The 144,179-nt window shown below is 44.8% G+C and overlaps 4 protein-coding genes across 4 annotated transcripts in view; 2 read left to right on the plus strand and 2 right to left on the minus strand.

Annotated features, from left to right (window-relative positions):
- Positions 1 to 18,330: 18,330 nt before the first annotated feature.
- On the plus strand, positions 18,331 to 27,725 carry LOC311246785 (26S proteasome non-ATPase regulatory subunit 4-like). The gene is made up of 10 exons (XM_084337034.1): positions 18,331 to 18,389; positions 19,483 to 19,623; positions 20,532 to 20,646; positions 21,882 to 21,968; positions 23,342 to 23,410; positions 23,582 to 23,797; positions 24,216 to 24,324; positions 26,170 to 26,310; positions 27,029 to 27,084; positions 27,209 to 27,725. The coding sequence occupies exons 1-10, from the start codon at positions 18,364 to 18,366 to the stop codon at positions 27,380 to 27,382; spliced, it is 1,134 nt and encodes a 377-aa protein (XP_084193160.1). The 5' UTR covers positions 18,331 to 18,363; the 3' UTR covers positions 27,383 to 27,725.
- A 442-nt stretch (positions 27,726 to 28,167) lies between these two features.
- On the plus strand, positions 28,168 to 58,704 carry LOC311246688 (zinc finger protein 687a-like). The gene is made up of 11 exons (XM_084336895.1): positions 28,168 to 28,213; positions 28,712 to 30,706; positions 31,114 to 31,369; positions 36,154 to 36,377; positions 37,182 to 37,366; positions 41,671 to 41,847; positions 42,686 to 42,848; positions 43,763 to 44,020; positions 46,398 to 46,510; positions 55,141 to 55,258; positions 55,447 to 58,704. Exons 2-11 carry the CDS (start codon positions 28,733 to 28,735, stop codon positions 56,086 to 56,088), a joined length of 4,110 nt encoding a protein of 1,369 aa, XP_084193021.1. The 5' UTR covers positions 28,168 to 28,213; positions 28,712 to 28,732; the 3' UTR covers positions 56,089 to 58,704.
- Positions 58,705 to 61,982: 3,278 nt separating this feature from the next.
- otoa (otoancorin) lies at positions 61,983 to 95,425 on the minus strand (the record flags this gene model as incomplete). The annotated part of the gene is made up of 20 exons (XM_084336663.1): positions 61,983 to 62,065; positions 62,684 to 62,858; positions 63,486 to 63,583; positions 64,026 to 64,162; positions 64,462 to 64,604; positions 65,051 to 65,203; positions 66,161 to 66,354; positions 66,723 to 66,862; positions 69,471 to 69,664; positions 76,527 to 76,668; positions 78,827 to 78,945; positions 80,556 to 80,679; positions 80,797 to 80,855; positions 83,501 to 83,635; positions 84,951 to 85,109; positions 90,180 to 90,389; positions 91,346 to 91,454; positions 91,791 to 91,930; positions 92,247 to 92,365; positions 95,185 to 95,425. 20 exons carry the CDS (start codon positions 95,423 to 95,425, stop codon positions 61,983 to 61,985), a joined length of 2,874 nt encoding a protein of 957 aa, XP_084192789.1.
- A 44,072-nt stretch (positions 95,426 to 139,497) lies between these two features.
- riiad1 (regulatory subunit of type II PKA R-subunit domain containing 1) overlaps positions 139,498 to 144,179 on the minus strand; it is a gene marked incomplete at its 5' end in the record, with an annotated part of 7,399 nt that continues 2,717 nt past the window's right edge. The window contains 2 exons of the mRNA XM_084335904.1: positions 139,498 to 139,951; positions 140,160 to 140,206. Coding sequence (XP_084192030.1) covers positions 139,878 to 139,951; positions 140,160 to 140,206 — 121 coding nt within the window. The 3' untranslated portion in view covers positions 139,498 to 139,877. The remainder of the gene's footprint in view (positions 139,952 to 140,159; positions 140,207 to 144,179) is intronic.

Consider the following 144,179-nt stretch of genomic DNA (forward strand, 5'->3'; position numbering starts at 1 on the left):
GGAACGCACCGCTTCTCACAACAGCGGCATGTCCGACAGTTCAGCTGTGGCCTGACAGGTTTCACCCCAACAAACACAGCAAGGAACTGCAGTTGAGAAGCATGCAGCGGCGTGCTCCCAATACGAAAACCGGTGGAGGGTTTTTAGAATGATCATCATCTTCCAGACACTCCAGTACGAAGACAATATCGCCGTATTTTCTCGAAAATAGTGAGAGAGAAAATAAAGATATGATGTCAACGTATCCTTGTTTCCCAAAGCTGCTCCTAAACCTTTCTTCCATCATGGTGTCAAGTGTGGGGATCTACCGAGGCACTTCTTCCTTGTGGTGAAAGCGAGAAGGAGGAGAGCAGGTGACCACACACCTGCTTATGAAGGTAAGCTGATGAGGGGTGTGGTCAGACTAATACTGGTATTAAAGGTACATTTGTGGTTTATTCAGTGCGCGTGCACGTACGCGAGCGAGTGCAGTAGTGATGCCAAGCAGAGCCCCTAATGAAACAGAACTAGGGATTGCACCAATCCGATACTCAGTCTCGGTATTGGTCCGATACTGGCCAAATTCACAGGATTGGATATCGGCCGATCCGATACAGGCCGTAAAGCATGCCATCACGTGAACAGTAGTAGCGTGACAACAACGTTAGCATTAGCTAAACGTAAGTCAACTTGTTAGCAGCGTGCCGCGATCATGTCAGCTGTGTGGAGTTATTTTAAGCTCAAAGAAGAAAAAGGCAAAACAGCCTGTGGTGTTATGCTAATGTGTGTGCATTAATACGACACAGAGTACAGGCCACCGTACTGGAGTCACAGACAGGTACGCAGGGCAGAGTAGACTAAGAGCGGATAATAACGGACCTGTATGGTGGAGCTAACAGAATGAAGACACGCACAAACAAATACAGAGGGTATACTTGTGGAATAACACGACACAGCCAAGTGTAATATCTGTGACGCAAGTATTTCTAGGGGTGGCAGCAACACTGGAAACTTCAACACCACACAACACTTGCAGATTAATCATGGAAAGGGAGTATGCCGAGTTCAGTGCAACGAATGCCAAGAGGAAAAGTTTTGTCGCAGCAGCTAACATAGCTGGAAACCATTCAGAAGCGAGAGAAACTCTGCAGACAGTAACAAAGCAAAGCTGAAGAAAACCGAGAAAATAACCACATTTATTGTGCTGGACGACCAGCCCCTTTCTGTTGTTGAAAATGTAGGTTTCCGACGCTTAGCCTCACTTCATGTTGCCAAACCGTCATTATCTCTGACACGGCTATCTCAAATAGGTACAATGTTGTGTTTCTTTTTCAAATGTAGCCAAGAGTAAAGACCCTAACCCTATCAAAACAGCAGTCAAAGTGTATATTTTCAGCACTATGTTTGTTTACCAATGATTGGAAACTCCACGCATTGTACTGGTAAACAGACGTTTTAGGCGTGAGGACAGGAAGCCGTCATGAAATCGCTGTAGTCTTATTAACTTATTAACTAAATAATTTTAACAAAATAAAAAGCAGCATAACTGAGTCATGTGTGGTATGTATTTCTTCCTTTAGGGGAGTTTTTGATGTTTTATAGATGGCTAGGTTAAACACAGGTTTTTGTTTTTTAAGGGAGTATCGGATGGGTATCGGTATTGGCAGATACTCAAGGCTGTGATATCAGTATCGGACATGAATAAGTGGTATCGTGCCATCCCTAAAAGGAACTGATACAACTGTGTTGTAGTTGTTTAGCGTTGATTTCATCCATGCAACTATGTTGGTGGTTATTGTTTGACTATAGAACTGTGTTGGTGTTTAATTTTTATTCCATATACAACTCTGTTTACCTTTTATTATTGACTTAAATTGTTAATCCCTGTCCAATGTGACTACCATCACAAAAGTGATGCTACTTAACCCACCTTCTCGCTCTCATACATTGACAAAACCAATGATGATATGAGGACATGAAAATGGACATTTGTGAAATGTTCAAGTTCCTGAAGCATGTAATGTGTATTGCACTTTAACTTTTTGAATGTTTAATGTTTTTAACATTTGTAATATTTGAATGTTCCTTACGAAGCTTGTAACCTACCGTGCCAAATGATTGACGGAGCTAGAGCCCCGGGAGTCGGTGTTGTATTTGTACAACACTGTGTACTTCGGCGCACACCTCACATATCGGCATGTAACTCGAGAACCGCTGAACGGATTGTGTCACCTGAAATGGCTATCGACAGGCAACAAATAGGGCTTTAATTCGATATATATATTGTATTAAAATATATGCACACCCGAGCCGGTAGAGTATGAATACACATGTGGGCCCTCGCATGTTAACATGTTTTACTTTTGTGATATTTGAATGAATTGAAGAATATTTTTGTTGACCACTTGAAAAGATTGTAATAAAAACATTGTTCAGTTTTCTTTTGTCTGAACTGCATTGTGTAACATTTTAAATAGACTTTTAACTACTCTCATCATTTGGGGCGACCATTTGTCATGCGGGGTAACCAATGATTGTCAATAACTGTACTAAATTCAAAATAGAATATCCATCAGTTTTGGCTCAAATATTAATCACTGGTATACTATGTGTTACGAAGGATCAGATTAAACCGAATATATATATTTATTTATTGATATATATTGCATAGTATTTGTATATCGTTTGATATCCCTTGTATATTCCTTGTACATATACACGGAATATCCCTTTAGTCCAGCCCATAATATTTCATTCTCCTATTGGACAGTGGTCCACCGGCGCCAGGGACCGGCCCCCGGAGCCAAGTTCAAAGTCACCGACACGACATGTCTGTACTTGCCCCGGCCCTGCCCAGGGATACGGCGACAGAAATGAGAGTGGCACTATTTTGTTCACCGTGCGTATAAATACGGCGCAGGTGAATGTAGAAGCCCCTTAGCCCCTTACCTCCGTACCCTTCGTCCATTTAGTATGTTACCGATAAGTTGAAGCCTCACCCACGATACAACGTGCAGTGAAGTATGGCCTGTTTGGCCTCAGAATAGGGCATCGAGACCGCGTGCGAATTAGTAACTGAATTGTCAGAGTTTGGCGCTATACCGTCGAGTGCGACATATTTCTATTGAGTCTTTAATAGTCTATTTGTGTATAGTGTATCGTGCGGTTAGAATTCTATAGTGACCAGCATCTCCAACGCTTTCTCGTATTAGCTAGAGTTCTTATCCAGGCTGGGCCGACCGCATGGCGCTTTCACCCGAGGAGACCTAGGCGAGAACCGTATGGACATGTACACTGGATTAATCTACCCGACGACTACATAGCCTTTGCGGCTGGAATATATTTGCTTTGGTCCTATGATTTATGGAGCGGATAATCGCCGACGCCTGCACGTGTTGGATTTACCCCGAGAGGAGTCAAGTCGAGTCGGCGCTCAGAGAGCCTGAGGCCGCCTAGCTTTCTTCACTGTAGAGCTACAGTCTACAAGAGAACCAAGCTGTATTCGTCTGTGGATCAAGAGACTACTGCACTGGCTTCTGTACCTGAAGTCTCCCTAGTCATCGTTGACCAGACGTCCTACTACCGACAGATCTTCTACCCCTTGCTGGCTTACAACCAGTGGGAACCCCTTCCAGTATCTCCCGCTATTACTAGTGTACCATAGATATAATTCCCTAAGATTCAGGTTGTATAATTACCTCCTGCGTAACCAGAGAATGGACATTCGTTATTGATTTGCCTACGCATACTCCTTTGCCTTACAAGTGCATTCAAAGAATAATGTAAAGTATCCTATGTACCTTTTGCTCCATTAAATACTTGATTAATACCTTTGACTGGAACCGATTTCATTGTGGGAAGTGTTCATCATATTCATATATCGTGTACTGTATGGCCAGTAATTAAAGTACATAAAGCGGTAGTGGTTTAATGATACCATACTTATCAATACAGTCAGGGAATTGTACCCCTCAGTTACAATTGGTCCTTCGAGCCGGAGGGTAACTAGTGTAATATTAATATAGTGGTATTAATATTGAAATGGCCTATGATGAACACTCCACAAAACGGTCCTCCTAAAGTAGATCGCCCGCAGCGTAGACGGCAGCCACCTCAGTACTTAGAGGATTACGTTGCCAGTATACTACCTAGCCTTCTACAGACGGTAAACGCGGAAAAAGTAGAAAGTAAAATTATGTCCGACCCTATCAACCAGGCTACCCCGCCAACAGAGGCCCTAGTGGGTTCTAATGTAACTGACCAAGCTCACGGTAGGGACCAGGAGGGAACTGACACGACTTTACCCCCCGCCAAGACCGAAGAAGTAGTCCCCGGAGAGCTCCAGGAGAAAGACAACCCTCCAGAAATGGAACTCTGCCCGGTACAAGAAGAGGAGAGCGCCCAGGAGATAGAGCTCCAGGACTCCCCGCAGGAGAACGCATCTCCAACGAGTACTGCCAGGAGCGGATCACCTCAACCAGCGTCTTCCCCCAGCGAGGCGGACAAGATGCTGGCACAGGCATTCCTCGCCAGCCTAGCAGCCTCAACAGAGCGCGATCGACTCCAAGCACAGACGCTTAGTGAGCGCGAACATTCTTCCATGGAAAGAGAACGCCTCCAAGCGCAGCAACGGAGCGACGAAGATCGTATACGTCTAGAGATTAGACGCCTTCAGACGGAAGAGAATATGGTAAGAGACCGGGCCGAAGCAGAGCGCGCCGCCGCCGAAGCCCAGCGCGCCGCTGCCGGTGCCCAAAGAGAAGCAGAGCGCGCCGCCGCCGAAGCCCAGCGCGCCGCTGCCGGTGCCCAAAGAGAAGCAGAGCGCGACCTCGCTCTCACCAAGCGCGAAGCCGAGCGCGACCGATTACAAGCGCAGATAATGGAGCAGCTGATCGCCAGGGCAACACCCCCTCCCTCCGCACGGGGTTCCAGGGCCTCGTCAAGACACGGGTCAAGGGCACCCTCCCCTAACCGATTAAGCGACCCTGAGCCCGACCACCAGAGAGAGCCTATACCCCCCTCCAAACTCCTTCCCCGACCGGTCCCAGTGAGACCCAGCTACAAGGAAGGAACGGTATACACCGCGGAGAGGCTAAATAGACGACTACAGGATCTAGAGGACCTGACAGAGGAAGAAGAAGAGGGAGAGGAGGAGAGTCAAGCCCGACAGCAGCACAGTACTCCACAGGACCAGGAGGTCCAGTACAGCCCAGGCTCTACCCCCGCGGCTCTGCGCTACAGACCCCCGACTCAATTCACGGGTGAGATTGACGCACGACCAGTCCCGAGGAATAGCACCTGGATACGCGGGCCATGGTACCCTGCCGGTACCAGCCCACCGAGAGGCGTAAGAGGAGACTCGCCTAGGAGGCCTCTCTTCCAACGCTCACCGATGTGCCAGCCATCTACGGCATCATACATTGGCACACCGACGTTTCCAGACTTCACCCATGAGAACAGAGCACAGTACACGGAGCTACGGATGTGCTTAGAGACAATGATGGCTGATGTAGCTGATGAACGCCACAAGTATGCTATCCTATTGAAGCACCTCAAGGTGCCCCGAGCGCACAATATAGCGCTGGCCTATGCCACCTCTACTACCCCATACACAGCGGCTCTAGCAGCACTCGACCAAAGATATGGACGCATATGGGACTACGTAATACAAGAGATAAGGCATATTGACCGCCTACCCCCAGCAACAGACAATCGCTCACTAGACGACCTGTCTATCAAGGTACAATCCCTGGTAGGGATGCTGGGGGCGCAACGAGAAAAGGGTATGCACGAACTATACGCAAACTCTAATGTCGAGAGGATTTTAGAGAAGCTTCCGCCCGCCCGACAAGAGCGCTTCAGGCGGCAAAGAGACCACCGTGATCCTAACGGTCCCGAGCCATCCCTCCTAGACCTAGCCGACTTCCTGGCGAGAGAAGTCAGCAGCCTCAAGTTCAAGTTCAAGTTCTTTAATAGTTGTCATACAGAAGTACAGAATACTTTCATACAAAATGCTTCTTACTGTTACGCTCCAGAGACTGTGCTAGACAAGATAGTATCAAATAACATAATAACATAATATAGCATGAATTTAGAAGAAGAAAATGAGGTCACAGTGTTCGGTATAGACATATGTACAATGTTCTGAGTTACCATATAATATACAATACACAATACTATGCAGTGTACTAATGTACAGTACTATCTAGTGCAAAGCAGAAATGGGATGAGGTACAATTTTAGGTACAATTTACAGTAAGGTGTACGAGTTGTAGTGCAATCCTTCATCCATAAATATAAAGTGTGGGGAGTGGGTGCTACAGTGTGTTTGTTTAAAGTGGGTGTGTGCTATAAAGTGTGTGGAGTGGGTGCTACAGTGTGTTTGTTTAAAGTGAGTGTGTGCGTGTGGATGTGTGTGCTATGTGTGTTTGGTGGTTGTTGTTGTGTAGTGTTCATTCATTGTTCGTTTAGCAGCCTGATGGCCTGGGGATAGAAGCTACTTCTGAGTCTTTCTGTGCTCGCCTTGAGACTCCTGTATCGCTTGCCTGACGGCAGCAGTTCAAAGAGGCAGTTGTTCGGGTGGCTCGAGTCCTTAATAATTCTCTTAGCCTTCCCCTTGCAACGCTTGTAGTAAATGTTCTGGAGGGTGGGGAGCCCCCCTCCAATTGTGCGTTCGGCTGAACGTGTCACTCTTTGTAGTCTGCTTTGGTCTTTTGCAGTGCTATTCCCAAACCAGGAGGTGATGTTGCCGGTCAAGATGCTCTCTATTGTACATGAGTAGAAGTTCTTAAGGATCTTCTGGCTGACTTGGAACTTCCTTAGGCGCCTGAGGAAGTAGAGGCGTTGTCGTGCCTTCTTCACCACACTGTTAATGTGTGTGGTCCATGTCAAGTCCTCGGATATGTAGGCTCCGAGGTACTTGAAGCTGTTGACTCTCTCAACCGGTGCCCCGTCGATGCTGAGGGGGCTGTAGTCCTTGACCCCCGACCTCCTGAAGTCCACAATCATCTCCTTTGTTTTGCTGACGTTCAGGGAGAGGCTGTTTTCCTGGCACCATCCCGCCAGGATCTTGACCTCTTCCAGGTAGGCCCTCTCGTCGTTGGCAGAGATCAGGCCCACCACCACTGTGTCGTCAGCAAATTTGACGATTGTATTGCTACTCCGCTGAGCCACACAGTCGTGTGTGTACAGGGAGTAGAGGAGGGGACTCAGAACACAGCCCTGGGGGGCCCCTATGTTGAGGGTGATGGATGAGGAGGTGCAGTTGCCTGCTCTCACCACCTGGGGTCTGCCAGTCAGGAAGTCCAAGACCCACTGGCAGAGGTCATAGCCCAAGCCCAGGTCCCTGAGCTTGGCTATGAGTATGGAGGGGACTATGGTATTGAATGCCGAGCTGTAGTCGATGAATAGCATTCTCACATAGTTCCCCTGCCTCTTGTCCAGGTGTGATGCTGCTGTGTGCAGCACATGGGATATGGCGTCCTCCGTGGACCTGTTGGGGCGGTATGCAAATTGCAGGGGGTCCATGTTGATGGGGAGGGAGGAGCAGATGTAGCCCTTTACTAGCTTCTCGAAGCACTTCATGGCTATGGAGGTGAGAGCTACAGGGCGGTAGTTGTTGAGGCAAGCAGGCTTGGATTTTTTGGGTACAGGGATAATAGTGGACTTCTTCAGGCAGGTGGGGATGACAGCCTGTTCTAAGGACAGGTTAAATATGTCAGTGAATACTGGGGCCAGTTGGTCGGCACAGACTTTTAGGACGCGGCCGGGGATGCCGTCTGGACCTGCTGCCTTCCTGATATTCACTTTTTTAAAGGTCCGCCTCACCTCATGCTCTGTTACCCTGAACACTGCGCCTCCATCAGCAGCCGACCCCCCCCCCCCCATTGCCGAGGCTTGTGAGCTGGTGTTGTTATTACCAGCATCAAACCTCGCATAGAAGGTATTGAGGTCATTTGCTAAGGAGATGTCACTGCGATTGGATACGTTCGTGCGGAGCACACCAAGCTCCAGAGAGGGACCTAGGAGAGCAAACGATGGCCGAAGATTGGTGACTGTCATCCACCAATCAGAACCAGTACCGAGCAGCAAGAACCACAGTACCCCCTCGATGAAAGAGAAGTGGAAGATGGTGTGCCCGTACTGCGAGAAAGAACACTGGTTGTCACAATGTGACACATTCAAGAAGATGACCGCCGACGAAGTGGGTCAATGGATAAAGTCCAACCGACGCTGTTACCGATGTGCGCGCAGTCACATGGCAGCCGAGTGCCGCTTAAAGAAGAGGTGTAGTCGGTGTGACGGAGCCCACCTAGATGTCCTACACGACAGTAACAGAAGAAAGCCCGCACCCTCAAGCAGCACAAAGGCAAGTGTCATGTACATTGACCCCGCCAGCAGCGGGGGCGCCCGAGTGCTCTTAAAGGTGGTCCGCGTAACACTGAGTTACCAAGACAAGGTCATGGACACTTACGCCGTCCTTGACGACGGGTCAGAGAAGACCCTTCTCCTCGCATCCGCTGCGGCCCAGCTGGGGCTGCGGGGGAGCGAAAACCAGATGACGATTCGGACAATAAGAAGAGATCTAAAGACGATAAAGGGCGAGAATGTCTCCTTCACTATCGCAGCAAGCGGGCAGCCAGAGAGACGGTATAGGATTACTAATGCTTTCACCAGCCAAGAAATAGGCCTGTCGCAGTACACCTACCCCATCGCCAAGCTGATGGATAAATATGTGCACCTGCGTCAACTACCTATCCCGCTCATAGACGGTGCCACCCCGACCCTGCTGATAGGCTCCGACCATGCAGACCTCATAGTCCCGATAGACCGGGTCCACACAGGGCCCAGAGGCTGTCCTGCAGCAGTCGAGACCCGCCTAGGATGGACATTACAAGGCCCCCTCGCTAAGTCTCTTAACCGAACAGCAGCCACTAGCTGCCTCCACTCCAGAGTGACAGAAGAAGACACCACCCTCCTACAGCATGTCGAGAGGCTATGGACACTAGAGACAATGCTCTTTAAGAACGAAAAGAAAGACATTCGTTCCAAGGAAGACATTTACGCCATAGCACTCCTCGAGCAAGGGACAAAGAGAGTCAAAGTCAACGGAGTGATGAGATACGCAACTCCACTCTTGAGGCGAGAGGGTATGCCCACCTTCCACGCCCCAAAAGAAGCGACGGAGCGGTATCTATTGAACACAGAGCGGCGCCTAGCCAGAGACCCCGCTCAAGAGACTGTGTACCGCGCTGAGATTAACAAGCTAATCACAGCGGGACACATAAAGAAAATCGACATTAAAGAGGCCGATCAGACGACCGAATCATGGTACGTGCCGCACCACAAAGTCCACCACAACGGCAAGGATCGTATTGTGTTCAACTGCAGCTACCAGATCGGATCACAAAATCTGAATAAAGAGCTCTTGCCCGGCCCAACACTCGGCCCCTCCCTACTAGGCGTGTTACTACGTTTCCGCCAGGACAAGGTGGCCATCAGCGGCGACATCAAAGGGATGTTCCTGCAGGTGAGACTAGTGGAGGAGGACAAGCCCCTGCTGCGGTTCCTATGGAGAGAGAGGATCGGGGATGAGCAACCAGCCATCTATCAATGGGAAGTCCTCCCTTTCGGAACCACATGCAGCCCATGCTGTGCTACGTTTGCACTGCAAAAACACGTCGCAGAGGACCCAGCAGCTGATGAAGAGGTCCGAAAAAGTGTAGAAAATAGTTTCTACGTGGACAACTGTCTGCAAAGCGTCTCGACGCCAGAAGAAGCCGAGGCCCTTCTACTCAAGCTCCGCGCCTCCCTGATCAAAGGCGGCTTTGATCTCAGGCAGTGGGCCAGCAGCGACCCGCAAGTATTGCGCAGCCTCTCCCCCGAGGACAAGGCAGCAAGCAGCGAGACCTGGATGGCGACCATCCCAGGAGAAGCCCAAGAAATGACATTAGGACTAGTCTGGCGCTTCAAAACAGACTCGCTCCATTATAAACACACACCCCTGACCAAGGAGCAGGGAAGGTCGACTGCACTACCGACCACCAGACGGAGTGTATACAGAACACTCGCCAGACAATATGACCCGTTGGGATGTATTCTACCTTACACCACCAGGGCAAAGATGATTGTAAGAGCGTTATGGGACAAGGACCAGGGCTGGGACGACCCCATACCCGAACACCTTGCATCCACATGGAGAGAGTGGGAGACGGAACTCAGCTCACTCCCAGGTGTTAACATACACCGCAGCTACTTCCCACCCACAGTGAGGCCGGAGACGTGCCAGATGGACCTGCACGTCTTCAGCGACGCCTCCGAAGTAGCCTACGGCTCGGTGGCCTACTTGCGTGCCCGAGAGGAGGGAGGAGAAATACATACTGCTTTCATCCTGGCTCGCTCAAGAATAGCCCCACGAAAGCAACAATCTATCCCGCGTCTAGAGCTCTGCGCAGCCCTAGCAGGAGCGCACCTCGCCACGTTAATCCAACGTGAACTCACCATTCCGGTGCAAAGAACAATCTTGTGGTCAGACTCCACGACAGTACTCACATGGATCCGGTCTGATTCGTGCAGATACAAGGTCTTCGTGGGGGTCAGAGTCACAGAGATTCAAGATTTAACAGAAGTAGCAAGCTGGAGGTATGTGGACACAAAACACAACCCAGCTGACGTCATCACCCGGGGAATGTCCCTGGATGACCTCACCCGTCACAACCCATACAGTGACGGACCAGAGTTTCTCAAGCTCCCGGAAGAAGAGTGGCCTACACCCACCCCACGGGAAGCGAGTAAAGAGGAGGCAGAAAACAAGAAATCTGTGTTCTGTGGATTGAACACACTCGTCTCCACAGACCCCGACATAGACGATTGCCTCACCCTAAAGAGTGCGCAGCTAAAGACATTTCTGTGGCACCACCCAGAGGTTCAGCCCACTACTGACATTTCAGCAGCTGACTACGAAGAAGCAGAACTTCTTCTACTACAACGAGCCCAGAGAGACTCGTTCCCCGATGAGCTAGACTGTCTACAGGGAGCAAAGCCCGTCCCATCAGACAGCAGACTGCTCCACCTAGCACCCGAGAGCGACGCCCATAGTCTCATCAGAGTGGGTGGTCGTCTGCGGAGAGCCCCAGACTTACCAGATGACGTCAAGTACCCGATAGTCTTGAACAGCCGACACAAGGTCACAGAGCTGATCATAAAGAAATACGACGAGGATGTGCACCACGCAGGGGCAGAGAGAGTCTTCGCGGAGATCAGACGTCGTTATTGGATACTGCAAGGGAGAGAAGCAGTGCGGCGCTTCCAGCGAACCTGTCTAGACTGTCGTAAGTGGCGAGCGCAGCCCAGTATACCCCGGATGGCTGACCTACCTCCCTGTCGCCTCCGACTCGGCGACAAGCCCTTTCACTCCACCGGTATGGACTGTTTCGGCCCGCTGTATATAAAGAAAGGAAGAGGAACCGAGAAGCGGTGGGGTATTGTATTCAAATGCATGACCACCCGAGCGATACATATAGAACTCCTTCCAACCATGAGCACAGACTCATTCCTTATGGCCTTCCGAAGATTCACATCGCGGAAAGGCAAACCGTCTATATTGTTGTCTGATCACGGGACAAACTTCAAAGGCGGAGAAAGAGAGCTGAGAGAGAGCTTCCAAGCTATGGGCCCAGAACTTAAGACCCACCTCGCTCCATCCCAGATTGACTTCCAGTTTAATCCCCCGAACGCACCTCACTTCGGTGGAACTTGGGAACGAGAAGTACGTTCAATAAAGACAGCCCTGTACGCCGTGCTTGGGGCCCAGACCGTGGCGGAATAAGTCCTAATGACAGTCCTCACGGAGATCGAGGGAGTATTGAACTCAAAGCCCCTCGGTTACGTCTCAAGTGATGTAGCAGATGTCGACCCAGTCACCCCCAACACACTCTTGATGGGGCGGCTGGACCCCGCGCTACCCCAGACAATGTACAGGCCTGAAGAAGCGAACGGCCGAAGAATGTGGAGGTACAGTCAAGTATTGGCTGACAAGTTTTGGAACAGCTTCCTACTCCACTACCTACCGTCTCTACAGACCCGCCAGAAATGGGTAAAAGAGAGAGACAATTTGACAGAAGGAACAGTCGTCATGATTATCGACCAGTCACTACCCCGAGCTATGTGGCCGGCTGGCCGCGTAAGCAAAGTGATCACCGGTGCCGACGGAAAGGTCCGAGCAGCCGAAGTGCTCGTCCAAGGGCGGACCTACACCCGACCCGTGGCGAGGCTAATAGAACTGCCAAGGCTCCCCGATACTATCGATGACGACCATGACCCCATGACTTTGTGAACTGACTGACCCTCACAGCAGACATTGAGTAGTGGACAGTGCGGTTAATCTGTCTCTGCTTAGCTAATTAGGTGGGACTAATTAGGGTGCGGCTGTTACGAAGGATCAGATTAAACCGAATATATATATTTATTTATTGATATATATTGCATAGTATTTGTATATCGTTTGATATCCCTTGTATATTCCTTGTACATATACACAGAATATCCCTTTAGTCCAGCCCATAATATTTCATTCTCCTATTGGACAGTGGTCCACCGGCGCCAGGGACCGGCCCCCGGAGCCAAGTTCAAAGTCACCGACACGACATGTCTGTACTTGCCCCGGCCCTGCCCAGGGATACGGCGACAGAAATGAGAGTGGCACTATTTTGTTCACCGTGCGTATAAATACGGCGCAGGTGAATGTAGAAGCCCCTTAGCCCCTTACCTCCGTACCCTTCGTCCATTTAGTATGTTACCGATAAGTTGAAGCCTCACCCACGATACAACGTGCGGTGAAGTATGGCCTGTTTGGCCTCAGAATAGGGCATCGAGACCGCGTGCGAATTAGTAACTGAATTGTCAGAGTTTGGCGCTATACCGTCGAGTGCGACATATTTCTATTGAGTCTTTAATAGTCTATTTGTGTATAGTGTATCGTACGGTTAGAATTCTATAGTGACCAGCATCTCCAACGCTTTCTCGTATTAGCTAGAGTTCTTATCCAGGCTGGGCCGACCGCATGGCGCTTTCACCCGAGGAGACCTAGGCGAGAACCGTATGGACATGTACACTGGATTAATCTACCCGACGACTACATAGCCTTTGCGGCTGGAATATATTTGCTTTGGTCCTATGATTTATGGAGCGGATAATCGCCGACGCCTGCACGTGTTGGATTTACCCCGAGAGGAGTCAAGTCAAGTCGGCGCTCAGAGAGCCTGAGGCCGCCTAGCTTTCTTCACTGTAGAGCTACAGTCTACAAGAGAACCAAGCTGTATTCGTCTGTGGATCAAGAGACTACTGCACTGGCTTCTGTACCTGAAGTCTCCCTAGTCATCGTTGACCAGACGTCCTACTACCGACAGATCTTCTACCCCTTGCTGGCTTACAACCAGTGGGAACCCCTTCCAGTATCTCCCGCTATTACTAGTGTACCATAGATATAATTCCCTAAGATTCAGGTTGTATAATTACCTCCTGCGTAACCAGAGAATGGACATTCGTTATTGATTTGCCTACGCATACTCCTTTGCCTTACAAGTGCATTCAAAGAATAATGTAAAGTATCCTATGTACCTTTTGCTCCATTAAATACTTGATTAATACCTTTGACTGGAACCGATTTCATTGTGGGAAGTGTTCATCATATTCATATATCGTGTACTGTATGGCCAGTAATTAAAGTACATAAAGCGGTAGTGGTTTAATGATACCATACTTATCAATACAGTCAGGGAATTGTACCCCTCAGTTACACTATGCTTAAGTCGATACTATCTGTACACATTTTAAATCAGTTTTATGGGTTTTAGAGCATATATGGGTATTGTAACTGCATTACGATGGAGACACTGCCATTATAGAATAAACTTGTGAAATCATGGTTTACAAAAAATTAAAGGGCACACAAGCCTGTCTTTCTTAAGATGTATATTTAATTACTGATACCTGTTAAAATATTAGTAATGTTAAGGAAATATATTAATTTTGAGATAAATTACGGTCGCCCCAAATGACTTTTATTAAGGCCATGTCCTATTAATTCAACTTTAAAAACACTAAAATCTCTTAATTTGTTTTTTTTCATAAATGCATGTATACACTACATTCCAAATGTTTGAAAAATGGCCAAATATATCCTTATTTTTTGTATTTTAAAATTGGCCTATTGAAAAGTCTTATCCGTCAATGACCCATGCATATATATATATTATATCAATCTGTGCCATACTATTGCATGCTTTATCTGGTTTCAGAAAAATAATGTATAATATCTGGACTGGTTCACAGTGCCCCAGGTAGCGATCCAAATATATTTTTACATTCAACCCCATCTCAGCATCTCATATTTGGCAGTTGGCAGGATATGATAGACATGTTTTATAGAGAACATATTCTGCTCCAATCAATTCCACAGTAGACCAGAACCATGCTGTCATCAAGCCAGGAAAAATGCTGAAATATAAGATTTCTGATCCACTGTGCCCCGGTCTCCCCTACCCAGAAATTATACTTAAGTGAAAGTATGGGTACCGTCTCCATCTGGCTAAAAACACACTTGAGTAAAAGTTTCTACTTTTAAATGTACTTAAGTACTAAAAAGTAAAAGTAAAAAAATAAAAAGAGCTTGTCACTCTGACTGTCTATTCTTCTGATAACAGGTGTTTAATCAAAGATCCCCGCTTTCTAGTCTTGCACAAGGACCAATCAGCATGGGTATGGGCGGGTACATTTTCCATGATGGGAATTTGATTGGCTGTTTTTAAATAAAGTGTGGCCACAGGATTAATAATGTTAACGTTAGTTCGGCCAGAGAAACAAATATACTAATTCAAGTAAAGATTTGTACTTTGTAGGTCTGCATTTTAAATGTAAGGAGTAAAAAGTATGTTTTTTTTTCTCTGAAATGTAATTGATTGGGGCTATAATGACCAGCAAGGGACACACGACCGATTACATAAGGGAGAAATGGGAGAGAACTAGAGATAGGAATAACAGGGAAGGAATGGGGTAACATATGCGAGGTGCAACATTCAACAACAGGATCGAGGATATGGAAAGAGTTTGGATGGAAAAACATAATCAGATTCTTTATAACCCCAGAGCTGAAGGGAAAATATGCACCAACACAAAGAGCATGCTGGAGGATGTGTGGGAAGGAGGGGGCAAATCACACGCACATATTCTGGGGATGTCAGAAGCTGAAGGGGTATTGGGAGGAGATAGGGGAGGCAATGAACAGAATATTAGGATACGGGTTACCACAAACGGGACTGGTGCTTTACTTAGGAGACCTGACACACGAGGGAATACAAGGGGGGGACAAATATTTAATAAAGATAATGTTGATAGCGGCCAGAAAAGCAATAACAAGACTGTGGTACAAAGAAGACCCACCGACAATAGCACAATGGGTAGGAATAGTAGGGGAGATACAGGATATGGAGAGGATAACACACATGCTGAGGTTACAGGAAGAGAAATTTGGAGAAAGATGGGGAAAGTGGGAGGATTACAAGGGGAACGAAAACGACATCACAGAGGAAGAACCAAATGCAACACAAGAGGGCGAAGGGTAAAGGAGGAAAGAGGTTCAAGGAGGGTCTCTGAACCCATGTCACAAAATGCTGCTTTAGTTAGCTTTTTTATTTTAATTTTTGTTTAGGGTATGACAACTGTTTTATGTTTTTCCATTTTATTATTTATGTTTGTGGAATTTCTGCTCAAGTCAGTATTTTTTATTTAGTTTTTGAGTATTACATTTTTTCTTTATTGTTTATGTCTGTTTAATAGTGTTGTTGATGTTATTGTATATGTTGTGTTGTATGTCTATAAATGTTTAATAAAAATTTAAGTTTAAAAAAAAGAAAAATGTAATTGATTAAAAGTACAAGTATACAAACCTAATAATACTCGAGTAAAGTACAAATCCCCCAAAACAGTACTTGAGTATTGTAACGAAGTACAATTACTCAAGTACTTTACACCCCTGCGTACCAGTCCCTTAGTGCCCACTGCCCAAAGTAGATGCATCTCCAGCAACAGTCCTCTGCTACGCAGGCTGCAGCACGGTGGTGTAGTGCTTAACACTTTGCATAGAAAACATGGCAAAATGTTTGAAGCCTGACAACTTCAAGAGGACGTAATCAGAGCAGCATAACTGGACAACACACTACTTTAACATAACATTTCACCAGAGCAGCATAGCTGGACCACACACCACTTGAACATAACCTTTCATCAGAGCAGCATAGCTGGACCACACACCACTTTAACATCACCTGTAGAGGTCAATGGATCGAAGTTTGAATGCTCCCAAGCACTGGAATATACAAACGTCATGTAGAATGTGTACTTTAGATACTTAAGTACATTCAATAGCAAATACTTCTCTACTTTTACTTAAGTCGGATTTTAATGGAGGACTTTTACTTTTACCAGAGTACTCATTTACCTGGGTATTTCTAATTTTACTTAAGTAAAGGAACTGTGTACTTCCTCCACCACTGTTTATTTGCATAATGAGTAAGATTAACTGAGAATAAATGTCAATATTACATGCATAGCCTACCCCCCTCTATGAGGAGCACGTTCAGGCCCAGACTTAACCCCCCCATCAGGTTCCACAACCGTGGGCATGGACCGCTGCCAGCAGTCGCAGAACTGGAGAACAATTAGGAACGTCTGACCACTAAGTGTGTCTGACTCTTAACCACCAAAACCTGCACGGACTACACCGTATGGCAGATATCATGCCAGTTAGGGTACCTTGTCTATACTGTACCTGCGTATACTGTTTACTTTTACTCATAGTATACATTCAGATTCAAATTCTTTATTGCCCATATTTATTTATTGTAACGTATTATATAACTGATAGGGCTGGTTGAAGGAGACACACAACTAAGTAGTCATAAATACATGTTCATGTTCAAGTAAAAAAAATTAAATGTATTTGTCACATATAAAATATATAATATAATGTAGGGCAGTGGTGGCCTAAAGGTTAGAGAAGTGGGTTTGTGACCGGAAGGTCGCTGGTTCGTTCCCCCGTACCGGCAGGAAAAATCTGGGCTGGGGAAGTGAATGAATAACTCTCCCATACCCTTAACACCAACCGCTGAAGTGCCCTTGAGCAAGGCACTAAACCCCCAACTGCCCCAACTGCTCCAGTGTGAGTGGTGTTGCTCAGTAGCCAATGGTGTCAGACCGTGGTTGTACTGGGCAGCTCCCAGGTGTGAATGGAACTGTGTGAATGTGAAGCAGGGTGTAGCTGAAAAAGAGCATCCGTCCTCAGCGAACCTACCCTGGGTAAATAAAGGTTAAATAAAAAAAATAAGAGGTACATGTACTTTACAGTGAAATGCTTGGTTCTGTGAGCCCCCTGAGATTGTGCTTCATACAGTAAAAGGAAAGTACCAAAGACCAAACACTGTACAAAATAATATTTTTTTTTATCTCATAAATGCTTCTGTGTTTAATTTAAAATACACATGCAAGCTATTGAAAAAGTGGCTTCAATCATTCACTTAACCCTTGTGTGGTGTTCGGGGCTGTCAACACCACCATCTCCCAGGTGTCAGGCTCCCTAGTCACTTCCATTCACTTTAGGGACCTTACATATCTAAATATCATTATTCTAAAGTATAATATATGTACTTCTGTACACAAATATACAGCAGGCCACATCAAACCTGGAGACGAGTGCAGAGACTGTCTTCTGTTTCACAAAGGCATGTTCATTATTTACTTTCTCCCTTTACTTATTTGTTAACTAACGTGTGTGTGTACATATACATGTGTATATATAATATATATATATATATATATATATATATATATATATACAGGTGCAGCTCGATAAATTAGAATATCGTGGAAAAGTTATTTTATGTCAGTAATTCAATTCAAAAAGCGAAACTCTCGTAGATTATAGATTCATTACACACAAAGTGAAATATTTCAAGCCTTTATTTGTTTTAATTTAGATGATTATGTCTTACAGCTCATGAAAGCCCAAAAGTCTGTATCACCAATAAAAAATAGATGTATTTTTCTTTTGTATATAGAAATGTTGGCCTTCTGAAAAGTATGTTCATGTATGTTCACTCAGTACTTGGTTGGGGCTCCTTTTGCACAAATGACTGCTTCAATACAGCTAAATATATAGACTTTTCCACGATATTCTAATTTATTGAGCTGCACCTGTATATATATATATATTTATATATATTATATAGGCCAACATTATGTGTGTGGGGGGGGTCTTTCTTTTTCTTCTTCACATAAAACGACATTACCCATAAACCACCACGATGACGTAGCACATTAAAGATTTCCAAGATGGTTCTCGAAAGTACTATGGTCTGGTAAGGACAACAAAATACATTAAAACATGGCATTTAAAATACTATAATTTAAATGTTTAACAACGTTACCCTTTTTTGTAAAGTTGCTGCATGCGTTTCCGTATGTTTTTAAATGATTACATATACGTTTGCATTAGATATGTTTGCTAAAAGATTCTCGACCCAAACAGCTGGAGTTATTCCCTTAGTCATTTCGTTAGCTAGCTAGCAAATATCAAAGAGAAACTAGATTCGCTGACGAGAAACGTTTCCAACATCACCGATCACCGTTGGCTTTGTCACTGAGTTAGTTTACTGCAACTTGACCTTTTGCTGGATTAACCAACTGTTTTGTTTCTAGTTAGCCTGGCTAGCTAAACGTCAGTGTTACTGGTCAACACATCTCAGCTGGCTTTGTTTGCAGTAACATTACCATACAGCCGAGTGTCAAACAGATCCCACGAAGAATGAATTAGCCTTTCTTCTCCAACATAGATGGCCATCGTTAACTGTCATGAATTGCCTGTCACTTTTGTCTCTGTTTAATACAAATTGAAAATGTATGTTATTCAACTCATTCTAGTGTTGTTTGGACTAAATGTAAAAGAAAAACGCTCACAATAAAAGCAGAACAGTATTGTTAATAATAATAATAATACTATAACACTGTACATATATCTGATTAGCATTATTACAGTAATACTCATTTATATATTCTCCAGTTGAATCCACATTGTATATTGCTATTGCACTTTACTGTTATTGCAATTCTGGTTAGATGCCAATCGGACTGCATTTATATAGCACTTTTAGTATATAGCGCTTTACAACTTATGCCTCACACTTCATTCAATCACTCATTCACTCACCGATGGCGGAGGCAACCATGCAAGGTGCCAACCTGCTCATCGGGAGCAGTTAGGGGGTTAAGACAAGTGTCTTGCTCAAGGACACGCTTTGACACTGCAGAGAGGAGCCGGAATCGAACCGGGAACCTTCTGATTACCCGACGACCGCTCTTCTTTCTGAGCCACTGCCGCACCCTCAAACTTCTTTTCATAATGACAATACATGTTAATCTAATCTAACAGTTATGTTTCATATTTTGTCTCAGTGTGGACAACAGTGAATACATGCGCAATGGAGACTTTCTGCCCACAAGACTGCAGGCGCAGCAGGACGCTGTCAATATGGTCTGTCACTCCAAGACCCGCACCAACCCCGAGAACAACGTGGGCCTCATCACCATGGCCAAGTAAGGGGTAGTGTGTTTGAATAAGTGCACTGAGCGATAATTAGGGTTGGGTACCGTTCACATTTGAACCGATACCGGTACCATTTCCTGGAATTCGGTGTCGGTACCCAATTGTACTTTTTCCGGTAATTAACTAATTAACAACCGCTTAATTTCAGTTGTAAAAAAAAAAAGAAAACATGTCCAAACGTCTCAATTTCAAAACGTTTATTTATTTAGAACATTTTGTTATTTATTGTTGTAACACACCACACACAATATATTCACATGATAATGTATTATGTTTTTAAATGTTAATGTTTAAATATCAACATTATCTGGCCATCCTCAGTTAATATGATCAAACTCCTCTAACCTCGCCTGGTCTTTCCAAAGACCCAAGAGACGGGACAGTAATATATATATATTTGTGGAAAAGCCTCCCTCTTGTCTAGTATATTACTCTTATACTAAACATGTAAAGGTACCGAAATTTGGTACCGATTGATCTAGCGTGAAATCGGTACTCGGTAGTACCAATGTAATTCGGTCGATACCCTTAAAAGTACAGAGTTTGGTACCCAACCCTATGAGTGGTTGCCTAGGCGTAGTAATAATAATAATAATGTATAGTGATCTGGTTTAAACACTTTTTAACACTACACCATATTTGTATCTATTTATTACTAAAAGATTTGCACTACATCGCTACCTAATTTTTGCATTTTAAAAAGATTGCATTTTGTACTTTAGTTTGTATATTATATTCTGTATAATGTTTGGCCTTTATTCTTTTTACTTTTATTTTTACTGTATGAAGCACAATCTCAGGGGGCTCATACAGAACCAAGCGTTTCACTGTAATGTACATGTACCTTATATGTGACAAATAAAACAACTTGAACTTGATGTGGTTCCTCCCTGTGCAGCAACTGTGAGGTCCTGACAACACTGACCCCTGACACCGGGAGGATTCTGTCCAAGCTGCACACTGTCCAGCCCTGTGGCAACATCTGCTTCTGTACAGGCATCAGAGTGGCACAAGTGAGTACATGACGTCGTTATTATACGAGATAACGCTGTAAAAAAACTGATTTTATATGTCTGCACTTTATGTGCTCATTTCATGTCTATTCTATTCTACTACTTATTGCACTGCACTATTGCACTATCCTACTCTGTCTATTCTATCTTACTGTTTTTATTATTGTCTATTTTTAAAACTGAATCAAACCATAAACAAGGTGGCCTGTTGGGATGTTAGATCCTAATGTGAAAAACTCTTCTTTTAATTATATTGGATAATTAAATTAACTTCCCGCCACAGTTGGGGCGGCTGCCTGAACCCGCCCAATTAGTCGTCAACTAAAAACACACTTCTTCAATCAATATCTGAAATGATTTTTTTTTATACTAACCTTTGTACTGTCTTCTACTATTATGCAATCTGCTACTAAGGAATCTACCATACCTATATTACTACCTAATATGCTAATATGCACTCAAGTCTTGTACCCCTCCTGCTGACTTGTTGTACAGAGCTTGTAAGTTGTTTTGGATAAAAGCGTCAGCTAAATCACTACATCTAAATGTTAATGTATAGCGCCTTCCAGATGGAAGCTTGTCAAACTTACCACGAAGGGGATGCAAAGGATCAGACAATATTAGCTGAGTCTTGTCTCTATTCCGAAGTACATATAACTCAGACAGTTGTCTTTTTAATTTTTTTGCCTACTTTTTCTTCTCCTTTTTCTGTGATTTTTCTCCCATCCCAATTTCCTCCTTTGCCAATTCTCCCTCCCCTCCCCTGATCGTTGCTCGCATGTGCCCCCCACTGGCCAGTCGTAGGGAGGATAGAAGCCCATCACATGTCCCCTCCGATACATGTGGAGGCAGCCAGTCACTTCTTTTCACCTGCCAGCGCGGACTCTCATTGGCGAGGTGTAACGTGTGGGAGGCTCACACTGCCCCCGCCATTTCCTGTCTTTGCTGTGCAGGCGCCCTGACCGACCTGTAGGAGTCGCTGTTTACAATGACCAGACTACCACCCATCGACTCCCCTCCCGCTGACTCTGCCAATTGAGTCAGTATGACGGCCGGCCCAAGCTGGAGGCAACGCTGACAGCTGGATTCGAGACCGGTGTCTCTTGCGTTGGTGACGAGCTCAATGTCCGCTGCGCCACCCAGCTGCCCTTTCAGACAGTTGTCTTTGTGGTTTCCCTATAACTTGACTGGCCATGTTGACATGTCCTCTTCCTTCTCTCTGTTCTCCTGTACAGCTTGCTCTGAAACACAGACAGGGGAAAAACCACAAGTTGCGCATCATTGCTTTTGTCGGCAGCCCGGTGGAGGACAACGAGAAGGACGTGAGCTGATAGATCTTTCTTCAAAGTTATTTTTGTCTGGTCCAGTGTAGATTCGGATTCAGATTATTTTATTGTCACAGCTTTTTTTAAATGTACTGTACATACTACATTCAGAAAAGGTTTCAAGTTTTGTTTTATTTGTCACATATAAACTACATGTACATTACAGTGAAATGCTTGGTTCTGTATGAGCCCCCTGAGATTGTGCTTCATACAGTAAAAAGAATAAAGCCTAAACACTATACAAAATATACAAAACTTAAGTACAAAATGCACAAATTAATGCTTGTTTTTCCCGGCTCCTTAACCGTAGTAGATATGTAAACAACAATACACAATGATTTATACAATCTACACAATACAAGGTAAAATGTATTATTCTACAGTGTAAGTAGCAGCAGTGTGTGCATGTAATAAGTGTGCTTGTGTGGTGAGTAAGTCACTTAAGGTGCTTTTGTGTGTATGCTCATGTAATCATTCAGAGTCTGTCCGTCACTAGTCTGTTTGTACGGTGGACGTAGCTGTTCGGTGTTCTCTGTAAATGTGACTGTCTGGAAAATGTGTCCCAAAATGTGTCCTAATTGTATGTACTAGAGCTGTGACTCTTCACTGGCCTCACGATTAGATTAGATTACGATTAAGCTGTCCACGATTCGATTCGATTCTACGATGCATCTCGATGCAGCTCAATAATATATTACATCCTCAATTTTATAATCTACATTACTGCACATGGCTACTTTTTAATCTACTTTTTAATTTACTTTTTAATCAATTAATACAAGCAGTCAGATAAATTAACTTTTATTTAGGAAGTTCTTAAATCAATGTCAAAATAAATGTCTTTACTAGTGTTGCATGATACAGATACTAGAAAGGTATCTCGATACCCAGCTGTTAAAAATGGTTCAATACTCCTTTTATTAGTATCCGTATGAGTATCAATACTTTTAGAATAGCCTGATGCTGTATTTTCTATGAGTTGAGTGGATGCATGACCAGAGCACTAGCTTTAATAATAATAATAATATATTTGTAGGGCGCTTTATAGTTGTGGAGCAAATCTCAAAGCGCTACATTGTAAAAGCACATAAAAGCTAGCAAGAGAGTAAAAAAATATATAATCGATTATGTTCGGTCACTGCATCGATGCAGAATCATCCACGTCTGCATCGCGATGCATCTTAGAATCGAGAAATGTCCACACCCCTAGTATGTACATCATTGGTGGAATCCTTGCCAATGCCGAGTTATCAGTAAAACACTAATATTGGCAGATACCATTAGTGCATCTATCTATTTTGTCAAGCCCCTTATTTATCCGTGGAATGCTTGTTCATGTCTCAACAAAACTATATTTCTTTCTAATGTAGCTGGTCAAAATGGCCAAGCGTCTTAAGAAGGAAAAAGTCAGCGTGGACATCATCAACTTTGGAGAGGAGGTTCGTTTCCTTTAAACCTTCATTATCACCTGTAACACTCAGTTGACCTGTCTCAAGCTCCATGTACATTCCTTGTATTGCATTCTAACTATGCTCACGCCAGCAGTAGCTACCTTCTGTCTCTGCTCGTCACCCGCTCCACCGGTTAACCTCCAGACTCTCCCTGTGTAGGAGGTGAACACGGAGAAGCTGACCGCCTTCATCAACACCCTGAACGGAAAGGAGGGAACAGGCTCCCACCTGGTCACAGTCCCCCCGGGCCCCAGTCTGGCCGATGCCCTGCTGTCCTCGCCCATCCTGGCCGGGGAGGGGGGGGCCCTGCTGGGCCTGGGGGCCGGCGACTTTGAGTTCGGAGTGGATCCCAGTGCCGACCCAGAGCTGGCCTTGGTAAGAAGGGAGGGGAGAGAGAGAGAGAGAGAGAGAGGCTACAATGTCAGTAGCTTGCGGTTGTGACTGTGGACTCTGTATGTGGCTCTCTCTCTATATATATATCTCTTTCTCTCTCTATCTTTATATCTCTATCTATCTATATCTCTCCCTGTCTCTCTATCTATCTGTCTCTCTCACCTCTCGCTCGCCCCTCTCCTTTTGATATTTGGCATCCTTGTTCTAATTCCTTCTCTTTTATCTCCTTCGACTGCCTCTCTTATGCCACATTTTATCTCACCGATTTACCTCCTCTATTTTGGTAATTCTTCTACAACCTTGTCCTAAAAGGGTAGAATATATGTTTTGGTCACTTACTGTATGTGATCTCAATAATTTGACTCATCCATTAACGTCCTCCTCCTCCTCTCCTCCTCAGGCTCTCAGGGTGTCGATGGAGGAACAGAGGCAGCGACAAGAGGACGAGGCTCGCAGGGCCTCTGTCGTGTCGGCAGCTGAGGCCGGGGTTCCCTCCCCCACCACGGACGGTGAGACGGTGTCCACTGGCCCTTTACTCTCCTACGGAGGCCTGTTTCACTGTCTCATAACGTGATGTAAACAGAATGTCTCCGGGGAGGGGCTTAGACAAACAGGAATAGATTCAGATTTAGATTATTTTATTGTCACAGCTTTTTTAAATGTACATACATTCAGAAAAACGTGAGATGCTTGTTTTTCCTGACTCCTCAACCGTAGCAGATATGCTATCTATACAAACTATAACTATAACCTGTAACTATAAATATAAACTAGATAAGCTATAACTAAACTATAAACTTAATACACAATGTATATTCTATCTATACAAACTATGCTATGCTAACTGTATAAATAGCTATAAACTATAGACTTTAAACGAAACTATAGACTAAACATAATACACAACATATATTCTATCTATACAAACTTATACAATACAAGGTATATGTTAGCAGCAGTCTGCGTGTAATACTTGTGTGGTGTGTCAGTCACTAAGGTGCTTTTGTGTTTATGCTTGTGTGATCATTCAGAGTCTGTCCGTCAGTAGTCTGTTTGCCCGGTTCTTTAGGTACCGCAGTCGCCGTTCGGATAAATGAAAAAAACTAGGCTCAGGTGTGACGCTTTTATCAATTGATTTTGCGATTGTTAAAACCGAAGTGAAGAGATTCACAAAGGTCCTTTCATAGGTAATTTCAATTGTTTTCAACCATATTCACACGGTGGCCATTTTTCTCTTATGTCATGCTCAGGGAATCCCATCCTGAGCATGACATAAGAGAAAAATGGCCGCCGTGTGAATATGCTATGGCATGTACACGGCTGTGTTCTGTTCACATACTGTAGTGATGTGATGGTGAAATAAGCCCCCCCCCTTTTTTGGGCAATTAAATTGGCCCCCTCCCTTCTCCTTTTCCTCTCATTAGCGGCACAAAACATACCTGATGCTTGTTATGTATTTATTTTAGATGTGTAAACACATTGATCTGTAAATGATTGTCATTTATTTATAAAGATAATTATACTACATTCTACATCTGGCTTTCTGCTCTGTTGCTCCCAGTCTGTGGAATGCTCTCCCCAACCACCTGAGGACATGCTTTTAAAAGTAGAGCCTTTTCAGTAGAGCCTTTTTATTTAAATTTGTTTAGACCTTCATGTGCTCCGTTTTTATCTGTTGTATTAAATGTTGCTGATATGCTTCTTTTTTATCTGTTTTAAATGTTTCTCTTTTTACATGTAGCACTTTGAGATGCCAAATATGAAGTGCAATACAAATAAAATGTATTTGATTATTATTACATTGTCATAAGGTTTCAGCCATGTTATATCCAGAAGTAATATAATTATGTATTGTATCAGAAATGTACAATGTGTACACTACATATTACAAATGGGTACATATATTACATATTAAAACAATGTAAACTGTTTATGTTTTCAGAAAATGTAAAATCTCATGACCTGAGTCTCACTAGTTGTCGTCTTAATTAGTGCATAATGTTAACGTTTGCAAAAACCAAATTGATTGATACGTACAAAATATACGTATCACTACACAAATACACAAGTCCTTTACATTATTTGATGTGGTCATTAAGCACCCATTGTACTTTTTCTGGTGGGACCGTGTTGAAGGTTTTAATTGCCTATTCAGTCATTGCCGACTGAACTAGTCCCGTCACATTTATAATATACATTTTGGTTGACATTGTTAAAATTAATCAAATCAAACTCTGGTCAAAACGTATGACTTTATGATGCATCCAAACCTCTGCCTAAATAATTAGAACTGGATCACGGCTTGGATCGAATCGTGAACTCCGTCTCTTACGCCTCCTTGTTTCCGTCTGCAGAGTCCGAAGACGCCCTGCTGAAGATGTCTGTCCCCCAGGCGGAGGCCGTGGCCGCGCCCGCTCTGCCGGACTTCAGCCGCATGACGGAGGACGAGCAGATCGCCTACGCCCTGCAGATGTCCATGCAGGGAGCAGCGGGAGGTCAGCGGCGGACGCCTCTCTTAACTTTTATATCCCATGACCTATAACCTACACTCGCTAGTTAAAATGGATGGGTTTTTCCACACGTAATCCTCTGTCCTTTTCAATTTTGAGACAGACGGAGCTTCATACATCCTGCCTTCATCATCTACTATATTATCACATTTACATTTAGCTGACGCTTTCATCCAAAGCGACTTAAAAGTTCCGTACAACAAGTCAGCAGGGAGGCAGCAAGTCTGTGATATTGTTCTTCTTGTCTTGAACTTGAGTGCTGCTACAGTCTTGAGTGCATAGTAGTATAGACATATTAGCATAGTAGGTAGTAGTATTCTTCCAATATCCTTCTTACTGCCTTCTACTATCATGCACTCTTTCACTAATTAATATTACTTGTCTATATTACTACCTACTATACTAATATGTCTCTACTACTATGCACTCAACACTGCAGCAAACACTGTTTGATGAACATTGTTACTCAGCTGAAAAAGTTGTACCCTTCCTGCTGACTTGTCGTACAGAACTTGTAAGTTGCTTCGGATAAATGTGTTAGCTAAATGACTAAATGTAAAAAATGTAAATGTAATAGACGAGGTAGATTCCTTAGTAGCAAAGCGCATAATAGTAAATGTCAGTACAAAGGTTAGTAATTTTTTCTCTCTTCTCTTATACATCTCTTCTCTTATACATCTCTTCTTCTCTTCTTCTCCTGCAGAGTTCGGCAGTGAGGACATGGACACAAGTGCCGCTATGGACTCCAGCGAGACCAAGGTAAGCCGACGCTTTAGAAGCTGTTATTAGTCCCTGGATGTAAAGAAAGACACTGCTTTGGGTTGACTTAACCGACCAGAAGACGATACTAACATTTACTTTTATTTGGCGGCGTGTGTGTTAGGATGAGGAGGACTACGACGTCATGCAGGATCCAGAGTTCCTCCAGAGTGTTCTGGAAAACCTTCCCGGGGTCGACCCCAACAACGAGGCCATCCGCAACGCCATGGGCTCTCTGGCCCCCCAGTCGGGCTCCAAACCAGAGAGCAAGAAGAAGGAGGAGGAGAAGAAGAAGTGAATATGTATTGAGGGGAAACGCAGCCAACTCAATAAAGGACATGCTTCAGCATGTTACTCGCAGTATTTCTCTCATTAAAAATAAATAAAAACAGGCACCCTACTGTTTGCCTTTTGACGACGAGTCCTTTAGAATAGCTGTGTAAATTGTAACTTGATGATCTGGTGAGCTTCAGCTTTTTTGTATTTCCATTCAGATTGATGGACGGGGGTTTTTCAGTTTTTCTTTTTGTGTGAAGTTTGATGCTTGTTGGCCTTTGAAAAATCTTTTGTATTATAAGTACCCAGGAGCATGGCCTAGAAATCATTAATACATTTACAAAATAAAAGAATGGCACTTGGAACTGGTGGTTGAGTCTGATATCTATTAGGGGCAACAGTGGCTCGGGAGGTAGAGCAGTCGTCTGGTAATCCGGAGGTTCCTGGTTCGATTCCCGCTCCTCTCGGGCAGCGTGTCGAAGTGTCCATGGCACCTTGCATGGTCGCCTCCGCTGTGAATGTGTGAGTGAATGGGTAAAAAGTGAGGAACAAATTGTGAAGCGCTTTGGATAAATGCACTATTTACCATTTTTGTGGTATGCAGGCTTTTTGTGTTGCATATTGCAATTATATTTTACAGTCACAAATGCAACATTCGGTCACACTAATTACATTTTGGGTGGAGGGATTATAGACTTGTCAGTCTGCTGCTGTAGATCCCAGACCTAAATCATACAGGCTGCTGCTGCTACACCTGCTGCTGCCAGCAGGCTAGTTGGGCAGGATGTCCACGTCGCACGTAATGACGAACAACTCATGCGTCAAAAAGAGGAACCAAGCTCGCTACTAGCAGGTAAACAAACTACTTAAAGTAGAATAATCATGTCAAGTTATTGGTCGGACGCCACCCATCAGAATCATATAAACTAGCGTAACATAGATGTGACCATTTCCTTCATATTTGGTTGATGTTTACATGCAACAGTTGGCGAGCAAACGACGCTAACGCGTTAGCAGCACGGCAGAATGATGAGCCACTTGGGCCACCAGTTAAAACGCGTCAGTGGAGTTGGACACGACATAATGTGTGCTACTTTTTTGCCTTGACAAAACGGTCTGATTTAGGTGGAGAGTGACAAAACCTTCACGACACCCAACTATTTCGCTAATCTCGCCAGTGTGATGCCGACATGGAGACCAGCCGAGGCGAGCTTGACGTACAAAAGTTTGCACTGTCATCACGAATGACCTCCCCGTACTAATGATTGAATGATTTACCCGTATTGTTTATTTTACTCTAGGTTTCCCTATGATCCGAATATAGTGACAGACTAATTTTGTACTTTTGTAGGTTTTGAGCCTTTTCCTGGGAATGGGGGATATGAAGACTCCAGATTTTGACGATTTGCTGGCAGCTTTCGACATGCCCGATGAAGGTGTTGATGGAGAAGTGAAGGCAGAGGACGGCATCACTGAGAGTAGGGGCTCTTCTCCCTGCTCCTCTACCTCCCAGGGCGAACCCCCGGTCATTAGTGTTATTGTAAAGAACAGAGTACAACCTGAGTCCTTTGGAGAGGCAGAAAGTTCTGGTAGGGATGATACGGTCAGTCTCTCAGGCAGTGGCACAGACCCCGAGGAACCAGGCAAGCTAGGGGGGGCTCTGTTGGCCTCGCATCTTAACTCTAAAACACCTGAAGTTCCCATGGAGACTCAGGTGCCCAATGGGTTTGAGGGGACAGTCCGCAGGTCTCAGGGAGAGACCAATGGAGAACTGTGGTCCTGCCCGTCTCCACTGAGTTCCACGTCGACCGCTAAAGAGGGTGGATCGACCAGGCACACGGCAGACGCCAGGAACAGGTTGAAACCCCTCTCCCCCCGGATGTCAACTGGCACCGCGCCGCTCGCTTCCGTCTCATCGTCTTCGCCGCCCCCTCTCTCCGACAACCAGCGCCTCCCGACTCTTCACTCCACTCGGAACGATGGTGCCGCTCGCCTCCCTGGCCCTCCACCCGGCCCTCCTCGCTCCAACGGGACGGTGAGAGCTCGGATACAGCACATCATTGACTCGGATTCGGAGGATTCTGAGCCAGATTTGGGAAGCCCGCTGGTGATCCAGGAGAGCCCATGTTCCCCCTCATCTTCCCCTCCGAAATTCCCAGCGGGATCCCAGGTGTCCTCTCCTCCGTTCAACCCTCGCCCTCTCCCCTGCCCGCCTCCTCTCTCCTCCTCGCGGACCACCTCCAACACCAAACCCCAGCCGCCGGAGGAGATGCCCTCCACCCGCAGGTCTCCTGCGCCCTCCTCCTCCGCCCTCGCGGGCTCCGCCACGGTGCCAGAGGAGGAGTACCCGGAGCATGTGATCGACGAGAGGGACTCGCCGGAGAGCCCGCCGCCCGACCAGACGGGTTTCGTGGTCCCCAAGAGGAGCCCCGGCCTGGCCCGGGCTCCGACGCCGGCGTCCGGCCGCAAAAAGGAGCCCCGCGACCGAGAGGAGCCCATGGAGAGCGAGCCCAGTCGGGAGAGCCGGCCAGAGGAGGTGAACGGGATGGAGGGGAAGAAGACGGATGCTGTAGATGGAGAAAACGCTGACGGAGGGAACCCCGGCGTCCGCTCGTCGTCGTCGTCCTCGAAGGCTCAGTCTGCCGACGCCGCGGGAGTGACTTCGCCCCCGTCTCGCCCACTCAAAGTCAAAATCAAAACGGTCAAAACCCCCACCGGTAGCATCACGAGGACGGTGACCAGAGTGGCTCCCAAAGGTGCGGGAGGAGCCCTCTCTAAAGGCGCGGATAATTCCAAGCCCTCGCCGGGAGGTCGTAAGATCATGAGCAGGCCCAAGAGGACGGCGGCGGCGGCGCAGCAGGTGAAGAAAGAGACGCCGAAGCCCGCCGGTCTCCTGCCCGCGGTGTCCGCCTTCCAAGACGCCAGCACGGCCATGTTGGCAGCCGCCAGCAAAGTCCAGAGCAAAGCGGCCGCGGCGGACGCCAAGCCCAGAGTCTCGGCCACGGCCGTGAGCATCACCAAAGCCGCGGCGCTGCCCGCCGTCTCCTCCTCCCCCAGAATCATCACCCCCGGCGGTGGGGTCACCACCATGCGGGGCTTGGGCCAGAGGACGCTGACCAGCGGGATGGGCGTGTCCTCCTCCTCCCCGGTCCCCCTCGTCCCTCCCCAGGGCAGCAGCAGGCCGGCGTCCATAGTCAACAGCACGGGGGCCATCATCTCCAAGAGTCAGTCCAGCCTGGTGGAGGCCTTCAACAAGATCCTCAACAGCAAGAACCTGCTGCCCAGCTACAAGCCGGATCTGACCTCGCCGCTCCCCACAGAGTGGAGGCTCCCTCTGCCCGCGCAAGTAAGTCTGCATGTTCGCCGGCGTGACGGGTAGGTGAACTCCCAGTAGTAGTCAATGACCATGTAACGATGATAGTGAAATAGTATTTTCTTTCACACTGCCTATTCCACATACACATATGGGGGCGACAGGAGGTAGAGCGGTCGTCTGGTAGTTGGAAGGTTGCCGGTTCGATTCCCGCTCCTCCCAAGGCAGCTTGTCAAAGTGTCCTTGAGCAAAGACACTTAACCCCTAACTGCTCCCGATGAGCGGGTTGGCACCTTGCATGGTCGCCTCTGCCGTCAGTGAGTGAATGTGAGGAACAAGAAATTGTAAAGCGCTTTGGATGAAAGCTGCTATAAATGCACCATTTACCATGTATCCAGACGTGACCTTTTTGCAAACGCCTCTTTCTTCCTCCGCCGCAGGGCTACCGCTGTCTGGAGTGTGGCGACGCCTTCGCCCTGGAGCGGAGCCTGGCGCGGCACTACGACCGGCGCTCGCTGAGGATCGAGGTGACCTGCAACCACTGCGCCAAGCGGCTGGCCTTCTTCAACAAGTGCAGCCTGCTGCTCCACGCCCGAGAGCACAAGGAGCGCGGGCTGGTGATGCAGTGCTCCCACCTGGTCATGAGGCCCGTCGCCGTGGAGCAGATGATCGGCCAGCAGGAGCCCACCACCACCGGTCAGTTCTGCGTGTTTTTACATTTATATTGTTTTGTAGATAATAATAATACAATAAGAATACACTTTATTTGTATAGCACCTTTCATACAGAAACTGCAGCTCAAAGTGCTTCACAACAGAAAAAAGACAGGCATAAAAAGTGCAGACATATAAAATCACAGTTTTTCACATTAGGATCTGACATCCCAACAGGCCACCTTGTTTATGGTTTGATTCAGTTTTAAACATAGACAATTATAAAAAGAGTAATAGATAGAACAGACAGAGTAAAATAGTGCAGTGCAATAAGTAGTAGAATAGAATAGACATGAAATGAGCACATAAAGTGCTGACATATAAAATCACAGTTTTTTACAGTGCAATAAAATAGTTCTTGATTACTGTTTAACAGTTTAAACTAAAGTCTTCTTAACCTTCTCTGTTTGGTATCCACAGTTTAAAACCTGACAGTCTTCCCTCCTGTTTGATACCCACTTCGACCCTTCAAACCTCCCACTGAGGGCAAACCTCCCTCTCAGGGCGCAGTTCCCTCTCTCAGGGTGCAGTTCTAGGCCTGGGTCCTACACAGTTTTAAAGCCTGACAGTCTTTCTTGTTTGATACCCACACAGTTTAATACCAGACAGTTTTGAACCTGTAATAAAAAGAAATAGACAGAGTAAAATAGTGCAGTATAATAAAATAGTAGAATAGAATAGACAGTAAAATTATGCAGCAGTGCAATAAAAAGTAAAGTAAAATTATGCAAAGTGCAGTGCAATAAAATAGAAAGTGTAAAATAGTGCTACATACAATAGTGCTACAGTTTAGTGCTACAGAAATAGTGCTACAGTACAATAGTGCTACAGTTTAGTGCTACAGAAATAGTGCTACAGTACAATAGTGCTACAGTTTAGTGCTACAGAAATAGTGCTACAGTACAATAGTGCTACAGTGCAATAGTGCTACGGTACTAGATGACTTCCTGTTGACTCCTGTGTAGCAGGGAAACTATAAAAGAAGGCACGAATGGTCGTCACGTCAGAATAGTTTATTTTGTATTGTTTATTTTGGATCACCATGGTGAAGACTGCTCGTCCTGGGGTCCAGACATACAAATATAACATTTAAAACATTATCCAGCACACAAATATCTAAAAAGCATTACATAAAACTGTATACAAATCATAATATCCTTAACATCCACAGATGTTGGGCGGCTACGTGGCGTAGTGGGCAAGGCGCTCGCCACGAATGGGGAGACGCTGGGATCGCCTGTTCGATCCCAGCGCTCCACATTGCTTTCAGTTTAGCTGGTCATCCACAGTAATACACATTGGCCGTATTACGGGGAGGGAAACTGAAGGGTGGGGATCGGGTGTTGTGGACAGCGACTCCTACAGGTCGGTTGGTGCGCCTGCGCAGTAGAATCAGGAAGTGTCGGGGGCAGCGTGAGCCTCCCACGCGTTACTCCTCGCCACTGAGAGATCGAGCTGCGCAGGTGAAAAGATGCGACTGCTGTTACCTCAAGTACCGGAGGGGACTTGTGCTATGTATGACTTAGTCCACATTGCAGCCGGCTTGTGGGAGGCAAGAAACAGCGTTCGTGACAGGGGAGGATTGAATTGGATGATACGAAATTGGGATGGGAGAAAAATATAGAAAAATGGGAGAAAAAGTGGATAAAAAAAAACATCCACAGATGTTATAGATAAATTATATTACATATTGCAAAATACACCATTACAAAGTGCATATTATAAAATACAAAATTACATCAGTCATTACGTTCAACTCAATGTCGGCCCGAACTGAAAGTTTCCACACTTGACACCAATGTGCGTTCACGTGCTACACAGTGACGTGATGACCCTTCCTTCTTCTTGATCTTAGCTAATTGATTGGTCGGTTTGGTTTAGGTCGACTAAGGGCTAGATCCACAAAGAATGGATTGCACGGAGCAAGTTGCACCCTTACAATTCATGATGAATTGAAAATGGGGGACCCTGATGTAAACAAGACGAAAGTCTTTCTCTGGTCTGCATCCCCTTAAAGGGGCTATGTATTATAAATGTCATTTTTCAGTCTCTAGCATTGTATTATAGTAATAGGAGTTCGTATCAATGTGTTTTAGGGTCTAAATACCATATTGGCGGATTGCTCAGATTCAGCCCAGCCCCTTTCGTCGTCTAGTAAATCAGGTCATATATTTTTTGAACGGCCAATACGCGTCATATGGCCGCTGGGTAGCGCACAGTGATGCGATTGGCTCTGTGGTTGGAGCTAATGCCCGCCCCCATTCTACCTAGACTGACTGTACACAGCGAAACCATTTCCTCATACTCGAGAGGGAGAGAAAGGAGGAGAGAGAGATAGAGAGCACTTGGGGGGGGGGGGGGACCTGCAGCGCGCCACACACGCAAACGGGAGATTGAAAGAAATAAAAAATAAAACCACAAGCTGCCGGCGGACTGTCTTTTTTTTCTCTCTCTCTCTCTCTCCCACCCCCTCCCTCTCTCGCTCTCTCTCTCTCTCTCTCTCTCTCTCTCTCTCTCTCTCTCTCTCTCTCGTCCCCCCCCTCCCTCCCTCTACCAGTGCAGACTGTGTGGCACTGTCACTCAAAGTGCTTATGGGCGGAGCCAGGCCATAACAGCCTGATTTCTTGAGGCTGAAAAATGATGGTTTTGAGTACTTGATTAGAAATATAAAACAATGCATTTTTTTAAAAAAAAACTTACAAATGTCTTCAATAGACCAACAGGAATTGTGTAAAGTTGCCCAAATAGTGCTAGGAATAGCAATACATAGCCCCTTTAACACTTTCAGAGCCCTTGCTTAACCTTGATTTACCGGTTGAATGCCCACCATCCACTTCAATGTTAGCGTTAAAAACGCCTAATCTATGTTTTAAATTATGGCTATGTGTCTAATCTGCCTGTCGCTTATCAATGACTCGTTTTCCAGTCAACATTGTCGAAGCGGATTGTTTTTTTATCTGTTAATTTTAGTTTTATAGCATTTTGAAAAGCCCTCGTTTTCAAGGAAAATATAAAGATTCCATGATAAAAGACATTCACTGGAATATTCTAGAATACACAAAAACGTTGTCATTTTTCGGCCTATTTATGAATAGTTTTCAAATAAACGCTAGATTATCGATAGTATATGTGTACGTATGCACGCTAGAGACGCAAGCTGAAAAATCGATTCTCTTATTTCCTCATCAGCGATCGCACACACACACACACACACACACATAGGGCAAAAGCTGAGATCTCAGCGAATACAACTCTGATTATCCCAAGACTGGTAAAATAGATTCCTTACCTCAGATCAGATATTCTCCAAAAAGATCATTCCAATTCCTGATCGCCATTCCAAATATCGATCACGCTTATTGATTGGCTTCACAGTATTGGCTACTGTGAATATATATTCCAGGCTGATTCCCGTCCCGCGATGACTTCCATGTTGAGCAGACAGCTTGCCAGCTCAAGGAACCAACTGGCTCCGCCTCTACATATCTACAGATCCCATGTCCCAGGTCACAAGATTTTGTGAGACTGTGGTGGGTGAACCTCGGCCCCTTTTGGTACATTTTAAAGTTAAATGCATCAATCTGGTGCACTTTGAGAGCAAAATAAAGAGGCTAGATCTATGATGAACTTTGTGCTCAAAACACAAAATCGACTAGACTAGTGCTTCCAAATCCTCTCCTCGAAGCACCCCAGCCGTTCAATGTATTTGTTAAATTCCACCACCAGCATACCTGATTCAACTATACTAGCCCTTTATTAGTTAAATCAGGTGTGCTGGTGGTTGAATTTAACAAATACATGGAACGGCTGGGGTGCCTTGAGGAGAGGTTCGGGAACCACTGGACTAGAGCATACATTTGAGCCATCAAAGAAATTAAGCAAAAGTGGTTACCTGTGTTGAACTGGTTTATTTTTTAGAAAATAAATAAATATACTGGATTACTATTACGACTACTACCACTGCTAATACTACTGATACATCCCCATTGGCAAACTTTATATTTAAAAAAATATAATAAAAAAATATATATATTTAATTAAATTTTTTTTGGTTCATTATAAAACTGTGGCGGGCCGCCACAGTCTAGGTAATTAATGGGAAACACTGTGTGTCAAGGTCAGCCCTACAGTCGGTGTTGGGAAAGTTCACTTTCTACATGAACTAGTTCAGTTCACAGTTAACACATTTTAAAGTGAACTAGTTCAGTTCATAATAAAAAAATTTGAACTAAAGTTTATGGTTTAAAAAATGAACTAGTTTATAGTTCTTTTTTCAATACGTTGCTGCAAGCTATTATTTGTCAAAATTATTGCCACAACCCATATAGAACCACAGATGGCAATCAGAATACTGGCATTTCCATCACACTGTGATTATTTATCAGTGTTTCCCCTACCATTGCCTTGAAGGGGTGGCCCGCATCGTGCGTAACGAGTCTCTCTCTCCGCGCGCAACACGCACACATCAAAACCTTTTGGTGTGTGTGTGCGCCCCCGTCCCAAATCTGGCACACTTTTGAACGAAGTTATACTGTGATAGAGCGCAGAGAATGAACGTGTTCACAATTACGTTCATCTAGCGGAAATACAGTACGTTCAGTTCACGTTCGCCCAAAATATGAACGAGTTCATGAACGATCGTTCATTGAACGCGTTCAGGTACATCACTGGTTATAGTGTAGTATTGGATAGCTATGTTTGTTTTCATAGTCACGCATCATTTATCATAACATTTGGCCTACTCTCCTTGTTCTGCTCCTCCTCCAGGCGTGCTCTCCGCTCCTCCCCTGTCCTCCCCCACGGCGACCTCAGCGTCGGCACTGGCCCTCACCGCCTCTAGCCCCGCCCCGCAGCCGCAGCAGCCAACCCACGGCAAGAAGGCCGAGGCGGTGCAGTACACCAGCAACAAATGTCCAGAGTGTCAGGTTCAGTTCTGCAGCACGGCAGAGGTGGCCGCTCACTTCCAGGACATCAAAGCGACACAGACTACTGTGAGTCTTATTGGGGGGTGGGGGGGTAAATAAAATCGATTCACATGAGAATATCTCGATTCTATTTCACAACCGATTTCAAAATGGAATTCACAAATTCGATTTGGGGAGAAGATTTGTGACCCCAAGAATAGAAATCGAATCGTGAGATTTCCAGAATCGTGCACCCCCCTAGTGTGTGTGTGCGTGCGGGCGTCAGTGCATGACGACAGGAGTATTTATTCATGTTAATGTACAATGAGCTACTCGTATTGATAACTCCATTTCCCCTACCCCACCCCCACATACCCTCTCTCTCTCTATCTACCCCACCCCCACATACCCTCTATCTACCCCACACACCCTCTCTCTACCCCAACCCCACCCACCCTCTCTCTATCTACCCCCAACCCCACCCACCCTCTCTCTTATCTACCCCCAACCCCACATACCCTCTCTATCTACCCCAACCCCACCTACCCTCTCTCTATCTACCCCCAACCCCACCCACCCTCTCTCTTATCTACCCCCAACCCCACATACCCTCTCTATCTACCCCAACCCCACATACCCTCTCTCTATCTACCCCAACCCCACCTACCCTCTCTTATCTACCCCCAACCCCACCCACCCTCTCTCTTATCTATCCCCAACCCCACATACCCTCTCTATCTACCCCAACCTCACATACCCTCTCTATCTACCCCAACCCCACCTACCCTCTCTCTTATCTACCCCCAACCCCACATACCCTCTCTCTATCTACCCCCAACCCCACCCACACTCTCTTATCTATCCCCACCCTCGCACCCTCTCTCCATACAGTCGTGCATGCAGTGCGCTCCTCCCATGCTTCTCCCTAATGGCTGTAGTGCAGCAGCTCACCAGCGCATCCATAAAGCCTGCCCACCCCACGTCTGCCCAGAGTGTGGCGGCACGGCCAAGCAGCCCACCTTCCAGCAGCACCTGGACGACACCTGTCTGCACTTTGCACGGCGCATTGGATACAGGTCAGATGTCTCCGCTCACGGTGGGAGTCGGGCACAAAGGATAAGATGACATGTCATACATGATTGAAAACTTTATTAACAGATTGCAACATGATACATGCAGAAAGTTAATAGTTTCTCTCACTTAAAGTCCCCATGAAACGGCTGTGCGATTCCACATAATATGTATGCGTTTCCTGTCGAAACAGGAAGCTAGGGAGGATTGTGGATATTGATTGGCATTCACAGTAGCCAATAGCGCTGAATGTGCATTACGGTCGACCCATTAGCTAGCAAGCGAATGTTGGCGACGTACGTTAGCAACATTATGCAACATTAGTCACGTTAGCTACCAAGCTAACATTGAACATTTGTTCAATTTAGTTAAAGAGGCAGTGTAAATGTCAGTCTAGAAAGCATTTCATTGGACGCAAAATTAGTAAACGCCCCTGTGTCCAGGATGACTCATCAATTATTTTTTATTGTTTTCAAGGAAACATAAACATCTATTTTGATTTCATGTGTCCTTTAAGGGTTTAGTTATAAGACATGGTTGTTTTTTGGGGGGAAATAAGGCGACTTCTTTTTTTGTTTTGCTAAATCTTTTGTATCTTTTTGTGCCGATTAGCCACTTAACACTTATTTTTATATCTAAGCCACAGGCTTGCAAGCCCCTCAGTACAGGAAGCAGGTTCTACTTCTGAATTTACGACCAAAAATGTCCTCTTAGGCAGATTTCTGCCCATTTAAGACATATTAGGGCTGGTAACGCGAGTCCCCAAATGTTCCTGAGATCAGATTTGAGCGTGGTTGAGAGCAGATTTAAGAGTGCTGAGGAGCACACTTATGATTGATTGACTAATTGACAATTTTATTAACTTGACAGACTGTGTTCTCATAGTGATTCCTTCATGTTAACGCTACAGGCCTCCTTGGAATTAATTACTTAATCATAATTAAAATAAATATATATTGTACAATAAGAAATTACGCATTTGATGTCGGAAAAATTAATAATATGGATTCATCTGATCACAGGGCAGCTGCTTAACCATATCTGAACCAGCTATTTTGGACAAATGTATAATTACTTTAATTACTCAGATATTCAAACACAATTATGCAATTATTGTGAAATGATTGAAAATAATAATTATTTAATGCCTTCTGTGGAATTTGTATTTCTTATTTGTTACACATCTGTTTTAATGATTAATTATATACATTTGAAAGAATGCAGGTCAACATGCAATATATCCCATTGATTGGTATACAATGGGACAGACCTTTGTTTCATTGATTGATTGATTGAAAACTTTATTAACAGATTGCAGAATGGGTACAGTACAGCTCAATTACATACAATTGTTAAGGGGATGCAGACCAGAGAAAGACTTTCGTCTTGTTTACATCAGGGTCCCCCATTTTCAATTCATCATAACATATATGACACACATGACATACAGATATACAGTACTGCTACATCTATACATTTATGACATACCAGATTTGCAAATACAGTACTGTTTGTGATTAGGGATGGGAATTGATAAGATTTTATCGATACGATTCCCTTATCGATTCTGCTTATCGATTCCCTTGTCGATTCCTGCTTTATAATTTAAATAAATACATTGGAAATGCAACAGAACTAAGCTGGTTAGAATAACAACATGCAACTTGACATTTCTGATTGTCATTTATTGTTGAGCCCCCATGTCAGAAAAATACAAAAACTGTAAACAAAAAAAATTAAATATAGTCTACACTTAAATACAATAATGTATTTGAGAATTTTTTTATTTTTTGAATTTTTTTATTCTTAAACTAATTTAATCTATTGAATAACGACCTGTTGAATGTAACTACAGTTCAATATCTTAAACTAATTGAATCTATTGAACCGTAGTTGCCTTCAACAGGTCGTTATTCCTCTGACTTCTCTGTCTCTGGTCTTTCAGAAGACCAGCACACACACACACACACACACACACACATACACACAGACTGTACATTGGAGGTGGGTGGGTGGGGGACACTGTACAAGCAAAACTGTACATTGGAATATTGACAAAACCATACTTGGTCATTTACTGTACATTGGAGGGGGTTGATATAGCTATAAACCTGCATTCCTTCGAATATATCATTAATCAATTAAACTTATATTGAAATACACTATATAGCCTATACACTAACACTGAAATGACAGTGGATAAATAAATAAGAACTAAAGCTAATCGCATGGAAATAGACTGCATTCATATTCCATAACAAGTCTTGTGTGCGCCAGTATGACCTACGTGTCTAATGAACAGTATAGGCTTAATATATTCTAGTTACTTGTTTCATTAGGATTTAGTAGATACTATATATATGCTCTGCCTCTGCCCTACGTACAGTATAAGTACAGACTACCTATACTGTACGTAGGGCAGAGCATATAGTATCTACTAAATCCTAATGCAACAAGTCATTAATGGAATAATAAGCCTATACTGCGTTCATACATTATGCCGTAGGCATTAATGGAATAATAAGCCTATACTGCGTTCATTCATTACGCCGTAGGCTACAGTATACTGCACGCGCGCGCACGTGTGTGTGTGCGCTGCGGCAGGTGTACCACGAGCTGTACTATATTATGATGACAATACATTAATGTAATCTAATTTCGATGGGTCGCGCAAGACTCGCAAGGCACTTCCGCATCCATTTCCACACAGCTGCGTCATTACTTTGCCTTATAAGGAGCTCTGGAGGCGTTGTTTTGTATGCAAATGACCTGAACGGGAACACGCTTTCGAGTTTAAGACATAATGCCAATCTCCAAGCAGATATCAGATCATATCACAGGTGCAACCGTTTGAGCCACTTAAGACATATTACCAGCACGTTCGGGACTCAGAGTGAACTTGTCATTGATTCTGTCTCAGTCGGTTCCAAGATAAGTCTTCCAAGAGAACTTGTTGAAACATTTTGGAGAATGAGACCCATTGACACCAATTCATTCAGTTCATAAACAGGCCCTGAAGGTGTTGGACAAGAAACCCTTTCGCCACCACCACTGTACCATCCTCCAAAAACATGCCCTGCTAAGCTGGGAAAACATGCTGAAACTAAAAGATGCCAGCCTGATATATAAAATCCAACACGGTCTAGCCCCACCACCTCTCACAGTTCTCAACAGAAAGCAGCAGGCTCACCAGAACAGTGGTAGAGGGACATTTCATCATCCCAGGTAGAAAAAGCGCATTTAGCAAATCAGCCTTCTCGATCAGAGCTGCAGAGTTCTGGAACACCATCCCATCACACATCCGCAGTACTAATACACTCAGGTCCTTCACACACACACACACACACACACACACACACACACACACACACACACACACACACACACACACACATACACATACACATACACATACACATACACATACATACACATATCATGGCTGTTACAAAATCAGGTCTGTGACCATAACCATTAGCAAGTCACATCGCAGTCCAGCTGCCCAGCCCCAGTATGCTTGCCTACTAGCCTGACTGTCCTTATTGTGATTATGTGGTTTTATGATTATGTATATGTGTGATTATCATGTGTGCCTGCCATATGTGTGCCTGCCTATACAGTGTTTATACATGTATAGCTTTGATTTGTCCCTGTACACTGTTTTTATTTTTATTCTATTTTATCTTATTTTTTTATATAGATTCACAAACCTAGAGTGAATGTACAGAATATGTTTTAAACTGTTTTTATATTAGCTTTAATATCCTATTTCTTTCCATTTCTTTGTTTCTTTTCTTGCTTAAACATCTAGCCCAGGGACTACACCTGAAAACTAGCAACCCTGCTAATGTTGGCATATTTACAGTTTCTTAATTTGTATTAATTTATAAATGTATAAACTGTTGATTAATATGCACTGTCCCTCAAATAAACTGAGTAAACTAAACTATTCCTACCACATACATACCTATCCTCACCTGTCTTTACTTACCTGCACATAGTCCTTTACTATATATATATCTGTACATATCCTACTCTTACTTACGCTGCTGGCCAGTAGTAGTCATACATTTACTGTCTCTATTTATATAATACAACTCTATACATACATCTGATTAGGACTACACTCGGTAGTTATTTTTATTGTACTGTACTTGTGCTGTATAATGACAAATACATTTGAATCTAATCTAATCTATGGAGAAAAAATGATGACTAACTGGATGAGAGCCAGTGGTATCTTTTCCTTTCAACCTCTTTCTATAAATTTCGCTCTGCCTGTTCCACTGTCCCCCATCGCTCTCTCCAGATGCTCCAGCTGCCAGGTGGTGTTTGGAGGCCTGAACTCGGTGAAGTCTCACATCGAGGTGGCTCACTGTGACATGTTCCATAAATGCCCCACCTGCCCCATGGCCTTCAAGTCTGCCCCCAGCGCCCAGAGCCACATCGGCTCCCAGCACCCCACACTCACTGGAGGACAGGCCAAGTTTGTACACACACACACACACACACACACACACACACACACACACACATACACACACACACACGCACACACACACTTTTCAAGTTCAAGTTTTGTTTTATTTGTCACGTATAAAGTACATGTACATTACTGTGAAATGCTTGGTTCTGTATGAGCTTCCTGAGATTGTGCTTCATACAGTAAAAAAAAGTAAAAAGAATAAAGACCAAACACAAAATATACAATATACAAAACTAAAGTACAAAATGCAAACAAAATGCTAAAATGTGGTAGAGATGTAGTGCAAATCTTTTAGTAATACATATATCAAATATGGTGTAGTGTTAAAAAGTGTTTAAAGTGAATGTGAGTGTTTAAAGTGAGTGTGTGTGTGCAATGAGTGTAGTAGTCTCTCTGTACTGGCCATGAGATTCCGGTAGCGCTTGCCTGACCGCAGCAGTGCAAAGCGGCAGTTGTTTGGGTTTTGACTAGCATTCAATCCCTAACCTGGAAAACCAGAACATGATACTTTCCACTTAATGCCAAACCTTAACCTCTACCCCCCCCCCCCCCCCCCAAAAGATCACTGTTTTCTTGATTGAGGACGGTGCTTTTTGTCCCCAAATGGGAAAGCCGCCCCCAATCAACTGGTGTTTGGTCTGAAATCTGTCCCCAGTTTTGACCTAATACACACACACACGCCTTTTCTCATCAAAATAAACACCTCTCTCCATTCTATAATGACTGTTCAGCAGTTGTATGTCTCCTGTCTATTGTCTACTGAAATCATCTATGGTTCTCTCTTCCTCTCCCTCTCTCTTGACTGAAACCATGTCCTCTCTCTCTCTCTCTCTCACAGGATAATCTACAAGTGTGTGATGTGTGACACAGTGTTTACCCAGAAGTCCCTGCTGTACATCCACTTTGACACGCATCTAGCCAGGCAGAAGGTGGACGTGTACAAGTGCCCAGACTGCACCAAGCTCTACTCGCAGAGGGCCTCACTGATGGACCACATTAAGGTGTGGTGTGTAGGAATGTTCGATATTGGCTTTTTTACCGATATCCGATATTGTCCAACTCTTAATTTCCGATACCGATATCAACTGATACCGATATATGCAGGGTTTTCCCCTCCAAAAAACGGGGTAATTTCAGGTAATTAACATTACATATCTCTTGTCGTTGGAATCAACACAACATTATGCATACTTTTCACAATAAATAAAATAAGAATTTGTTCTTACTTGCTTGCCTGGGTAAATAAAGGTTAAATAAATCTAAATAAATGTAAAAAAAAATATATATATATATTTTCTTTTTGAAAACCGCTACTGATATTTTCCGATATCAAATTTTTATGCCAATATCGGCCAATAATATCAGTAGGCCGATAATATCAGACATCCCTAGTGGTGTGTGTGCGCGTTGTGTAGGAATCCTTTTGGTTGCCCCAAACAATAGCTTAGCTACAGCCCCCACCCCTCTCTATACATAAGATCATGTATATACCTCTGTATATTTTTGGCTGTATATTTTAGAATGTATATACATATTTTAGAATGTATATCTCGACTATTTGTATTATTATTTTAGATTTTGAATACCTAAATGTTTATTGTGAGTGATCTGTAGTGCTGAATTTCCCTCAGGATCAATAAAGTACTTCTATTCTATTCTCTTCTTCAGTGTGTCTCCTAGTTGGCCAGAGGAGAGCGCTCCTTTTCAGCCAAAGCTCATTTAACCCACTTGTACTTTGTAATAATAGTTTTTACTATTAAAACTATTTCGATCGGAAGATCCGTCTACGATATAATTGATAAATAATAATCCATGTGTGTTCACTAAATAAATGAAGAGCTATACAAGGCCATTTAGATTTATTTCCTCAGCATGAAGTACAAGTGACCCCTCCTCTCTCTTATCTTCTCTTCAGTCTCTACACAAGGCTCCGACAGTCAAGCAGGAACCGCCTCCCTCCCCGGCCCCCCCTCCCTCCCAGTCGCGGGCACCAGCGAAGAAGACGGCGAAGCTGGAGAGCTCAGACGGGGAGGAGTGGGAGGATCAGGACGAGGAGGAGGACGGGGACGGAGAGAAGGCCAAGACGCGCTCGGGCTGGAGCTGTGTCCCCTGCCACGCCCGCTACGCGGACAGAGAGGACTACATTACCCACATGGCTGAGCAGCACAGCAAGGTCAGAGAGTCGGACCGGGACCGCCGTCCACCCGTTAGAATCTGAATCAGAACGGTCTTTATTGCCAAGTAGTTTTACACATACAAGGAATTTGATTTGGTCGTTTTTGGTGCGACATTAACACAATGGCGCCCAAGCACGGAGATCTCCGTGTTTCGATTCCACCTGTTGTGGACAGAAGCACGGATATATCCGTGGCAAGTTGTTATTGCTTTTATTCCATTTTAATAACCTATTCAAGGTCGCCGAGCGGCACTGCAGATTTACCCTACTCTTTGAATTCGCCAACATGCAATACCGGCCAGATCCTCTTAGGGGCGCTATCGCGATAATAGAGTGTTCCCTGTGGCAGAAGTTGTCTTTCTTTTTTTGGATCTCTAATGTAGTTTTCTACTCATCTGAAGCGATAGCTATTGTCTGTTGCACGGGATACATTTTGAATTGCGGATTTCACTATGCAATAAGGGGATTGGACATATCGATCTACCAGATGGCGATCGATAACGGGGAAATGCTCGGGGGGATCCAACCGGCTCATGGTAAGATCTTTTTCACGTAAATTACAGCCCGATCGGGCATTGTTTTGATAGCCATCCAGGCGATCAGCCTATGTGGCTAGTTAGACGAACACGGTTATTGGTAATCAATAATAATAAACGACGTCCCCCAAAGACGTCATACATGCTTTGGGATCGTGCCGATCATATGCAGTTTGAGTTATTTCTGTAGCATCTGTAAAACGGAAATGCCATTGGATATAACGTTAGCAGCTATTAGCCCTATATCTAGCCTTCCAGAAAATATACTAGTCCCAAATCCCGTATAACGCTTATATTCACAGCGCTATAAAATGAAAACCTATTGATGATTTTTTTTCTTCTTTAAGCCATTTTGAAGGGACGGTTTATGGACTCAATTGACAATGAGAATGGACAGATAGCAATACTATAAAGTATAGATTTAGCTCTACAAACAGCCCCACGTTTGTTTACATTCCCCGGTCCTCTTGACATTAATTAGACTCATCCCAATGGCCCCGAATGTGTTAACGGACAGACAATTTATGGTAGAATCAAATAAAATGGAATATAAACTAATTAGAATAGAATATAATAGGCCAGGGCTGTACAATTGTGCACTATGTTGTCGAGTAAAAGGATGCCATGAATTATTATTTAGTGTTTCAATGAAGCTGCTGACAGTCTCTGTGTGTGTTACATGTGTGTTACATACGTGTGTTCTATAGGTCCCAAAGAAGTTCCCCATGTAACAGTCTCTGTGTGTGTTACATGTGTGTTCTATAGGCCCTGAAGAAGTTCCCCTGTAACAGTCTCTTTGTGTTACATGTGTGTTCTATAGGTCCCAAAGAAGTTCCCCATGTAACAGTCTCTGTGTGTTACATGTGTGTTCTATAGGCCCTGAAGAAGTTTCCCTGTAACAGTCTCTGTGTGTTACATGTGTGTTCTATAGTCCCTGAAGAAGTTCCCCTGTAACAGTCTCTGTGTGTTACATGTGTGTTCTATAGGTCCCAAAGAAGTTCCCCATGTAACAGTCTCTGTGTGTTACATGTGTGTTCTATACGCCCTGAAGAAGTTCCCATGTAACAGTCTGTGTGTGTTACATGTGTGTGTTCTATAGGTCCTGAAGAAGTTCCCATGTAACAGTCTGTGTGTTACATGTGTGTGTTCTATAGGTCCTGAAGAAGTTCCCATGTAACAGTCTGTGTGTGTTACATGTGTGTGTTCTATAGGTCCTGAAGAAGTTCCCATGTAACAGTCTGTGTGTTACATGTGTGTGTTCTATAGGTCCTGAAGAAGTTCCCATGTAACAGTCTGTGTGTGTTACATGTGTGTGTTCTATAGGTCCTGAAGAAGTTCCCCTGTAACAGTCTGTGTGTGTGTTACATGTGTGTGTTCTATAGGTCCTGAAGAAGTTCCCATGTAACAGTCTGTGTGTGTTACATGTGTGTGTTCTATAGGTCCTGAAGAAGTTCCCATGTAACAGTCTGTGTGTGTTACATGTGTGTGTTCTATAGGTCCTGAAGAAGTTCCCATGTAACAGTCTGTGTGTGTTACATGTGTGTGTTCTATAGGTCCTGAAGAAGTTCCCATGTAACAGTCTGTGTGTGTTACATGTGTGTGTTCTATAGGTCCTGAAGAAGTTCCCATGTAACAGTCTGTGTGTGTTACATGTGTGTGTTCTATAGGTCCTGAAGAAGTTCCCCTGTAACAGTCTGTGTGTGTTACATGTGTGTGTTCTATAGGTCCTGAAGAAGTTCCCCTGTAACAGTCTGTGTGTGTTACATGTGTGTGTTCTATAGGTCCTGAAGAAGTTCCCATGTAACAGTCTGTGTGTGTTACATGTGTGTGTTCTATAGGTCCTGAAGAAGTTCCCGTGCAACAGGTGCGAGAGCTCCTTCACCTCCACCTCCAGCATGCGACGCCACACCAGAGACAAACACAAGGGCCTCAAACGGGGCTTCCCCTGCCAGTGAGTCACCTAGAGGCTGCGTCCTACACAATACATCCTATATCCTGCTGCAACCTTTCCACACAGTACACCTATTAGTGGAGACAAGGTGAAAGCAGTGGAATCCTCTCCCATGACAAAGCACTGCCTTGTACTACTACTACTAGTACTACGACGACATCAAAAGTAAATGTTTGAGATTCATTGAGTAATAAATCTAGATTATCATTGTAAGTGTGAGAGTTGTTATTAATGACGGGGTAATAAAGCACTAATATTATCTTCACTGTGATGGAATGGAATTGTGGAACCTAGTGACTGGCTGGTCCTTAAATCAAATCAAATCAAATGTATTTGTAAAGCCCGAAATCACAAGGTAATGCCCCCATGGGCTGTACAAGTCTTATTTGAACAAGTCAAGAAGAAACATCACAATAAACCAATAACAAAAAACCACCATAAAATCCAAATATGCAACACTCAGACATTCCCAATGAAGATGAGGAAAAACTCACTAAAACCTAGGAATAGGAAAAAAAGCACCACAGGCGATGTGGAGGAGAGAAACTTCAGATGGGCTGTTCAAAGGGGGATCCTCCAACTTGGATGTCGGTGATAATAGTGTTGCTATGGGTGGAGAATAAAACAGGCGAATAGTTGGTATGTATGTACATATACATGTAATAAAAGTATAAAACACATATGTACATGCAATGCAATAGGTACATACTTTTTGACACAAAATCTTTATTAAAATAGAGCTAAGAACAACAACAAAAGAAAAAGCATAGGGAAACGAGCGTTGGTACGAAAATAAGATAAAGGCTAAATGTCAAGGCTCTGAGCTCAAAATATCAGTCATATTCCATTTGGATGAATGTACTGGTATGTATGTATGTATTCCGCTCGGATTCATTTGAAGTATGGGGGCGACGTAGAGAAGATCGCACCACCTTGGCCATCACCACGAGACATCCACCACCTTGGCCATCACCACGAGACATCCACCACCTTGGCCATCACCACGAGACATCCACTCACAGAGAGACTGGGACAGGCGTTAGAGAGTTCCTGTGTTTGTAGTGGGCGGACATAGGAGCAATAAATACATGTAATTAGCATATATATTATGAATAGAATAGAATAGAAGTATTTAGCCCAGCAATGAAGTAGAGCAGGCATGGTTCAGACGTTGTAGGTCGGACAGAAGACGGTATGAAGCTGATCCATGACCTCAGTGGTGCTCATAACCAATATGGGGTAGAACAGTCACTGCAATCTGTATAATGACATACTAACACTTGTCAATGACTCGGAGAGACAGGGACGGGGGTTAGAGAGTTCCTGTGTTTGCAGTGGGCAGATATAGGAGGAATAGATGCATGTAATAAGCATATATATGTAACGGTTGTGACATCGTCACCTTAAACTTCGATGCCCCGAGGGAGTTTCGAACCCTTGGTCTGCCGCACCACGGGTCGACAGCACAGACTGCTATACCAAGAGGTGAATTCACTGCTTTGCAACGTGTCTATGTATCCTTTTTTTTTTTTTTATCCACTTTTTCCTCCCATTTTCTATATTTTCTCCCATCCCAATTTCGTATCACCCAATTCAACCCTCCCCTGTCACGAACGCTGTTTCTTATGAGGCGCTGTTTGGGACAAAAGCCTGACTAATACAAGACACCGCCTATCCAAAGCCTGAATTATACAGGACACCGCCTATCCAGTTATCCTGCGCGACCCAGTTGGTCCGCGAGAGAGGGCCAGTTGGTGCGCCGATTGGGACAAAAGCCTGTCGAATACGAGACACCGAGGTCCAGTTGGTCTGCGCGCGCCGACATGTTTTGTCGAATACAGACACCGAGGTCCAGTTGGTCTGCGCGCGCTCACATGTTTTGTCGAATACAGACACCGAGGTCCAGTTGGTCTGCGCGCGCTGACATGTTTTGATCCGCGCGCGCCTACAACTTTTGGTACGCGAGAGAGGCCCAGATGTCCGGCGAGAGAGGCCCAGATGGGTCCGCGGGCCACCCAGATGGGTATCGCTCGCGGACCAACACTTAAAAGAATAAAGTGGTGTACTCCTTAATTTATGCACTTACAATCACCAGAAAGGCTTTCGAAATGCCATGTTGGCCTCAATATTTTCAAAACAAATTATATGAAAAGGTTATGAAATGAACAACATAAACAAGAATGTGATCAAATATGTAATAAAAACGGAGCTCAGACTGTATCTGTATTACATGTCATATATGTTATGATGAATTGAAAATGGGGGACCCGGACGTAAACAAGACGAAAGTCTTTCTCTGGTCTGCATCCCCTTAAGAATTGTATGTATTGAACTGTACTGTACCCATTCTGCAATCTGTTTTCAATCAATCTATCTCAACGCATACATTTGATCGTAGAAATCGTGACGTCAGAGTGTCTTCGATAATGTTGGGGGTCCTTAATTCCTGTATGCGAATTCTTATTGGCGTCATGCAGCATATTTGATCACATTCTTGTTTATGTTGTTCATTTCATAACCTTTTCATATAATTTGTTTTGAAAATATTGAGGCCAACATGGCATTTCGAAAGCCTTTCTGGTGATTGTAAGTGCATAAATTAAGGAGTACACCACTTTATTCTTTTAAGTGTTGGTCCGCGAGCGATACCCATCTGGGTGGCCCGCGGACCCATCTGGGCCTCTCTCGCCGGACATCTGGGCCTCTCTCGCGTACCAAAAGTTGTAGGCGCGCGCGGATCAAAACATGTCAGCGCGCGCAGACCAACTGGACCTCGGTGTCTGTATTCGACAAAACATGTGAGCGCGCGCAGACCAACTGGACCTCGGTGTCTGTATTCGACAAAACATGTCGGCGCGCGCAGACCAACTGGACCTCGGTGTCTCGTATTCGACAGGCTTTTGTCCCAATCGGCGCACCAACTGGCCCTCTCTCGCGGACCAACTGGGTCGCGCAGGATAACTGGATAGGCGGTGTCCTGTATAATTCAGGCTTTGGATAGGCGGTGTCTTGTATTAGTCAGGCTTTTGTCCCAAACGGCGCCTCATAGTTTCTTGCCTCCCACAAGCCTGCTGCAATGTGGACTAAGTCATACATAGCACAAGTCCCCTCCGGTACTTGAGGTAACAGCAGTCTCATCTTTTCACCTGCGCAGCTCGATCTCTCAGTGGCGAGGAGTAACGCGTGGGAGGCTCACGCTGCCCCCGACACTTCCTGATTCTACTGCGCAGGCGCATCAACCGACCTGTAGGAGTCGCTGTCCACAACGCCCGATCCCCACCCATCAGTTTCCCACCCTCTAATACTGCCAATTGTATTAGTACGGACGACCAGCCAAACTGAAAACAATGTGGAGAGCTGCATTCGAACACGCGAACCCAGCGTCTCCACATTGGTGGCGAGTGACTTGCCCACTACACCACCTAGCCGCCCTGTGTCTATGTATCTTTTAAGGGTGAGAGTGAGTTTAACCCATAGTACTGCTACTCGCCCCAGTCACTTCACAACATCTGAAGTCTATCGTGACTGCGATTCACGGTAGCATCCGTTAGACTCACCCCCCTTAAACTCACTCCACTCCACCCAAGGCATCTTGGTCATTTGGCATCGTCACCTTAAACTTCGATGCCCCGAGGGAGTTTCGAACCAGTGGTCTGTCGCACCACGGGTCGACAGCACAGACTGCTATACCAAGAGGTGAATTCACTGCTTTGCAACGTGTCTATGTGTCTTTTAAGGGAGAGAGTGAGTTTAACATTTATATTTAGTCATTTAGCTGACGCTTTTATCCAAAGCGACTTACAAGTTCTGTACGACAAGTCATCAGGAAGGGTACAACTCTATCAGCTGAGTAACAATGTTCATCAAAGTGTTGCGTGTTACAGTGTAGGTTCGTTTATTAGGACAAGTGCATGTATGGAAGCAAATGAGTGACAGAAGTATTTGAATTTTATCAGACACCGAATTTATAGCATTGAAAATAATTACTTTGAAAACATGTATCTGAATTCTTTCAGACACTGAATTTATAGCATTGAAAATAATTACTTTGAAAACATGTATCTGAATTTTTTCAGACACCGAATTTATAGCATTGAAAATAATTACTTTGAAAATCATGTATCTGAATTTTTTGCTCCGAATTTACATATGTGAAATAAAAATTCAGTGTTTAAAATTCAATGTAAAACATTAGAATGCATAATTGCGGTGTATAAAATTCAATGTAAAAAATTCGATGCATAATTGCGGTGTATAGAATTTGATGTAAAAAACCATCATCCGGGCTACCCAGACAGGATAAGCAATCGAGCCTGGATGCAATCGAACTGACTTCTGGCCTATCACTGCACGGCTTTGTCAGTCATGTGATCACACCAACCCGGGAGAAAGATGGCGGTATATATACATACGGTGGGGAGAGAATATATACATACGGTGGGGAGGAGACTACATTAGGAGGGGGTGGGTGGGTGGGAGAGAAATATACATACGGTGGGGAGAGAATATATACATATGGTGGGGAGGAGACTGTACATTAGGAGGGGGTGGGTGGGAGAGAAATATACGGTACATATAATAGACGGTCTCCTCCCCACCGTATGTATATATTCTCTCCCCGCCATATGTATATTTCTCTCCCACCCACCCACCCCCTCCTAATGTACAGTCTCCTCCCCACCGTATGTATATATTCTCTCCCCACCGTATGTATATTTCTCTCTCACCCCCCCACCCCCTCCTAATGTACAGTCTCCTCCCCACCGTATGTATATATTCTCTCCCCGCCATATGTATATTTTAGGGGTGTCCGATATTATCGCCCTACCGATATTATCGGCCGATATTGGCATTAATTTTTATTTATTTTTTACATTTCTATAACCTTTATTTACCCAGGCAAGCAAGTAAGAACAAATTCTGATTTTATTTATTGTCAAAAGTATGCATAATGTTGTGTTAATTCCACAACAAGAGATATGTAATGTTAATTACCTGAAATTATTAAAAAAATTTGCGGGGGAAACCCTGCAGGTATCGGTTGATATCGGTATCGGAAATTAAGAGTTGGACAATATCGGTATATCTGTATCGGTAAAAAAGCCAATATCGAGCGTCCCTAGTATATTTCTCTCCCACCCACCCCCTCCTAATGTACAGTCTCCTCCCCACCGTATGTATATATTCTCTCCCCACCGTATGTATATTTCTCTCCCACCCACCCCCTCCTAATGTACAGTCTCCTCCCCACCGTATGTATATATTCTCTCCCCACCATATGTATATTTCTCTCCCACCCACCCCCTCCTAATGTACAGTTTCCTCCCCACCGTATGTATATATTCTCTCCCCGCCATATGTATATTTCTCTCTCACCCACCCCCTCCTAATGTACAGTCTCCTCCCCACCGTATGTATATATTCTCTCCCCACCGTATGTATATATACCGCCATCTTTCTCCCGGGTTGGTGTGATCACATGACTGACAAAGCCGTGCAGTGATAGGCCAGAAGTCAGTTCGATTGCATCCAGGCTCGATTGCTTATCCTGTCTGGGTAGCCCGGATGATGGTTTTTTACATCGAATTCTATACACCGCAATTATGCATCGAATTTTATACACCGCAATTAATTTTAAACACTGAATTTTTATTTCACATAGGTAAATTCGGAGCAAAAAAATTCAGATACATGATTAATTAGAGTAATTATTTTCAATGCTATAAATTCGGTGTCTGAAAAAAATCAGATACATGTCTTCAAAGTAATTATTTTCAATGCTATAAATTCGGTGTCTGAAAAAATTCAGATACATGTTTTCAAAGTAATTATTTTCAATGCTATAAATTCGGTGTCTGATAAAATTCAAATACTTCTGTCACTCATTTGCTTCCATATGCATGACAGTAAGGTTAGTTAGGGTTAGGTCTTTTTAAAATTTATTTATACACATTTTTAGATAATGGTTGAAGTGCGTCTTTAGTCGACGGTGAAAGATTGGACGGGTTTCGGCTGTCCTAACTGGGGTGGGTAGTTCATTCCACCATTGTGGGGCAAGGACTGAGAATAGGCGACTTCTCTTTGATGACCCTCCCGGAGCTTGGATAGGAGTAGGTCTGAGGCGGCCAGAAGATGCAGAGCGTAGGGGTCTTGAGGGTGTGTAGTTAGAGACCATTGACCGGAGGTAGGCGGGAGCGGTTCCCTTTGCCGCATGGTAGGCCAGGTCGAGGGCCTTGAAGCGGATTCGTGCAGCAATGGGGAGCCAGTGCAGGTCCCTAAGAAGTGGGGTGACATGGGCCGACTTCGGTAGGTTTGAGATCAGGCGGGCCGCTGCGTTCTGAATGAGTTGAAGAGGCTTGGTAAAAGATGGGTCTTTAACTCATTGACTGCCAGCTATTAGACGGGGCCCGTCGTAGCAATGCCACTCTTTAAAAGATAGGAGTGCATCACCTTGTTTGTAGAGCTATAACTATATTCTATATTATAGCTATGGATCCAATACTATGGCCCATTTGACATCACCTATCTATCATTCAATATGTGAAAAAGAATAAATTTTTTCATCCATACGTTCCCGTGTTATACCGTGGTGAATACAAGTATAGTTATAGCGTGATCTGGGGTAATTCCCGAAAGGCTGAGTAATAGCCTTATACGTAAATTCTACTATAAACGTTGCGGTTTCTTGTCTGTACATGCTACTATTCCCAAATCAAATCTATATCATAGGTATTATGTTTCGTCATGAATGCATGAAAGGGGGGGGGGGGGTCGTTTTTTTATGCTTTGATCGGCACCAACGGCATACGTTGTGGAGTAACGTTACACACACACACGTTGCGATCGAGTTGAAGACATGGTTGGATCAACGCAGGATTGATATCATATAGCCCTTACCTTCACTAGGATGTACCCCAAAAAGAATATTCCAATTATCTCATTGCGAGTCCCAGTATTGGTGTTGATCGTGTCGCCAACATAATCCACCACACATCATGCATCAGGAGCATTTGACGCTTCTCAACCCGATCGTTATGACCTCTCCATTCGCTCGACAAAGAAAAGTGCGTCCGGTGACATTTGACCGTTGCACAGGCCAAGATACAAGGTATCAAAGGGTGCTCGATACCGCCGTCTAGCTGGATGCGGCCGGTATTGCACTTTGACGATCTCAGACTCATTCCCTATGGTAACACCAAGGTCCCTGGATGAATAATGAATAAAAATATAGAATAAAAGAATAAACAACCAAAACCCGAGATATCTCGGGTCTGGCAGCCAACGCATGTCGAGTTAACCCGACTTATCTCGGGTCTGGCAATTATCCTGGCGAGGATTTAAAAGCTTCAACAGAGCAGGTGCCCCTGACGACGGCGGGGTAATTTATTCCACAGGTAGGGAGCGCGGTAGGCAAAGGCTCTGTGGCCAGCGGATTTTTTTCCCCCTCACGGCGCAAACAGACCAGTCGCGCACTCAGGCACTCGCGGGTTCCGTGCGAGATCGCGAGCGTGGCCTGGCACACCGAGTCCCACTTCAGAGCGGGCAAAAGCGCCACGAAGGCACATTTACATTGGAACAGCTGTAAATGCCTAGTCTATTGCGAAGTCAGTCCCCGTTTTAATTTTTTTTTTAAGATTTCCAGTTCCAGTGTTCTATTGTCCATTTTGCATGTATAACCAGTTATTATATAATTAATTAGAATGTTAGAATTCATTTGAGAATGATGATCAGTGTGACTGTACTCCTGAAAAAGTATAGTAATATGGTTTATTTGTATTGGGAAAGATACAGACACATTAGCTGGTTGAACAACATCTATATGTGTGGTAATAATGCAGATATATTGAGTGTATTTCTGTGAGAATGTGTGTGGCGCACGCCTCTGAATCCAACCAAAGCGAAAATGATCGCTTCGGTGTGTCAGGGCTGTAACGGCCCCCCGAGTTTGCTCTGAACAGGGTAAATCTGCATTTTATGGAATGACCTCCCAACAGTCCTTAAAGGGGAACTATTTTACTATTTCTTTCACTATTTGGGCACTTTTACACAATTCCTGTGAGTCTATGGAACACCTCTGTAATATATATATTTTTTTTATTCATTGTTTTGTATTTCTAATCAAGTCCTCAAAAACAGCATTTTTCTACCTCAAGATCTCGAGCCGTTTTGAGCCTGGGCTCCTAAACCACTGCGCCGTGCCGGCGCCGCCTGAACATTATCATGCAGCGGTGTCTTTCTGACATCACATATCGCGCACATTTTCAAATGACTCAGTTCAGTGAGGGTGAATATTGTGAGAGGAGAATTGGAAGAATGCGCCAATATGAGAATTTTGAGACATAGATCATATTAATATAAGTTCACATAGCTAGGAAACAATGCTAAACACTCAAAAAGGCCATTTATAAGATAGTTCCCCTTTAAAGCTTGAGATTCTCTCCTCTGTTGCAGAGTTTAAAACCTTGATCTCTTGATTTGTTATCCTTGCTTTTTGCCTTGTCTTATCGTTATGATTGTATATGCTTATTTCTGTATGTACACTCGAAGTGAGAATTACAGAACCCCCCCATATGAGAATTACACTTCATCTATAAAAACAATGCGTGCATAAAATGTGTGTGTGTGTGTAGGCTCTGTACTGAGGGAGAGAGGACGTTCAGCAGCAGAGTGATGTTGGAGAGGCACGTCCAGCTGAGACACGGCATGAATCCCCTGAGCCAGCCCGACTCGCCACCGCTACGTCACTCAGTGAGTCCTTCCATTAAAGCTTCAACAGCAATTGAGCGATATTTCTGTGTTTTTCTTTTTTTACTGGTCTCTGGACTTTGTTACCTTCTTTTGTAAGATTATTTTAAAAGTGTTGAGGAACGTATTGAGCGCTGGCGTCAAACATAACGTCCCCGTTTTAACGTCCACCGTCTTCGTCCCTTTGACAGAAGGGAGCCGGCGGTCCGGACGACGCGGACAGCTCCTCGGAGCAGGACGGCGGCCCGGCGCCGCGCCGGAGGGCAGCCGTGAAGACGGAGCGAGGGGAGGAGGAGGACGGCGCGAACGGGGCGAGCCCGGCCAAGAAGCCCCGCTCCTCCGCTCCCCCCTCCTCCTCCTCTCCGCTCCCCGCGACTGGCTTCCGCTGCGCCCCCTGCGGCTTCGCCACCGAGGACCGCGCGGCCTTCCTGGAGCACATCCCGCAGCACCGCTCGGAGGGCGCCGGGGGCCCGGGGCTCCAGTGCTCGCAGTGCGGCGCCTGCTTCACCTCGGCGCCCTCCCTGTCCCGCCACCGCTTCATCACCCACCGTGTCAGAGACGCCGCGCCCCCCGCGGACAACCACCACCGGCACCGCCGCCGCCCGGAGGGCTCCCCCGGGAATGCCAGTGACCGCGACGACGACGACGCAGGTTCCCCCTCTTCCTCCTCCTCCTCCCACCGCCCCTCTGGCCGCAGGAGGGAGGAGGGGGAGGGCAGGCTGGCCTGCAAGGTGTGTGGCAAGCGCTTCGAGAAGTCGGCCGATCTGAATACTCATTTTAGAACTCACGGCATGGCCTACATCAGCGCCCGGAATGCAGGTAAATCCACATGAGAGGGAAGGGGAGGAGGAGAGGAAGTGAAAGAGTGTACAAAGTGCCTTTTTTTTATTATCCAAGTGTAGTTGACATGCACTATGTTACCCAAAGATCACTGAAGGTGTGTTCTTATACTGTACCTGGCGTCCCCCAGCCATGTGGGCCCCATGTGAGGCTCTCTCCCCCTTCTGTCCACCAGGGGGAATGAAAGCTTTTGCACTCTTTTGTCATTATTGTAAATATACAGTGACATCACTCAATTTGTATGAGGTTTTTAAAGGTGGTGGTGGGGGGATGGGCACAAGAAGAACTCACTGAAGCTCTTCTCACTGTAAACGCGGTGGACTTACTTGACCTTCTCGTTGGTTTCTCATCACTCAGGATGTAGAAACGATACGAACGAGACCATTGTTACTTAGGGAACGCGCCGACGGCGGTATCGGATGTCTGGGCCGACGCCAGGCTCAAACGGGGTTGCCGGAATTGACCCATCTCAAACCCTGCCCCCTTTTCTTGATCCTTTCTTGGTTTGAGATGGGCCAATTGGTAGAATCTCACCAATACAATAATCTGACACACAAGAGGCCCGTTTAGCATGTCAGAAATCAAAGGAAAGCTAATTTATTTTTGCATATATCTGTATATATTTTTCTTTTTTTTGCATTTTTGACATTTTGGTTCTCTCGAATGGTAAAAAAAAAAAAAGGCCTATATCTAAAGTGTTTTTATCAAGTCACCCCTGACTATAAACGAGCTGATTGGACGTTAATGGAGTGCGTCACGTCATCCTACTCTACCGACCGCTGTGCTCTTGCCTCTCACTTAGCGGGCGGCACAACCGCGAGACGGAAATGCGCATAGCCCTGCATGCTAGCTAGTTAGCAGCAGGCTACTTGGCGCCATTGCTTCACTTCCTCTAGTTTTCCTCCAACTCCTCCCCGCTCCTCTTCCTCTGTAACCCCCAGCAACCCCCAGCTCACGCCTGTAGTGTGAGAGAACTGATGTGCTAAGGTACCCCCCCCCCCATCCATGTTCAGATATCGTATCTTTATACGGCTGCCTTTCCAGAGGAGCCAGCCCCTTGACACATACTGTACTCAGGTAAGCCAGGGAAACCCAACCAGTGGTCCCAAGTCTATTATGCTGTTCAGTAACGGTGATGGATCTGATCAGTACTCAAACTGGGACTGGGAAGGTGGTCTCGGTGCGTCCCTAGTCGCTGTACGCGTTCTTGCAGTGCAATGTCACGAGAGAATTATGAATGTGAAACCAAAACCTACTGTGATTTTTATTATGCCTGCTGCCCGTTTCACTGAGCGTTGAAACGCAGCGTCAGAATGTGACCCTCTCCGTTCAATATTTCCTCCTACTGAGCAGATCTCTGGAAGTAATCATGATCCAGGCATCTTTATTTTTTATTTCTTTTCCACGTTATTTAACCTTTTTAACACCTCCAAGAAGAATGTATGTGCAAGATTGGCATATCCGTTCCTTCCATCTCTGAGTAGAGCTGTACAATGTGTGTTTGTGTGTGTGTGTGTGCTTTTGATGTTTGACTTTTTTGGGGACTTGTGTTTGTCCAAAATCCTGATTTATGACATTAGTAATTACTGTTTAAAATTAAATGTTTTTAATGTTTCCCCTGTTTGCCTGCCACGCTTAGAAAACTATAAAAAATTATTATGTAGCCATGCACATTTACAGTACTGCTTAAAACTGATTTGACACCATCGCACACAGTACAAAGATCTTGTCGATTTCCTAATGTGAAACGGGTGTGATATTAAAGGAACACGCCAACATTTGGGGAAATTAGCTTATCGTCTTCTCCAGAGAGAGACAAGAAGATAGATACCAGTTTCCTCTGTGCATTCAGTAGAAAGCTATCTGGTTGCACGTTAGCCTAGCTTAGCACAATGAATGGAGGCGGACATGTACGGATAGCCTTCGGGAGAGGTGTTAGTTGGACAATGCGTAGGCTACCCGTACATGTCCGCTTCCATTCATTGTGCTAAGCTAGGCTAACATGCAGCCAGACAGAGGGAACTGGTGTCTATCTTCTTGTCTCTCTCTGGAGAAGACGGTAAGCTAATTAGCCCAAAATGTTGGCGTGTTCCTTTAATGTACTGGTGTAGCTAGATCAGAGTGGGCATGAATTGTTATGGCCTGCCCCCCATGTGTAAAGCTGTAGCCATGTTATGCAGTGTGTGGTCACTATTTACTCTTAGACACGCCCCTCAATTGCCCCCCCCCCAGCCCCAAGGGCCCACCCCCTGCAGCGATGGAGGCCCCTGGGTGGCTCCACGTTGTGTTATTTCTAATAGTAGTGACTGTATGTAAGGGAACGTGCGTCGAGCAGGCACTAACTGATGGGAGTAACCCGGGACTTTTGCTGCTCAGCGTAAAAAAAAAGGCATTAGTGACCCGTTACAAAATCAAAGATTTCTTATTTCTTCTATGAATTAACCTGTGTGTGTGTGTGTGTCTATTTTTGGGGGGAAATGATATTGTGCTACTTAAACACACACATCTCTTCTGATATAACTTAATTTTTTCTGTTGATAATTTAAAGTCTGTTTATAACCAAATGCTCTTGTAAAAAAAAAGCGAAATAAATAAAGATCTGACTTTTACATGCTCGGTCTCGTGGTGCTTTTATACAAAGTGTCGTTTGTAAAAATCCATGCAATAATTAATTACACAACTTTTGAGTAAATGGGTACATCGTCTTTATTGTGTCTCACCGTCTGTTCATTCAGTCTTGTTGACATCCGTCTACTCCACACACTATAAGACGGATCTCACACAGAGCGACAAACACTAACTGTTCCTTCACATTCTATTACAATACAAATAGGAAATATAATAGAAGTAGATTTTCTTTAAATAATAAAGTATATCAAAAAGCAGGGTAGCCGGACCAGCACTCTCTGGTTCAATGTTTTTAATGGCTAGCCATATCACTGAAGAAGGACATTGTCCGAAACATGTCTGCTATCTATTCAGGCTGCCATTAAAAACATTGAACCTGAGAGTGCTGGTCCGGCTACCCTGCTTTTTTATATACTGAACTTTATGGGATTACAGCACCCAGTGTTAGAACTTGTGAGCGCGGTCTAACTTGACTACTTTAAATAATAAAAATGTACATGAATATATTTCCCATATGGGCTAAAAAAAAAAAAGTGCTTTCATCAACCAGCTGTAAGGAATTCTAACCTGTAACGTCACAATTTGTGTTTTTAGAATAGCTGTTGATATTTCCTGAGTTCACACACGCGTGAGAATAAAATAAATAAACCTCAGACAGCCACACAGTAAGCATTATATTCACCACAAATCAGTCCAACATTAAGAACGATCTCTAAAGTTTTAACATGATAATATGTGCTGAGCTGAAGGTGCAGCTGGTCTCTAAACTGAAGGTGCAGCTGGTCTCTAAACTGAAGGTGCAGCTGGTCTCTAAACTGAAGGTGCAGCTGGTCTCTAAACTGAAGGTGCAGCTGGTCTCTAAACTGAAGGTGCAGCTGGTCTCTAAACTGAAGGTGCAGCTGGTCTCTAAAGTGAGCTGAAGGTGCAGCTGGTCTCTAAAGTGAAGGTGCAGCTGGTCTCTAAAGTGAGCTGAAGGTGCAGCTGGTCTCTAAAGTGAAGGTGCAGCTGGTCTCTAAAGTGAAGGTGCAGCTGGTCTCTAAACTGAAGGTGCAGCTGGTCTCTAAAGTGAGCTGAAGGTGCAGCTGGTCTCTAAAGTGAGCTGAAGGTGCAGCTGGTCTCTAAAGTGAGCTGAAGGTGCAGCTGGTCTCTAAAGTGAAGGTGCAGCTGGTCTCTAAAGTGAGCTGAAGGTGCAGCTGGTCTCTAAAGTGAGCTGAAGGTGCAGCTGGTCTCTAAAGTGAAGGTGCAGCTGGTCTCTAAAGTGAAGGTGCAGCTGGTCTCTAAAGTGAGCTGAAGGTGCAGCTGGTCTCTAAAGTGAAGGTGCAGCTGGTCTCTAAAGTGAAGGTGCAGCTGGTCTCTAAACTGAAGGTGCAGCTGGTCTCTAAACTGAAGGTGCAGCTGGTCTCTAAAGTGAAGGTGCAGCTGGTCTCTAAAGTGAGCTGAAGGTGCAGCTGGTCTCTAAAGTGAAGGTGCAGCTGGTCTCTAAACTGAAGGTGCAGCTGGTCTCTAAAGTGAGCTGAAGGTGCAGCTGGTCTCTAAACTGAAGGTGCAGCTGGTCTCTAAACTGAAGGTGCAGCTGGTCTCTAAACTGAAGGTGCAGCTGGTCTCTAAACTGAAGGTGCAGCTGGTCTCTAAACTGAAGGTGCAGCTGGTCTCTAAACTGAAGGTGCAGCTGGTCTCTAAACTGAAGGTGCAGCTGGTCTCTAAACTGAAGGTGCAGCTGGTCTCTAAACTGAAGGTGCAGCTGGTCTCTAAAGTGAGCTGAAGGTGCAGCTGGTCTCTAAAGTGAAGGTGCAGCTGGTCTCTAAAGTGAAGGTGCAGCTGGTCTCTAAAGTGAAGGTGCAGCTGGTCTCTAAAGTGAAGGTGCAGCTGGTCTCTAAACTGAAGGTGCAGCTGGTCTCTAAAGTGAAGGTGCAGCTGGTCTCTAAACTGAAGGTGCAGCTGGTCTCTAAACTGAAGGTGCAGCTGGTCTCTAAAGTGAAGGTGCAGCTGGTCTCTAAACTGAAGGTGCAGCTGGTCTCTAAAGTGAGCTGAAGGTGCAGCTGGTCTCTAAACTGAAGGTGCAGCTGGTCTCTAAAGTGAAGGTGCAGCTGGTCTCTAAACTGAAGGTGCAGCTGGTCTCTAAAGTGAGCTGAAGGTGCAGCTGGTCTCTAAACTGAAGGTGCAGCTGGTCTCTAAAGTGAAGGTGCAGCTGGTCTCTAAACTGAAGGTGCAGCTGGTCTCTAAAGTGAGCTGAAGGTGCAGCTGGTCTCTAAAGTGAAGGTGCAGCTGGTCTCTAAAGTGAAGGTGCAGCTGGTCTCTAAACTGAAGGTGCAGCTGGTCTCTAAACTGAAGGTGCAGCTGGTCTCTAAACTGAAGGTGCAGCTGGTCTCTAAAGTGAAGGTGCAGCTGGTCTCTAAACTGAAGGTGCAGCTGGTCTCTAAACTGAAGGTGCAGCTGGTCTCTAAAGTGAAGGTGCAGCTGGTCTCTAAAGTGAAGGTGCAGCTGGTCTCTAAAGTGAAGGTGCAGCTGGTCTCTAAACTGAAGGTGCAGCTGGTCTCTAAAGTGAGCTGAAGGTGCAGCTGGTCTCTAAACTGAAGGTGCAGCTGGTCTCTAAAGTGAGCTGAAGGTGCAGCTGGTCTCTAAACTGAAGGTGCAGCTGGTCTCTAAACTGAAGGTGCAGCTGGTCTCTAAAGTGAAGGTGCAGCTGGTCTCTAAACTGAAGGTGCAGCTGGTCTCTAAACTGAAGGTGCAGCTGGTCTCTAAAGTGAAGGTGCAGCTGGTCTCTAAAGTGAGCTGAAGGTGCAGCTGGTCTCTAAAGTGAGCTGAAGGTGCAGCTGGTCTCTAAAGTGAGCTGAAGGTGCAGCTGGTCTCTAAAGTGAGCTGAAGGTGCAGCTGGTCTCTAAAGTGAGCTGAAGGTGCAGCTGGTCTCTAAACTGAAGGTGCAGCTGGTCTCTAAAGTGAGCTGAAGGTGCAGCTGGTCTCTAAACTGAAGGTGCAGCTGGTCTCTAAAGTGAAGGTGCAGCTGGTCTCTAAACTGAAGGTGCAGCTGGTCTCTAAACTGAAGGTGCAGCTGGTCTCTAAACTGAAGGTGCAGCTGGTCTCTAAAGTGAAGGTGCAGCTGGTCTCTAAAGTGAGCTGAAGGTGCAGCTGGTCTCTAAAGTGAGCTGAAGGGGTGCAGCTGGTCTCTAAAGTGAGCTGAAGGGGTGCAGCTGGTCTCTAAAGTGAGCTGAAGGGGTGCAGCTGGTCTCTAAAGTGAGCTGAAGGGGTGCAGCTGGTCTCATCACAACAGGAAAACCACCAGTGCGAGAACGAGCACTGGCTTCACAAAGCCTGCTAGTCCTTCAGCACTCTGGGACGGCGCTCCTAAGAGGTGAGAAAACAAAATAATAGATATATATATTTATTTTTAACTCCCTCTCTTTGAAAGAGGAATTCCACCTCAAATGTACTTTGAGATAATTTGCCACACATTTACTATGATTTTCTTTTTCTTTTTTGAGTAACAAGCTCAAAGAAAGAACACAATGCAAATACATCATAGAATTGTCTGAACCGGCTGAGAGAATGTTTCCATACATACAGTATATGAAAGGAAACATATAAAATGGGTTTTGCCTCGTCTTAGTTTTCTATAAAGGAGACTATATATATATATATAAAAAAGGAAGGGTCATGTAGCGTGTGAACTTACACTTGTGCCAGTTCTGAAGCCTGTATTAAGATTCAAAATATACAAGCTGAGGAAATATACTAACCAATACATCAAACGTTAGCTTGTTAACAATGCAACACATTGCCAAGGATTCTGACACCCGAGGTAATAACCTGTTTAAATGACTTGCAAAAAAAATTATGAATGGTGAAAAGAAACTAGCATGGACCCAAGTGTGCAGAGAACCTTCGTTCTTAATAAGATAAGAGAGGTGAAAACGATGTCTTCGCCCGGTAACTTTACAGCTCTCATGGCAGGTCTCACGCTACCTGCTGATGCTGGCTTGTGTTTCTGGGCCGTGGCGGTGGGTTCCGGGTCGCGGGTCTCGCCCAGAGTGCTCTCGATGGCAGCCATCTTCTCCTGGTCCAGGCCCTCCTTCTGAGTCTCGGTTAGCATGGCGATGTTATCAGGACCCAGGGACTTCAGCTGACTGACCGAGAGGGCCTGGTTGAGAGGAGAAGGGAGGGAGCGGTGAACGGTCACCATGTGAGCGGAGAGAGAAAGGGCTACGTGGACATGTTACGCTCAGGAAGAGAAGAAAGTCAGTTAAGTTCAGATTGTGAAGGTAGACGGCAAACCGCACGTCTCTCATTTTCAATGAGAAAATTGGACAATGCAGTTGTTGCTTCGTTCAGACTAGCGATTTAAAAACATCACTCTGGATGGTGTCATTGACGACGGTCGACATATTCTGTACAGGCTATAGTTCGTAGTGTATTTTCTAAATTCAAAAGGGAGAATATTTCAACTATTACAGCGACACATTCTGCCCTTGCCATCAAGGTTGGCGTCAGTGGATTTTGCCTTCATCTCTCATTGAAAGATAGCATCTCTCTCTCTCCCCCACACACACACACAGGGTTGGGATCAATCTACTTTTAATTCAAAGATTGCTGTTTACTTGCTGATGACATTCCTTCTCATTTATTTGTCAATAGGTTGGATAATATAACCTTTTCACCCCAACAGCTTTTGACTTTGTAAGAAAATCCACTTCCTGAATTAATTGAAAGTTAATTGACCGCAGCCCTGACACACACAGACACATACAGACACACACATGCTACTCACATTGAGGCGGTCCGCAGGTATGAGAGGGATGCTGGTTGGTTGGAATGATGAAAAGACAGAGGGATCCAGAGAAGTCAGCTCAGCAGCACTCAGACCCGCTGGGGGGGAGAGAGAGAGAGAGAGAGAAGGAAAGAAAGAAAGAAACGCAGCTGATCATCATTTTATCATTCCATGTGCATCGTTGATTTGACTACACAGAACGAGAGACAGACCTGGAAAGGGATTGTTTACTGATGCACAGACAATCATCTCACAGGGAGAGAGGTCAGACAGTGGCTCAGGATGTAGAATGGTCTCCTGGTAATCGGAAAGGTTCCCAGTCTTTAGATCAACGTTGTATCAACATCTTTTAAATGGTTTAATGAGATAAGATAAGATTTCGAATGCAGGCTAAGAAGACTCATTTGAAGTGTCCCCGTGTCAGAATTTAAGTTTTTTTGGTTGAATAAAAGGCTAATTTGTGTCAAGTTGTAACGTATTGCGCCTGGACTCAAGTCGGCCCAATGCTTGCAGAAACAGAGAATATCATAGAGGTTTGACCCATGATGTTGCCCAGGGTGATGACCACAGCGTCAGTCCAGCCGTCAGGTTGACCAAACACAGCCACGGCACGCCTCTTCAGTTCCTCGTTCACCACCAGGGGGCACTGCACGTCACTAATAGAGTCCACAGCCTCCCTGTGACACACACACACACAACATGTTGTCTAGCTGAAGAGCAAAACCTAATATCTGCATAAAAAAGGTGGGGGAAAACCATATCTGCAATTTGCGAGGCACTAATATCTGGTCGGGTATTCTTAAAAAATTATATTCTGCAGGAAAACCTTTTTGCTTTCTCCAAAAAGGGAATTTTGCTCTTTGCCAATTGTTATGTGAATATGAAACATTTGAAGGAGTTGCATATACACATGCACAACAGACAAACACTCACACAGACACGTACACAGAGTATGAGTTGTGTATGAAGCACTAACCTGAAGGCCTCGACGCTGACTTGTCTGATCTCTTCAGCGCTGAGTCCACAGATGAACTGGTTGAGTTGAGTTATCTCCACAGCTCCCAGCTGTCCCACTGACAAACCAGTACGCTTAATGAAGCCCCTCCACACCGCCTCCCTCTGTCAACACCAGCACCAGCATTAGTATCGTCTTCAGTAACAATGATGCTCTTCTTCACCATCATCACTTATCATTATCACCATCATCTTCATCATCAGCATCATCATTATCACCATCACTGATGGCCATCCATTATCTTTCTCATAATGAATCATATTGGAATAAAAAGCTATTTGTGTTAGTGAGAGAGAGTGTGTGTGTGTGAGTGAGAGAGAGAGTGTGAGTGAGAGAGAGAGTGTGTGTGTGAGTGAGAGAGTGTGAGTGAGAGAGAGTGTGTGTGTGTGAGACTGAGTGAGAAAGAGAGAGAGAGAGTGTGAGAGAGAGAGTGTGTGTGAGAGAGAGAAAGAGAGAGAGAGTGTGTGTGTGAGTGAGAGAGTGTGTGTGAGAGAGAGAAAGAGAGAGAGTGTGTGTGAGAGAGAGCGAGAGTGTGTGTGTGTAACTGTACCTGTGGTTGAGTCCAGCCACACTGTGTGAGTGTCTCCAGTGCGTCCAGGGAACTGATGGAGATGTTCTGCAGCTCTGTGAGGGTGAAGCCCTGAGACACACAGCCGAGCTGCACCCCCTGGCTTTCATTCAGGCCCTGCACTGGACCCCAGGCCTGGAGACACACACACACACAGATACACACAGAGACACACACACAGATACACACACAAATAGACATAGACACACATACACATACGTACACACAGACATACACACACACAGACATAGACACATGCACACACACAGACATAGACACACACACATACACATACACACACCTTTACTTGTCTCAACCTCAGTAGAGAGTTGTGCAGGCTTTTGACCAGAAGGTTGCCGGTTCAACCCCCGGACTGGTAGGAAAGATCTGGGCTGGCAGGAAGCAAATGGAAAAACCCTCCCTCAATACGCTCACTTTAATGCCCTTGAGCAAGGCAGTTAACTCTCAACTGCACCAGTGGAACTGCTCAATGTCAATGAGTACAGTTGTTGGAATTCCCTTGTTGATACATGTGGTTATAATCATATCTGCATTTTCAAGTTTTAAATGAACCCTTATTTGAATGATATTCAGTCATCTGAAAATGTCACTAGTTACAATGAGCAGTTGTTATAATGATCCCACTCTAATACAAAATCAAAGTAAATTTTTCCAAATTCAATAGCCTTCAAATTACAGTGAATATAACAACAAATACACATTTAAAAGGTTATACAGTAGGTAGGTATCCTGGGAACAGTTAAATAAAATGCTCCAGTCACAATATTTTAATCTCCCTTCATCATCACTGTGCAAAGATGTTTGGGGGGTATATACTGTACAGTATATGTGTATGTGTGTATTAAAAAATGTTTACCGAAGGACGGTGCACATTAATCAACATCTTCAGTTTCCACATCAATGTAAATGTGCCATAATTAGCTAATGAGCTAGTTTTCATCTGTAGTCCCTGCCTACCATATACTGTATCTGTGTATATGTACCTACAGTATGTGTGTGGGGGGGGGGGTTCATACAGTTTGCATACAGTTCTCTGAGCAAACTGATCCAGGGTAAGTCTTTCCGCTCTACCTCGATGGCTTTCTGCCTCAGCACTCTGAGTTGTTCTGGGCTGTAGTCAGTGACGTCCCCGAGCGTCTCCACGGTGTCGCGGAACACCTGCGCTGACATGTTGCTCAGCTGCTGGGGGCTCAGGTACACCACGCTCCTACCCAGGTCCTCTATCAGGGACACGGTGAGGTCCTGGTCCACCCCAGCTCCTTCAGCTGACACCAGGAGAGAGAGAGGGGGAGAGGGAGCGGGAGGGAGAGATAGGAGAAGGAGGGGGGAGAGAGAGATAGGAGAAGGAGAGGGGAGAGAGAGGGGGGGATAGGAGAGAGAGAGAGAAGGAGGGGGAGAGAGGGAGGGAGAGAAGGAGGGGGGAGATGGGAGATAAAGAGGGGAGACAGGTTTCCAAGTAGGGTTATACTGTATAATGATAATAATAATATGAATACGTTTATTTATGGAACACATTTCTAAAACGTCGTTTACAAGGTGCTTCACACAAAACAGATGAAAGATTGAGTTTATCAACAGATTAAGACAGACGACAGCCGCAGCAGAAACACACGTCTTCCTCTTCCTCACACACCTTCCCTCTTCCTGCGCGAGGCGCTGGAGTCAGAGCCGGAGGACCTCATGACGAGACTGAAGAGTTTCTCTTTCAGTGTCTTGAGGTCAGGACCGGTCTGGACCTCTTTAGGGAGGGGAGAGCCAGGGGGGCGAGGGAGGCTGTCCAGGAGGTCAGAGAGGACACCTTGCAGCCAGGGCTGGCGGCGGGCGGTGGGTCAAAGAGATAACATGGAAATGCAGACAGAAGAACAACATACATACAGGAAGAGAATGTCTATGACATGTGAGATTGAGATTGTGAACGATAAGAACCGAATGCTGTTTTTGATATTTATTTTGGACACCTGTGTATTTGTGTAATTGGATATTTTATAAAGTGAATGAATAACCATGAATGTGCAGATGTGATACATCGGTCAAAAGTACTCAACCTGTACTCTCTTACTCAAGCCATCTTTAGACAATTAGGTTTGAAAATGTTGTTCATCTTAAAACTTTATTGGATTCTTTATGATGCCATCATCAAGATCTCCAAAACGATGATGAATTTATGTGAGGCAAATATGACAGGGTTATAGACACTCACCTTATAGCGGAGTGCACGTATGGCAGCAGCATCCAATAGGAGGAGAGGACCCAAGGATTCCATAGTCTCAACTGACCAATCAGAAGGATCCCTGAAATTGAGATCAAATAATGATAATTCTCTCTCTTTCTGGGTCAAATAGTATTTGCACCTATTTCCTAGTGATTGTTTTACTTGGAGTACCATACATGTGGGGTTACTGCATCAGAGCAATACCAATAATGTCAGGTAAGATGCATTGGCACAGTAAAGTATACTAAATTGACAAAATGTTCAAATGAAAGAAAGACCCCAGCCACCCGAACCACAAACTGTTTGACCTCATGCCGTCTGGCAGACGGTACCGCAGTCTCATGTCCACATCCAAGAGAACACTGAACAGCTACTTCCACCAGGCAAACAGACTACTGACGGATAGTCTCTGAATTATCACATGAACATCAACATACACACAAAAGCACCTTAGAGACTTGCACACCACACAAGCACACTTATAACACGCACACACTGCTGCGACTTACACTGTAGAATATATATTTAAAAAATATATATTTTTTTTTACCTTGTATTGTATAGTTTGTATAGATCATTATGTATTGTTGTTTACAAATCTACTACGGTTGAGGAGCTGGGAAAAACAAGCATCTCACGTTTTTCTGAGTGTATATATATAAAAATAAAACTGCAACAATAAAATATTTTGAATCTGGAATCTGTCTAAAACACACACACACACCTTCTGGTAGCCATTGTACCGTCCAATATGACAAACCCCCGCCCATCCGGTACTCCAAACAGGTTCAAACTAACTGCTGAAAATAATTTGAGCAAATTACGATCTGGCCCAGGTCTGGACGCGTCTATATTTATCACAGCCGAAGAGTGCAAGAGCGCTTCCGCATTTTGCCCTGATTGGCCCCGGTAACGCCCTCCAAATGCCCATTTTCTTTTCCCCCGCTCAGACGCCCAAATGGAATACATGTATATTATCGCAACGCGATAACGTTATTTCCCTGTACATTGCAACGTTAACACAACGCAGCTGTCAACTGTACTTTACATATTATCCAAACAAGGACCACATAACGCCATACGAGGACCACATAACGCCATAACATGCCATAATGTTATTTCCCTGTACATTGTAACGTTAACACAACGCAGCATTTCCCTGTACATTGCAACGTTAACACAACGCAGCATTTCCCTGTACATTGCAACGTTAACACAACGCAGCATTTCCCTGTACATTGCAACGTTAACACAACGCAGCTGTCAACTGTACTTTACATATTATCCAAACAAGGACCACATAACGCCATACGAGGACCACATAACGCCATAACATGCCATAATGTTATTTCCCTGTACATTGTAACGTTAACACAACGCAGCATTTCCCTGTACATTGAAACGTTAACACAACGCAGCATTTCCCTGTACATTGCAACGTTAACACAACGCAGCATTTCCCTGTACATTGCAACGTTAACACAACGCAGCTGTCAACTGTACTTTACATATTATCCAAACGAGGACCACATAACGCCATAACACGCCATAATGTTATTTCCCTGTACATTGTAACGTTAACACAACGCAGCTGTCAACTGTACTTTACATATTATGGAATACATGTATATTATCGCGACGCGATTCACTCGCAACGCCATAACGTTATTCGGGCATTCATAAAATTGATTGAATGAAATTGATTGAATGAAAATGTTATTAACAGATTGCAGAATGGTTACAATACAGTACGGCTCAATACACACAATTGTTAAGGGGATGCAGACCAGAGAAAGACTTTCGTCTTGTAATGTGTGCTAATATGGCGTGTTAATATGTGATTGACCAGCGTTAATATGAACCAAAGGCTTTGGCGTGTTAATATGTGATTGACCAGCGTTAATATGAACCAAAGGCTTTGGCTTTAATATGGCATATGGCGCGTTCTGGCATCTGTGATTAATGGGGGTCTGAACCGCGTCGAACCAAGCGGCGACCTCATGCTCATGCACGGCGAGCACCTGGGCGAAGGAAAAGGAAATGCGCATTACCGTACTGGCGTATGGCGAAGAATGCGGAAGCGATCTTGCACTCTTCGGCTGTGATAAATATAGACGCGGTCTGCGTAAGTAATAATAAAGCCAGTCCTCTGAGCAGCCAGCAACCTACCCATAGGTGTTGTTGAGTAGCTGAATCAGCGCCCCCCTGTGGCGTGGTGGTATTTGCGCACAGGAAGCCATTGCCAGCAGGCTAGAGTTGAGGGCCTCGGGGGACATGGCTGTCAGCTGAAAGGGGGGCAGCTCGCACAGCAGTGACCCCATTCTCAGCACCTCCTCACTGGACAGAGCAGATATGTTCCTTCCCTGGGGATTACACAGTGATAAGCAGCCATGGCTGTAGAACGTAGTCAGGCTTCCCACGTTCATGAACCCTTTCACTATTATCAGGGAAGGGTTAACCCTTTGTAGTGTGGTAGTGAAAGGTTAACCTGTAGTGTGGTAGTGAAATGGTTAACCTGTAGTGTGGTAGTGAAATGGTTAACCTTCTGTAGTGTGGTAGTGAAAGGTTAACCTTCTGTAGTGTGGTAGTGAAAGGTTAACCTTCTGCAGTGTGGCAGTGAAAGGTTAACCTTCTGTAGTGTGGTAGTGACAATGTTGGACCCCCAGGTACTTAAAGCTGCTTACCCTGTCCACGATAGCCCTGTTTATCCACAGTGGTGTGTGTGTCCCCTGCTGTGTTCTCCTAAAATCCACGATCAGCTCCTTGGTTTTACCAATGTTCAGGAGCAGGCTGTTGTCCTGACACCAGCGTGCCAGTACATCAACCTCCCCCCGGTAGGCCTTCTCGTCGTTGTCAGAGATCAGCCCCACCACCACTGTGTCGTCCGCAAACTTCACTATGGAGTTGGAGCTGAACCTGGCCACACAGTCATGTGTGTAGAGTGAATACAGCAGGGGGCTCAGAACACAGCCCTGGGGGGACCCGATGCTCAGGGTGATGGTGTTGGAGGTCTGACCCCCCCACCCTGACCGCCTGAGGCCTTTCACTCAGAAAGTCCAGTATCCAGGCGCTCAGAACGGAGCTCAGACCCAGCTCAATCAGCTTGTCCACCAGTCTGGTGGGGACTATGGTGTTGAACGCTGAGCTATAGTCAATGAACAACAGTCTCACATAGCCCCCCTTCTGGCTGTCTAGGTGAGAGAGGGTGTTGTGTAGTACCTGAGACTGAGAGACCGCATCGTCAGTGGACCTGTTTGACCTGTATGCAAATTCACTGGGGAGGGAGGCACAAATGTAATCCTTAACCAGTCTCTCAACCTTTTGTAGTGTGGTAGTGAAAGGGTTAACCTTCTGTAGTGTGGTAGTGAAAGGATAACCTTCTGTAGTGTGGTAGTGAAAGGGTTAACCTTCTGTAGTTTGGTAGCGAAAGGGTTAACCCTTTGTAGTGTGGTAGTGAAAGGCTAACCTTATGTAGTGTGGTAGCGAAAGGGTTAACCTTCTGTAGTGTGGTAGTGAAAGGGTTAACCTTCTGTAGTGTGGTAGTGAAAGGGTTAACCTTCTGTAGTGTGGTAGTGAAAGGTTAACCTTCTGTAATGTGGTAGTGAAAGGTTAACCTTCTGTAGTGTGGTAGTGAAAGGTTAACCTTCTTCAGTGTGGTGGTGAAAGGTTAACGTTAGGTTATGACTATAACCAAGTTCTGTTAACACTTAGTGAACGCTCAGCGTTTCATGCATATATCTCGCTTCAGCATATATACACTGAATAATTTCACAAATGTACCTTTAAATGCCAGCATTCATCTGGCCACACCCCCATCCGCTTACCTATATAAGCAGGGATGGTGCCACACACTCATCTCCTTCCCAACAAATTTCACCACAATGAAAAATCAAGGGCCGCAGCGGCGTCTAGATGCTGAGCGTTCACTAAGTGTTAACAGAACTTGGTTATAGTCATAACCTAACGTTCTGTATCACACTAGCTCACGCTCAGCGTTTCATGCATAATAGGAGCTGAGCGGGAGCTAGAAGCTCGACAAATGTACCCTGCTGAGGCCCCCCACAACCATCAGATCAGGGAGGACCGAGCCCCCCCGACCCCCCCTAATGGAGGGCACCCCCCCTATTGGGGGCTTCACGGGAGGGCGACGGACCCGACCGTGCGAAGAGGCACTCAAGCAACTCAACGCACAGGGTGAGCAGACCGTGGCTTGACCCCACGACTACACACACGCACAACCCGCATGCCACCCGGGAACGAACGGAGGGAAAAACCTCGTTACTGCCCCCAGAATCACGGGGTCAAGGGTAAACCCAACCCCGTGGCAAGGCCGTAGCAGCGGAGCGCGAAGGAAGACCCAGACCCACCAAAGGGACTGGACCCCCTGGAACGGGGGCCCGGAGAAGTCCATGATGCCAGCATCAAGACCCCACCAGGTGGGCACTTAGTGACCCCGCCCCCCACATCGCCAGCATATTCGGACAAAGGCCCCTCAGCCGAGCGGGCCCTGTCCCCCCAATAGTACACCGCCTGGCACACTGACCCTGCAGAACAGGCAGTCAGCATGGCCGTAAGCACACAAAAAAGGTTAACCAACGGAAGCAGGCAGCGCACCGGGGAAAAACCAGGCAACAGGCTATTAACCCTAGCCTGGAGACTGCGGACGAGACAGGCGCCAGAGGGGACAGCTGAACACAGCCGCCCCGGCGGAAGGAGCGTAAGCTGGCGGTGTTGCATGACCAAGCCTCCATTTAAAAACCCCCACCCAGAGGGGTTGAGGCAGAGAAGGCTGACACGATCGGCAGACGTCATGAACATGCAGGGGCACCCTCAAACGGTGAACCCGGGAGTTGACACTGCTCCAACACACCAGGGAATCAACCACCTTGGTGTTACCCAATGCGGTGGTTGTTCCTATAACCCCTCAAGAAAAAACTCCAAAACACACCTGCGGGTATACACCGGCTATACCGCAGTACAAGTGTTTCAGTTTTCAAAAAAGGGTTAACCCAGGCCTACGGGTCGACGAAACATTACTTCGGACCGGGCCTGGCGATACGGGAAGCACAGGGTCACCAGAGGAGGTCAAAGACCATCCCAACAGGCCCCTCTTCGCCATGCGTGAGAGAGGAGCGAAAAAGAATGGAGAACCCGCCCCTAAGCACACCGTACTTGGTATTCCCAGGCGGTCTCCCAACCAAGTACTAACCAGGACCAACCTGTGTAGCGGCCGAGATCTGACGAGATCGAGCGTGTACAGGTTGACATGGCCGTAAGCCATTACGACAGTGCTGAGTAAAAAACGTACCCAACCAGGGTCTCCATAGTGCTTAACCCTGTGACACCCGGACCAACCTGGCATTTTTCCCCCTGAAAAAAGCCCAAGTCCCTCAGGGTACCAGAACAGCAGATCTGCATCCCCGGCGGACAACGGGTTCAACTGATCCGGACCAGCGTGACCAGAACCAGTCCCGTGCCCTAACCACGCCTACTCCAGGAGAAAGGGCAGATATGCGTGTCGATCTTAACATGAAAAGAAGGCGCCACCCAGACGTTCGGACGAACCGCGCCTGGTGGCCCACCACCAGGGCGTGAGACCCCTCTACATATGTTCAGATCCATTCTGTCATCATCCCCCAGACATGAACGAGAATCCGTCGATAACCAACCCAGGTTGTGGGATGTGGTCGTCGGAAGAGGAAAAACCCCCATCCCAGTTGCTTTATAAAAACGCCGTTTTAACCCCAAGCAACCAAGGCGTGCCAGTCAGTCGCCTGTTTACAGCGAGCTAGCACTATACGTGCGTCGGGACACACCCACATCAATGAACAGGCTATTTAGACCTGTCATTGAATCCCCAAGGCGCCCAGGGGAACGACAAGAGGGGTGTGACACTTCCTAACTCCAACACTTTTTGAATAGAAAAGAAGGAAGCACCAACAGTATGTATCCCAGTCTACACAGCCGGGGGTAAACATTTTTCACATTTTTACATCCCACCACCCTCCCATAGGAAGGAGACGGGAATCCCCAGAGAGACTTCCCACGCGAGCTGTACAGATTGAAAAGAATATATTGCACCTTGAGCCATGTAAAAAATTGGTTTTTAGGGCTCTCCGGGGAAGAGGCACTGAAACCATACACACTCAATAATCGAATTGAATCGAATACATACACAATAGAATAGGACACCTTCTAGAGGGTCCACTCACTTTGACAATCTGAGGAGGAAGGCTCTGTACTCTGATGGAGGCTCCCTCACATGGAAGGAGGAGTCCGAACTCACAGAAGGCCCAAATAGGCGCTTGGTGAGGAGGAGCCCTGACCACCCCCCCGAAACAGATCCATCACATGGACCTGAACATCACACGGAAGTCCTACCAACAGAGACGCGCACGGTGACGTACTCTATGGCGGGGGAATTTCTGCGGTGCACACGCCCAATATTCCAGGCCGTGGGACCAGGAAACTGTGTGTCACATGACACACACAACCCATCATCACCTACAAAAAATGGCAAAAACACTCTACAGAGGAACGCCGTTTTTCATAATGAGAGAATACATAATTCTCGATTAGTATCGGCCACAGGCCTTGCTAAGCACACACGACAGCGACCAAACAATCTTTTCTTTTAGGAAAATAAAGTTTCTCCAGCAGTCATAGCACAACCTCAGCAATCAAGCTAAGGGTTACATCGCATCCCTACCACACAAAGACACAATGTAGTGCAACAACATGTCTGATAGGAGGATGAAAAAGTCCCAGGGAACCGGGGGAAAACACAATCCTCCTACTTTACCCTTAATACGGCCAGTTAAAACAGGAAACCTGTTAATATGTGAACACACTGTTCATTGTCATCACAGGCTGAGAAACGAATATTCTTTCACTCATTTGTCACTAAGCATAGCTTCATAGGTTAGTTACCTTAGTTGTGAGTACACGGTACATAAAAACACACATGATGTTTCTCACACAACAACCAGATCATTTTCACATCTGTAACAACAACCCGATTTGCCCGGAGAAGCTAATTACCAGTGACAAGACAGTTCACACAAAACTCGCGTCGTATCCCAAATGTATTGCAGCAACACACGTTTTTGGAAAACAGCGTTATTTACAAAACATGTAGAAGGTAAAGCAAGAAGACGCGTATAAGGTCTGGCCAAACCTTTGTCCTACCCGGAGCGTAGATCAGCGAAGTGCAGTCTCAAGACACCGTAGAAAACACAGCCATCCTGTGTTGTTCGATCTGGGCAGCGTCGCCGCTCCACCCGTCGCTACGGTCCCCTTTTTGACGCAATCCTTGCCGTCCTGGCTCAGGGCAGGGTCGACGAACATCCCCTGTCAAAGATGACGTCGTAGTCAAGAGTGTAAAACATGTTATAATCAAAGCACGTTCAACAGAGTAGCATTAAGCTAACGGCCGCTCCAATCGTCGGTCGCTACTGCCCCTGCTCGCGAGACGCCGAGCGAACGGCGCACGCGACCAGAGGGGAGCTCGCGGCGGCGTGCGAGTAGCCGGAGCTACCCCGCGCTGGCCTTGGCCGATAGCAGCAAGCTAACGTTTCCTAGTGATCACAACAGGCTAGCGCCGCAGCTAACAGCTGACTGGCTAACAGTAGGCCAAACCTCTGTAGGCCACGCAGTGATCCCAGCAGGCTAACGCCGCAGCTAACAGCTGACTGGCTAACCGTAAGCTAAGCAGCTATCACCTGAACTTGTACACAATGATATAACACTCACCCAGACAGGCCGCCGTTCTGAAACCCTCCTCACTTTTTAAGAGAAAAGAGAAACAAGATGTCAACACAGCTTTACAACAGTGATTTTACCAACACCCGACGGAGCCAGCACAATACCAAACTGGCCTGTGTAGCTGACTTGAACATAGATCTTCCGCTATCGAACATCTATGCACATATCTCCTCGTGAAGGAATACTCTCATTTGGATATGAAAGAAGGGGCTACACGGTGACAGAGAGATACCCACTCGTCCAGAAAACACAGGGATCACCAGTGTTAATGGTCGCGGCCCACTAGTTAAAACTATAATGGTCTTCAGACCAAGGTCTTCTGTCGCCTAGGAGGCTGAACAAAGGACCCTAGCCTGGGGCCGGTTTTCATAAACATTGTCAATTAGCCCCCATAGCACTAACAGACAAGTGAAGCCTGCCAGCAACAGTACTCACCCAACCTGAAACCCACCGCTTCTCACAACAGCGGCGCGTCCTACAGTTCAGCCGTGGCCTGAAAGGTTTCACCCCAACCAACACAGCAAGGAACTGCAGTTGAGAAGCATGCAGCGGCGTGCTCCCAATACGAAAACCGTGGAGGGTTTTAGAATGATCACCATCTTCCAGACACTCCAGTGACGAAGACAACATTGCCGTATTTTCTCGAAAATAGTGAGAGAGAAAATAAAGATATGATGTCAACGTATCTCCTTGTTCTTCCTTTCCTTGTAAACATTGCTTTTCCAGTCAATATTTTTCTCCACGTCAAGTGGGCATATGAGCAACACGTTGCTTGTGATGAAATTTGAGAAGGAGATGAGTGTGTGGCACCATCCCTGCTTATATAGGTAAGCGGATGGGGGTGTGGCCAGATGAATGCTGGCATTTAAAGGTACATTTGTGAAATTATTCAGTGTATATATGCTGAAGCGAGATATATGCATGAAACGCTGAGCGTGAGCTAGTGTGATACAGAACCTTCTGCAGTGTGGTGGTGAAAGGGTTAACCTTCTGTAGTGTGGTAGTGAAAAGTTACTCTTCTGTAGTGTGGTAGTGAAAGGGTTAAGCTTCTGTAGTGTGGTAGTGAAAGGGTTAAGCTTCTGTAGTGTGGTAGTGAAAAGTTAACCTTCTGTAGTGTGGTAGTGAAAGGGTTAACCTTCTGTAGTGTGGTAGTGAAAGGTTAACCTTCTGTAGTGTGGTAGCGAAAGGTTAACCTTCTGTAGTGTGGTAGTGAAAGGTTAACCTTCTGTAGTGTGGTAGTGAAAGGTTAACCCTTTGTAGTGTGGTAGTGAAAAGGGTAATGTGAAAATTGGGTCACTAGAAAAAATCTAACTAAACTGAATTGAAAGCAGCTTCTGGTTGATGCCAGTGTAAAATACATGCTACCTCATCACCCTGTACCCAGCCGTCTTACCAGATGAGTGAAACATGTGACAGTATTATTCCTACAGTGATGAACGAGACGTGTCTCCTTCCTCATACCTGGGCCAGGCAGCGCAGCGCTCTGTCAGTGAGAGCCAGGCGCTGGGGGGCGCGGCAGGGCAGCGAGCTCAGGTTGGCTTCAGCCATCTTGTCCAGGAAGGCAGGACACACAGAGTCAGGCAGGGCTCTTATCGTCCACGGCCTGGGGGGAGATGCAGGCGAGGAGGGCAGCAAGGCAACCGTTTGACCAGTTATATAATGACAAATAAATGAGAAGGGACGTCATCAGCAAGTAAACAGCACACAACAACAGTGTGTGTGTGTGTGTGTGTGTGTGTGTGTGTGTGTGTGTGTGCGCGCGCGCGTGCGTGCGTAAGACAGACAGAGAAAGCGAGAGAGTGAGTTACAGTTTTTCTCAATTGCTTTGGTGCATTTCTCTGATCAGAATTAAAGTTCTCATAACTGTTAGTGCATTTCTCAAAACAATTAGTACAAACTGCAAAACCTAGGTGATAACATGCAGAAGCGTGTCACTTGCTCAAAATGGATAATTCATTCCTCAAAAGCAAGTATTCATGTCAATGAAAGTGTCACTGTCATCAAAATGAAAAGTCCTGACACCATTGTTTATGAACAAGATAGTCAAATGGCTTTGCCATGTTTTCGTTATGACAGTTCACTCTGTAAGTGTTTTCCAATGCAAAAAAAGTCAGATCTTGGTGACACTTTCTGAAAATGCTCAAGACAGCACTATACACTATTTGCACAGCCATTTGAAATCTACAGTTACACATTGCTGTATTTATTGAGGTAAATGAGTACAAGACACGTATGTTTCACATTTTTACTGCATATGCTCTTTGCAATTTTTATTTGTTCACAGCATTGTGCAAAAGAAAAATACAAACTAATTTACAACAAACATAAGAAACACCCTTTGGCCTTTGGGTAGAGCTGTGCACAACTGTAAACAATATTGCAGTACATATTGGAACTGAATTGGAACATACAACATACACAGTACTGTAAATCATTCATTCACATCCAGACGTTCCTGTCTGTCTGGCTATTGGATTCAGGAATGGGGAGTAGGGAGGGAGATATTCCACCAGCATCCTTTCATGTGCTGCAAACCACTGTGTGACCAGAATTGCGTGGTGAAAACGCACATTATCCCATACAACAACGTATTTGGTCAGATGGTCGCCATTTAGACCCCTCTCATTCTCAGGGACTATGTCCCTGTAAAGAGTGTCTAAAAAAGTCAGCAGATGTTGTATGGACCAATGCGGGGCATATGGGTGAGGACGCCGTTTTCTGAGATGGCTGCACACATTGTAATATTCCCTCCTCGTTGGCCTGGGACATCAGTGGTTGCTCTCTGTCCAATGCGATTCCTTCCACACCTTCTACCTTTTGCCAGATTGAAACCCGCCTCATCAACATATTTGAATGTGTGCAGCGATTCCCTGGCATCCAGCTCCATGCAGGGGAAAAATTATAAAGAAATGTATAAAATTTGCTTGACAGATTTTGACAACTAGTTCAACATATTTGTATGTAATGACTCAAGCAATGAAATGAGGACTATTAGTTTTATAGGGAATGACTATTCAGCAGTCATAAGTATAGTTAATTTTGACTGACATGACCTAAGCAAATGATAATGTTATAAAACAGCAGAGAATTGTATGAAAGCAATTGATGCATGTCCAAAAGTATTTGCAATTTGTTCGGAGGAATGAGAAACTGCTACTATGATGTGCACAAATTACAAAATGTTGTGGAGGTTGAACTAACAGTTATGAGAACTTTAATTCTGATCAGAGAAATGCACCAAAGCAATTGAGAAAAACTGTAATGAGAGAGAGAGAGACAGAGAGAGAGAAGAGAGACAGAGAGAGAGACATAGCAAATAGAGATACAAGAGAGAGACAGAGAAGAGAGAGAGGAGAGAGAGATAGAAAAAGAAAGGAGAGAGAAAGAGACAGAGAAAACAGAGAGAGGCAGAGATGATCGGAGAGCGAGAGACACAGAGAGAAGAGAAAGACAGAGATGCAAGGAGAGAGATAGAGATAGAGAAGAGAGACAGATGAGAGGAGAGTGAGAGAGAGACAGAGAGGAGAGGAGAGAGACAGAGACGAAAGAGACAGATGATCGGAGAGCGAGAGAGAGAGACAGAGAGAAGAGAGAGAGAGAAGAGAGACAGATGAGAGGAGAGTGAGAGAGACAACGAGAAGAGAGAGAGAGAGAGACAGAGAGAAGAGAGAGAGAGAAGAGAGACAAATGAGAGGAGAGTGAGAGAGACAACGAGAAGAGAGAGAGAGACAGAGAGAGAGAGAGAGAGAGAGTTGGCTTACGGCAGGTGGATGAGTAGGAATGTGGGGATGTCATCCAGCTCCTCTTGAGAGATGTTTTGGAAATAGACTGGCCTCTGGTTCTCTAGGCTCTCAAACAGCTTCCGGGCAGCACAGCACACCTGCAAGAGGTGACCATTCATAAACAGTTTTTCAAACTGTTGATGACATCATTGGAGAGGGGGGGGGGGGGGGGGGGGGGGTTACCCTTGAAGCACTATAGCACTATTGGATTTTCACTACTATCCTTTGTACTACTAGACTACTAGAAAGGGGAACTCTACCCACATCATGGGAAGTATATCAACATGATTTGATGTGTCCTGCTGTTTTCTGGTAGCCTGTGTGTGCATGTGTGTGCATGTGTGTGCGTGTGCGTGTGTGTGTGTGTGTGTGTGGACATTGGAAACTGCATGCTTGCACCTCAGTGCGTGAGTGACTGGGAGAGAGAAACGGAGATCAACTTGACTTGCTTGGCTATTTTGTCACCTGTCATGATGACGTTGATGCATATTAATTTGTCATAGCCTGCATCCGCTGTTATACGTGATAAGGCCAGTCAGTGCATGTGGTGGTCTTCAGACTTGTAAGTGCGCCTGCTATTGGGGAGACCTATTGATCTTGAACAATTAAAGATATGTACGTGTGCTTCTTGTTGGGAGTGCTGACTCCTCTATTGCTTGGCCATTTATTGATGACATTGTTTAACCTTCTGTAGTGTGCTAGTGAACGGGGTAACCCTTTGTCGTGTGGCAGTGAAAGGGTTAACCTTAAGTATTGTCGCAGTGAAAGGGTTAACCATTTGGTAGTGAAAGGGTTAATGAAACTCTAAATGCGCCTGTCGCTGGGGTGACAACCTCTCTATTGCTCTGCCTATATGTTATTGATTGCTCTATGCAGCTCATCCAGTCCTTCGGATGAGACGCTAAACCGAGGTCCTGAGTGAAATTCCCAATCAGGTCTCTGACATCAATGCCACCTAAATAATCCCTCCCCCCTTAATTGGCTGATATCAATCCCTGTCTCCTGAGCCGTTCAGCCATTGTGTAGTGTGATGTGTGCCTGGTGCCAGTGTATGGCAGCCATTGAGCCTGCGTAGCCCAAGGTTGGGTGCTACCAGTGGTGGTGAAGGAGGCAATTTAGCGCTTTGAGTCTGAGAAAAGCACTATATAAATGTAATGAATTATACAGTACGTCGTCTGTTGGTGTCTCCAGCTGTAAACCACAAACGCATCTTGTTTGACCATAGGTTCTATAGAATTATGAAGCTCATATCCTATGTAATGCATTTGATTATAGGTCATATATGTGTAGATAGATGTGACAAGCTCCTCTATGTCTAGGCTATTGAAAATATATTGCTTTATCTCCGACAGGTGCATAGACAAAGCAATTTAAGATTTTATTATTACATTTTTGAAAGCATAACTGCTGTGAGAGAGACTAGAGAAAAGTATTTTTTTAGTGGATTCATGCCAACTGTCAATCATGTCAAGATATGAAATGCCAGGGCCAGATTTTGCTTCGAGCGCCACACTCTCTCTCTGTGTGTGTGTGCGTGTGCGTGTGCGTGTGCGTGTGTGTGTGTGGGTGGGTGGGTGTGTGTGTGTGGGTGTGTGTGTGTGTATACCTTGACTTTAGCGTGTGCGTGTGTGTGTGTGGGTGGGTGGGTGTGTGTGGGTGTGTGTGTGTGTATACCTTGACTTTAGCGAGTGTGTGTGTGTGTGTATACCTTGACTTTAGAGAGCCATCGTGAAGTGTCCGTTAGAGTCTGGGCCATTGCCTTGGCGTCGTCATCAGGTATTCCGTCAATCATCTTACAGGCCAGGCCCTGAATGGCTGGGCCCACTAGCTTCCTGTTCCGGCCAATCAGTGTCAAGATGGGAAGGGATGACAGAGAGTAAGCCTCGCTGCATGTCTCAGTCACTGGTGTAAATACAACATGCACAGAGAGCAGCAGGTGTCTGTCTCACCGAATGTCTTTGAGCCGGATCTGATTTCCCCCCATTATCTTTCTGAGCAGATAAGCAAACTGGGGGGAAAAGGAGAGAGATGTTGTTATTGGGTTTTTAAAGTCCACCTGCCTGACATTAGAGTGTTAATTATAACATTACTCAGTACAGAGAGGAAATAATCAGCAGTGGTGTAGTGAGGTGGTGTAGTGAGGTGGTGTAATGTGGTGTAGTGAGGTGGTGTAATGTGGTGTATTGAGGTGGTGTAATGTGGTGTAGTGAGGTGGTGTAGTGAGGTGGTGTAATGTGGTGTAGTGAGGTGGTGTAATGTGGTGTAGTGAGGTGGTGTAATGTGGTGTAGTGAGGTGGTGTAGTGAGGTGGTGTAATGTGGTGTAGTGAGGTGGTGTAATGTGGTGTAGTGAGGTGGTGTAGTGTGGTGTAGTGAGGTGGTGTAGTGAGGTGGTGTAATGTGGTGTATTGAGGTGGTGTAATGTGGTGTAGTGAGGTGGTGTAATGTGGTGTAGTGAGGTGGTGTAGTGAGGTGGTGTAATGTGGTGTATTGAGGTGGTGTAATGTGGTGTAGTGAGGTGGTGTAGTGAGGTGGTGTAATGTGGTGTAGTGAGGTGGTGTAATGTGGTGTAGTGAGGTGTAATGTGGTGTAGTGAGGTGGTGTAGTGAGGTGTAGTGAGGTGGTGTAGTGAGGTGGTGTAATGTGGTGTATTGAGGTGGTGTAATGTGGTGTAGTGAGGTGGTGTAGTGAGGTGGTGTAATGTGTTGTAGTGAGGTGGTGTAATGTGGTGTAGTGAGGTGTAATGTGGTGTAGTGAGGTGGTGTAGTGTGGTGTAGTGAGGTGGTGTAGTGAGGTGGTGTAATGTGGTGTATTGAGGTGGTGTAATGTGGTGTAGTGAGGTGGTGTAGTGAGGTGGTGTAATGTGGTGTAGTGAGGTGGTGTAATGTGGTGTAGTGAGGTGTAGTGTGGTGTAGTGAGGTGGTGTAATGTGGTGTAGAGAGGTGTAGTGAGGTGGTGTAATGTGGTGTAGTGAGGTGGTGTAATGTGGTGTAGTGAGGTGGTGTAATGTGGTGTAGTGAGGTGGTGTAATGTGGTGTAGTGAGGTGGTATAATGTGGTGTAATGTGGTGTAGTGAGGTGGTGTAGTGAGGTGGTGTAATGTGGTGTAGTGAGGTGGTGTAATGTGGTGTAATGTGGTGTAGTGAGGTGGTGTAGTGAGGTGGTGTAATGTGGTGTAGTGAGGTGGTGTAATGTGGTGTAGTGAGGTGGTGTAATGTGGTGTAGTGAGGTGTATTGAGGTGGTGTAATGTGGTGTAGTGAGGTGGCGTAATGTGGTGTAATGTGGTGTAGTGAGGTGGTGTAATGTGGTGTAGTGAGGTGGTGTAATGTGGTGTAGTGAGGTGGTGTAGTGAGGTGGTGTAGTGAGGTGGTGTAATGTGGTGTAGTGAGGTGGTGTAGTGAGGTGTAGTGAGGTGGTGTAATGTGGTGTAGTGAGGTGGTGTAATGTGGTGTAATGTGGTGTAGTGAGGTGGTGTAATGTGGTGTAATGTGGTGTAGTGAGGTGGTGTAATGTGGTGTAGTGAGGTGGTGTAATGTGGTGTAATGTGGTGTAGTGAGGTGGTGTAGTGAGGTGGTGTAATGTGGCGTAGTGAGGTGGTGTAATGTGGTGTAGTGAGGTGGTGTAATGTAGTGTAGTGAGGTGGTGTAGTGAGGTGGTGTAATGTGGTGTAGTGAGGTGGTGTAGTGAGGTGGTATAATGTGGTGTAGTGAGGTGGTGTAGTGAGGTGTAGTGAGGTGGTGTAATGTGGTGTAGTGAGGTGGTGTAATGTGGTGTAATGTGGTGTAGTGAGGTGGTGTAATGTGGTGTAATGTGGTGTAGTGAGGTGGTGTAATGTGGTGTAGTGAGGTGGTGTAATGTGGTGTAATGTGGTGTAGGGAGGTGGTGTAATGTGGTGTAGTGAGGTGGTGTAATGTGGTGTAGTGAGGTGGTGTAGTGAGGTGGTGTAATGAGGTGTAGTGAGGTGGTGTAGTGAGGTGGTGTAATGTGGTGTAGTGAGGTGGTGTAATGTGGTGGTGTAGTGTGGTGGTGTAGTGTGGTGGTGTAATGTGGTGGTGTAGTGAGGTGGTGTAATGTGGTGGTGTAGTGATGTGGTGTAATGTGGTGTAGTGAGGTGGTGTAATGTGGTGGTGTAGTGTGGTGGTGTAGTGTGGTGGTGTAATGTGGTGGTGTAGTGAGGTGGTGTAATGTGGTGGTGTAGTGATGTGGTGTAATGTGGTGTAGTGAGGTGGTGTAGTGAGGTGGTGTAATGTGGTGTAATGTGGTGTAGTGAGGTGGTGTAATGAGGTGGTGTAGTGAGGTGGTGTAATGTGGTGTAGTGAGGTGGTGTAGTGAGGTGGTGTAATGTGGTGTAGTGAGGTGGTATAGTCAGGTGGTGTAGTGAGGTGGTGTAATGTGGTGTAGTGAGGTGGTGTAATGTGGTGTAGTGAGGTGGTGTAGTAAGGTGGTGTAGTGAGGTGGTGTAATATGGTGTAGTGAGGTGGTGTAGTGAGGTGGTGTGGTGTAGTGGCGTAATGATGAGCTTATTACATTAAATTGAATAATGTACCACAACATTACAATATCGCAATTTCAAGCTGGCGTACAGTACAGTACAGTACCCACCACCACCTCATCCAACACTGAGATTCAAGGGTGAAAAGCGAGAGGAGAGTAACCTGCGCACGGCTCCATCTTTTGTCCCCCAGGTCGTCCAGAGAGAGCGTGGTGTTCTCCAGGGTGGCCAGGGAAAGACTCCTGAGCAAGGCGTCAGGCGCATTCTGCACCAACTCTGAGGCGCTCACACCTCTCAGCTACACAGGGTGAAGGAGAACTCATGTTTACCTCGATGAGGAGGATGATAAGAGGTACGCTGGTATCTAAACACACTTGGACCGACAATTAACATGTACAACAGTGCTGTATATACTGCATATTTACATTTATATTTTTACATTTACCACATATCCATATTTGACTGAATATACCTGCATATAACCACTCTATATACTTATACACCTGCATATAACCCATAGCTCTGTATGATAGCATGTACAATAATGCTGTATATACCGTATATATTTATTCTCACTGTATATATATCCACACATGACTGTACTTACCTGCACATAGTCGTTTTGATGTCTGCTGGCCAATATGACTTACTAGTATACCATACCTGTATCACTGTACATATTAATACTACAACTCTGTACATACATCTGATTAGCACTACACTCAGCAGTAGTAATTTGTATATTTTGTACCCAGTTTAATCACCTGTACATTACTATTGCACTTTACTGTTACATTTGCATTCTGGTTGGATGCCAAATTTGTTTTGTTGTACTGTACTTGTGCTGTATAATGACAATACATTTGAATCTAATCTAATCTAATCTAATCTAAGAATGCAAAGAAAGTTTATCCGTACATACATGATAAATCATTGTCTTTTGTGTTCAATATTCTTGCACTCCCCACGTTTCCTAGATGGTGATGGTTCAATGGTCCCAGAAGATGACTGGTTTTTACCTTCGCCTGAGGAAGACATGTTTTTTCACCCCCCTTTGTTTGGCTGTTTGTTTGTTTGTCTGTTTGTTTGCTGTCTGTGAACAAGATATCACAAAAAGTAGGCTAATAATGGCCAGATTGCTATACAATTAGCTTGGAACATGTGTGATTGATCGTATGTTACTCCTTCTGCGTTGTGTTAAATGTCGATGCCCCGAGGGAGTTTCGAACACGGGTCTCCCAGGCCGTGGGCGACAACATAGACCGCTGCACTAAGAGGTGAATTCACTCCTCGGTACCGTATCTATGTGTCTATTAACCCTGTTATGCGGAAGTGAGTTTAACTCGCAGCCCGCTTACTGCCACAGTCGCTTCACAACACACACGTTCATCGTGACTGTGGATATTACTCACTGACCTCCGTTACACTGGCATGACCCCAAATGGGGGACATTTATTGATTTTGGTGACCCCGTGATGCCTCCTCTGGATTAGATTAGATTAGATTAAAATGTATTGTCATTATATAGCACAAGTACAGTACAATAAAATTTAAATCAATCAATCAATCACTCCTCAAATTGACATCAGTTACCCCCCCCCCCATGGACTCACCCCGACCAGCAGGGCCTTCCTCTGTGCCTTGCTCATCCTCTCCGTCATGGTCCTCAGGACCTCTCTACCCAGAAACATCTGGAGGTTGACCCCCGTGAGACTCGAGGTCCACACTCCGCTAAGAGCCGGTCCCAGGTCTATGAGGTCATCACCAGACATCTGTAATAGTAACACAAACAATACCAATAATAATAATAATAATAATCCTGTAAACTACTTTTTTATGCAGGACCTGTCGCAGAGTTCTTTAATTGGCATGCAACGACACTCAATGTTAGCGGCACACACACCGGAACACACACGCATGCATTGTCTGTAGGATCGCCGATGCGATACTCCTCTGCGCTTAACCCATCCCGTCGTCCTTCCCCCCAAGGGCAGCCGGGAGCAGACGAGGGCTGTGGCGTGAGCCACGCCCGGGGACCATCCAAGTGCTCCTGCCCGTCTACGTCACGGACGCGACAACGTTAGCAATCTGTTGTTTTGCATGTTTTTCCATTGGGTTTCTCTTATCGGGGGGGGGGACCCTTGCGAGCACGGGGAGAACATGCAAACTCCACACAGAAAGGCCCGTAACTGGCATCATGGAAACCTGGTCCCCAAGAGGGAATCGAACCCTGGACCTTCTTGCTGTGAGGCGACAGTGTTAACCACTACACCACCATGCCGCCACGGTGACTCGCCACTCACTACTAATGAGTTGGTCACAGTCAACCAGCACCTGCTAACGGGTCGGACCAACTAGCTTGGGGTGCTTCACTGGACTGCATTGGCATGAAGTTAACTTGATTTTAACTTCATGCAAGGACATCCGGCCAAAGCGACATGCCTGGTTCATGAAATCCAGATCAAACTGTCATACTAGGCGTTGCAGATCAAATATAAATCAAACGATCCGGCAATTGCATAGCCTATTACTCGCCTAAAATCTCGTCAGAAACATATTTTAGTGAACCCTTCAGGTGGAAAAAGAAAAGGTTTATTTGAAAAACAGAAAATGCCCCTTTAGGGATCCCTGACGTCAAAATCATCACCAAATATACTTAATCTAAGGGATTATATGTCAGCGCTCCATGGCAGGTAATTCACTGCTTTTTATTTACATTTGAGATAATAATCACACACAATAGACACAACGGGCGGTGGTCTCTGTACTACATTCTGTTGTGGAAGGACAGCACATTCACTGAGAAACTTACACTGCATCAGGGTAAGACATTTTAAGTAATTTAGTAATATCTTTAAACTGAGACTTGATTGCTGACCTGACCAGCTGACTTGATTAAGGGGCGTGTTTAGAGCGGCCATTTTGTTTCCTTAAGTGACCCATTAAAGGCTGCTTCCTGCTTAAAGACAGCACTTATGTACTGAGTGTGCTATCAAAGGCCTGTCACTGCTTAAAAGCAGAACCTCAGCCTCTCCTGGAATCACTCTGTACTACATTCTGTTGTGGAAGGACAGCACATTCACTGAGAAACTTACACTGCATCAGGGTAAGACATTTTAAGTAATTTAGTAATATCTTTAAACTGAGACTTGATTGCTGACCTGACCAGCTGACTTGATTAAGGGGCGTGTTTAAAGCGGCCATTTTGTTTCCTTAAGTGACCCATTAAGGGCCAGGTGTTAGACAACACTAATTAGTGATTGGGATTTAAAGGCTTGCTGGCTTAGCGTCAGCGAAGCGTCAAGAAACGAAGAGGGACAAAGAAGAGTTTTCCTGGAGTTATCCGTATGGAATCCAGGGATCCACCTAGTGTTAAGTACACCATAATCCTATCTCCACTCTACTCCACTCTAAAAAAATCTCCCTTTCCCTCCCACTCTGCTATTTCTCTACTTCCTCCCTGCCACTCTTGACACCACAATGTGTCTCATACCTATATCCACAATCTGCTCCTCCAGAACAGATTCAACCCACCCACGGCAGTTTTCTAGCAACCCGGCTAATCTCTCCTACCCTCCTACAGCCACTAATACACCTGTCACAGTACGGGGAGGCTTATGGAATTGTCAATCAGCAGTCAAGAAAGCTGACTTAATTACTGCCTACGCCCATAGTCAAAATCTGCAGCTCCTGGCTCTAACTGAGACCTGGATAACCCCCAATAACTCATCAACACCTGCAGCATTATCTACAAACTATAACTTCACTCACACACCTCGACCTTCCAGACGGGGTGGAGGCACTGGCCTCATGACATCTCCTTCATGGGCTACCAACTTAACACCACTCCCAGAACTGTCACTCTCCTCTTTCGAATATCATGCAGTATCTGTCTCTAATTCTTTCAATCTCACCATTGTTACACTCTACCGCCCCCCAGGTCCGCTCGATCACTTCACAGATGAGCTGGACATGCTTCTAAGCTCCTTACCGGAAGATGGTACCCCTCTCCTTCTATTCGGCGACTTCAACCTGCCTGACTCATCTCAGTCAGTCATAGTAGTCTCCCTCCTACAATCGTTTGACCTGACTCCCACTGCCATGCCTCCCACCCACAAAGCAGGCAACTCCTTGGATCTCATATTTTGCCGTAACTCCAGCATCATTAACACCATGGTAACTCCTCTACATGTATCTGACCATTCCTTCATATCCTTCTCACTAACTCTCATGCTTAACCGAAAGGTCTTCACCCCAACTCAAACCGTCTCACTCAGACGCAACCTGGCCTCCCTATACCCCTCCACCCTCTCCTCTGACATACTATCCGCTCTACCTTTGAGTGACACCTTCTCTGCTCTCTCCACAGAGATGGCAACCTCCACCCTCCTCTCAGCCCTTACAACCTCCTTCGACAAGCTCTGTCCCCTCGTTGAGAAACCTGCCCGCCATTCCCCACCCAGTCCATGGCTGACAGATCCAGTGAGAGAACAAAGACAGGTCCTGAGAGCAGCTGAAAGGAAGTATAGAAAGTCACGCCTCACTGCTGACATCGACACATATCACAACCTCTTGTTAACATTCTCCAAAACCATTACTAATGCCAAAGCTTCTTTCTTTCACCATAGGATCGAGGCCTCTGCCAAGAATCTTCGCAAACTGCATGCTACCATGTCCTCCCTCCTCACACCCCCCGCACCCCCCCCTCCCTCATCTTTCTCTGCCGAAGACTTTGCGATCTTCTTTGAGGAAAAAGTGGAGAACATCCGCAGCTCCTTCTCCCAACCCCCACCCATTCCAAATGCTGAATCGAGAACCTCATCCTTCACTCTGTCATCTTTCTCTCCCATTACAGAAGCCGAGACCCTGACACTGGTAACGTCGAACCGTCCGACTACATGCCAGCTGGACCGGCTACCCTCCCCACTCCTCCAGACCATAGCACCAGACATCCTCCCATTCCTAACTGCAACCATCAACTCCTCACTCAACTCGGGGGTGGTCCCCACCTCCCTAAAACAAGCCAGAGTCACGCCCCTCATAAAAAAAACATCCCTGAACCCTACCGTCATAGGCAACTACCGCCCTGTCTCTCTTCTCTCATTCCTTTCTAAAACACTTGAACGTGCTGTATCCAACCAACTTACTGCTTATCTCTTACAGAATGACCTCCTAGACCCTAATCAGTCAGGCTTCAGGACTGGTCACTCCACAGAGACAGCCCTCATTGCGGTCACAGAGGCACTTCACTTAGCAAAAACGAAAGGCCTCTCCTCTGTCCTGATTCTCCTAGATCTATCTGCAGCCTTCGACACAGTCAACCACCAGATCCTCCTCGCGGCCCTCGCAGGAATGGGAGTGGCTGGCTCTGCGCTGACATGCTGTCATCATACCTCAATGACCGCTCCTACCAAGTGTCATGGAGAGGGACCCTGTCGGCCACCCGCCCCCTGCGGACAGGTGTCCCCCAGGGCTCAGTTTTAGGACCCCTTCTCTTCTCCTTCTACACTAAATCACTGGGTAACATTATCACGTCTCATGGCTTCTCCTACCATTGTTATGCCGACGATACTCAACTCTTCCTCTCCTTCCCTCCCTCAGATATCCACATCTCTGAGCGGATCTCGGCCTGTCTGTCCGACATCTCCGCCTGGATGACGACCAACCACCTCAAACTGAACCTAAGCAAAACAGAATTGCTCCACCTGCCGGCCAAATCCTCCCCCCTGACCGACCTTTCCATCACAGTCGAGAATGCAGCTGTGACCGCGTCCCCGACCGCCAAGAACCTTGGTGTTGTCCTCGACGACCAGTTGAACTTCTCTGCTCACATCGCAGCGACAACCAGAACCTGCCGATTCCTCCTGAGCAACGTCAGAAGGATCTGCCCCTTCCTGACAAAAGAAGCCACCCAACTCCTCGTCCAATCAACAGTCATCTCCCGCCTCAACTACTGCAACGCACTGCTCGCTGGCCTCCCGGCCACTGCCACTAAGCCTCTTCAACTCATTCAGAACGCAGCAGCCCGCCTGATCTACCGAAGTCGGCCCATGTCACCCCACTTCTTAGGGACCTGCAATGGCTCCCCATTGCTGCACGAATCCGCTTCAAGGCCCTCGACCTAGCATACCGTGCGGCAAAGGGAACCGCTCCCGCCTACCTGGTCAATGGTCTCTAACTACACACCCTCAAGACCCCTACGCTCTGCATCTTCTGGCCGCCTCAGACCTACTCCTATCCAAGCTCCGGGAGGGTCATCAAAGAGAAGTCGCCTATTCTCAGTCCTTGCCCCACAATGGTGGAATGAACTACCCACCCCAGTTAGGACAGCCGAAACACGTCCAATCTTTCGCCGTCGACTAAAGACGCACTTCTTCAACCATTATCTGAATTAAAAAAATAAAAATAAAAATCTAACCCTAACTAACCGTACTGTCATGCACTTGTCCTAATAAACTAACCTACACTGTAGCACTCAACACTTTGATGAACATTGTTGCTCAGCTGATAGAGTTGTGCCCTTCCTGATGGCTTGTCGTACAGAACATGTAAGTCGCTTTGGATAAAAGCGTCAGCTAAATGACTAAATGTAAATGTAAATGGTGTAGAATAGCCGTTCACGCTGTTGGCGGTGGTGCAGCCATACTTGCTAGCTAGGTTAATTGTCTTTGGTAATAAAGAACACACATGACTGCTCACATCGGTTCACTTGCCGGAAAGAGGAAGATTTATTTGGCGCTCTTACATTTATATGAAACGTGAATGTAACATACGTAAACATGCGTATGACATCACACAGCGTGAGTATGCAAATGAGATCAACACTCAACACACGCTCTTACGTTTCTCCCCTGCAGTAGTCTCTGCACCAGCTTCCTGGCCCTGGCCGGACGCCACTGGACCCCGGGCCCCTGGGCCCTGAGAGCGTCTCTGAGCGCCGGGACAGAGAACCGGGAGAGCTGTCTGGGGGAGAGCTCGCTCATGTAGCGATGCAGGTCCTCCGGCAGCACAGCTTCCTGTGACATCACTGTCCTGACCAGGCGCTTCTTCAGCTGGGGAGAGAGGGAGGGGGAGGGGGAGAGAGAAGAGAGAGAGAGAAGATAGAGAGATAGAGAGATAGAGAGATAGAGAGAGACAGAGAGACAGAGAGACAGAGAGACAGAGAGACAGATAGACAGATAGACAGATAGATAGATAGATAGATAGATAGATAGATAGATAGATAGATAGATAGATAGATAGATAGATAGATAGATAGATAGATGCTCTTAGTGCATTATCCATGCAAGCCCACAACAGATTTGGCTGAGAGTGCAAATAACCCAACCCCTGGGCACATCCTGATCAGAGCCTTAGCGACCACATCCTCATGACATGTCAACATGACATGATGCTGAGAATTGGGACACAAAGCCAGCATGGCAATTTTAACGAACAGCATTGTGCAGCAGTGCAGCATGGCGTGGAAGCAGCGCAGCCATGCGCTGAACACTGGGAGGCAGAACAGCTTAAACGGACCGCTCTCTTGACAGAGTTTCGGCCTTGTTGATTAGGATCGGTGCATTCCGATCAGCTGATTATTGAGGTGAACACCAGAGATTGCTTGTAAATCACACTCCCAAATGGACATTGCTCATCACAGTTGCACAGCTAAATACCCACATACATAATAGTGTTTATTGGATGCTCCGAAAAAAGCACCGTACAGTAAATGGTGCATTTATATAGCGCTTTTATCCAAAGCGTTCACACGGTGGAGGCAACCATGCAAGGTGCCAACCGGCACATTGGGAGCAGGTTGGAGGGGTTAAGTGTTTTGCACTTCGACACGCTACCCGGGAGGAGCGGGAATCTAACCGCTTTACCTCCTGAGCCACTGTCACCGCTAAGCTACATGGGATATTATGTCCAAACAAAAGGTCCACTAATGGCAGAACCTTCCTTGTTAAAACCATGTCTTTATAAAAGAAGAGGAGGAGGAAAGCAGCAGGAGAGGAGAGAGCGATACCTTCTTGCCTCTAGAGTTGCTGCAGTTGTCGAGCTGAGACAGTAAGCGTTTGATGAGATCCATGCTCCTGGGTGGGGCATCGTCATAGTAACAGGCCAGCGCGCCGAGCCTGAGGAGGACAATCGGCACGAAACTGGGGTTTATCCTGCTGTACAGTATATCAGTATGCTGATTCTAAGTAGGACAAATTGTGGTGATGTAAATACCAGGCAACAGTAACTGATCAGATACGATCCCCTGCTCACTTCTACATCGTCACACAGATGGTAAATGAGTTATGTTCTCCACACTCAAATGAATGCAAATCTAAAAAACAAACGCAAAAACGCAAAAACCTTATTTTGTTTTGCAGGCTAGATACCCAAGAAGGTGATGGTTGAAATGACCATACACAAATGCACTAAGGCCGACACACACACTTTTTCCTTCACACATGCAAATGCACCTGTCCACATGCTGCGAGAACTCTTCCTTGCTCCTTAAGCACACTTTTAAGATCCGCAGCAATCTCCTGGCCAGGAAAGGTTTCACCCTGGCCACCCTGAAGGAGGTGTTGAACTCAGGGGACTGGAAGAACTGGCATAGCTTGGAGAAGACAGCAGAGTGACAGACAAATATTATAGAGCTACAATATGAAATACGTCTGCTATTTAAAACTGTTTTGACTAGCTCTACACACACACACACACAGTATACACACACACACAGTATACACACACACACACACACACACACACACACACACACACACACACACAGTATACACACACACACACACACACACACACACACACACAGTATACACACACACACACACACACACACACACACACACACACACACACAGTAACAGTCGATACTAACAAGGCGACGTCACACAGCCAGACAGGTTACTACACACCTGGCCTTCAGCGATGTGTTTGACGTCGTCCACACCTAAGAGCGAGAGGAAGGGTCCCATCATCTTCATCATCTCCATCTTCAGCCACGCGACTTTGCGTGGGCAGCGGCCAAGCCTACCTGGAAGACCAGAAGAGAGTGTTTGACCCACAAACACAAACCACAATAATACTCATCACTATAGCGCAAAAAGGATGCAGTATGGAGGAGTCAAATCAGGTTCGTTTGTAATTATAGCTTGTTATCACATGTCTCAAGCCCCACGTTACATTGGAACACCCCCTGACCTTGACCCTCAGTGAGGATAAGGAACATCAAGCCTGTAAACCATCATAGACCGCCGGATGAAAAGTGAAATATTTCAATAATATTTTTTTAAAAAGGAAAGAAAAGGAAAATGTAAAGGTTTAGTGTCATCACTATGTAATTGTTGATATATCCAATATATATATCCACTATATTCCAATATCACTGTTATGATACAATATCACTGGGTCATAATACAATATCACTGTGTTATAATACAATATCACTGTGTTATAATCAGGGCTTGACGTTGACACCTGCCCACCTGCCCAGGGCTAGTGAAAATGCTGAGTGGCTAGTGACTTTGGAAAACCACTAGCCACAGTGGCTAGTGAGCCAAAAAGTTAACGTCAAGCCCTGCATAGGTGTGTCAATGATAATGTTCACAGCGTTTGGAGCAATAATATAATTGCTAGGTTCAACACAGCCAAGGCATAGGTGTGTCAATGATAATGTTCACGGCGTTTGGAGCAACAATGTAATTGCTAGGTTCAACACAACTCTTCCACATCTACACCCTCCATCTTGTCCCAGTCAGCCGTTGCCCCAACTGGAGCTCCTTTTGCGGCTGAGTCACTGGTCGCAGGCAGTAGTAAACAATGGAGTCAACAGTCAGAAGCACAGTTGTACAGTTGGCGTGTAGCAGTATGATTACAATGATACTGTCCCCAGCAGGGGTTAGTGAAGAAGAAATTACCTATATTTATTACTTTTTGGGTGGGGGCGCGAGTGCTGGGATTTTTGGCTAGTGAAAATGCTGAGTGGCTAGTGACTTTGGAAAACCAAAAGGTTTACGTCAAGCCCTGGTTATAATACAATATCACTGGGTCATAATACAATATCACTGGGTCATAATACAATATCCCTGTTATGATACAATATCACTGGGTCATAATACAATATCACTGTGTTATAATACAATATCACTGTGTTATAATACAATATCACTGGGTCATAATACAATATCACTGTGTTATAATACAATATCACTGTGTTATAATACAATATCACTGGGTCATAATACAATATCACTGTCATCATACAATATCACTGGGTCATACTCATAATACAATATCACTGTGTTATAATACAATATCACTGTGTTATAATACAATATCACTGTTATAATACAATATCACTGTGTTATAATACAATATCACTGTTATAATACAATATCACTGTGTTATAATACAATATAACTGTTATAATACAATATCACTATTATAATACAATATCACTGTTATAATACAATATCACTGTGTTATAATACAATATAACTGTTATATTACAATATCACTGTGTTATAATACAATATAACTGTTATAATACAATATCACTGTGTTATAATATAATATATCTGTTATAATACAATACCACTGTGTTATAATACAATATCACTGTGTTATAATACAATATCACTGTGTTATAATTAGGGCTGGGACTTTATCGCATTAATTGCGATTAATTAACTACAGAAAGAATTGTATTGTAAAAAATGTATGCATTTAATCGCATGATGATTTTTCTTTATTGTGTAGAATGTTACCTTTCAAAGGAGACCAGACTAATGCATGTGCTATAAGTATAAAGTATAATAAATCGCAAATTACTTCTTTTCTTAGTCTGGTTTGTTCATACAGAATACTGAAAAAATAAGAGAAATTGAGATCAATCAAGAGTTTTTTTTTTCCAATGGTCAACTGTTCTGGAATGTACTTGAAAGTACTGCATTTTACTTTTATCTCGAAAGTGCTTGAGTTCACAAAAGGTCCTTTGTGCTATATATATATTATTCCTAAAATTTCTGCACTTTGTTAAAAATTGCATTGATCTTTTGGTCTGTGTAGTAGCTAATACAGGACGTTGCTGCCTTAAATGTATGTATAATGTATATTCATATTCATTGATTCACTCGTATACCAAAATCCATTTTAATTGAAACATTTAGCTTTTCGCATCAAATATTGATATGCGATTAAAATGTGATTAATTTAGATTAATTAAATATAAAGTCTCTAATTAATTCGATTAAATTTTTTTATCGAGTCCCACCACTAGTTATAATATAATATCACTGTTATAATACAATATCACTGTGTTATAATACAATATCACTGTGTTAATACAATATATATGTTACTTATATAATACAATATCACTGGGTCATAATACATCACTGAGTAGACATCTAAAATACTGCTGTGGTGAAGCACATTTTATCCCTGTCTTTTTTTACTGCTGTGAAGCACTTTGAGCTGCAATTCTTGTATGAAAGGTGCTATACAAATAAAGTTTATTATTATTGTTATTACATCAGTGATGGATGTCGGAATGTATACCTTATTTTAACAGACAATACCACTTACAACACCTTTAATTGGAGGCAATTGCCATTAGAATCCTCAAACCATAGAGGTCTGGCCCAATCGGAGCAGCTTACTGGCCAAAGATAGTTTTTTATTGTTGTCATATTAGACAGAGCTGCAAAGCTGGAACATAAACCTAACCTTAACCAGAACTCTAACCTCAGTGAGACCTCACACCACACCAGAACATAAAAGAGATTTTATTTTGTGCTCATTGATTTCCAACCTAGACCGTAACAAGGATGTTGAGTCAGAGTTCGGTCTCACCAGGAGGTCGGACCAGTGGATTATTTTCAGGCCCGTCTTGCTGCGGACCGCCTGGGCTCTGGTTCTGGGCAGGTTTGGATCCGAAGGGTTTTAGTGGGTTTATCCTCTGTTTGGGTTTGGGCTTCCTGCCGCTCAGAGAGCAGTTGAAGTAGGTCTGGGTCGCCCACTCCTGGACCCACTGTCTGACCTGCACCCTCTGGTCCTGGGACAGGGAGCTGAACACCTCCCTCAGCATCTCCATCCTGGAGCCCACAGTGATGATGTCACAACATCGAAGGTAATATTAAAGCAGCGGAGGAGGCATTTACCAAGATACAGTATCTGATGCACATGTTACCCAGGGATCTGCAGTGATACCATTTTGAACAACATAACATGTGATATAATAACATACATCCTAAAAGTACATTAATGAAGGGTTCTTTTTCACAGGTGACCTGATATTCAGGTTGAAAGATTCCTGTGACCCCTATGGTTTAAACACCAATTTACAGGCACATGGCGCGGCTTTCACAGTGGCTTCTATGCGAAAAGCAGTTTTTCTTATGTCGAAATAATGGGGAAATATGATTAATTAAATTCACTATGACCAGGACCCCCCCCCCCCCCCCCCCCCTCCTCCAAATGCAAGACTCCAACGTTGGTAAAGCCTGCATTGTATGCATGTGCAATCAGGCTTAAAACTATCACCTAAGACCCCTGCTACATGTATGTATATGTCACAATGTAGTGGTGTAACAGGACCCAAGAGCAGACAAGTGGAGGCGGGCAGCAAGTACAAGGGTTTTTAATTAACAAGAATAATAAACAGAACAAGGGAAAAATATAAACTAAACAATAAAAACAAATCAGTAACAACTGGAAGAGGGGAAAAAAAGGAAAACACATTAACTAACTCTAAACACAAACATCTAACACAGAGAACACTTACTTGAAACATGGAACGTGAAACAAGGACAGCGCAACATCGACAGTATGTAAGGGATAATGTATAGCTACGAGGTCATTGTCGCAAAATAATTTACAGACACAGAGTTTAAAATACAGAGCCGCCTCCGCGAGGTGTTTTAAACGTCAGTGAAGGTCAATTATTTTGCGACGATGACCGAGTATAGCTATACATTATCCCGCTTATTACATGGATAACTTACTAACAATATACCTAATTCATTTTACAAAATCGACAAGACGAGATAATGCAGACGCAGTTGTTCTGTGGCTCTGTCAGCCCAAATAAAGTGATTATTATTATCGCCGGCAGCCCGGCAGGTGTGTCTAATTGCACTGAAACAGTGTGTGTCAGTGGGGCTTGATTACTCCAGCTGCGAAAAACAATAATCACCGGTGGTTATCGGAAAATAATTCACCGCTGTCGGGGGATATTGACCAATCACAATCAAGCATTTCGGCGAATGTTAAAACGCCATGTAATAAAACAGGGATAATGGACCGACATAGAGAACAGGAAGGAACCGAGGAACTCAAATACACAAACAAGAAACACCTGGGATGATTACAACTGGAGACACCTGAGAGGGGAAACAGACTGACAAAGATCTACAAGAAACAACACAAGTAACTACAACCATGGATGGCAGGACAAACACCAGACACTGGGACAAAACAAGCAGACTACAGACACTAAACAGAGAACCTAATAACAGACAGTAACTACAGTACAAAGACTAAGACTAAACAGTTAACCTAATACAAGACAAGAAGAGTAACACTAGACTAACAGGGGAACATGAAGAAGAGCGAGAGAGAGCGAGAGAGAGCGAGAGAGCAAGAGTTAGAAGGGAAAGAACACTAAGGGACAGAGGGATGAGAAACACACATACAGGGACGGGGAGAGGTAGAGCAGGGGAGAACAGTCCATGGACCGGTGGCACATTACAGTATAAGATAAGATAAGATATTCCTTTATTGATCCCCTTGGGGAGACTCAGGCATCATAGCAGCATGGGGGGAGGGGGGAGGGGAGGTACATGTATGGGCAGGGTAATAGTAGAAAGACATAAATACAGGCAATAAAATAAAGATTATAAGGAGGTACGAGATGATGTATACGGATTATACAAGGGATGCACAGAATAGGGATATAATATGAGGGATTTATATAGTAGCATAAATCAAAGGAAAACACACACACACATACACATACACTACACACTTACATCTTCCGCATGGGGGCACGCTGCATCCTGGGCGGGAGGTTGATTCTGGAAGGCGGCATGTTCTGCAGGTACAGCTTGGAAGCCCACGCTAGTTCTGCCAAGTCCTCCGAGTCCATCGTGTCTCCGCTACTCAGAGACGCCCAGGCGAGTGGGGCCAAGTGTGCCCACTTGAAACAACGCAAGATGGCGTCCTGAGGGGAGGAGTTAGAGAGGTAAATGGTGCATTAATATACCAGCTGTTATCCAAAGCGCTTTACAATTTTGTTCCTCACATTCACCCGCACATTCACACACCGACAGCAAAGGCGACCATGCAAGGTGCCAACCTGCTCATCGGGAGCAATTAGGGGTTAAGTGTCTTGCTCAAGGACACTTTGACACTTTGCTGAGGAGTGGGAGTCGAACCAGCAACCTTCCGATAACCAGGCGACCGCTCTACCTCCTGAGCCACTGTCGCCTCCTTAGAGAGGTGGTTGATACGAGTATAGAGGATAGAGGTCAGATGAACTGAGACGGTACGGAAGAGTGCCGGGTGGGGGGGCACACTGACCGGGGACTTCCTGATGAGTTTGATCAGGGATAGAAGGCTGGTGCGGTTCATCATCTACAGAGAGAGAGAGAGAGAGAGAGAGAGAGAGAGAGAGAGAGAGAGAGAGAGAGAGAGAGAGAGATCAGTAACTAATGGTTATATATCGTATAGCTTACGCTCTGCGCTGCCTAGTGGAACATATCCCATATCAGCCTAGATGCTGAATAAATTTCTCCATATGTACCTCAACACACTCATCCGCCTGGCCACACCCCCATCCGCTCCTCTACATAAGCAGGGGTGTGGCCATACTAACAGCTCCTTCCCTATTTTCACCACCGGCGAGTGTCTGTATACACACCACTTGAGTTTAGTGCAAAATAGTTGATGGAGAGGAGCTACATGGACATTGTTTCTTATTTTTTCTCTCTCTCACCAATTTTCGAGAAAAAGCTAAGTCATAATGTCTGCACCTTCGGGGGGGTTCGGACGCTCACAACGTCACCCTTCACCAGCGTTTTTCCATTGCCGCGTCCACCGTGCATCGTGGGGCTGCTCTGACTCCACGGTCGTGGCAGTCAGACACGCCCGAGCGGCGTCCGGTGGTGAGTCTGCCTCTCCCGTGAGATGGCCTAGTTCCAGCTCTGGTTCCCCCGCCAGTGGACGGTCGGCCGTTAGGCCGACGGCTCCTCTAGTGGCTGAGGATTTGAGACGCAGGCTCTTCGCCTCTGCTCGCTCCCGTCGTAGGGCGGCGAGCTGCAGGGGAGAACGGCCTGGCTTTGGGGAGGTGCTGGAGCCAAACGAGGGTGCTCTTGCTCTGTCTCCGTTTCCGATGGAAACTGAGGATCATATGGAGGGAGCGGGAGCGCTCTTGTTTGATGCCCCAATGGAGTCGTATCATTCTCCCCCTCAGGGTGTGGCAGGGAGTGTTGCGTCTCCTTGGGGTTCTCCGGTGTTGGGTTAGAACCTCCGACCCGGAGACAAGATGTCTAGCTATCTGCCGCGTCGGATGGTGGCGCCAGACATGGCAGCCTCCCGCACGTGAGGGACGCGGGCGACGTGGAGGGAGGTGCGCAAGAGTTGCGTGCCTTGTTCCCCGAGCTCATGGCGGCCGCCGCAGCTGCTAATGGCGTGACGTTGCCGCAGCCTCTGCCTACACCTGTCCCTGATGACATGATAGGTCATCTCTGGCAACGTCGTCCTGTGAGGGAGACGGGCATTGTCTGTCCATTCTTCCCTTCAATGGAGGCCTACGTAAAACAGGGACAGGTAATCTCCCGCATCACTGGCCTTACCAGTGCGCTACATGTCGGGGATGATGGCGGGTGGGTCGGTGTTGGACGACATCAACAATACCTTCACACCCAGGCGGCTGGAGCCATCCTGCACCTTACCCAGCTGCAGGCGATAGCCGCCGGGAAGGGGCGCGCCCTGGCCACTCTGTCCCAGCGCCACCTTTGGCTGGAGCAGGCGAGGGTGCCTGAACAGAAGAGGATTCCCCTGCTCACGGCCCCCCTCTCCGATGCTGGGCTCTTCGGGTCGGCCATGCAGCAGATGACGGCTGCCTGCAGAGAGATGGAGGAGGAGCGCGCTGTGCTCCAACCCCATTTCCCCCGACCCGATGCCACCGGTGATGGACCGCGACCGTTGCCTCCGCCACCACCGCCACCGCTGCTGGGCCTTCGTCCAAGAAGGCCAGGAGTGGAGGGAGTGCCTTGTCCGCCGCAGCCAGCCGCCCCACGCCCGGAGGTGATGGTAGGGATCGATGTGACCAGGCGCCCCAGAACCGCCCCTCCGGGCCGGCTCCCCGTGGGGGCAAGCACCGTGCTGCACGCGGCAGGCGCCGCTAGTGACTTCCCCTGTTTACCCCTGTTCCCTTCCCCGCCCCAAACATATGATTTTGTTGAAACTAAATAAAGGGTCCCTCCTGGTGAGGGACTGTTTTTTGTTACAAACTGTGTTTTTATTCACTGTATATGTTGGGGATACGATGTGTGAACCCTCGCCTAGCTGTGGGGTTGTTTAGGAGAGCATGACAGTTTCTTGTAAATCGTTCTGGTCGCTATATATATGTGTGCTTGGCAAGGCCTGTGGCTAGCACTCGGTCGAAAGACTTTTCTTTCCTCATCCTGAAGAAATATGTTTCTTCTTATAGTAGTAATTTTTTACCGTTGTCTGAGGGGGTTGTGTGTATTCTGTTACATTGGAAACATGGCATAGAGTCCACAACTTTGTTGGAGTGTTAGCCTACAGAAGTGCTCGTATATGTAGCTTGTACCGAGGTCTTGACCCTCTCTTAAACTTCTGTGTTTTTTTCTTAAAACATGAAACACGGGTGTCGTGTTCGCACATAAGCCTACAGCATTGTTTATAAACCCCGATCGTCTGTGGCTGGCGTGCGTTGGTTTAGCTTATCCTTGTGGATGTACGCTTTTCATACAGCATGCTGGCTACACGGGTATCATCGCTGATGGTTGTTTTTCATCGTATCCGGGGTGTGGGGTCGTGAGGGGGTGAACTGATAAACCCCTCCTTCCCTCTTTTCTGATTGGTCAGGGGGTTGGGCCTTCTGTCCTTCGGGCTTCCTGTCGCACTGATTGGTCAGCGCGGCACGGGGTAGGGAGAGGGGGGGGGGGTAGGGAATTCCCTGGTCCTACGCCTTTTTGGCCAGGTGGGTCACGGAATTCCCCCCGCCATAGAGTACGTCACTGGGCGCGTTTCTATTGGTTGTGAGACTTCCGTGAGTTCTTTTCAGGCTCCATGTGGTGGACCTCTGTTGTTGTCAAGATGGGTTTTGCGGTGCATATGAACTTAAACGAACGTTTTCTGCTCTGCGCTCTGTTACATATGTCTTGAGCTTTTGGTCACGTAGCTCAATGTTACATATATCTTTTAAAATTGTTGCTCACGTGGGAAGTCTCTCTGGCGGTTCCCCGTCTCCTCTCTTTTATGTAGAGCGGGTTTGACAGGGGTGTTTTTCCCTCGGACACGTCATATGGGACCCATATCCGTGTTTTTTGGCCGGCTTCTTGCTGTTCTCCCAGGCGGCTTGGAGGGAACGTTATCTGGATTCTTGTTGGAATTACCATTGATATGTTTTCAAGTTTCAAGTTTCTTTAATAGTTGTCATACAGAAGTACAGAATACTTTTATACAAAATGCTTCTTACTGTTACGCTCCAGAGACTGTGCTAGACAAGATAAGTATGAAATAAAATAGTATAGCATGTAAAATAGAAGTAAAAATAGAGGTCACAGGGGAGCTCCAGTAGCTCACCGCGTACCTCGAACGCTATTTCGGCGTCGGGGACAACCGTGCGTGTCACGGATCTGGGGTAGCGAGTTCGACTCCCGGACAAGCCGTACTTTCTCAGAGTGTCTTTCCCCCCATCTATACCCCCATTCAACCTGTTTCTGTCGGTCATACTTGACCAGAAAAAGCGATAAACGCGAAAAGAACCAGCTGACTGGTCAAAGTTAAAAAAATAAAATAAAAAAAAGAGGTCACAGTGTTCAGTATAGACATATGTACAATGTTCGATGCAGAATAGAAGTAACTGAGTTACCATACAATATACAATATACTATGCAATGTACTAATATACAATACTATATAGTGCAAAGCAGAAATGGGATGAGGTACAATTTAGGTACAATTTACAGTAAGGTGTACGAGTTGTAGTGCAAATCCTTTACCAATAAATATAAAGTGTGTTTAGGTGATCTAAAGTGTGGAGAGTGGGTGCTGCAGTGTGTTGTTTGTTTAAAGTGAGTGTGTGCATGTGGATGTGTGTGCTGTGTGCATTTGATTGTTGTTGCATAGTGTTTATTGTTCGTTGAGCAGCCTGATGACCTGGGGATAGAAGCTTCTTCTGAGTCTTTCTGTGCTCGCCTTGAGACTCCGGTATCGCTTGCCTGACTGCAGCAGTTCAAAGAGGCGGTTGTTTGGGTGGCTGGAGTCCTTGATGATTCTCTTAGCCTTACCCCTGCACCGCTTGTTGTAAATGTTCTGGAGGGTGGGAAGCCTCCCTCCAATTGTGCGTTCGGCTGAACGTGTCACTCTCTGTAGTCTGCTTCGGTCTTGTGCAGTGCTATTCCCAAACCAGGAGGTGATGTTGTCAGGATGCTCTCTATTGTACATGAGTAGAAGTTCTTAAGGATCTTCTGACTGACTTGGAACTTCCTTAGGCGCCTGAGGAAGTAGAGGCGTTGTCGTGCCTTCTTCACAACACTGTCAATGTGTGTGGTCCATGTCAAGTCCTCGGATATGTGGGCTCAGAGGTACTTAAAACTGTTCACTCTCTCAACCGGTGCCCCGTCGATGCTGAGGGGGCTGTAGTCCCTGACCCCCGACCTCCTAAAGTCCACAATCATCTCCTTTGTTTTGCTGACGTTCAGGGAGAGGCTGTTCTCCTGGCACCATCCCGCCAGGACCTTGACCTCTTCCAGGTAGGCCCTCTCGTTGTTTGCAGAGATCAGGCCCACCACTACTGTGTCGTCAGCAAATTTGATGATTGTGTTGTTACTCCGCTGAGCCACACAGTCATGTGTGTACAGGGAGTAGAGGAGGGGACTCAGAACACAGCCCTGGGGGGCCCCTATGTTGAGGGTGATGGATGAGGAGGTGCAGTTGCCTGCTCTCACCACCTGGGGTCTGCCCGTCAGGAAGTCCAAGACCCACTGTCAATGGTATTGAATGCCGAGCTGTAGTCGATGAATAGCATTCTCACATAGTTCCCCTTCCTCTTGTCCAGGTGTGATGCTGCTGTGTGCAGCACATGGGCTATGGCGTCCTCCGTGGACCTGTTGGGGCGGTATGCAAATTGCAGGGGGTCCAGGTTGATGGGGAGGGAGGAGCAGATGTAGCCCTTTACTAGCTTCTCAAAGCACTTCATGGCTATGGAGGTGAGAGCTACAGGGCGGTAGTCGTTGAGGCAAGCAGGCTTGGATTTTTTATTTATTTTTTTTTAACTTTGGCCATTTCCCTGGCTCTTTTATACGTTTATCGCATTTATACTTTGGTCAAGTTCGACCGACAGAAGCAGGCTGAAAGGGTTCAGATGGGGGGGAAGACACTCTGGGAAAGGCACGGCTGCAGTCCGGGATTCGAACTCGCTCAGCCCCAGATCCGTGACGAGCACGGTTGTCCACGGCGCTGAAATAGCACTCGCGGTACGTGGTGAGCTACTGGAGCTCCCCAGGCTTGGATTTTTTAGGTACAGGGATGATAGTGGACTTCTTCAGGCAGGTGGGGATGACAGCCTGTTCTAAGGACAGGTTAAATATGTCAGTGAATACCGGGGCCAGTTGGTCGGCACAGACTTTTAGGACGCGGCCGGGGATGCCGTCCGGTCCTGTTGCCTTACTGATATTCACTTTTTTAAAGGTCCACCTCACCTCATGCTCTGTTACCCTGAACACTGAGTCTCCATCAGCAGACCCCCCCCCCCCATTGCCGTGGCTTGTAGGCTGGTGTTGTTATTACCAGCCTCAAACCTCGCATAGAAGGTATTAAGATCATTTGCTAAGGAGATGTCACTGTTCAGTTTGAGGGAGGTGCCTTTGTAGTCTTGGGTCTCGACGTGTACATAGTGCTGGCCCTGGGTGCTTCTGTGTGGAACCACGCATGGGCTTGGGCGCCTTGGTTGCTCATCATTGAAACAGCGTTTTTATGGGGCAACTAGGATGGAGTTTTGTCTCTTCCGAGCGCCAGTGTACTAGGTTAGTCTCGATGAATTCTCGTTCATCTCTGGGGGGAGATAAGGAATAGATCAAAGCATTGGCAGAGGGGTCTCACGCTTTTGGGGTGGGCCACCTGGCGCAGTGCTTTATGTTCTGACCGTCTTGGTGGCGCCCTTTGTGATGTTTTGGATCGACACGCGTAACTACCCCCCTCTTAGGACTGGGGATGGTGGCGTGATTAGGACACGGGACTGGTTCAGTTAACCCGTTGTCCACCGGGGCGCAGATCTGCTGTTCTGGTACCCTGAAGGTGCTTTTTCGGGGGGGAAATTCCGGGTTGGCCCGGGCATTGCAGGGTTTAATGTTATGGAGGTGTTCGTGGTTATGTCACTGCGTGTTATCCTTCACTATTGCTTGGTTCATATTGTGTTGTACCTTGCGCTGTGCTAAAGGAGCCTGGTCCTTCTCCATTCTTTTTTCGCCCCTCTCTTCTCCTGCTTGGCGGGGCTGGGAGGGGGCTGTCGAGGTGGTTCTTGTACCCCTCTGGCATCCCTGTGTACATCCCGGTCCACCGGGCCCAGGTCCGGACTCGTTCTCGTCGACCTGTTGGCCTGGGTTAACCCCTTCTTGAGAACTGAAACACTTGTACTGCTGTATAGCCGGTGTATACCCGCAGTTGTGTTTTTGGAGTTTTTTTCTTGGGGGGATTATAGGAACAACCGCCTCCTGTTAGGTGGTGATTGGTTTCCAGGTGTGTTGGTAGCGGAGTCGACTCTCGGTTTAAGCCGGGCTTGACCCCGTCTGCCTGCGAGTGTGCCCCCGCACATTTCATGATGTCTGCCAATCGTGTCAGCCTTCTCTGCCTCGGCCCCTCTAGAGGGTGTTTTTTTTTTGTGGAGGCTGCGACATGGTGCACAGCATACCTTCCGCACCTTCCGCCGGGGTGTTGTTTTCAGCAGACCCCTTTGGCGCCTGTCTAGTCCGCAGTGCTCCAGGCTCAGGTCGAGTCCTTTTGACCTGTTACCTGGATTGAGGGATCAACCTCTTTGGGGGTTGTCTCCCCGGTGCGCTGCCTGGTCCCGCTGTGGGGGTGTAGCCTCTTGAGTGGTTCAGGGTGGCGTGCTGTAGGGGGGAAGGGCCTGCTCTTGGATGGGCCTTGTCCGATACGCTGGCGATGTGGGGGGTGGTGTCACTAGTGATCACCTGGTGGGGTCTCGATGCTGCGGCGTCGTTGGCTTCACCAGGCCCCCTTTTTCCGGGGGGTCCAGTCCCTTCCTGGGGCTGGGTCCTCCTTCGCGCTCCGCTGCTACGGCCTTGCCACGGGGTTGGTTTTTTTTACCTTGACCCCGTGATATTAGGGGTTGTAACTATTATTTTTATTTTAATTTTTTTCCGTTCGTTCCCTAGTGGCATGTGGGTTGCGCGCCTGTGTAGTCGTGGGTTCTTCTGTGGGAAGGTAAGTCCCACGGTCTGCTCACCCTGTGCGTTGAGTTGCTAAACCCTCTTCGCAGTCGGATCCGATTCCCTCTCGTCCTCCACTAGGGGGTTCCGGGGGCTCGGGTCCTCCCCGGTTCTGATGGTTGTGGGGTGCCTCAGCGGGTACATTTGTCGAGCTTCCGCTCTGCTCAGCTCCTGTGTTCCACTAGGCAGCGCAGAGCGTAAGCTATACGATATATAACATACGGTTATCCTATAACCATAGTTATATGAGTAATAGCGGCGCTCTGCGCTGGACTCCCTGAGGACCCCGTGGTCTTCGCCTTCGGTGGTGAAAGACTTGGGCCACACCACTGCTTATGTAGAGGAGCGGATGGGGGTGTGGCCAGGCGGATGGGTGTGTACAGGTACATGTGGAGAAATTTATTCAGCATCTAGGCTGATATGGGATATGTTCCACTAGGCAGCGCAGAGCGCCGCTATTACTATAACTATAGTTATAGGATAACCGTATGTTCCTCGACTATGAACCGTGGTGAGGTTTTAAAGTTGCGGCATTTTGAAATGGAAGACTGAATGAAAAAAGCTTCCGCACACTCAAATCTGTGCAAGAATAACTTTTATCAGCAAGCTTTCAGTCAGAGACCTCCTGACCTTCTCAGACCATCTGACTGAAATGGAATCGAAAGGGAAAAAAGAGGACTACAATGCATGCAGGACGAAAGCGCGAGGCTCCCTTCATTTTCATAAAGCAACCATTAACTTCATGTAAATAGATGTTTTTAGCGCTCCACATCATTAGTAACTGACTTCACGCTATCGAGGGTAAAAGAAAATACATTTGCATCAAACATACATTTGCACAAGTCTCTGAATCTTGATGTAATTGTGGTGTGAATGTGTGTGTGAGTGTGTGCACGGCCCACGTGCGCCTGCATGTACACACCCAGTTGTTGGAGTCGTGGAGTTCCATGCTCATGTTGGGATGGGAGTGAAGGTAGGATGCGATAGAATGAAACATGAAGGGTGTGCTGCCGTTCCCTGTGCCGTTCCATGTGCCGTTCCCTGTGCCGTTCCCTGTGCCGTTCCATGTGCCGTTCCCTGTGCCGTTCCCTGTGTCTGACATGTCTGACATGCTGCTGAGAAACAGAGGAGACAGACTGAAGGATGTCTATTGAGTTGAAGGATAGAAGTTAGATAGAAGAATCTATCTATCTATCTATCTATCTATCTATCTATCTATCTATCTATCTATCTATCTATCTATCTATCTATCTATCTATCTATCTATCTATCTATCTATCTATCTATCTATCTATCTATCTATCTATCTATCTATCTATCTATCTATCTATCTATCTATCTATCTATCTATCTATCTATCTATCTATCTATCTATCTATCTATCTATCTATCTATCTATCTATATACAGTTGCAATCAAAATTATTCAACCCCCATTGCATATTGGGCTTTTTGGCAAACATTTTAAGTTGTCAGCTGTTTGCAATAAACAAAGTAGACAAGAACAGTTTAAATAGTTAAATTAAATTAAATTTTTTAAATTACAATGGTTTTAATCAAGATTCAACACAAAATGCTACCTTTACAGTTTTTCTCAATTGCTTTGGTGCATTTCTCTGATCAGAATTAAAGTTCTCATAACTGTTAGTTCAACCTCCACAACATTTAGTCATTTGTGCACATCATAGTAGCAGTTTCTCATTCCTCCGAACAAATTGCAAATGCTTTTGGACATGCATCAATTGCTTTCATACAATTCTCTGCTGTTTTATGACATTATCATTTGCTTATGTCATGTCAGTCAAAATTAACTATACTTATGACTGCTGAATAGTCATTCCCTATAAAACTAATAGTCCTCATTTCATTGCTTGAGTCATTACATACAAAAATGTTGAACTAGTTGTCAAAATCTGTCAATCACGGCCTCACAATGGCTGAGGCTGGTCGAAGGGTGCAGCCAAATGTTGAGAGAACCACTGTAAATAAAATTACTGTATTCAAACATTTCATCAGGAGAGCAGGTGTGTATACTGGACAGTAATTCAGCACTAAACAATCTGCACTGCACTACTGCCATTGTGTCATACATGAAGCTTGCAGTGGGACAAAAACGTGTCACTTTTTACATTTTACATTTAGACAGCTTTACTGCAGCACAGATTTACTGTATTGTAGTGTAAAGTAGTGTTACAGTAAAGATTTGCCATATTTACAGTATGGTACTGTACTGCAGCATTTTACAAGTGGGAAGCACTGTTATTGTACACTACAGTAATATGGGTTACTGTAAAGCAGTATATTTCATGTTTGCTGTACATTACTGTAATTTTACTCTGCATCACATAGGATTGCAAGACAACCTTGCAGAGGTAGAAGAGGGCCCCTTTTTACTCCGCAACAAGAGGAAGCCATTTGTGCAATGGTGATTGCAAACAATGCCATAAGGTTGAGAGAGCTACAAAGCGCTGTTATAGAGGATGACAATATCTTTGGGAATATTGAATCTGTTTCAATCGCTAAAATTGACAGAGTGCTCAGGGGAAATTAAATGTGCATGAAACAATTGTAGTACAATGTGCCATTTGACCGGAACAGCGACAGAGTGAAGGAGATCCGCCACCAGTATGTACAAGTAAAACATTTATGTGTTCTATGCATACTCTAATGTTCAGTGCTGTAAACTGGTTACTTTGTATAGTGCCATGCAGTACACTTACATGACAGTTCATACTGTACAATATGTTGTCCAAAATGCATTATGTTACACAGGAAAAGTTTATAGTTTTTCTCTCTCTCTTCTGGGATAAAGCGTGTACCAGGGAACCGCTGCACACATTATACGTTGATGAGGCGGGTTTCAATCTGGCAAAAGGTAGAAGGCGTGGAAGAAATCACATTGGACAGAGAGCAACCATTGATGTCCCAGACCAACAAGGAGGGAATATTACAATGTGTACAGTGTGTACAGTAATGTGTAACTGTAGATGTCAAATGGCTGTGCAAATAGTGTTTAGGGCTGTCTTGAGCTTTTTCAGGTAGTGTCACCAAGATCTGACTTTTTTGCATTGGAAAACACTTACAGAGTGATCTGTCATAACGAAAACATGGCAAAGCCATTTGACTATCTTGTTCATAAACAATGGTGTCAGGACTTTTCATTTTGATGACAGTGACACTTTCATTGACATTAATACCATGCTTTTGAGGAATGAACTATCCATTTTGAGCAAGTGACACGCTTCTGCAGGTTATCAACTAGGTTTAGCAGTTTGTGCTAATAGTTTTGAGAAATGCACTAACAGTTATAAGAACTTTAATTCTGATCAGAGAAATGCACCAAAGTAATTGAGAAAAACAATACTGCAGTCTCAAGATTATTTAACCCTCTGTCTCAAGATTATTCAACCCCCTGTCTCAAGCACACTAATCAAGGGCAATTAGTTCAAGTGTGCTTGAGATAGAACACAAATACTTGGACTGGCTAGGGGTTTGTTGAGAGTGACGTTTGATTGCATGTTAGAAATTATGGCTAAATCAAAAGAATTGTCCAAAAGGTTCAGAGAAGAGATAATTGCCTTGCACAAACAAGGAAAAGGATACAAAAAGATAGCAAAAGCACTGAATGTTCCTAGAAATACAGTTGGCAGCATAGTTCGCAAGTTCAAGTTAAAGGAACAGTGGCTATACACTACCTGGACGTGGCAGAAAGAGGAAGCTATCAGCGGCTGACACCAGATTCCTAAAGAGGCAGGTGGTCAAAAACCCTAGAGTGACTGCAAAGGACCTGCAGCAAGACTTGGTGGCAGCAGGCCCTGAGGTTTCAGTTTGCACAGTAAGGCACATACTAAACACTGAAGGGTTCCATGCCCGGACTCCAAGACGTACACCACTACTGACCCAAAAGCACAAGAAAAGTTGTCTCAAATATGCTCAAAACAATATAAATAAGCCACAGAGGTTTTGGAGTTCTGTTCTGTGGAGCGATGAAACAAAACTGGAACTCTTTGGGCCTATGGATCAGCGGTACGTATGTCTGGAGGAAGAAGAATGAAGCATATGCTGAAAAGAACACCCTGCCTACAGTGAAGCATGGTGGTGGCTCAGTGATGCTCTGGGGCTGCTTTTCTGCCTCTGGCACTGGAAACCTGCAGCGTGGGGGGGGCATCATGGATTCAGTCAAGTATCAGGAAATCATAGGAGGAAACGTCATGCCGTCTGTGATGAAGCTGAAGCTTAGGCGTCATTGGACCTTCCAACGGGACAATGATCCCAAGCATACCTCAAAGTCCACCAAGGCTTGGTTTCAGAAGAAGAAATGGAAGATTTTAGAGTGGCCATCACAGTCACCTAACTTGAACCCCATAGAGAATCTCTGGTGGGATTTGAAGAAGGCAGTTGCAAAACGCACACCAAAGAATATCACTGAACTGGAGGCCATTGCCCATGAGGAAAGGGCTAAGATTCCTCAGGAAGCTAGTGTCTGGCTATGCATCACGTTTGCAGCAGGTTATGACAGCAAAAGGGTGCTCTACTGAAGATGCTTGTCATGAAGGGGTTGAATAATTTTGAGACTGCAGTAGTCATTAAAAGTAGCATTTTGTGTTTAATTTGGATAACAACCCCTGTAATATTAGTTTCATTAAACAAATTAAGCAGTTCTTGTGTAATTTGTTTATTGTAAACAGTTGGGAAATTGTATATTTTGCCAAAAAGCCCAATATGCAATGGGGGTTGAATAATTTTGATTGCAACTGTATATATAGGAGACAGTCTAAGGGCTATGATGAATTGAAAATGGGGGACCCTGATGTAAACAAGACGAAAGTCTTTCTCTGGTCTGCATCCCCTTAACAATTGTATGTATTGAGCTGTACTGTACTGTACCCATTCTGCAATCTGTTAATAAACTTTTCAATCAATCAATCAACCCTCTGGAAATGCAATTGTTGTCTTTTTGATGAATCAAGCCAAACACTCATGAACAAAGACTCACCTGTTATTGAAAGGGTTTTGCTCGTCCATCATCATGGGCACACTGTGTCCTGTAAACACAGCAGACGCCCAGGTTTTAGTTAAAACACAACGGGACCCTCGTTCCCACGTTAGTTACAGAAAGCTGAATTACTGATTACACCTGTGAAAATACATACATGTTCTCTCCTGTGCCCTCTCTGGGAAATGGCTGCTTTTTTATATAGCGTTTTTATCCAAAGCGCTTTACAATTTGTTACTCACACATTCACACACCGATGGCGGAGGCAACCATGCAAGGTGCCAACCTGCTCATCGGGAGCAATTAGGGGTTAAGTGTCTTGCTCAAGGACACATGACACGCTGCCCGGGAGGAGAGGGAACCTCCAGATTGCCAGACGACTGCTCTACCTCCCGAGCCACTGTCGCCCAAATGCACGTAAACACACCCAATACTCATTACACCTGTGAAAATACATGTGTTCTAGTTCTGTGCCCTCTCTCACACACACAAACAAATGCACGTAAACACACCCAATCCACACAAAATGTACATAGAGTCCTCACCCATTTTCAGGCATTTCCTCATCTGTGGACACAAAATAATAACAATAATAATAACAATAATAACTTGGATTTATATATCGCCTTTCAAGAAACACAAGAACGCTACAAGGCAACAAGAAAATAAAAAAATAAAAATAATAACAACAACAATAAATGACGACTAGAGGCCGTAGGCCTTCGTGAACAGGTGTGCTTTCAGGGCCGTCTTGACGCCGAAGGCTTCGTCCCCAAAAGGTTTGTAGGCGGTGTGGGGGATGGAGAGCAGATCCGTGTCTGAGGATCACAGCCTCCGGGAGGGGGTGTAGGGGTGGAGGAGGTCAGATAGGTATTGGGGGACATGGGGGGGTGGAGGAGTGGAGGAGGCCAGATAGCTACTGGGGAGGTGTGGAGGGATTAGTAGGTAAGGATGCAGATTTTATATGATATATGGGACTTGACTCAAACTGTAAAAGAGGCTTCTACTAAACCTCATAGTAACCTGTTTTCAGAAAACTGAAAATAGAGATGGTTCAAAGTATTGAACATTACTACATTCAGTTTAACACATCACTCTCTTATACTTATACACACACACACGCACGCACACACGCACACACACACACATGCACACACACACACACACACATACACGCACACGCACACACACACACACACACAAAAATAAAGATTGTAAAGATGCCAAGAACAAATGCAATGAAAAGGACTGTGATGTATAGAGCCATGACTGCATGGAATTCCTTACCACCTGCACTAACTAGGGTTGAAGACAAACAGACATTTAAAAAACACCTTAAAAATCATATAAGAAAGAGTGGTACTGTCAGTTAAGTAAACATATTGGGTGATTGAGAAGATGGGTATGTGTGATTGTTGAACTTAGATTTTCAATATATTTGTATGTTGTATTGAGATGTATTGTTGTGCTTTAAGTGAACATATATGCCTTGAAGCATGATTGAGTAGATGGGTATGTGTGATTGGTGAACTTAGATATTTTATTATATAATGTTTTTAGGTGTTATTGAGGTGTGTTGTATTGTTTTATTGTATTGTATTAATTGTATTGTATTGATTTTATTGTATTGTATTGATTTGTAGACAGTAGCCTATGCCTGTGGCAATGGCTAATGGGGATCCGAATAAACTAAACTAAACACACACACACACACACACACACACACACACACACACACACACACACACACACACACACACACACACACACACACACACACACACACACACACACACACACACACACACACACACATAGACACACACACATACACACTCTACAACAGATTTATTGATTGAGTAGTTACCAGCATTGGGACGCCATATTTCCCGGTCTGTCCAGACATCATAGCTGAGGTGTATAATAAAAACATGCGCACACAGTTTATATGTAAGACACAATTTCTTGCCATGAAGCCTATTGTACTACTTCATGTCAGTGAGTGACCATCAGTTGGGAATTAACCAGTGCCAAAGAGGAGGATGCTGCTGCTCACCCAAGGCTGCGTGGGCCAGTAGGAGCTGCAGGACAACAACTGTCCCTCCTCTGGGCGTCATGGTGACAGAGGCCTGCCCTGTCTGCTGAGGAAGACGGAGGAGGTGAGATAACACACAGTAGTACACATCATATATACACCTTATACACTCCTTTCTTTTATGTATTTGTAAATGTGGATTAATAATATATATATATATATATATATATATATATATATATATATATATATATATATATATATATATATATATATATATATATATATATTTTTTTTTTTTTTTTTTTTTTTTTTGAACAAATGTTTTTTTTTTTACATGACATACAAACCTTTACAGTAGAAATCCACTATAAAACACATACATGCTCTTACTCGTTCTTCCCCCCCCCCACCGGACCCCCCTTGAATACATCCATTATTCCATTTGATACCAAGGATTAATAGTTCATGTAATGTTTTATCCTCTCCACCACCCCTAACCAGATTTCTATGCTGGCTTCATTAATACCTAGAATTCGTGCGGTAGATATCTCCAGGTAAATCACATCAAGATAGGTAAGAATCCATACCCTCCGGCATATATATATATATACTCAGGAACAGCTTCTTTCCCTCTCTCTGAGTCTGAACTATGTGCCACGTTGACAGCCCCCCCACCTTTTAAACTCTGAACTCTGACTCTATTGCCTACACCCTATAGACTCTACCCGTTACCCGTACTGTATTACTCGGAACTCTGTTGCTTATACTCAATTTTTACCTACCTACTGCTTTCACTGTCTGCCCATATACTCTGTATGATAGCATGTACAACAGTGCTGATACACCGCATATTTACATTTATATCTTTATAGGCTATGAGATGATTTTGTCTCATTTTGGTAAATGGACTGCATTTATATAAAAGCTTTTATCCTAACTTATGCCTCACATTCATCCATTCATTCAGACATTCACACACCGGCAACGGAGGCGACCATGCAAGGTGCCAACCTGCTCATCGGGAGCAGTTAGGGGTTTAAAGGGGAACTATCTTATAAATGGCCTTTTTCAGTGTTTAGCATTGTTTCCTAGCTATATGGACTTATATTAATAGGATCTATGTCTCTAATTCTCATATTGGCGCATTCTTCCAATTCTCCTCTCACAATATTCACCCTCACTGAACTGATTCATCTGAAAATGTGCTGATCTGTGATGTCAGAGATGTCTCAGCTGCATAATAATGTGGCAACTCAGGCACCAGGCCACACAGTGGTTGGAGCCCAGCCTCAAAACGGCTCGAGATCTTGAGGTAGAAAAATGCTGTTTTTGAGTACTTGATTAGAAATACAAAACAATGAATTAAAAAAAATTAAAAAAATACAGCGGTGTTCCATAGACTCACAGGAATTATGTAAAAGTGCCCAAATAGTGAAAGAAATAGTAAAATAGTTCCCCTTTGAGTCTTTCTCAAGGACACTTCAGCAAGCTGCCGGGAGGAGCCGGAATCTAACCGGGAACCTTCCGATTACCAGACACCGTTCTACCTCCTGAGTCACTGTCGCTATGGTTTCTGTTTCCATGTGAGCTGCCTTCCGTGTCCCTGCAGTTTCCCCCTGTTGTTTGTCAGTGGAGTGTCCTTCTAAATAACAAGTCCTCCTCTGAGGGGTTTTGTCCATAGCTGCCTAGTTACCCTTAGTTACCCGCCCTATAGACCAGCTCCACGAGGATTAGAGCAGAGCAGGGTGTGGGTGAAACAGCCCTCTGTCTTGTATAATCCAGCCTGTATACTAGGTCTGAACCATATGTATAATAATATAATAATAATAATAATAATAAACTTTTTTGCAAAAGAATTGCAGCCCAAAGTGCTTCACAGCAGTAAAAAAGGCATAAATGAGCATAAAATTTGCACAAACAAGGCAGATCAAGAGCAATGCATAAAGTGCATAAAACGAGGTATAAAATAAGCATAAAATAGACAGCAGCAAAATAGACTTAGCCAAAATAAGGCATTACATCACATTATTCTTTCATATTAGGATCTAACATCTTAATAGGCTTCTTTTTGATTGTCACTGATACACATAAAAATAGACATATGAAATCATGAAATTGAACATAGTAACATCGTCACCTTAAACTTCGATGCCCCGAGGGAGTTTCGAACCCGGGTCTCCCACGCCGTGGGCAACAACACAGACCGCTATACCAAGAAGTGAACTCACTGCTTTGTAACATGTCTGTGTCTTTTTTTGAGGATGAGAGTGAGTTTAACCCATAGCACCACTACTCACCCCAGCCCTTCGTGACTGCACTTCACGATACCATCCGTTACACATATTCAGTGAAAGTTATTCCTCTTGTGGAAATCCACATTTATCAACTCAGTATTTTAGATGTTTAGTACCGTCAGAGCCATAGGTGTTTCTCATATACTCCATAGCAGTATTTTAGATGTTTATTATCGTCAGAGCCATAGGTCTTTCTCATATACTCCACAGCAGTATTTTAGATGTTTAGTGTCAGAGCCATAGGTCTTTCTTATATAATCCATAGCAGTATTTTAGATGTTTAGTACTGTCAGAGCTATGTGAACCTGTTACTATGTGAACCTGTTATGTAAACTTATGGGAAAATACAAAGGTGGTTTTCCAGCATGAGAATCGACCCTGTGAGAGGCAAGTGGAGGCGCCTGAGAGTCCCCATATCAGTAATAGGGGACCTCAACCACTGGAGGAAACCAGGGACCCTGGGCAGCGTCACGTCTCACGTGACAATCTTCTCCGACGCCTCCCTGAGTCCCTCACAGGCTGGGGGGGGTATGTCGGACCAACGAAGTAGGGGGCAGTTGGCCTGCTCTGTCTACTCTACTGTACATATCAATGTATTGGAACTGAAGGCAGTGCATTTGGTCCTCAGAGAGCTTATCGATCTCGTGAAGGACAGGCACGTCCTAGGACAGATAGCATAACGTTGGCGGCATATGTCAACAGACAGGGAGGGGTGCGCTCCCCCCGTCTCCACCAGGCGACAGTCGAGCTCTGGCTATGGACATCTTGCAATCTGCGCAGCCTGAGGGCTCTCCACATTCTGGGCAAAGATAATGTGGGAGCAGACTTAATGTCACGAGGAGGTCCCCACCCAGACGAGTGGGGACTGGACCCGGACATAGTCAGACTGATATGAAATCAGTTCGGGGAGGCCACCGTGGACCTGTTTGTGAGCATTCAGTCCCACAAGTGCCCCCTGTGGTTCACAGACAGTCGGAAGGACAACCCTCCTCTGGGAGTGGATGCCTTCTCTGTATACCCATAGCCACACGGTATACTGTATGCGTTTCCCCCCAATCCCCCATACACCTGATACACCAGCTGTCGGATCGAGGACGTCGGGAACACAGGACTCTTATCCTGGTTGTGCCGGACCGGGGATCAGCCTGTTGGTTCCCCATCCTAATTCAACTCCTAGTGGCTCCACCATGGCCTGTCCCATGGTCTCTGGGAGCCCTCTCTAGTGGCTCCACCATGGCCTGTCCCATGGTCTCTGGGAGCCCTCTCTAGTGGCTCCACCATGGCCTATCCCATGGTCTCGGGGAGCCCTCTCTCAAGCACACGGCTCATTGTTTCGGCCACCTGTCCTGGGACAGTGTTTGATGGCCTGGCTGCTGAGAGGTTGAACGTACTTTGTCCCCAAGCTGGGACCTCTAATTAGTCCTGGCAAGACTTTTGGGTGCCCATTTTGAACCTCTCAAGCGTACACCGTTGAATCAGCTGTCTTTCAAGACTGCGTTTCTCCTGGCCATCACCTCTGCTAAACGCGTGGGTGAGTTATGCGCTCTTTCAGTTCGGCCAGAGTGTCTGTCTATGCAGGGGAATAATAGCAGCGTTACTCTGAGGCCCAATCCAGCCTTTGTGCCGAAAAATATCCGGAGCTCTTATCGCTCCAGGGATATTGTGCTAAAGGCTTTCCACCCTCCCCCTCACGCAGGTGAGGTGGAAAAGAGCCTTCACCTATTGTGTCTTATTCGTGCGCTTACAATATATCTTAAGCACACACAGGACCTCAGGGCTACCAGTCAACTATTTGTTTGTCACGGTGGCCCTAACAAGGGTAAGGCGCTGTCAAAACAACTCCTGTCAAATTAGTTGTGCAAGGGTATTGCCCTCTGTTACACCTTGGCTGGACAGGTTCCCCCCGTGGGCAACAGAGCGCATTCCACCCGTGGTGTGGCGGCCTCTGCCGCTCTGCTTAGAGGGGTCTCGGTGGAGGACATCTGCGCTGCGGCTTCGTGGTCCTCCCCGGGTCCTTTCGTCAGGTTCTATCTCATGGACATGACTGAGAGCTCTGTCTCTCATGCGGCCCTTAGTGCTGGGACCTCTTCTGCATCCCGCTACTAGTGTGTTAGCAGGGATGTGTGGTGATGTAGACGGTGGGGTTTTACGCACGGTCTACTCACGTTGTGCGTTTTAGGGAAGCTGCGCCCTATTACGCATAGTGTCGGAATTCTATCCTTACGCTCCTCGTTAGGACGGGTGTGGGGCTAGGACCCTCCCCGCTTTGGTGGTCGTGAGGGGACCTCACGGGGTACATTTGTCGGGGCTACGCGCCTTGCTTTCCGCCCATTTAGTCCAATAGGCGAATCAAGATGTTTGCGGACGACTCATCCCTGCTGGTCTCTGACAAGAACAAGTTACAGGTTGAAAAAACCCTCAGCTCAGAACTAGGCAAAATCTGCATATGGCTCGCTGATAACAAACTATCATTACACATGGGCAAAACAGAGTCCATTCTCTTCGGTTCAAATAACAAACTCAGCAAGACCGACGGCTTCTCAGTTACAGTGGGTGACAATATTGTCACAAGGAAAGAAGATATTACCTACCTGGGTTCCATCCTAGAGGCAAATCTTTCCTGTGACAAAATGGCATCCAATGTAATAAAAAAAGTCAACCAACGAACTTGATTCTTGTACCGGATCTCCTCACTGGTAAACAAGAATACCCCGAAGACTCTGGCAGGAGCACTCATTCAAGGGTACTACAACTATGCTTGTACCTCATGGTACCAAAGCACCTCAAAGGTGCTAAAAACAAAATTACAAACATCTCAAAACAAACTGGTCAGACTACTGCTTGACCTTACTCCTAGAACCCACCTCACCCCTGCCCACTTTGACAACCTAGGATGGCTTAGAGTAGACGACAGAGTACAGCAACTTGCAATGGGCCTGGTCTACAAGATACACTACACGACCAAGGTACCCATGTACATGTCAAAATACTTCCCAAAGGTCAGTGAATACCACGATCACAACACCAGAGGGAGCTCCACAAATCATGTTAAACCCAGATTCGGCTCAAACAAGGGACTAAACACGTTTCGCAATTATGCCACATCAATGTGGAACGCCCTACCCAAAGCTGTAAAGGAATGTGAATCACTACCCACTTTCAAAAACACTCTCAAAAAACACCTAAGGGAGACTGCAATTCGAAACTGGCCACTGTAAATGTCCGAACACAACCCCCCCCCAATGTACAGTAAATTACCAAGTATGGTCTTGTCAATATTCCAATGTACAGTTTTGTTTGTACAGTTGTACAGTGTACCCCCCCCCCCCCCCCCACCCAACCACCTCCAATGTACAGTCCCCCCCCCCCCCCCTACCCAATCCAATGTACAGTTTCTACGTCAAATGTATATACTTTTTTTTCTGGACTCTTTTGGTATCACAAACAGTACTGTATTTGCAAATCTGGTATGTCATAAATGTATAGATGTAGCAGTACTGTCTATCTGTATGTCATGTATGTCATATATGTTACGATGAATTGAAAATGGGGGACCCTGATGTAAACAAGACGAAAGTCTTTCTCTGGTCTGCATCCCCTTAACAATTGTATGTATTGAGCTGTACTGTACTGTCAGGGGCGTAACTTGCGGGGGGGGGGTCCCCGGAAAATGTCCCCTGCATGATTTCAGAATGCAGTATTTGTCCCCCCCATGTTTTTACCCCCAAACCGCTGCAACTGCGCGGCCTGGCGGCCAGCACTGTGACTCGCTAGTCGCTACTACACAGTGCCGGCACTGCAGATTTACCCTACTCTTGGAATTCATTGCCAGATCCTCAAAGTCATACATAGGGGCGCTGTCTCGATAATGCAGTGTTATTAAAGCAGCGTGTAGCCGACGCATGAACCAGTTGGAAGCGTCAACGCAGAACTGGAAATCCGTTGGTAAAGAAATAGCGGCCTGGAATCATTTTTGGGACGCTCTCAATTCGCAGTAAAGGAATATATATCTGCGGTTTCCCTGGCGGATGGCGAACAAGCCAGCCGATTCTACTATGAGTCATGACATTTGACATAGTCTATGACATCATACTTAACTTAAACTTGAACACGGAGGCAGTTACAAGAACTATCCGAGGCTTCCGAGCCCCCGGGAGGGTGGTCGAATACCTTTTGCGATGTATGCAGGGAACGAATTGCAGAGCGAAGTGGAGAGCTGCCTGTCGCCCATTCTAACGCAGGAGTCCTGGACCCCCGACAGGCAATGTATGCGATTTTAGATGTATCACTTTAAGTGTGCGGCTGTTGTCCGAATACTAGTGAATATTGAAAAATAAAGGCATGACATTTAGAGACGTCCCCGTTGTAGCGTTCTGGTGCGGGGATATGGGTCTCTGTGCGGGGGCGCAACAGCAACAGGTGGGGTAGGCTGGGCAGAGATGTATGCATCAAAACGATTACATTGTTTGTCTCGCATACATTCGATTTATAATGCGAGCACCTGCATTACAATCAAATGACTGATCTGTTATGTGTTATGGACCCGAGTCTCGAGAGGCACTTTATAATAGAAAAAAGACAGTGCAAACATGTATATGTCGCTTACAGTTTATTATGCCTATGCAGCTCGTTTATTTTGACAGAGTTAAAAAAAATTCACTAGTATCATTATATTAAATTAGCGGACGTGCAGCTGGACAAGCCCTGGCTCCACGATGACCCCCCCTACCCCCCCCCCCCCCCCCCCCCCCCCTGCGACATCACTGACCACGCCCCCTAATATGTCCCCCCCACCGCTAGGAACAAAGTTCCGCGCCTGTGTACTGTACCCATTCTGCAATCTGTTAATAAAGTTTTCAATCAATCAATCAATCAAAGATGCGGAGCCAGTATGAAATATAACAAAGGTTATCCTATAACCCTAGTCCTACCCAAAGCTGTAAAGGAATGTGAATCCCTGCCCACATTCAAAACCGCTCTTAAAGAGCACCTACGGGAGGCTGCAATTCGAAACTGGCCACCGTAAATGCCCAAAACCCCCACCACCTCCTAATAGACAGTCTCCTCCCCACCGCATGTATGTATATATTCCCTCCCCGCCGTATGTATATTTCCCTCCCACCCACCCACCCCCTCCTAATGTACAGTCCCCTCCCCATCATATGTATATACTCTGTCAGGATCTAGGGGTAACAGTACTGTATATTTGAATACCGCTTATGTCACAAATGTATCAGTACTAAATACCTATATGTCCCTATGCCATAAATGTCATGTATGTTGTGTATGTCATAAATGTCTATATGAATTGAAAATGGGGGACCCTGATGGAAACAAGACAAACGTCTTTCTCAGGTCTGCATCCCCTTAACAATTGTATGTATTGAGCCGTACTGTATTGTACCCATTCTGCAATCTGTTAAATAAAGTTTTCATTCATTCATTCATTCATACCCTAGCAAAGCGTCTTGCTTTTAGGCCTTGAGGACCCCTGGCTGTTTTTCAGACTCGGAAGGGTGAGCATGGCCACTACACCGGGTTATATACAGGCATGCAGTCATGCACAAACACGGTTAAACGCCGTTTAAGTATAGGTCACTGAGGCAGAAGTGCGCGTGGATGTGCACGCGCGCACACAAAAATGCATTCACAATTGTCACTGGACTCGTCGCGCCGGCCGGCACTTATCACCCAGACTTTGCATAATAATAGGATACCGATAGCATAACAACGGACTCCTCTCCTCCACTACCGCCTCTCCACCAGCGTCAATGAGTCCTCGGAGCAGCCGCCCAGCTCCGGCGGGGAGTCGCTGAAGGAAACTGTCCTTCTGTAAACTAACTCTAAGTTACATTGTTAATTTAGTTTGTATTTACTTTTCTAGTTTAAGTTAATTCAATTAAAGAAATTGTAACTGCAATTACATTTAAAACATTTATGCATAATAATCATCTGTTCTGTGCACAACCGAGGGAACATGTATGCGCGTGCGCGGGAGCGTGCGTGCACGTGGCGTTTGGGCATTTCCCATATTACGACTGCACCACTGGTTATATACTACCGGAAGTGGGCATGGCTTTACTCTTTTCAACCTGCGCCATAGGCGCGAGCATAGTCCAATAGGCAAAGCAAGACACTTTGCCAGTAATCATATAACTAGTGTTATAAGATAACCTATGATTTATGCTGCCTTGTCAAAAAATGCTACCATAGCCTTACAAATTGGAAGAGCTTCCAGAAGCTTTGTGGTCCGGGCTTGACATTTCCATGAATGTGTCTCCATAAATCCATTTAGTTAGATCCAGCACTGAATGTATCTTGTGATTATTATACATGTTTGACGTCGACGACAACATTAGCGCTAGCTATTACCTGGTTGACGTGTATATACACTCTTTTTCTGGACACTTTTGTATCACAAACAGTACTGTATTTGCAAATCTGATATGTCATAAATGTATAGATGTAGCAGTACTGTCTATCTGTATGTCATGTATGTCATATAGTTATGATGAATTGAAAATGGGGGACCCTGATGTAAACAAGACGAAAGTCTTTCTCTGGTCTGCATCCCCTTAACAATTGTATGTATTGAGCTGTACTGTACTGTACCCATTCTGCAATCTGTTAATAAACTTTTCAATCAATCAATCAATCAATTCCGGACGTGATGTCACACGATTACGAATGCCACACCCTCAACCAATAGACAATTCATTTTATTAGTGTGAACGTAACATTTTATCCAGTGCACATTTGGATAGTATTGTAATATTGTGATATCCCATGGATAGCTGTTTTTATACATTTCAACATTTGATTGCTACATATATTTTGACGGAATCGACATGGATGACAGGATGTGATGTCACAGAATGCTAACATTTGCAAAGATTATCTTTATTCCAGGGACACAGTTGTGACCAGGCCGCGTGAATATTAAAGGCAACCAACTTGTGTTCAGCTTTTCTCTGATTGGCCGCAACCCCCCGCCCCCTTTTGCCGCGAAGGCAAGCAGCAGCCGTCCCAAATGAAATCCAGTGGAGCAAGCGGCAGCAGTGGAGGACGCAGGCTGCTGACTGATTATGAAATGAACAATGTTATTTCGCGGAGCATAATGTATAATGTTATTTAGCGGCAGCAGTGGAGGACGCAGGCTGCTGACTGATTATGAAATGAACAATGTTATTTCGCGGAGCATAGTGTATAATGTTATTTCGCGAGGCTGCTGACTGAACCAGCGTAACTAACCGATTGAAAAACGAAATGACTCCTATGGCAAAAATGAAAATTATTCTTTATGCGTATAACGTATAAGTTAGGACTTTACTCCCCCCCCCCCCCCCCCCCGATTCCTAAGTCTTGATAGAATACATCTTTGGAGACAAATAACTATATCAAATATCTATGTTTTTTTTCTCAATACAATTCTTTGATATATTATTTTTATATATATTTGATATTTATATGTATAACACATGTATACCTTGATCTGACAAAACTGAAGCATATATTTTGATAGCCCAGGTTGTTCTGAAAAGAAAGATGTACATCACTTCAGTGTAAAATACAGGGTTGAGGTTTTACCAGTATTTTTATAAAAGTTGACCAGGCTAACCTAAAATATCACAAAATAGCTGTGACTTTGAAGTGTTAAGTACAATTTCAAGCTACTTGTACTTTACGTGAGTATTTTCATTTTAGGGAACTTTATACTTTTACTCCACTACATTTCAAAGGAGATGTTGTACTTTTTACTCCACTACATTTATCTGAACCCATCAGTTACTAGTTTGAAGTAAAATTATATTTTGCATAGAAAACATGTCAAAAATGTATGAAGATGATATTCTTTCACATTTGAAGCCTGACAACTTCAAGAGGACATAATCAGAGCAGCATAACTGGACCACATACAACTTTAACATGGCCTTTAGAGGTCAATGGTTCGAGGTTTGAATGCTCCCAAGCACTGGAATACACAAACTTTATGTAGAATGCGTACATTTACTCTAGATACTTAAGTAGATTCAATAGCAAATACGAGCTACTTTTACTTAAGTAGAATTTGAATGGAGGACTTTTACCAGAGTGCTCATTAATCTGGGTATTTCTATTTTTACTTAAGCAAAGGAACTGTGTACTTCTTCCATCACTGCCAATATATATATATATATATGTTAAGCACCGGTCGTAAACCGAGGTCAGATTGATTATCCCATAACTCATTAGTCCGAATCCCAGCTTCAAGCAGCGTCCCGCGAAGTGTGGGACATCTAGGACTCAATTTGTCTATAACGTTCAGGGCTTAAGCTCAGCAGACCTCGGCTCACACACAGGTACCCCCGTCCCCTCCAGTAATACAGTTGATTGAATGGAGTTGCGGGGTATATTTTATTTTATTTGCACTGGGAAGGACTCTCTATATTCAGAGGAGGTCCATTTCCCTAATCCGTTACACGTATTATCACTATATGGCTTTACTTGATACATATTTCTCTCTTTTACTCCGTAGGGATAAAGCCACACTTCTAAAGTTTTTATGGTAAAACCAGGCTTACAGAACCCACCTTTAGTCCTTAATGCATAATCCTATTATAGCTAGGGATAAAGCCACTTATTCTATTTTGCCTTAATGCATAATCCTATGTCTCCTTTTACTCCGTAGGGATAAAGCCACACTTCTAAAGTTTTTACATCATTAATACTCCGTCTGGCTAAAGCCTTACTCAGGAGGTTTTTTACATCATAAATCATGCACATTACAGGCACATTATCATTATTATTATTATTATTATTATTATTACTGGTAAAGTTACAATGCAAAAATACATCTCCATGCTTACCCGTCTTTTTAATCAAAACGCAAAGGGTGAAGTTACAAGGCAAAACACATTTCATGCTTACCCGGCCGTCCGGCCGTCTGGTGTGAAGAAAGGATACAAAGGATATTTATAAAGAGGTATTTTTAATTAGAAAAAGCTAGTTACAAGAAGAGACTGAAGTGGAAAGTGTCCATTTCAGTTAAAATATGCACAGAACAAAACATCTCATCTGGTTCGGCTTGTGCCCCGTGTCTGGCAGCAGGATCTCCATTTCTCTAAAAAGTCTGATCTGGCACGGCTTGTGCCTCTTCCTATCTCTCCAGCTCAGTGTAAAAATCTGCCTGTGATCTCGCCAGTTGGCCCTTATAAAGGGCCCCATGGTCTCTTCTGCTTATTGGTCCAAATACAGCGCTGTCACCGTGATGTCATTTCACCAGCCAGTCAATGCACGGCTCGTGGGGACTGGCTCTACTCCCATTTTACTCCACTAGGCCGTAACTCGAAAAAGTAATTGTAACGTTTTCGCTGGAACAGACTCCCTTTGTTCTCTGCTGTGGAAAGTCCCCTCCATCCCCATCTCACTCAGACCCCACAAAGGGTTAACCAGTTTAATGCGTCTGCCGGCCGGAGAGCTCCGGAAACTCCCTACTGCAGGCTCAGAGATTGCATTCCGAAGGGGCCCCCCCCCCCCCCCCCCTTCGTTCTCACTCGCCCCAACTCAAGGGGATGCAGACGAGGGAGACTGCTGGCTATATTCTATGCAGACCGGACAGGGTTAAACTGTGCCGACTTGCTCTCAGCTCAGGCCCGCTCTTCACTCCGACTGCACATTAACTGTAACATAGTTTTATAAGTGTATAAAGAGTATACAGGTCATATACATAGCTCCAATCATATATAATAAACATAAGAATATTATACAAAGTGTCACTCGTTGACTTGTGGCACTTTAACATGTGTTTACACATAACGTGTTTCTATTCCATTGTCCAGGAAGAATCTACAGACATTCCCCATAATCATATATAAGATCAGGATGTCATACCACCCAGTGTTACTTAGTTGGCTGTGACACTTTACACCCCCTCTGTCATCCTGGTCGGTCATTTTCCATTGTCTTAATAGCGTCTGTACTGGGGGACGAGATGGCGATTGTGGGGTCACGTGGCTGTGACTCTCCACACCCCCTCTGCCATCTTGGTACCTTGTTACCCTGGTAGCCGGCGGGAAGACTTTGCATCTGTTGTTCCCTGGCTGGACGGCTCGACAGGATAGGGGTCACATTGTTGCTTGGTATCCGGTGGGAAGACTTGCATCTGTTGTTCCCGGCCGATGCACTCAGGTTGTTGTCGTCTTCGTCATCTTGGTCATCTTGGTCATCTTGGTCATCTTGGGGTCACCCCCTCTGACCTCTTGGATCTCTCCCATAGTTTGAGGTAGGTTGATTTGTCACTTCTCGGGCGACCGCCACGGGTTCCCGAGAATTGTAGCAGCAGTCCTCTATTGAAGTGTGGTTGGCCTGGTCGTGTGACCCTGTCCGTAGGCCTCGCAGGACATCACAGATACAGTCCACAGAGGACTCATTTCTTTTCTCTCTTTTAGGTCCATTCAGGGCTCTCGTCGCCCTGTAACCTGGGTCCAGGCCGATGTCTCTCTGTCCGGTCTGGGAGGTCTAGGAGGTCTGGGAGGTCTGGGAGGTCTGGGAGGTCTGGGAGGTCTGGGAGGTCTAGATGAGGACCCTGAGGATGCTCTGTAGCTTGACCTATCCCGGTCTTCCTCCATTTCCGATTTCTGACCTGAGTCAGTATATTCCTTCTTGCCATTCGCTGCGTCGTCCACTGACTTCGGGGGACAGCCCCCCCCCCCCCCCCCCGTCTAAGAGTGTGGCACTGGTTCAGGTTTTGTCCCCCTTACCAGCGCACATTGTTCACAGATCTTTCGGACTGTTGTTTCCGTCCACTTCCTTCTTGCACAGGGGGTCTACCCTGTGTTGTGCTTGTCTCGGTCCAGACTGGGTAGTTAGTTACTTTTTATGTCTGGTATTAGCTCCGGCTAGTTAGCCAGCTTGTAGATTCAGGCTATGTAGCCTCTTATAGACTCAGCTCCTGCTGATAACACCAGCCTGTATTATTACGGCGGTTCCACTTCCGTCACAGTAGCAGGACTTATGCAGGACTTATTCGATTGAACTTATGTTCTTAGCCCCGGAACCTCCAATCCGTTTTGACAGACCTATAAACCAGTGACTTGGCCGCCCAAGCATCACAGCATCCTGTGCCAGGTTGCACTTGCTTGAGTGTCATGTGTCAGGGCCCCAGAAGGTAATTTCTCCCTTTGTTGCCCTTATCTCTGCTTGCTGCTCGGGGGTCAGTTTCTCCACCATCTTATCCCCTGGATCTTGACCGGGGGTCCTTACTTCTCTTTCCATCATTTGGGCCATTGAAGCCCCTTTGGTGAGCTAGCGTCTCCTTGTGCTAGCTTCTCTTGAGCTATTACTCAATATGTTGAGTAATCAGAACTGTGTTCAGTTTCAGAGGTATTTAGCTCCCCATCTTGTTCAGGCTCAGACTCAGTTTCACCTAAGGGTGTCATCTGTGGCCTCGGGTTCTGATCCTTGATCTGAATGTCGCCATCCTCCTCTTCTGAGCCATAGAAAATGGAACAGTGCTCATAATTGATGTTTTTGGCCTTTAGGTACTCGTCTAGAGAGTTGAACGCCTCTATGTCAGTGGAGGGAGATACTCGTTTTGAGGTGGAGCCTGGCGCCTCATAAAGAGGAAGAATGACTACATCGTCTTCTTGGTTTTTTCCATTTCCACACTCGTCTTTGATAGTGCGTCGCAGTGTTCTTGAGCGAGACACATCACCCCTTACTGCCCCCGTTAAGCAGGTTGGCACCTTGCATGGCTGCCTCCGCCGTCTGTGTCTCTTAAGCCCTTGCAGGTTCCGGAAGCTCACGTAACACTGGTCACAGTAGTATGGTTTCTCTCGTGTGTGTACCATGTGGTGTAGTGTAAGGTTACGCTTCGCCTTGAAGCTCTTTCCACACTGGTCACAGCAGTAAGGTTTCTCTTCTGTGTGTACCGTGTGGTGAATTTTAAGCTCTCCCTTCGTCTTGAAGGCCTTCTCACACTGGACGCAACCGTAAGGTTTATTTTCTGTGTGTACCACGTGGTGACGTCTAAGGTGATCCTTCGTCTTGAAGCTCCTTTCACACTGGCCACAGCTGTAGGGTCTCTCTCGTGTGTGTACCGTACAGTGATTTTTAAGCTCTCCCTTCGTCTTGAAGGCCTTTCCACACTGGGCACAACAGTAAGGTTTCTCTCCTGTGTGTACCAAGTGGTGTCGTTTAAGCTCTCCCTTCGTCTTGAAGGTCTTCTTACACTGGGCACAACAGTAAGGTTTCTCTCCTGTGCCAATTACTGCTTGCTGTACAGCCGGCAGCTCTGGATATTGTGATTTGCTTGGTTCTGTGAATTCCTCACTTCCCGCAAACGTTTCAGGGGACTCTGGGTGTTCCTCCCGTTCTCCTAGGTAGTCTAGACCCAGGTCGGGTATGGACACTCCCAATCCCTCATCCGAGGGTGATTCCTCCTCTATGATGTGGGAATGATTGTGAGACATCATGTTAGCACTGGCTTGTTAGCCGATGTCGTGCTAGTTAGCTTCCGTCTGGCTACGGCCAGCTCATGGGTGTTAGCACTGGCTTGTTAGCCGATGTCGTGCTCGTTAGCTTGCAGTTCTGTGAACGGTCTTTTTGACTGCGCTTCACATCCACACTCCCCTCCTTACAAACAGTGTCTCTGGGCTAGGGAGCCCTCGCTTTTCTGTGAACGGTCGTTTTGACTTCGCTTCACATCCACACTCCCCTCCTTACAAACAGTGTCTCTGGGCTAGGGAGCCCTCGCTTTTCTGTGAACGGTCGTTTTGACTTCGCTTCACATCCACACTCCCCTCCTTACAAACAGTGTCTCTGGGCTAGGGAGCCCTCGCTTTTCTGTGAACGGTCGTTTTGACTTCGCTTCACATCCACACTCCCCACCTTACAAACAGTGTCTCTGGGCTAGGGAGCCCTCGCTTTTCTGTGAACGGTCGTTTTGACTTCGCTTCACATCCACACTCCCCTCCTTACAAACAGTGTCTCTGGGCTAGGGAGCCCTCGCTTTTCTGTGAACGGTCGTTTTGACTTCGCTTCACATCCACACTCCCCACCTTACAAACAGTGTCTCTGGGCTAGGGAGCCCTCGCTTTTCTGTGAACAAAGCATGAAAGTGATTTTTGCATTGCAACTTCACCCAGCAGAATTTTCACAGTAATCACAAATATATACTCTAAATGCGACTCTTTCTTCGAGTAGAACCTTCTACTTTTTTGACTGTAAGAAAACATTACGTAACTTTTTAGTCATGAGTAAACCTTTTTACCGTAATCACAAAAATATACTTTAAGCGTGATCCTTTCTTTAAGTAGAACCTTCTACTTTTTTGACTGTAAGAAAACATTACGTAACTTTTTAGTCATGAGTAAACCTTTTTACCGTAATCACAAAAATATACTTTAAGCGTGATCCTTTCTTTAAGTAGAACCTTCTACTTTTTTGACTGTAAGAAAACATTACGTAACTTTTTAGTCATGAGTAAACCTTTTTACCGTAATCACAAAAATATACTTTAAGCGTGATCCTTTCTTTAAGTAGAACCTTCTACTTTTTTGACTGTAAGAAAACATTACGTAACTTTTTAGTCATGAGTAAACCTTTTTACCGTAATCACAAAAATATACTTTAAGCGTGATCCTTTCTTTAAGTAGAACCTTCTACTTTTTTGATTTAGCCAAATCTGTAATTTAATTTTACTCCAGAGGCTTTTGACAGTAGTCCTGTCTTCTTCGGCCGTTTAGCACCTATTTTGGTCAGTATAAATGCACATCGCCAGGGACGCCATGTTAAGCACCGGTCGTAAACCGAGGTCAGATTGATTATCCCATAACTCATTAGTCCGAATCCCAGCTTCAAGCAGCGTCCCGCGAAGTGTGGGACATCTAGGACTCAATTTGTCTATAACGTTCAGGGCTTAAGCTCAGCAGACCTCGGCTCACACACAGGTACCCCCCGTCCCCTCCAGTAATACAGTTGATTGAATGGAGTTGCGGGGTATATTTTATTTTATTTGCACTGGGAAGGACTCTCTATATTCAGAGGAGGTCCATTTCCCTAATCCGTTACACGTATTATCACTATATGGCTTTACTTGATACATATTTCTTTCTTTTACTCCGTAGGGATAAAGCCACACTTCTAAAGTTTTTATGGTAAAACCAGGCTTACAGAACCCACCTTTAGTCCTTAATGCATAATCCTATTATAGCTAGGGATAAAGCCACTTATTCTATTTTGCCTTAATGCATAATCCTATGTCTCCTTTTACTCCGTAGGGATAAAGCCACACTTCTAAAGTTTTTACATCATTAATACTCCGTCTGGCTAAAGCCTTACTCAGGAGGTTTTTTACATCATAAATCATGCACATTACAGGCACATTATCATTATTATTATTATTATTATTATTACTGGTAAAGTTACAATGCAAAAATACATCTCCATGCTTACCCGTCTTTTTAATCAAAACGCAAAGGGTGAAGTTACAAGGCAAAACACATTTCATGCTTACCCGGCCGTCCGGCCGTCTGGTGTGAAGAAAGGATACAAAGGATATTTATAAAGAGGTATTTTTAATTAGAAAAAGCTAGTTACAAGAAGAGACTGAAGTGGAAAGTGTCCATTTCAGTTAAAATATGCACAGAACAAAACATCTCATCTGGTTCGGCTTGTGCCCCGTGTCTGGCAGCAGGATCTCCATTTCTCTAAAAAGTCTGATCTGGCACGGCTTGTGCCTCTTCCTATCTCTCCAGCTCAGTGTAAAAATCTGCCTGTGATCTCGCCAGTTGGCCCTTATAAAGGGCCCCATGGTCTCTTCTGCTTATTGGTCCAAATACAGCGCTGTCACCGTGATGTCATTTCACCAGCCAGTCAATGCATGGCTCGTGGGGACTGGCTCTACTCCCATTTTACTCCACTAGGCCGTAACTCGAAAAAGTAATTGTAACGTTTTCGCTGGAACAGACTCCCCTTGTTCTCTGCTGTGGAAAGTCCCCTCCATCCCCATCTCACTCAGACCCCACAAAGGGTTAACCAGTTTAATGCGTCTGCCGGCCGGAGAGCTCCGGAAACTCCCTACTGCAGGCTCAGAGATTGCATTCCGAAGGGCCCCCCCCCTTCGTTCTCACTCGCCCCAACTCAAGGGGATGCAGACGAGGGAGACTGCTGGCTATATTCTATGCAGACCGGACAGGGTTAAACTGTGCCGACTTGCTCTCAGCTCAGGCCCGCTCTTCACTCCGACTGCACATTAACTGTAACATAGTTTTATAAGTGTATAAAGAGTATACAGGTCATATACATAGCTCCAATCATATATAATAAACATAAGAATATTATACAAAGTGTCACTCGTTGACTTGTGGCACTTTAACATGTGTTTACACATAACGTGTTTCTATTCCATTGTCCAGGAAGAATCTACAGACATTCCCCATAATCATATATAAGATCAGGATGTCATACCACCCAGTGTTACTTAGTTGGCTGTGACACTTTACAATATATAATGTAATATAATATATATAACTATTTTGCTCCTCTCTAATTGTCTCTGTCTATCTTTGAAATCAGTTTCCCTATAAAATCACTAAACCATTTGCATGCTCGCCTTACCCTGGTTTGCTTCTGAATGATTTGCTTCTTATTTGAATGAGATCATCGTGCCACACAGTTCACCACATTCACCACAGTTCTCCACTCAAACTAGTGGCAATGATACATGAACAATACACAATACATGATACAAAAGGGTAAGTTCAGAATTCTGGACCCCTCTCTCGATTTACAATTATGTAATTTCTTTTGAAAAATCTTTTGATTTATTATGATGTTGACTATTTTCTGTTCTTCATACTGGACACCTGCAGCTCCGACGATGAGCCACAAAATAGATCTTGCAAAGTCTATGGGGCCACGCTCCACAATAGGTTCCCGCATTTATATCAGGGCTTATACAGACTGGAGAGTGGCCCTGTTGACTTTGCGTTAGCTTGACCATATACATTTGAAGTACATTTAAATGATTGAAAATGTTCGCATTTTCGAGATGGAAAATAAATATTATGTATCTTTTTGATCATAACTGAGAATATAGGTCTATTTTACAATGTGAAACAAATAAATAGAAATACAGCATGAAAAACGTCTAGTTAGTCTAGTTTTAGTGCTCAGATTACGAGACCTGTCAATCAATTTGGAGATGATACCATCTTCCCAGTCTAATGTTTTGAATTTGATTGGTGGGGCAACCCTTTCGTTTATATTAGGATTACAGATTGTGTCTTTAAGGGTTTACACACCTTAACTCTCTCACTACATCACTACAGACGGTTAACCCTTTCACTACCACACTACAGACGGTTAACCTTTCACTACCACACTAACAGAAGGTTAACCCTTTCACTACCACACTACAGAAGGTTAACCCTTTCACTACCACACTACAGACGGTTAACTTTTGAGTACCACACTACAGAAGGTTAACCCTTTCACTACCACACTACAGACGGTTAACCTTTCACTACCACACTACAAAATGTTAACCCTTTCACTACCACACTACAGATGGTTAACATTTCACTACCATACTACAGAAGGTTAACCCTTTCACTACCACTACAGAAGGTTAACCCTTTCCCTACCACACTACAGACGGTTAACCCTTTCACTACCACACTACAGAAGGTTAACCTTTCACTACCACACTACAGACGATTAACCTTTCACTACCACACTACAAAAGGTTAACCCTTTCACTACCACACTACAGAAGGTTAACCTTTCACTACCACACTACAGACGATTAACCTTTCACTACCACACTACAAACGGTTAACCCTTTCACTACCACACTACAGACGGTTAACCCTTTCACTACCACACTACAGAAGGTTAAGCCTTTCACTACCACACTACAGAAGTGGAAAGTAACAAAAGTATTTTTAAAGACCCAAATGGTAAACATCTGAGAACCCTCTTTGAAGCTTCTGAATGTCAATAACTCGCAATGCAAAATAAGGTATCAGAAGATAAATGAATCCAAAAATACTCACAGAATCTATGTGGATGTCGACTCTCTTCAAAGCGATCCTCTTGGATGCTGACACGCTCACGATGATGCGTTCAACACCAGGTGTGGGAGTGTGTATGTGTTCTACCCTCCTCTTTCTCTCTCATCCTAATGCAAACTGTGAGATCACCTGTTCTCTGAGTGAGAACAGGTGCATGGAATGAATGTGTGTGTGTGTATGTGTGTGGAAGAGAGAGAGGGAGAGAGAGAGGGAGGAGGAGACAGATATATTGAGCGTGCTATTCACTATAGTTTACAGAGCTCCGTTTAGGTTATTATATGCTATGTGATTCATTGTTATGCTATTGTGAGCTATTTTGCTTTTGATAAAAGCGCTATATAAATGCAGTCCATTCCATATGCAGACCATGTGCTTGATAACAACAACTCTTGCTGCAATTATAGGCTACAATTGTTCAATTGTGAGCAAAACGGAACTGAAACGTTTATCAAAAAGACGTGGCATTTAGGTTTGAATGGATGAATCAATCGTTTATTTCGAACAATACATATAATCAAGAAATAACAATGTAAAAAGAAGAAATACAAAGATAATTTGCTCTGAAAAGAAAAATGTAATAAGAATGACTGGCATTTAGGTTTGGCTCATGTACTGTAATAAGATTGTCATAGTGACATTTAGGTTTGGCTCATGTAATAAGAATGCCCCAGGCTTTATTGTGGCCAGCTACAACAATCACTTTGGACTATCAGGAAATGTTATTTGGTTCTTGTTCCTTCAAAGATAACTGATCTACCAGCAGCCAAGCGAAACATGCATCATGTGACCAGGTGAAAACAAGATTATGAATGAATTTCCATGATGTTTCCAGTCTTGGGCAAGATTTTTCCAGGTTTTCCATGACTGTAGAACCCTGCCTTCAACTCACCTGCAATATTTTTGGTAGCACTTTATAATAACACCCTGTTATAATACATTTACAAGGTATTTGTAGATAATGAACTAATCATGAACAAACCATTTATATACAATCATAAATGATTATTAAATCATTTATAACTATATTTGTATACCATTTACAAAGTATTTATAACGTATTAGTGGATAATGAACTAATCATGAACAAACCATTTATATACATTCATAAATGATTATTAAATAATTTATAACTATATTTGTATACCATTTACAAAGTATGTATAACGCATTAGTGGATAATGAACTAATCATGAACAAAACCATTTACAACTGATTAGTACATCATTTGTAAATGTACTCGTTTAAAATTCGATCTGTTGGTCACTTTTTTCCACATGATCAACCTTATTTGTTCATTATTAGTGCAACATTTAATAATGATATCTATTGTGTAGTAACACATTTGTAGATGCTTTGAAAAATGGATATGAAAAAACTACTATACCTCCATGTATTTGTTCATGTTCAACAAATGGTTTGTTAGACATTCATAAAAGATCTATAAATCATTTGCAGATGCTATTGTGTGCCCTAATCTAAAGTGAACACTATTCATCATTAACACATGTGTAATACAGTTTGTTCATTATTTGTTGACTTTCAACTCACCTGTTATGAACGATCTGGCTTTTATGAATACAGACACGAGGCAAAGACTTGTCTTTTCATGTTTAACAAATGATTTGTTAGACATTCATGAAACATCTATAAATCATTTGCAGATGCTATTGTGTGCCCTAATCTAAAGTGAACACTATTCATCATTAACACATGTGTAATACAGTTTGTTCATTATTTGTTGACTTTTTCATCACATGTTATAAATGTTCTAGACAGCTTTCGGATCCACCCTTCTTTGTGACATCAAACAGTGACAGAATTAGGACTATAGATAAATGCAATTGTATTAACACAAACAAAGCAAAGCAAAATACCAATACACATTGTTTATTTATTATTTATTTAAAAGAAAATGTGTATCTTTTGACACTCCTCACATCTTTTGACACTTTCTCTACTGTGTGGATTATTTTATGACTAACTAAAAGAGTAAATGCTTTGTAACAGTCCTCATATTGACATGGTTTCTCTCCTGTGTAGACTCTTCTCTTCTGACTATCTGTATTGTACTTTTCTGATGTCATGAAGTATTCGGCCTAGGGGACCATGACAATGTTTTCTAGCAAGCCACTCAATGATGCCAGGTGGTCTTCAAGTGACTGCTCTGTGCGGTTCCCCCTGAGTCTCCACACCTCTGAGTCTCCACACCTCTGAGTCTCCACACCTCTCCTTATAATGTTCTCCAGGCGCCAGCCATCCTGTGTTTCGGGGAAAATGGCAAAACAAGAAAGAAGAGATGACATTGATTCAGAAACATTTATGATGTTAGCAGAAATTGGAGGTAATTCATTTTCATTAATCATGGTTGAATATACTGCATCCATATTTTTCCAAAATGGTGACATGGTTTGAATGAATGAATGAAAACTTTATTTAACAGATTGCAGAATGGGTACAATACAGTACGGCTCAATACATACAATTGTTAAGGGGATGCAGACCAGAGAAAGACGTTTGTCTTGTTTACATCAGGGTCCCCCATTTTCAATTCATAGTGACATTTATGACATACACAACATACATGACATCAGACATTTATGGCATAGGGACATACAGGTATATAGTACTGTTACATTTGTGACATACATGATATGCAAATATACAGTACTGTTTATGGTTATGATGACCAGCTTAATCATTTGCAATGGCATTGGTTAATACAGTGTTTCTCAAAGTGGGGGGCGCGCCCCCCAGGGGGGGCGCAGAGGCATGACAGGGGGGCCTTGAGATTTATTAATAAAAAAAAAAACGTTTTTTTTTTTTGGATTACAGAAAATTATCACTAAAGGGATATCTGTTGCAGCTGCACTGTTCTCCATGAAAATACCATTTCTCAAAATCTGAAAATCATTATTTAATAAAACACAGAAAAGGATCACCAAGTTACTCTGGATAAAAAAAAACTTTACAGACAACATTGAGACAAAGCTTCCTGACACATCTCCATCCAAACTCTTGGAAGAACTCTTTGAAATCTCATCTGATACCACCTAGAGAGCTAGTTTCAGAGTGTGGTGCTGAGTACCAAGTATCTCATCTCACGGCCCACCAAGTATCTCATGATGCAGCAGTTAAGGTGTTGATACCATTCAGCACCACATACAGTATCTGTGTGAAGCTGGCTTTTCATCCATGACAGCTCTGAAAACAAAATATAGGGCCAATTTGAAAGGTCACGATATTGGTGTTATTTCAATAAATTTAAACATGGCCCATTTCATGACTATTTTGTTGGGGACGAGGGGGGGGGGGGGGCAAAATATTTTGGTCCGCCAAAGGGGGGCCTGACAGAAAAAGTTTGAGAAGCACTGGGTTAATAGAAAGGTACAGGCTACTTGCCTTTCTTTTATGTCTGAAGTGACTCTCATCGATCACAACAAAGTGTCTTCTCCCCCCATACACTGCGTCCTTTTCTTCTTCTCAACTTCTCCATCGCATTCATGCAGGCCTGTCTCGAGGCCATGTTTAGACAGAGAGTCTCAACAGAAACCGCGGAAGTCGTCTTGCGGTCTCACTTTTAATTTTGCGTTTAGACTAGTGTTTGTTTGTACGAGGAAGTCAGAGGTAAGCGACAGCTGTGATTGGAGGATCAAGAAAAGAGGGCAGGGTTTTGAGACAGGTCCAAAGACGAGGCTGTAAAAGTCTAGTCGACTCGAGACGACGGAGCCCTGCGCTGCTAACCCATACGCTACACCATATATATCTATGCGCTACACTGCACTGCCTCAGGTAGTTGAGACAACCAGGCATGCTGTGAAGACCCGCCCTACTCTGTCTCTGATTCGCAGACTGTGGGTGGGGGAATGTGATTGGACCAAAGCAGAGTCACTCACAGACAGTGGCTCCAGTCACTAGATGTGATAGCCGCTGGACTGATTCTTGTGTATTTAAAAGTGCTGCCAATGTGGTGATCTCCGTGGATAGAATCAGACATGCTTGTTCGCTTTGTTTATGCTTCTAGGCTACTGGCGCATGCCTGTGACTTTTACAGCCTCGTCTGCATGAAGAATTCCCTCCCAAAACACTAGTCTAAACGCAAAATTAAAAGTGAGACCGCAAGACGACTTCCGCGGTTTCTGTTGAGACTCTCCGTCTAAACATGGCCTCGAGACAGGCCTGCGTGAAGGCGATGGAGAAGTTGAGAAGAAGAAAAGGACGCAGTGCATGGGGGGAGAAGACACTTTGTTGTGATCGATGAGTCACTTCAGACATAAAAGAAAGGCAAGTAGCCTGTACCTTTCTATTAACCAATGCCATTGCAAATGATTAAGCTGGTCATCATAACCATAAACAGTACTGTATATTTGCATATCATGTATGTCACAAATGTAACAGTACTATATACCTGTATGTCATGTATGTCCCTATGCCATAAATGTATGTTGTGTATGTCATAAATGTCACTATGAATTGAAAATGGGGGACCCTGATGTAAACAACACAAACGTCTTTCTCTGGTCTGCATCCCCTTAACAATTGTATGTATTGAGCCGTACTGTATTGTACCCATTCTGCAATCTGTTAAATAAAGTTTTCATTCATTCATTCAAACCATGTCACCATTTTGGAAAAATATGGATGCAGTATATTCAACCATGATTAATGAAAATGAATTACCTCCAATTTCTGCTCACATCATAAATGTTTCTGAATCAATGTCATCTCTTCTTTCTTGTTTTGCCATTTTCCCCGAAACACAGGATGGCTGGGGCCTGGAGAACATTATAAGGAGAGGTGTGGAGACTCAGAGGTGTGGAGACTCAGAGGTGTGGAGACTCAGGGGGAACCGCACATAGCAGTCACTTGAAGACCACCTGGCATCATTGAGTGGCTTGCTAGAAAACATCGTCATGGTCCCCTAGGCCGAATACTTCATGACATCAGAAAAGTACAATACAGATAGTCAGAAGAGAAGAGTCTACACAGGAGAGAAACCATGTCAATATGAGGACTGTTACAAAGCATTTACTCTTTTAGTTAGTCATAAAATAATCCACACAGTAGAGAAAGTGTCAAAAGATGTGAGGAGTGTCAAAAGATACACATTTTCTTTTAAATAAATAATAAATAAACAATGTGTATTGGTATTTTGCTTTGCTTTGTTTGTGTTAATACAATTGCATTTATCTATAGTCCTAATTCTGTCACTGTTTGATGTCACAAAGAAGGGTGGATCCGAAAGCTGTCTAGAACATTTATAACATGTAATGGAAAAGTCAACAAATAATGAACAAACTGTATTACACATGTGTTAATGATTAATAGTGTTCACTTTAGATTAGGGCACACAATAGCATCTGCAAATGATTTATAGATGTTTCATGAATGTCTAACAAATCATTTGTTAGACATGAAAAGACAAGTCTGGTCTTTGCCTCGTGTCTGTATTCATAAAAGCCAGATCGTTCATAACAGGTGAGTTGAAAGTCAACAAATAATGAACAAACTGTATTACACATGTGTTAATGATGAATAGTGTTCATTTTAGATTAGGGCACACAATAGCATCTGCAAATGATTTATAGATATTTTATGAATGTCTAACAAATCATTTGTTGAACATGAACAAATAAATGGAGGTATAGTAGTTTTTTCATATCCATTTTTCAAAGCATCTACAAATGTGTTACTACACATTAGATATCATTATTAAATGTTGCACTAATAATGAACAAATAAGGTTGATCATGTGGAAAAAAGTGACCAACAGATCGAATTTTAAACGAGTACATTTACAAATGATGTACTAATCAGTTGTAAATGGTTTTATTCATGATTAGTTCATTATCCACTAATGCGTTATAAATACTTTGTAAATGGTATACAAATATAGTTATAAATGATTTAATAATCATTTATGAATGTATATAAATGGTTTGTTCATGATTAGTTCATTATCTACAAATACCTTGTAAATGTATTATAACAGGGTGTTATTATAAAGTGCTACCATTTTTGGTACTTTGCTGCAAAATTACTGTCTCATTACTATCTCATATCAACCATGTGACACAGGGAGAACGGAAATTAATAGTTATGTATTGCTGTTGTCAACAGCCTAAAAAGTGTTACATAAAAATAATAACAATTCAAGAAATTACAATATAATTGACTGTTTAATTCTTGAGGACAGGTAACAGATTGAATCAACTCATCCAGGCCTCGTATTGTATGCAACTAAAACAGATGCATTGTGGGTACCTGTCAACAGCCAAGGATACATTCAGACACTGATCTCCTACAATGAGCTGAATTATACTTTCATAACAGAGATCAACAGGTATTCTGCTTCCTGGGCCAATACCAGGCTAGAAATGGGCATTGTATCAGAAAATCTATGCAATACTAAAATCCTCTACCAAGTGGCCTGTGGGCTACAACATATACACATCAAAGTTAACTTTTATTTATTTTTTTGTGCATCTTTGGAACACATAAGTATATCAGATCTCTCTAATGGCAGAAATGGAGTATACCTCAAGAACTTCTATTATTATTATTATTATTATTATTATTATTTATTATTATTATTATTATTATATCTCAATTAAATGTAATGAACCCAAACTAATGGACTAATTCTATACTGGTCATAAGTCATGGAACGGATACCAGATATTATCTAAGACCTTAATGGCTATGTACATATACTGTAGATTCAGTCAGGAACACTCATCATAGTAATTAAACCAATTATTGTATAGTGACTAAATGGTTATACAGTTGTATTTTGCGGTCCTCAACTGATAATCACCTATTTGATGATCGTTTGTGACCAAGATGTCTGCGATAGAATACCATGGATAGGCCTGTTCTCCTCAATGGAGAGACCACCCCAACCATGGACTGTTCCAGCTGATGCTGTCTGGAAAGCGCTACCACAGTCACACAGCCAGAACCAACCGGCTGAAAAATTATTTCCCCCACCCCCCCCCAAGCCATCAGACTCGTCAACAGAGCCCACAACAAAGTGAATTTCCCTATTTTTTTGCTGTAAAGTACTGAATGACGTGACAATAAAAGGAATCTGAATCTGAAAAATCTGAGAGGCGCAACTACATATACACTTTTGTGTTGCACCTACATGACCTGTAGTCCACTGTGGCAGTCCTGTGTGCCGCGAGAAAAACATTTACCATGACAGTATCGACCTACACGGCATGAAGAAGGCTAGAGAACAAACGACAAGCCAGCTCCCCTGTAATACCCACTGGATGTCCTCGAATTAACCTGCTTTAATGAGCCTAATTAAAGTAGGAACGCTAGTCCTCTTGTGCATGTGTGAGCCCCCTTACGCAACATTTCCATCAGTATCTCCACCGGAAGCCTGGGAAGATCATATAATCGGTTGCGACTCTGTGCATATTGTCTGTCTGTCTTTCAGTCCACAGCTGTATCTCTGTACCTATAGGGAGGTGTAGTGGTTACGTCATTGCTGTTTCCGGCCGGTCCACCTCGCAAAATTGCAACGTATTTCCCCATTGCCCATTTCTAAATCGTCTCGTTTAAATCAAATAAAGCATGAACATTTGCATGGTGTACCTTTCTGTGTGTATTCATCCACAATCTATAGCTCAACATGAAAATATTCACAATTAATCGTAAAAAAAATCGCTGAATTTTATTTCAACCAAAAATGCTTAAACAATAATGTCAGTGATAGAAGGGAACTCGTTTTGTGCAAAAATGGAAAGCTTTCCAATGTTCATGAGGCAGAATTGTTACAATAGCCGATAATCCATTTTTCCCAATGATAAATCCCTATACGGGTGGACCTCGCAGGCGGTCCAAAGTGACGTCAGACTACACCTCCCTATTAGGCCAAAATGTGCTCTAATATTTCTTGTGCACATTCATGACCACTGTAGGATGAACTCTGTTTTTCAAATTATACGTTTTCACATTAGTGTACCTCTACCAGATCCTTTCACATTCATGACCCGTAGAGGAAAAAGCCTATTGGTTTTGGTGAACACATGACCTTTCATCTAGCGCCACCATCAGGCCAAATGTTACATGTTCACATTATAGTGTATCTCTAACGGCTTTCATCCTAATCTTTTCAAATTTGCAGTGCACATTCATGACGAAGGATCCTCATTATGTTGGTGACCCCATGACCTTTCATCTACCATCAGGCCAAAGGTTCAATACTCAAATTACTGTATCTCCACCAATCTTCAAAAATATGTGAGTATGTGAGTGTGTAGTAGTTTAATACTCTGTAATAATGTGTAATAGCGCAACAGTGTACTTGTGTGATAGTGTAACAGTGTAATAGTGTGTAACAGTGTAATCGTTTGTAATAGTGTGCCAGTGTAACAGTGTAATAGTGTGATAGTCTGCATTTGTTAAATACAGTAGGCATTTTGTTTGCTCTACTGAGTAACAATTAAGAAAGCATTTAATTCTGTGCTGGTGTGTCTCCCTGCATTCTGGAGCCAGTAACCATGTGACGCTCTGGGTCTGAGAAGTAATCTGAAAAGAGACAATGTGAGAGAGAGGGAGAGGGAGAGAGATAGGGAGAGGGAGAGATAGGGAGAGAGAGAGACTTGTCATTGTGGTTGCTGTGTTCATAATAGGCAAGTGTGTGTGTGTGTGTGTGTGTGTGTGTGTGTGTGTGTGTGTGTGTGTGTGCGTGCGTGCGTGTGTGTGTGTGCGTGTGAGTGAGCACAATTTACTGTACCTGCTGCAAACTCATGAACGTTGGCAGGCCTCTTCAGAAACGCGTCTCTGCAAAAGGATTAAATTAATTCAGGGTAATAACTATATAAAAAAAGACAAAACTGCAATAATCAACAGCCGGAGAATGTCCTCTATAATGGTTAGAATTCCAATCACAATCAACCAACCAAATCAATCCTAATCATTTTATTTGTGCAAAGTCTGCAAACCCAAAGTGGAGCGGGAATGCATTGAACAGAAACCAGTTCAGACTTTTGCTTATAAAGTAGTTTTTTTTGTGTACATGGAAATCGATTGAGACCCATTAACCCTCTGAGACCCACATAGACCCTTAAACCCTCTGAGACTCACATAGACCCTTTAACCCTCTGAGACTCACATAGGTCCATTAACCCTCTGAGACCCACATAGAGACCCATTAACCATCTAAGACCCACATAGACCCATTAACCCTCTAAGACCCACATAGACCCATTAATTGTACACAAATTTGGTTCACCAGAATTGATAACCATGGTCAGAAACCCTTCCAAAATAACACATTAGGTCGCTTTCACACAGGGGCTGTTTGGTCCGGATTATCGGACCAGAATTCGATAGTCCGGTTTTTCGGGTTTGTGTGAATGCGCGTCGAACTCGGTTCGCGGACCAAACACACGAACTCTGGTCCGCCTGAAAACGTAGGTCTCGGTTCGGCTTCATCGAACCAAACGCGAACCAAATATAGGAAGTGCTTATTATTACCTTACCACTGCTCGCAGCATTCATTCACTGCAAAACAAGCACACTGCATCTATCTATCTATCTATCTATCTATCTATCTATCTATCTATCTATCTATCTATCTATCTCTCTCTCTCTCTCTCTCTCTCTATCTATCTATCTATCTATGTATCTGTGCATCTTGGGAAGAAGGAAGAAAAAACGCGGCATATTATATTATTAATAAAACAGCTACTTGTGGGCAGTGGGCACTCATAAAAACAACGTGGTGTACACGTTGTTTAGCGAGAGGATGGTGGTAATGTGCTTCAATAGAACAATGGATCAATGCCATGTCAAAACTCGCCTCCGCTGATCTGGAGGGCTCGCAGTCCACACACGCGCGCACACAGGGGCTCGCAGCCACCCCACACACACATTTCCACTGTCCAATAGACAAGCGCCCTTTTCGACCGCGTGACATTGTTCAGAAGGTTCGGTGCGCCTGACAGATTTCTATGTGAACGCAGGCGAACCAAATGAAGAATGCAACAATGTTGCAACTTCACCACCAGAACCGCACCGAGTCCACCAAAACTATATGTGAAAGCGACCTTAAGACACCAACACCATAGAAAGGGTAGGAAAAGAAAAGAGTACCCCCCCCCCCCTATCGGCAATAAACCTAGAAAATCCATACATACTCTGAATGCCCTAGGTCTCTAGTTTGTGGTTGTAAAGTTTCACTTGTGGGTACCATAGAACCCACTTTCATTTCAGGTATCTTGAGGTGAGAGAGCAAGGGACCCCTTTGAAAATGGCAATGGCAGTTTTTCCCCTCACCAAAATCAAGCCTAAGCTTGGAGCATTATTTAACCCCCATCGTGACGAGCTAGAATGACATGCTTGGTAATGTGAAACACTACCCACTTTCAAAACCACTCTCAAAGAACACCTATGGGAGACTGCAATTAGAAACTGGCCCCTGTACATGTCCTAACCCAACCCCCTCCAATGTACAGTAAATTACCTAGTATGGTTGTCAATATTCCAATGTACAGTTTTGCTTGTACAGTTGTACAGTGTCCCCCCCCCCCCCCCACCCCTCCTACCCAACCCCCACCCCCCACCCACCCAACCTCCTCCAATGTACAGTTTTTACGTCAAATGTATATACTCTCTTTTCTGGACTCTTTTTGTATCACAAACAGTACTGTATTTGCAAATCTGGTATGTCATAAATGTATAGATGTAGCAGTACTGTCTATCTGTATGTCATGTATGTCATATATGTCCTGATGAATTGAAAATGGGGGACTGATTGATTGATTGATTGAAAAGTGTATTAACAGATTGCAGAATGGGTACAGTACAGCTCAATACATACAATTGTTAAGGGGATGCAGACCAGAGAAAGACTTTCATCTTGTTTACATCAGGGTCCCCCATTTTCAATTCATCATAACATATATGACATACATAACATACAGATAGACAGTACTGCTACATCTATACATTTATGACATCCCAGATTTGCAAATACAGTACTGTTTGTGATACAAAAAGTGTCCAGAAAAAGAGTGTTATACATTTGACGTAGAAACTGTACATTGGATGAGGTTGGGTAGGTGGGGTGGGGTTGGGTGGGTGGGTGGGGGGCTGTACATTGGAGGTGGGGGGGGGGGTTGGGTAGGGGGGGGGGGGACACTGTACACTGTACATTGGAATACTGACAACACCATACTTGGTAATTTACTGTGCAACTGGGTTAGGACATTTGTAGGGGCCAGTTTCGAATTGCAGACTCCCGTAGATGTTTTTTGAGAGTGTTTTTGAAGGTGGGTAGTGATTCACATTCCTTTACAGCTGTGTGTAGGGCGTTCCCCATTGATGTGGCATAATTGCGAAACGTGTTTGGTCCCTTGTTTGAGCCGAATCTGGGTTTAACATGATTTGTGGAGCTCCCTCTGGTGTTGTGATCGTGGTATTCACTGACCTATGGGAAGTATTTTGACATGTACATGGGTACCTTGGTCGTGTAGTGTATCTTGTAGACCAGGCCCATTGCAAGTTGCTGTACTCTGTCGTCTACTCTAAGCCATCCTAGGTTGTCAAAGTGGGCAGGGATGAGGTGGGTTCAAGGAGTCAGGTCAAGCAGTAGTCTGACTAGTTTGTTTTGAGATGTTTGTAATTTGTTTTTTAGTGCCTTTGAGGTGCTTTGGTACCATGAGGTGCAAGCATAGTCGTAGTACCCTTGAATGAGTGCTCCTGCCAGAGTCTTCAGGGTATTCTTGTTTACCAGAGAGGAGACCCTGATGTAAACAAGACGAAAGTCTTTCTTTAGTCTGCATCCCCTTAACAATTGTGTGTACTGTATTGTACCCATTCTGCAATCTGTTAATAAAGTTTTCAATCAATCAATCAATCAATCAATCAATCAATCAATCAATCAATCACTTATAGATTCCCATAGTCGTCTAGTAGTTTAATATGATACCGGTATCTTCACTCTAGCTAGCGAAGTCTGCTCCAGCCTCTGAGAGAACACCAGCCGTATCATTTAACCTGTGCTAACAGGTGATACATCAATTGTCATGCTTGCTCTGGATGTTTTTGAAATGTATTGAATTGTAATTTGTATAGCAAACTAGTTTCAGTACTTCCATTACGGATGTTGAGATTTTACAATATATATATATATTATTTTTATGATCTCATTCTCTTAAACAGTAGGCTACTGTATATTTGTCTTGCATGTCATAAATGTCTTGATGAAACAGTACTGTATCTGTATGTCATATTATGTCATAAATGTCTTGATTAATTGAAAATGGGGGACGCTGATGTAAACAAGACGAAAGTGTTTCTCTGGTCTGCATCCCCTTAACAATTGTGTGTATTGAGCCATACTGTATTGTAGGCTACCCATTCTGCAATCGGTTAATAAAATGTTCAATCAATCAATCAATCAATCCCCCCTCCCCCTCACGAGTTCCATGTAACGGAAGTGCGGGATACAGATACTACAGAAAATCGCGCTGAGCCGTGGATGCACTCCGAAATACTGGCCGCTATGAAAACCAGAGACAAAAAATGTGCTCTGAGTTTCGTAAAAGTCAGTCAAAGCTTACTAAAAGCACGAGCAGTGAACTCCAAGCCCACGTGACTGAACTCAAACTAGAAAGAAACAGACTAAGAAACGACGTAAACTCCATGATCAAAACTGCAAAAAAGAATTTCATCGATGACAAAACTGAGGAAAACAAAAACAAACCACGTGAACTTTGGAAATTACTCAATAATCAACTAGGATGCAGTA

The sequence above is a fragment of the Notolepis coatsorum genome, assembly GCF_963971535.1.
Source record: "Notolepis coatsorum genome assembly, chromosome: 19".
Lineage (NCBI taxonomy): Eukaryota > Metazoa > Chordata > Actinopteri > Aulopiformes > Paralepididae > Notolepis > Notolepis coatsorum.

Bases quoted from the DNA above. Each gene is read 5' to 3' on its own strand.
- LOC311246688 (XM_084336895.1), top strand. From the start codon at position 28,733: ATGGGGGATATGAAGACTCCAGATTTTGACGATTTGCTGGCAGCTTTC. The intron at 30,707-31,113 runs GTAAGTCTGCAT...CCTCCGCCGCAG, and splicing joins GGCTCCCTCTGCCCGCGCAA to GGCTACCGCTGTCTGGAGTG. The intron at 36,378-37,181 runs GTGAGTCTTATT...CTCTCCATACAG, and splicing joins TCAAAGCGACACAGACTACT to TCGTGCATGCAGTGCGCTCC.
- LOC311246785 (XM_084337034.1), top strand. From the start codon at position 18,364: ATGGTTCTCGAAAGTACTATGGTCTG. The intron at 20,647-21,881 runs GTGAGTACATGA...TCTCCTGTACAG, and splicing joins CAGGCATCAGAGTGGCACAA to CTTGCTCTGAAACACAGACA. The intron at 24,325-26,169 runs GTGAGACGGTGT...TTCCGTCTGCAG, and splicing joins TCCCTCCCCCACCACGGACG to AGTCCGAAGACGCCCTGCTG.